At 37.3% G+C, this 144,179-nt stretch overlaps 1 pseudogene; it reads left to right on the plus strand.

Moving 5' to 3' along the window:
- Positions 1-86,892: 86,892 nt before the first annotated feature.
- On the plus strand, positions 86,893-87,465 carry LOC126059990 (riboflavin kinase-like; annotated as a pseudogene).
- The last annotated feature ends 56,714 nt before the right edge of the window (positions 87,466-144,179 follow it).

Genomic DNA, 144,179 nt, shown 5'->3' on the forward strand with positions numbered 1-144,179 from the left:
ACCTGGAGACCATAGTCTTGGGGTACATCTAGGTCAATTGGCATAACAGTTTATAAAGAAATGTTCTACATTCCACTTTCGGTGAGTAGTGTCTGGGTGGGTTCTTAAAAGCCTTTGAGCGGCCATCTAAGATACATCTATTGGTCCCATCCCACCCAGAGTAAAAGAGAATAAGGAAACCAAAGATACAAGAAAAATACTAGCCCAAAGGACTAAAGGACCACATGAACCAGAGACTCCACCAGCCTGAGACCAGAAGAACTAGATAGTGCTTGGCTACCACCAATGACTGCCTTGACATGGATCACAATAGAGAGTCCTAGACAGAAGAGGAGAAAAATGTAGAAGAGAATTCAAATTCATGTAAAAAGATCAGAATTACTGGTCTGACACAGGCTGGAGGAACCCCTAAAACTATGGCCCCCAGATGCTCTGCTAACCCAGAACTGAAGCTATTCCCGAAGCTCACTTTTCAGACAAAAATTAGACAGGCCTTAGAACCAAAAAATAACACAGGTGAAGAATGTGCTTCTTAGCTCAATCAAATATATGAAACCAAACGGGCAGCTCCTGTCCAAAAGCAGGACAAAAAGGCAGGAAGGGACAAGAATTGGATGATTGGACACAGGGAACCTGGTGTGAAAAGAGGGAATGTGTTGTCACAATGTGGGGACTGCAACCAATGTCACAAAACAATATGCGTATAAATGCTTGAATGAGAAATGAGCTTGGGCTGTAAACTTTCACCTAATGCACAATAAAAAAAACAAAAAAAGGGCCTAACATATATTTCCTTCTGCTACATGGCTGTTTGACAGCAGGGGGTTCTTAGTTGATTTGCTTGTAAACTTGTTTCTTGATTTTCTGCAATATTTCTCAACAGATTCTTACTTTTGTTGTATTCATTTTTATAATATTGCATGTCTTACAAGTTAACTTTAATGCCTAGAAATGGTATCTGCTTCTTATTGCACTAGTCTGACCCTTTAAATGGCACCCTGAGGATTAAATCCATCCTCAATCCCCAAAATATGAAAAATGCAACCAGGCGACCAGAGCAGAAGTCAGCGAAGGGATTTCAAAGTAAAGCACATCCTTCCTTTGTCTTCCCAGCTGTTCCCCAGGTCTGCCTTTGCTCACTCAAGGCCAGTGGTGGGACAAGGGTGAAGCGGGAACTCATGAGACCACAATACTGTTGAGAGTTCTCTTTTCACTCACAGTTCTTTTGATGTTTTGATGCTGTGTTCAAATAATGTCGAGGGTGTGGCTTTGCATTAAAATTCCACAGCTGCGGAGTTATTGTCTATCTTTTGGCAAGGAGATTTGGGGAGTTTGCTTATTATACACCCACCATTGACTTCAGCTAGTTGGAAATCTGCCATTTATTTTAAAGTTTTTCTGCTTTTATTTCCATATTTCTACAAGCTTCTCTGAAAACCATTCTTTTTTTCTAAAAATATCTAATTTGTTTAGTTCCAATTTAAGACTTCTATCTTTAAGTGCTAGAAATAATATTTGTTTCGTTGATTATAGGTTTTTTTAATAGTAGCCCAGAAAGCTTCTTGTGTTTTCTTAAAGTGGCTTACTCATTTGACCATTCTTTAGACAACACATTCTGGATACCCTATACACATTTAATCAAAACCATTTTTAATCATCTGCCTAGTTAATTTCCCAAAATGCTTTCAAATATTATTCTTTCTAAATGAGGGATTTTCAGTTTCATGAAAACTTTTAAAGCCTTAGCCAAAAGAAAATGACATGAGGAATTTCAGTTAATATAACAAAATAAAGAAAGAAGATACATCCAACAAAGGAGGATTTTAATTGCTTACTGTATTTAGGAGCCTTGGCAGCACAGTGGTTAAGCATTCAACTGCTAACCAAAAGGTCAGAGTTTGAATCCCCCACCTGCCCCTTGGAAACCCTATGGGACAGTTCTACTCCTTTCTATAGGGTAGCTATGAGTTGGAATCAATTCGATGGTAATGTGTTTGGGTGTTTTTTTTTTTTTTTTTGGTACTGTATTTGTGTGTAAAGGAGGTAGTGAAATAGAAAACATCGTTACACATAATATGACATAATATTGCCTGATGGTAAATTGTGATAAGATATATATTGTAAACATTTTAGTAAGAAATAAAGCCCTTTACTGAAGGAATAAAACAAAAGAGGTATAGCTAATAAGCTAATAAAGGGAATAAAAAATTTTTTAAATGTACTAATTTATCCAAAAAAATGAAAAATAACGAGAAAAAGTGATGGTAAAAAGCAACACATATACACAAATCCAACCAAAAAAAAAAAAGCTAGATGGTAGATTTAAACTCAATGTTATCAAGCACGCCAATTAAAAATCAGGGATTGTCAGAATTGACACCTAGATGCTGCTTATAAGAGAAGTGCATTAAATATAATAACTGCTGATTTGATATTATAATTATGGAAAAATATATACCATACAAATGTTAATCATAAGAAATGTAAAAAGAATGTATTAATATCAGACCAAGTGGACTTCAAGAAAAGGAATGGCCAAAGAAAAAAGAGGAACATGTCTTAATAATCAAAGGATCAATTCATGAAGAAATGTATATACATGTGCCTAACAGAGCCTCAACATACATAAAGAAAAAGAAAATGAATGTAACTAAATGAAGAGATAGACAAACTCACAAGGCTCCTCTGTTAGTAACTTAAAGACATAAAGTAGAAAATTACTAAGGCCGTAGAAGGTTTAAACAACCACAACTCTTACTGGAATCGACTCGGCAACAGGTTTGGTTTTTTGGTTTATACCTAACAAGTGCAGAACAGACATTATTTTTAGGGACACTTAACAGCCTTCACCAAGTAGACCATATGCTGGATCACAGAACAAGTCTGAATACATTTTGAAAGGACTGAAATTATATAGAATGTAGTCTCTGAATATACATTGCCAAATTATTTTGCAAAAAAAGGTATTCCCATATTATAATCTCAGTCCCGAAGACTGCCGATTTCCTCACATCCTGATACACATGAGATATTACAATTCTTCTTTTTATTTTTTTAACTTTGATAACTGAATATGAGCCTCACTGTTTTTAATATACAAAAGGAGTGCTATACTATTTATCCATGGGATTATTGTCATGATGATAGAAAATGAGCTACTGCATGCAGAGCACTTGGCACATAGTAGGTCTATTATTATGAGGAGGGAGACAAGAGAAGGACGCCAGCAATGAACTACAGTTAGAAGTTAGCAATGAGATAAGGACATCAGTTTTATTCTTACTCAGCAGAGGCAGGGGCAGACTCATAAAAATATTTTCAAAAGTGTGAATCTTATGATTTGTAGATAAACCTGAAGGAAGTGTCTCCCTAGATTTTAATTAATACTGGAGTATTCAATGCAGATATTCTTGCAAATATAAAAAGATGCATCTTGTACATGAAAAGAATTATCTGATTTGAGGATGAAAGAGAAGTTAGACTTTAGACTTAAATTACATTTTGAAATAGCAAAGCTATAGTTTCCTAAATAATAGGGTGTTAATAAGATATAATTCAGGAAAAAAACTTGTCTGACACTGGAGACCTAACTCTATAAATCAACAAGAAGATATGGAATAAGACATTTACTTAATGCCATACATTCCTGTTGTTTTTCCTCTAGAATTAAGTATAAAATGATTTTTTTATTTACTCACTCAATTTTAAAGGTATTAAAATCAGACAGTGGAAATAAAAAAAGGTAATATCTGACCATTTTGCCTTTGTATGTTGGCCATATGAAGGACTCACTAAACTTCCAAAACCCTCAAAGGCTTACTCCTGGTTTTGTTTGTTTATTTATTTTTAATAAAACATGACATTAAGTCTATTTTACAGGTTACTTGAATTTGACTCTTCTCCAAATATAACAGCCAAAAATACAGAAATGATGTTTCTATGTACCAGATTGGACTAACGATAGCTGTACTTAGAAGTTATCCTGTGGAGAAGAAAAAGAAGCAAATTAAAGCCATTATCTTCTCCCCATTACTTTTGCTGCACATTTTTTTATGCATATGAAACCATATGATGTTTCAACAAAGTTACTCACAAAAAAGTGTGTTGATATACATTCAATCTACATCTTGAAAATTAGCTTAATGATCTCACCACCTGTCCAAATGTTAGCGAAAGTGAAAAGGCCTTAAGAGCAGGTAGAAAAATTTGATCACAGGAATTTCATGCTGCTGTGTGGCCTGTGTTATATCTCTCATGAGGATGAACCAACTAATCCATCCAGTTCAATTTGACCAACTATTTATTGCATGACTACTGTTTGCCATACATCTTAGTAGAACACTGGAAGGGATTCAGAGCTGAGTAAGCCATGTGTCCCCAGGGAGCTCATCTTCTAGTTATGAGGATTAGTGGTATACATGAAACACTAGAATACCAACCCAAACCAAACCCATTGCTGTTGAGTCAATTCTGACTCATAGCGACCCTAGAGGACAGAGTAGAACTGCCCCGCAGAGTTTCCAAGGAGTGCCTGGTGGATTCAAACTGCTGACCTTTTACTTAATAGCCCTTAAAACCACTATGCCACCAGGGTTTCCCACTAGAATACAGGGCAACCTAAAATAATAGCTATAAAAAAAAGTACATACAAATTGTTTCAGGGATTCAGAAACAAAAGGGTGTGCAATTGTAGGACTCAAAAAAATTTTCATGGGACATAAGCACTGGACTTTGAGTAGTTGGAATGACCTCTTTAGTGGGAAGGAGGGAAAGGTCAGTGCAATTAGAGGTAGAGTTTCAAGCATGTGCAAGGAAGTAAGCAATGTGAGGATGCTTAGAATGACATGTAATCTAAAGAGAAATTTTATGGGAGATAGGGGTGTGTGTGGGTGTGTGTGTGTGTTGGGCCTATGCCAAGAAAATTTGTCGATTACAAAGCTAGAAGGAGATATTCAAACTTAAATCAGAGAAATGAGACTGTTTGAATAGGGGTCTGATATGATGGAAGTGGATAAAATTATGGATGGTATAAAATTATTTATCATGGAGCTGGTTATAGGCACAGGTGGAAGAGAACTATATAGGGAGTGAGGACACATGTTTTAATGTCTTAGAGGATACTTACTGTGTGGCTTATGTGTATTTTCCCATTGGATGATTCTAATAACCTTTACAGCAATTACTATAATTATTCTTATTTTATAAAAGCTTAAAGACTTTAATTGCCCAAAATAATAGAGTTAGTAAGTGATGAGCCAAAATACAAACTACAGTCTGTTTGGCTTCAGGGTTTTAGAAATAAATTTTGATAGAATGAGTAAGTGACAAATGAACAAAGAAATATTTTATGAGTGACTATAATGGCTTAATAAGCTTGTTCCCTGTCCCCAGGAAATCTGTGATGAATTCACTTTGAAAATGCTTCCTCTCGTGCTTTTCTGATATATGGAACCGCAAGAGAGTTTTCTAACAAAATCAGTGATGTTGACATATTTCATTGGTTTCGATATAGTTAAATATTTCATACCACAATTCCTGCCAAACACTGTTTACCTACCCTGTCGATAAGTTTATACATATGTGATTTCTGAGAAGTACTGGGTTTGACCTCCTTTGATCTTTCAGGTGGTAAAAGCCCTAGAGAAACACTCCAAGGGACAGTTTGGACTCCTAAATTGGGCTTCCCTGCAGCATAACTCAACCATTTTTGAGCATGTGAGCCAAACAAAATTGGAGTAAACATTCACATGGAAAAGGAAAACATAAAAACACAAAGCAAGAAATAGATAAGTATTTAAAAACACAACTGAAAATTCATAGATTAAATTAATTCTTAGTTTAAAATCCCAACATATTGCCTGAAACCTGCACTTTAAGACACAGTATATAGCCTAATCGTTAGAAGCACAGGTGCTGGAGCTGAACTGCCTGGGTCTGAATATCTCTATGACCTTGGAAAGTCACTCATCCTGTGCCTGTCATCTGTGGATTGGGGATAATAGAGTGCTAACCTCAAACTATGAATATTAAGTGAATAAATATAGACTGCTCAGCACAGTGACTGGCATATAGTAAATGTGTAAATTATTGTGAATATTGTTATTATTTTAAGTTTTAAGTCATGTGAATTCTCCTAAGACTTAGAACTTAATAATGATAATTACAAAAATGTATGTCCCAAGTTGGAAAGGTGGAGAGGAGCTGTATTGGTTGTTACTTGTAATAACACGAGTGTTCTGTCAGCGCCTGAGGGAGAAGCAGGCTTATCCACAAACTAATTACCCCCAAAGGAGTCCACATCAGCTACATGAGTTAAATTTTATGACTTCCCATAAACACTAAAGCAGCTGCTCTTCACAGAAATAGGAGCTAGGACCCCATGATATAAATAAAATTCACAGTGAAATCTCTGGGAAGCTCGCTACCACAGGTACATTACACTCTGCTTCAGAGGAGCTATGAAAAAATTCAGCACTTACAAAACCAACCCTCAGGAAAAAAAAAAAAAAAACCCTGTGCTCCTTGTTTTGCCCTTTTTGTTAATGTTTGTTTAGTTCTGTTAATGTCAGTGGATTAGAATTGAAATTTCTCTTAAAAATCTGCTTCTTTTGAGAAAATTGAAAACTGGTTATAAAAGAGATTACCTCCAGCTCAGGTCCTCTACAAAATTCTCACAACAGTCCTACAAGGTAGGCATATTCTTATCCTCACTTTACAGATAAAGAAACTAAGGTTTTTAAAAGATTCAGTAATTGTTTAAGGTCACAAAGCTAGTAAGGGCTGAAGCTAAATTTCAAAGACCAAAAAAACAAACCAAGCCCATTGCTGTCAAGTCAATTCCAACTCATAGCAACCAGCCTATCTAACATTCTAGGGCTTATGCAGTTAGACACCAAGCTATATTGATCCCACTATTTTATATGCATAAACTGTTCTGAGCCTCACAACGTCCTTATAAGGTACACAGGGATTAATGCAAATTTAGAGACTGATAAATTTGAAGGGCAACCAACACTCATATAATTGGTATTCAAACTCAGGCTTGATTTTGATGGTGAGTAAAGTTATATAAAACATGCAATTGAAGTAAACTGCCTTTGAAGCAAATAATTGAACCAAGAAGTTATCTAACCTTCCTGCTTCATGAAAGATGGGCCTCAGTTCTAAGGCTCAAAATTCCTAAAAGAATTGTTCATCTCCTCTAAGACTATTTTATATTTATTGCCTGGAAGCTCCCAGATACTGCTTATTGTTTAATTCTCTGAGGGTAACATTTCTGAAATGAGAGAATTAATCAGCATTTGATTTGGGATTTTTTTTTTTTTTTTCAGAAAAGAAAACAATACCACAAAGCTGTACTGTTTCTCATGCTGCTTTCCCCTTAATTACATCAAGGATTCCTGTCTGAGAAGCTACAATGTTAATACCAACTAGTTCACATTGCATATGAATGTCCTGCCCTTCACACATTGAAAAACAGAATAATCATGCCATGTGGCCAAACCCAGCATCAGTGCTGACTCGTTTACTGATGTGAGACAAGAAGAGGGAGCTAAGATTAGACAAGGGTTTTCTTAAGTCAACATTACAAAAAGAAACATAGTACTACTTCTGCTTCTTGGAGGTTGGTAATTTCCCTACTAGGCCTTTCTTTCTTCTTCTGGATTTGGAAGGAGCAGGGCAGTTTGTCTGGCAACCTGCCGTCTTTGGTGGATTGACAAATCCCTTATTCAGCTAATAATTGGCTTTGGCTTCTTGTGTACTAACAGCAGCAAGCACAATTTAGAGTCTGATCCTGACACTTGCCTCCGTGTTTTCTTGATTTACTTTTTCCCAGAACAGTAGGAATTTTTGCTGTTGTTTTTCTTAAATTCTCATTTGAAACGGTGTATGGCAAAAAAAAAAAAAAAAATTTTTATGGCAAGCTTAACCTGTTTTAACTGGCAACTTTTAAGTCCTGTTGAACAATACAGAAGGACTATAAAACTATACATGCATAAAACTTCTCGATATTTCCTTTCTTAAATTATCAGTAACATTTTATAAATTTCTACTAGACATGGAAACTACTCTCAAGTTACCAGTTGCCCCACCTAGAAGCATGACAGAGATCACAATGGATCTACTTTTATCCTTGCTCTAGATCATGCTAGAATACCCAACACATATAGCAGGCCTGCCAGAGTTAAACTGAAAAAACACCAGTTCTGAAATCTTGGAGGAAGCATTATCAGTGCAGCACAGCACGGGATGTTACCTAGAATCCGTAACTTTACACAAACATAGCCTTTTTTTTTTTTTTTTTCTTGCCAAAGCCAAGAAATTGTAATGATTCTTTCTGTTGCAAAAGAGTGAAAATTAAAATCCCTCCTCAGGCAGCTGTAGCAAACACATTGCAAAGCATAAGTACACGAGCACTGAATGTATTTAATTATTAAACACAAATATTTTAAGTTAATGTTGCCAGAGGTAACATGCAATGCATATAGCAAGACTTTAGAGAAATCAATTGTAAAATAGTCAATACTAAAACACTAAAACCTATTCTCTGAGCAATTGCACATGCAAAAACTAAATCTGTTGATGACACAGACAAAGATTCCATCAAGACAAGATTGAAACCATTTCCCTGGCTAGACTAATCAAGAAAAATTAAGCTACAGTATAGCCAAAAATGGTCCTCAATATCAGAACCACTGTGTATCATTCTATTTCATTTATGTAAATAAGGTGCATAGTTATTCAGGGTATAAAAGTCATTTTCAACAACAGATTCTTTATTTTCTTGATGTTTAAAGAGGCCTCTAGAAATTGCAATACTCAGATTCCAAGATTTGGGGCCCATGCCTGATCGTTAGAATCAACATTTTGGGGTCTGGAATGAGTAAGACCAAATATAAAGCCTCTGATAGAGAATTCTGCATGGCAGCATTTATTCCTGTCTTGCAGTGCCGTATACCACACAGAAAGAGAATTGTATCAATTGGTGTAATAGGTACTAGAAATCTGTCTTGAGTTATATAAACAGGAGATGAAGACTACGTGAAGTATGAACTTTGAGCAAATTCAAAGACTGAGATTTCTCTAAGAGCCTTAATGAATGGAAGACTTGTCACCTTTAATTTGGGCATGTTAGCTATCCTACAATTGTAAGGATGGCTCAGAACTGGGCAGTGTTTCATTCTGTTGTGCATAGGGTCACTATGAGTCAGAACCGACTCGACGGCACCTAACAACAACAACAACAACAAGTGTTAGCAAATGAGTTCCAACTATGGAATTACACTATTTTGAATTCTTGCTCCACTTAAAACTGGGGAATATTAGCCCAGTTAATATTTATTGCTCTCATTTCATTTTTTTAAATGAGGAAATAATAATACTAACTCATAAGTTTGTAATGAGGATTAAATAAAGAGATTTCTGAAAACAGATCAGGACCATATCTGGCACATATTAAGCACTCAACAAATGTTACCTCTCATTACCAAAGAATAATACCTATTATAGAAAATTTATATTAGCCTCCTCCTCATTAACTAAACCCAGATATTCTATTCCCCACCAACTTTGCTCTTAGAATTCTGTTTTTGTTCTTTATTTCAATTCATTTTTCTTCTACTATTCTGTTTGGTGACTAAAATCTTCTTTTGACCCCAAGTCTGTTTGTTCCTATAGACACACAGTACCCCAAAAGTCTCAGGTAACAAGCTACCAGTCTGGCCCCAGTCCCACAGATCCTCACCAATAGATAGAGATCTGTCCCTCTTGCTCAACCCAGGCAAGTGTGGGTATGGAAGTACGAGTGGTATATTAGGACATAGAGTACAAAATTATTTGTGATATAGAAATGCTTACAAGTCAGAAAAGTGTTCTGACAAACACAATACCAGAAACATAAAAGAAAAAAAAGGTGAAAAATGTGCATGCAATTAGGAAATTACCCCTTTCTGGCTAAAGACACCACAAATTCCCAAGTATAGAAGAAATGAAGCTGAAAAACGAACAAACAAAAAGTTGAAAACTGGGGGCCAAGATGGCTGACTAGGTAGAAGCTACCTTGGATCCTTCTCGCAACAAAGACTCAGAAAAACAAGTGAATCGATCACATACATGATAATCTATAAACGCTGACCATCAAACACAGATCTAAAGAGTTGACCTGAGTGACAGAGACAGAACGAACAACCATGGGGAAGCAGCGACTGTTTTCGGAGCCTGGAGCCAGCATCCCAGTCAGGAAACCTTGGCGCCTGGCTTTGGACTGGGCGCAGGGGAGCTGAGCACGGCATCCTGAGACGGCGCAAACACGGGGCACAGCCCTAGCTCCCTGAACTGACCTCGGGGGAAGCCCAGCCAGTGTACACAGGCAGCGCAGTGATGCGGCTGACAGAAGGAGAAGTCACTGGGAGGCAGCGACTGGTTTTGGAGCAGGGAGTGCGGAGTCCCTGTCAGGGAACCTTGGTGCTGGGCTTTGGACTGGAAGCGGAGGAACTAACCGCGGCTTCTGAGACAGCGCAAGCATGGGACGCGGCATGACCCTGGGGGGGGGCAATCTCTACCCAGCCAACGCACACAGTCGACATGCCCCTCGGGAATCTCAGATAAAACAGTCATCCCAAGCAAGATAAGTAACTTTGTCTATATTCTGGGGTGCTACTCTCTCCTATTTATCTGAACCCTCCCCTCCCCTTCCCAGGTGGCTTCATTAATATTGGAATTTCCTGAGCCAGAGAGAGAACTGGGCTGTGGCTTTTTTTTTTTTTTCCTTTTCTTTCTTTTTTTTTTTTTTTTTGGTCTTTTCCTAACCCATTCTCCTGGCCTGAGAGAAGCAGCTACAAAAAAAACAGGGACCAAAAAACCTTCCCTACTTTGACTAAAAACACAGAACCAGCTCCAGCCAAGCATATGTGATCCACAGTCTTGGGCTTTCATCCCTACAGGGAACAAGGTGGCTATTATAATGCAAAGGCATTTCTGATAGGGATCCGACTGTAATTGTTTTAGCAGATTACTGGAAAGACAAGTTTCCCAGGTCTCATATCTCTGCGTATTCAACAGAGCCCTCACTGACCCACAACAGGGAACTGAGGGCTGAAGCTCCCCCCAGACCGCCTAGCCTCCTGCCTTAGGGGGTCTAAGGAGGGTGACACCTACCAATCTGTAGAGGTACTTGCACTGGGGGCCTAAGGTACAGCTGCAGAGCCCATCCACCAAAGTGCTTTAGGAATAGAGACACACCTACCTCACTGGCACTTGGGGGAAGCCTGTCAGCATCCTGCCCTCCCCCCCCAGAGTGTGAACCCCAGCTGCTATTAGAATCTGGTGCAAACAACTATCACCACTATTTCTCTAGGTGGATAGGTGACAGTCTGCACCACACACTTGGTGACACAAAGTCAGATTCTACTCAAGAATAGTGAATGGACTCTTAGGCTTATATATCTGGTAACTGGTAATAGGACATAACTGATTCAAGGGCTACAACAATCAAGACAGTGCAATCTAGTAGCCCATCTATGTATATTGAAAGAAAACAAAACAAGATAAGACTCAGTGAGCAAATATAGAATAAATCACTACAATATCTTAGAGATGGCTCGGAGACAGCAGTCGGTATCAAACCACATAAAGAAGCAGACCATGATTGCTTCTACAACTCCCCAAACTAAAGAATCAAAATCTTTCCCAAATGAAGATACAATCCTGGAATTGCCAGATGCAGAATATAAAAAACTAATTTACAGAATGCTTCAAGACATAAGGGATAGCCTCAGAAATGAAATAAGGCAATCTAGAGAAGAAGCCAAGGAACACACTGATAAAGCAGTTGAAGAACTCAAAAAGATTATTCAAGAATATAGTGGAAAAATTAATAAGTTGCAAGAATCCATAGAGAGACAGCATTCAGAAATCCAAAAGATTAACAATAAAATTACAGAATTAGACAACAAAATAGGAAGTCAGAGGAGCAGACTCAAGCAGTTGGAATGCAGAGTGGGAAATCTGGAGGACCAGGGAACTGACACCAATATAGCTGGAAAAAAAATCAGATAAAAGAATTTAAAAAAATGAAGAAACCCTAAGAATCATGTGGGACTCTATCAAGAAGAATAACTTGCATGTGATTGGAGTCCCAAAACAGGGAGGTATATCAGAAAACACAGAGAGTAGTTGAAGATCTGTTGGCAGAAAACTTCCCTGGCATCGTAAAAGAAAAAAGGATATCTATCCAAGATGCTCATCGAACCCCATTTAAGATTGATCCAAAAAGAAAATCACCAAGACATATTATCATCAAACTTGCCAAAACCAAAGATAAAGAGAAAATTTTAAAAGCAGCCAGGCATAAAAGAAAGGTCTCCTACAAAGGAGAATCAATAAGTTCAGACTACTCAGCAGAAACCATGCAGTCAAGAAGGCAATGGGATGACATATATAGAGCACTGAAGGAGAAAAACTGCCAGCCAAGGATCATATATCCAGCAAAACTCTCTCTAAAATATGAAGACGTAATTAAAACATTTACACATAAACATAAGCCTAGAGAATTTGCAAAAACCAAACCAAAGCTACAAGAAATACTAAAGGAAATTGGTCAAAAAACCAATAATATCAGATACCAGTACAACACAAGGTCACAGAACAGAACATCCTGATATCAACTCAAATAGGGAAATCACAAAAACAAATTAAGATTAAATTCAAAAAGAAAAAAATGCTCACGACAGGGAATCATTGAAGTCAATATGTAAAAGATCACAATAATCAAAAAGAGGGACTAAATACAGGTGGCATAGAACTGCCATATGGAGAGGGATACAAGGCGATATAGGACAATACAAGTTAGGTTTTTACTTAGAAAAATAGGGGTAAATATTAAGGTAACCACAAAGAGGAGTAACAACTCAATAACTCAAAATAAAAACCAAGAAAAACATAACGACTCAGCAAACATAAAGTCAAATACTATGAAAATAAGGAACACACAATTTACAAAGAAAAACATCTCAGCACAAAAAAGTAAGTGGAAAAATGAAATTGTCAACAACACACATATAAAGGCATCAAAATGACAGCACTAAACACATAACACATACTTATCTATAATTACGCTGAATGTAAATGGACTAAATGCACCAATAAAGAGACAGAGAGTCTCAGACTGGATAAAGAAACACGATCCGTCTATATGCTGCCTACTAGAGACACACCTTAGACTTAGAGACACAAACTAAAACTCAAAGGATGGAAAAAAAGATATCAAGCAAAAAACAAGCAAAAAAGAGCAGGAGCAGCAATACTAATTTCTGATAAAATAGACTTTAAATTTAAATCCACCACAAAGGATAAAGAAGGACACTACATAATGATTAAAGGGACAATTGAACAGGAAGATATAACCATATTAAATATTATGCACCCAATGACAGGACTGCAAGATACATAAATCAAATTTTAACAGAACTGAAAAGTGAGATGGACACCTCCACAATTATAGTAGGAGACTTCAACGCACCACTTTCGGAGGACAGGACATCCAGTAAGAACCTCAACAGAGACATGGAAAACCTAATTGCTACCATCAACCGACTTGACCTCATTGACTTATACAGAACTCTCCACCCAACAGCTGCAAAGTATACTTTTTTTTCTAGCACACATGGAACATTCTCTAGAATACATCACATATTAGGTCATAAAACAAACCTTTGCAGAATCCAAAACATTGAAATATTACAAAGCACCTTCTCAGACCATAAGGCCATAAAAGTGGAAATCAATAACAGAAAAACTAGGGAAAAGAAATCAAATACTTGGAAACTGAACAATAAAAAAAAAAAAAAAAGACTGGTTTATAGAACACATTAAGGAGGGAATAAAGAAATTCATAGAATGCAATGAGAATGAAAACACTTCCTATCAAAACCTCTGGGATACAGCAAAAGCAGTGCTCAGAGGTCAATTTATATTGATAAATGCACACATACAAAAAGAAGAAATAGCCAAAATCAGAGAACTGTCCTTACAACTTGAACTAATAGAAAGTGACCAACAGAAGAATCCATCAGGCACCAGAAGAAAACAAATAATAAAAATTAGAGCTGAACTAAATGAATTAGAGAACAGAAAAACAATTGAAAGAATTAACAAAGCCAAAAGCTGGTTCTGTGAAAAAATTAACAGAGTTGATAAACCACTGGCCAGACTGACTAAAGAAATACAGGAAAGGAAACGAATAACCCGAATAAGAAACGAGATGGGCCACATCACAACAAACCCAACTGAAATGAAAACAATCATATCAGATTAACACAAAAAATTGTACTCTAATAAATTTGCAAACCTAGAAGAAATGGATGAATTCCTAGAAAAACACTACCTCCCTAAACTAACACAATCAGAAGTAGAACAACTAAATAGACCCTTAACAAAAAAAGAGATTCAAACGGTAATGAAAAAACTCCCAGCAAAAAAAAAAAGCCCTAGCCTGGACGGCTTTACTGCAGAGTTCTACCAAACTTTCAGAGAAGAATTAACACCACTACTACTAAAGGTATTTCAAAGCATAGAAGATGACAGAATACTACCTAACTCATGCTATGAAGCCACCATCTCCCTGATACTAAAACCAGGTAAAAAAAAAAAGACATCACAAAAAAAGAAAGTTACAGACCTATATCCCTCATGAACATAGACGCAAAAATCCTCAACAAAATTCTAGCCAATAGAATTCAACAACATATCAAAAAAATAATCCACCACGACCAAGTGGGATTTATACCAGGTATGCAAGGCTGGTTTAATTTTCGAAAAACCATTAATGCAATCCACCATATAAATAAAACGAAGGACAAAAACCACATGATCTTATCAGTTGGTGCAGAAAAGGCATTTGACAAAGTCCAACACCCCATTTATGATAAAAACTCTCAGCAAAATAGGTATTGAAGGAAAATTCCTCAACATAATAAAGGGCATCTGTACAAAGCCAATATCACTCTAAATGGAGAGAACCTGAAAGCATTTCCCTTGAGAACGGGAACCAGACAAGGATGCCCTTTATCACCACTCTTATTTAACATTGTGCTAGAGGTCCTAGCCAGAGCAATTAGGCTGGATAAAGAAATAAAGGGAATCCGGATTGGCAAGGAGGAAGTAAAATTATCTGTATTTGCAGATGACAGGGTCTTCTACACAGAAAACCCTAAGGAATCCTCCAGAAAACTACTGAAACTAATAGAAGAGTTTGGCAGAGTCTCAGGTTATAAGATAAACATACAAAAATCACTTGGATTCCTCTTCATCAAGAAAAACAACATTGAAGAGGAAATCACCAAATCAATAGCATTCACAGTAGCCCCCAAGAAGATAAAATACTTCGGAATAAATCTTACCAAAGATGTAAAAGACCTATACAAAGAAAACTACAAAGTACTACTGCAAGAAACTAAAAAGGACCTACTTAAGTGGAAAAACATACCTTGCTCATGGATAGGAAGACTTAACATAGTAAAAATGTCTATTCTACCAAAAGCCATCTATACATACAATGCACTTCTGATCCAAATTCCAATGACGTTTTTTAATGTGATGGAGAAACAAATCACCAACTTCATATGGAAGGGAAAGAAGCCTCGGATAAGCAAAGCATTACTGAAAAAGAAGAAGAAAGTGGAAGGCCTCATTCTTCCTGATTTCAGAACCTATTATACCACCACAGTAGTCAAAACAGCCTGGTACTGGTACAACAACAGACACATAGACCAGTGGAACAGAATTGAGAACCCAGATACAAATCCATCCACATATGAGCAGCTGATATTTGACAAAGGCCCAGTGTCAGTTAATTGGGGAAAAGATAGTCTTTTTAACAAATGGTGCTGGCATAACTGGATATCCATCTGCAAAAGAATGAAACAGGACCCATGCCTCACACCATGCACAAAAACTAACTCCAAGTGAATCAAAGACCTAAACATAAAGACTAAAACGATAAAGATCATGGAAGAAAAAATAGGGACAATGTTAGGAGTCCTAATACAAGGCATAAACAGAATACAAAATATTACCAAAAATGACGAAGAGAAACCAGATAACTGGGAGCTCCTAAAAATCAAACACCTATGCTCATCTAAAGACTTCGCCAAAAGAGTAAAAAGACCACCTACAGACTGGGAAAGAATTTTCAGCTATGACATCTCTGACCAGCGCCTGATCTCTAAAATCTATATGATTCTGTCAAAACTCAACCACAAAAAGACAATCAACCCAATCAAGAATTGGGCAAAGGATATGAACACGTACTTCACTAAAGAAGATATTCAAGCAGCTAACAGATACATGAGAAAATGCTCTCAATCATTAGCCATTAGAGAAATGCAAATTAAAACTATGATGAGATTCCATCTCACTCCAACAAGGCTGGCATTAATCCAAAAAACACAAAATAATCAATTTTGGAGAGGCTGCGGAGAGATTGGAACTCTTATACACTGCTGGTGGGAATGTAAAAGGCTACAACCACTTTGGAAATCTATCTGGTGTTTTCTTAAAAAGATAGAAATAGAACTACCATACAACCCAGAAATCCCACTCCTGGGAATATACCCTAGAGAAATAAGAGCCTTCACACGAACAGATATATGCATACCCATGTTTATTGCGGCTCTGTTTACAATAGCAAAAAGCTGGAAGCAACTAAGGTGTCCATCAACGGATGAATGGGTAAATAAATTGTGGTATATTCACACAATGGAATACTACGCATCGATAAAGAACAGTGACGAATCTGTGAAACATTTCATAACATGGAGGAACCTGGAAGGCATTATGCTGAGCCAAATTAGTCAGAGGCAAAAGGACAAATATTGTATAAGACCACTATTATAAGATCTTGAGAAATAGTATAAACTGAGAAGAACACATACTTTTGTGGTTACGAGGGGGGGAGGGAGGGAGGGTGGGAGAGGGTTATTTACTGATTACTTAGTAGATAAGAACTACTTTAGGTGAAGGGAAGGTCAATACTCAATACACGGAAGGTCAGCTCAACTGGACTGGACCAAAAGCAAAGAAGTTTCCAGGATAAACTGAATGCTTCAAAGGTCAGCGGAGCAAGGGTGGGGGTTTGGGGACTATGGCTTAAGGGGACTTCTAAGTCAATTGGCAAGATAATACTATTATGAAAACATTCTGCATCCCACTTTGAAATGTGGCGTCTGGAGTCTTAAATGCTAACAAGCGGCCATCTAAGATGCATCAATTGGTCTCAATCCACCTGGAGCAAAGGAGAATGAAGAACACGAAGGGCACACGATGACTATGAGCCCAAGAGACAGAAAGGGCCACATGAACCAGAGACTTACATCATCCTGAGACCAGAAGAACTAGATGGTGCCCAGCCACAGTCGATGACTGCCCTGACAGGGAGCACAACAGAGAACCCCTGAGGGAGCAGGAGATCAGTGGGATGCAGACCCCAAATTCTCATAAAAAGACCAGACTTAATGGTCTGACTGAGACTAGAGGAATCCCGGCGGTCATGGTCCCCAAACCTTCTGTTGGCCCAGGACAGGAACCATTCCCGAAGACAACTCATCAGACATGGAAGGGGCTGGACAATGGGTTGGAGAGAGATGCTGATGAAGAATGAGCTACTTGTATCGGGGTGGACACTTGAGACTGTGTTGGCATCTCCTGTCTGGAGGGGAGATAGGAGGGTAGAAAGGGTTAGAAACTGGCAAAATTGTCAGGAAAGGAGACTGGAAGGGCTGACTCATTAGGGGGAGAGTAAGTGGGAGTATGGAGTAAGGTGTATATAAGCTTATATGTGACAGACTGACTTGATTTGTAAACGTTCACTTAAAGTTCAATAAAAATTATTAAAATAACAACAACAAAAAAAGTTGAAAACTCCTGCATGCATGTACACATGTGGATATGCATAGTGTTAATTTTAGGTTTCTCACAGATGCGCTTTATCAATTTGAGAAAAATTCCTCTTACTTACAGTTTGCTGAGTTTTTTTTTTCTTTTCTTTAATGAATGGTGGTGTTAACGTATGTCAGATTGTTTTTTTCCCCCTGTATCTATTCAGAACATGAGTTTTTTTCTTTTATTCTGTTAATATGTTGATTTACACTGATTACACTTTTCAAATATTAAACCAACTTTTTTTTCCCCCAAGATAAACCCATTGTTCATGGTCTACTGTTCTTTTTACATATTGCTCCATGCAATTTGAAAAAGTTTTTGAGTCTTTTTACATCTACATTCATGAAAGTATGTTGTTCTATAACTTTGTTTTCTTGTAATGATTCTGTCAAGTTTTAGTGTCACAGGCTATAACTCAATGTCCTGAGGGCCTCATAAAGCTAGTTGGGAAGTATTCCACCTCCTGTATTCTCTGACCTTGTGTGATATTACTATTGTTTTTATTTCAAGTGTTCAATAAATTTCACCAATGAAACCACCTGGGCTTGGAGTTTTCTCTATGGAAATGTTCTGATTACAGATTTATATTATTAAATATGATGTGATTCTGATTTTCTATTTTATCCTGTTTTTGTAAATTATATTTCTTAAAGAATTTTCACATTGCATTTAAGTTTTTAATGTATTGGCATGTAATTTTTCGTATTATTACTCTTTCCCTAACTGTAGATCTGTCCCATTTTATTCTTGACCTTGCTAATATATGCACTGTATCTTTTATTCTTTTTTTAAAATAATTTTTATTGTGCTTTAAATGAAAGTTTACAAATCAAGTCAGTCTTTCACACAAAAACCCACATACACCTTGCTACACACTCCCAATTACTCTCCCCCTAATGAGACAGCCCACTCTCTCTCTCCACTCTCTCTTTTTGTGTCCATTTTGCCAGGTTCTAGCCCCCTCCACCCTCTCACCTCCCCTCCAGGCAGGAGATGCCAACATAGTCTCAAGTGTCCACCTCATCCAAGAAATTCACTCCTCACCAGGATCCCTCTCCAACCCACTGTCCAGTCCAATCCATGTCTGAAGAGTTGGCTTCGGGAATGGTTCCTGTCCTGGGCCAACAAAAGGTCTGGGGGTCATGACCACCGGGGTGCTTCTAGTCTCAGTCAGACCATCAAGTCTGGTCTTATGAGAATTTGGGGTCTGCATCTCACTGCTCTCCTGCTCCCCCAGGGGTTCTTTGTTGTGTTCCCTCTCAGGGCAGTCATCGATTGTAACTGGGCACCACCCAGCTCTTCTGGTCTCAGGATGATGTAGTCTCTGGTTCATGTGGCCCTTTCTGTCTCTTGGGTTTGTAATCACCTTGTGCCCTTGGTGTTCTTCATTCTCCTTTGATCCAGGTGAGTTGAGACCAACTGATGCATCTTAGATGGCTGCTTGCTAGCGTTTAAGACCCCAGACGCCACTCTTCAAAGTGGGATACAGAATGTTTTCCTAATAGATTTTCCTATGCCAATTGACTTGGATGTCCCCTGAAACCATGGTCCCCAGACCCCTGCCCCTGCTATGCTGGCCTTGAAAGCATTCATTTTATTCAGGAAACTTCTTTGCTTTTGGTTTAGTCCAATTGTGCTGACCTCCCCTGTATTGTGTGCTGTCTTTCCCTTCACTGAAAGTAGTTCTTACCTACTATGTAATTAGTGAATGCCCCTCTCCCACCTTCCTCCCTCCCCTCCTTGTAACCACAAAAGAATGTTTTCTTCTCATTTTAAACTATTTCTCAAGTTCTTATAATAATGGTCTTATACAATATTTTTCCTTTTGCAACTGACTAATTTCACTCAGCATAATGCCTTCCAGGTTTCTCCATGTTATGAAATGTTTCGCAGATTTCTCACTGTTCTTTATCGATGCATAGTAGTCCATTGTGTGAATATACCATAATTTATTTATCCATTCATCCGTTGATGGGCACCTTGGTTGCTTCCATCTTTTTGCTATTGTAAACACTGCTGTAATAAACATGGGTATGCATATATCTGTTCGTGTAAAGGCTCTTATTTCTCTAGGATATATTCCAAGGAGTGGGATTGCTGGATCCTATGGTAGTTCTATTTCTAGCTTTTTAAGGAAACGCCAAAACAATTTCCAAAGTGGTTGTACCATTTTACATTCCCACCAGCAGTGTATAAGTGTTCCAATCTCTCCACAGCCTGTCCAACATTTATTCTTTTGTGTTTTTTGGATTAATGCCAGCCTTGTTGGAGTGAGATGAAATCTCATTGTAGTTTTGATCTGCATTTCTCTAATGGCTAATGATCGTTGTGAACATTTCCTCATATATCTGTTAGCTACCTGAATGTCTTCTTTAGTGAAGTGTCTATTCATATCTTTTGCCCATTTTTTAATTGGGTTATTTGTCTTTTTGCAGCTGAGTTTTAGCAGAATCATGTAGATTTTAGAGATCAGGCGCTGATCAGAAATGTCATAGCTAAAAACTTCTTCCCAGTCTGTAGGTAGTCTTTTTACTCTTTTGGTGAAGTCTTTGGATGAGCACAGGTGTTTGATTTTTAGGAGATCCCAGTTATATAGTTTTTCTTCTACATTCTTTATAATGTTTTGTACACTGTTTATGCCATGTATTAGGGCTCCTAAGGTTGTCCCTATTTTTTCTTCTATGATCTTTATCATTTTAGATTTAGGTCTTTGATCCATTTTGAGTTAGTTTTTGTGCATGGAGTGAGGTATGGGTCTTGTTTCATTTTTTTGCAGATGAATACCCAGTTATGCCATCACCATTTGTTAAAAAGACTGTCTTTTCCCCATTTAACTGTTTTGGGGCCTTTGTCAAATATCAACTGCTCATATGTGGATAGATTTATGTCTGGATTCTCAATTCTGTTCCATTGGTCCATGTATGTGTTGTATCAGTACCAGGCTGTTTTGACTACTGTGGCGGTATAATAGGTTCTAAAATCAGGTAAAGTAAGGCCTTCCACCCACTTTGTTCTTCTTTTTCAGTAATGCTTTATTTATCCGGGGCCTCTTTCCCTTCCATATGAAATTTGTGATTTGTTTCTCCATCTCATTAAAGAATGCCCTTGGGATTTGGATCGGAATTGCATTAAATGTACAGATTGCTTTTGGTAGAATAGACATTTTTATAATGTTAAGTCTTCCTATCCACGAGCAAGGTATGTTCTTCCACTTATATAAGTCTCTTTTGGTTTTTTGCAGAAGTGTACTATAGTTTTCTTTGTATAAGTCTTTTACATCTCTGGTAAGATTTATTCCTAAGTATTTTATCTTCTTGGGGCTACTGTAAATGGCATTGATTTGGTGATTTCCTCTTCGATGTTCTTTTTGTTGGTGTAGAGGAATCCAACTGATTTTTGTATGTTTATCTTGTATCCCGATACTCTGGTGAACTCTTCTATTAGTTTCAGTAGTTTCTGGAGGATTCATTAGGGTTTTCTGTGTATAAGGTCATGTCATCCGCAAATAGAGATACTTTTATTTCTTCCTTGCCATTCTGGATGCCTTTTATTTCTTTATCTAGCCTAATTGCTCTGGCTAGGACCTCCAGCACAATGTTGAATAAGAGTGGCGATAAAGGGCAGCCTTGTCTGGTTCCTCATCTCAATGGGAATGTTTTCAGACTCTCTCCATTTAGGGTAATGTTGGCTTTGTATAAATGCCCTTTATTATGTTGAGGAATATTCCTTCTATTCCTATTTTGCTGAGAGTTATTATCATGAATGAGTGTTGAACTTTGTCAAATGCCTTTTCTGCATCAAATGATAAAATCATGTGATTCTTGTCTTTTATTTATGTGTTGGATTACATTAATTGTTTTTCTAATGTTGAACCATCCCTGCATATCTGGTATGAATCCCACTTGGTCATGGTGAATTTTTTTTTTTGACATGTTGTTGAATTCCATTGGCTAGAATTTTGTTGAGGATTTTTGCATCTACATTCATGAGGGATATAGGTCTATAATTTTCTTGTGGTGTCTTTACGTGGTTTTGGTATTAGGGATACGGTGGCTTCATAGAATGAGTTTGGTAGCATTCCATCCTTTTCCACACTCTGAAATACCTTTAGTAGTAGTGGTGTTAACTCTTCTCTGAAAGTTTGGCAGAATTCTCCAGGAAAGCCGTCAGGGCCAGGGCTTTTTTTTGTTGGGAGTTTTTTGATTACCTTTTCAATCTTTTCTTTTGTTATGGGTCTATTTAGTTGTTCTACCTCTGTTTGTGTTAGTTTAGGTAGGTAGTGTGTTTCTAGGAATTCATCCATTTCTTCTAGGTTTTCAAATTTGTTTGAGTATAGTTTTTCATAGTAATCTGATATGATTCTTTTGATTTCAGTTGGGTCTGTTGTAATATTGCCCATCTCATTTCTTATTCGGGTTATTTGCTTCCTTTCCTGTTTTTCTCTCATCAGTTTGGCCAGTGGTTTATCAATCTTGTTGATTTTTTCAAAAAAGCAGCTTTTGGTCTTGTTAATTCTTTCAATTGTTTTTCTGTTTTGTATTTCATTTAGTTCTGCTCTAATTTTTATTATTTGTTTTCTTCTGGTGCCTGTGGTTTTCTTTTGTTGCTCTCTTTCTATTTGTTCAAGTTGTAGGGATAATTCTTTGATTTGGGCCCTTTCTTCTTTTTGGATGTGTGCATTATATAAATTGGCATCTGAGCACAACTTTTGCTGTGTCCCAAAGGTTCTGATAGGAAGTGTTTTCATTCTCATTGGATTCTATGAATTTCTTTATTCCATCCTTAATGTCTTCTATAATCTCGTCTTTTTTGGGCAGGGTATTGTTCAGTTTCCAAGTGTTTGATTTCTTTTCTCTGCTTTTCCTGTTATTGATTTCCACTTTTATGGCCTTATGGTCAGAGAAGATGCTTTTTAATATTTCAATGTTTTGGATTATGCTAAGGCTTGCTTTATAAACTAATATGTGGTCTATTCTAGGGAATGTTCCATGTGCACTAGAAAAGAAGGTATACTTGGTTGCTGTTGGGTGAAGTGTTGTTTATATGTCTATGAGGTCAAGTTGGTTGATTGTGGCATTTAGATCTTCCGTGTCTTTATTGAGCTTCTTTCTGGATGTCTGTCCTTCACCGAAAGTGGCGTGTTGAAGTCTCCTACTATTATTGTGGAGCTGTCTATCTCACTTATTAATGCTGATAGTTTGTTTTATGTATCTTGCAGCCCTGTCATTGGGTGCATAAATATTTAATGTGGTTCTATCTTCTTGGTGTATTGTCCCTTTAATCATTATATAGTGTTCTTCCTTATCCTTTCTGATGGATTTAACTCTAAAGTCTATTTTGTCAGAAATTAATATTGCCACTCCTGCTCTTTTTTGATTGTTGTTTGCTTAATATATTTCTTTCCATCCTTTGAGTTTTAGTTTGTTTGTGTTTCTAAGTCTAAGGCGTGTCTCTTGTAGGCAACACATAGATGGATCTTGTTTTTTAATCCATCCTGCTACTCTCCGTCTCTTTATTGGTGCATTGAGTCCATTTACATTCAGGGTAATTATGGATAGGTATGAATCTAGTGCTATCATTTTGATGTCTTCTTTTGTGTTTTGACAGTTTCTTTTTCCCACTTGATTTTATGTGCCGAGTAGATTTTCTTTACATATTGTCCTTTCGTTTCATAGTTGTTGTTGTTGATTTTGTTTCTGCTGCGTCTCTATTTTTCCCTTGTATTTTATTTTGATGAGTAGGATAGTTTGTCTCCTTTGTGGTTACCTTATTATTTACTCCTATTTTTCTAAATTTATAACTAACTTTTACTTCTTTGTATCACTGTATCTTCCTCTCCATATGGAAAGTGTGTGATTACACTTCTTTTCCCCTCTTTATTATTTTAATGTTGTCTTCTTTTAGGTAATAACATCGCCGTTACCCTGTGTTGGGTTTTTTTTTTTTTTTTAATCTTGCTTTGTTTTTTTGGATTTCCCTGTCTGGGTTTACTTCTGGTTGCTCTGCCCAGTGTTCTAGTCTTGGGTTGATACCTGATATTATTGATTTTCTAACCAAAAAACTCCCTTTAGTATTTCTTGTAGTTTTGGTTTGGTTTTTACGAATTCCCTCAACTTGTGTTTATCTGGAAATGTCTTAATTTCACCTTCATATTTAAGAGACAGTTTTGATGGATATATGATTCTTGGCAGGCGATTTTTTTCCTTCAATTTATTACATATGTCATCCCATTGCCTTCTTCCCTGCATGGTTTCTGCTGAGTAGTCCGAGCTTATTCTTATTGGCTCTCCTTTGTAGGTGACTTTTCATTTATCCCTCACTGCTCTTATAATTCTCTCTTTATCTTTGGTTTTGGCAAGTTTGATTATAATATGTCTTGGTGACTTTCTTTTAACATCTACTTTATGTGGAGTTCAATGAGCACCTTGGATAGATACCTTCTCATCTTTCACAATATCAGGGAAGTTTTCTGCCAACAATTCTTCAACAATTTTCTCTGTATTTTTTGTTATCCCTCCCTTTTCTGGTACTCCAATCACTCGTAGGTTATTTCTCTTGATAGAGTCCCACATGATTCTTAAGGTTTCTTCATTTTTTTTAATTCTTTTATCTGATTTTTCTTCAAATATATTAGTGCCAAGTGATTTATCTTTGAGTTCGGAAACTCTAGCTTCTACTTGCTCAATTCTGTTCCTCTGACTTTCTGTTGAGTTATCTACTTCTGTATTTTATTGTTAGTCTTCTGAATTTCTGATTGCTGTCTGTCTATGGATTTTTCCAGCTTATTAAACTTTTCATTATGTTCCTGAATAATCTTTCTAATTTTTTCAGTTGCTTTATCTGTGTGTTCCTTGGCTTGTTCTGCCTCATTTCTTTCCTGATGTCTTCAAGGGTTCTGTATATTAAACTTTTGTATTCTGCATCTGGTAATTCCAGGAATGCACTTTCATCTAGAAGATTCCTGGATTCTTTGTTTTGAGAGCCTGTTGAGGTGATCATGGTCTGTTTCTTTATGTGACTTGATGTTGACTGTTGTCTCTGAGCCATCTATAAGTTATTTTATTAGTTTATGCTTGCTTACTGTGTCGTAGCTGCTTGCTTTGTTTTGTTTTGGTATACCCTTATGGGTTGCTTGAGTGAGCTAGCTTGATTATTTTTGCCTTTGGAGCTCTGGTGTCCTGTCCCTAGCTGGCTAGAGCTGTTATCATGTATACCAGTCTAGGAGTCCATTCAGTTTTGTTGTATGAATTCAGCTCAGGTTTCCAGGTAGCTGATATCAAGTGTGTAGTACAGGCTCTGTCCTACAGTCTTAAAGGGGCAGGGGTGATTGGCATATATACCAGTATCTGATTGCAGCAGGGGGTCATGCTCCGAACAAGGCAGGGGGCTGAGAACCGACCCCCAAAAGTCTTTGAGGAAAATGTGTCCCTGTTCCCTAGAGCATGCTGGTGGATGGTTTCTGGAGACAAACCATGGGCACCCAAAGTTTTTGGTTCTAAGGACTGGGAGGTACCAGTTATCTTTGGACCCCTGTTGCGGGTGGCTGGGTGACCTGAGTGGAGCTACCAGTCCTTAGGTCCCTGATGTGGGTAGGTGAGGACCTTGTTTAATAGGCAAAGCAGTGTCAAACATCAAACACCCACCTCTCCACTGCACTGCTGAAATGGTTGGAGTTTGCCAACAAGGGCCTATTCTCCTGAAATAGGCCCACACAGGTCCATGCAGAAGGGAAAGGTGCTCAAGGTCCACGGACGGTTTATGCCTGGACAGGAGCCGCTTCTGTCCTGAGCTCCCCCGGTTAATGGAGCTAGTAAATTATCTTTTCCCCTCAGTTGCAAATTTTTTCCTTCCCCAAGGCCAGGAGGATGGCTCTAGGTGCTCACCAGGGTCTATCTCAGGCCCAGGGATTCAGCCACTGAAGCCAGCTTGGGGGTGGGCGGGTGCAGTAAAATATGCACAAGTACTTAGCTTTGCTGAGAGCGCCACTGTCTTCAGGTTCCAGAGGTATGAGTTGGCTGTGTGGCTGGCTGCTTCTCCCTGGAAACTGCAGCCAAAAGCTAGTACCAGCCTGCTGCCACTGCCGCTCCAGGAATGGTGCCTGAGGGCTCCCCGCGATTCAGGTCTGGTAACTCCTCTCCGCTTCTGAACGGCCTCTTCCTCCCCCTGCCCCTCAGTTCATTGTCTAAGCTTGCCTTTGATGCTCAGGGCTCCAAGCTTGTCACAAATATACTCGTTTCACTTGTTTTTTCTGGTCTTTGTTGTAAAGAGGGCTTGAGGGAAGCGTCTGTCTATTCTGTCATCTTGGCTCCGCCTCTGTCTTTTATTTTTGATCATTCTTTCTAGGGATTTATCAATTTTATTTGTATTTTCAAAAATAACTTTTGATTTTCTTCATTTTCTCTACCATTTATTGTTTTTTTCATTGATTTCTTCCTGTACCTTTAGTTTTCCTTCCTTCTACTAATTCGTGCTTAATTTACTCATTTTCTTTTTTTAACTGAGTTTAGATAGTTGGCTATAAACACTTCTCATTTTCTAAGAGCATTTAAATTTTATTTCTTCATTTTATTGTGCTTTAGATGAAAGTTACCAGCTCAAGTTAATTTCTCATACAAAAATTTACACACGTATTTTTATGTGGCCCTAGTTGCAATCCCTATAATATGGCACACTCCCGCTCTCCACCCCGGGATTCCTGTGTCTATTCACCCAGCTCCTATCCCTTTCCAATGGCATTTAAATTTTAAAAGTTCCCTTTTAAATACTGCTTTTTTTTTTTTAAGTTTAGGAAATCCCAAAATTTTTGATAAGTTATATTTCTGTCATTTAGTTAAAATATTTTTGAACCCATAGCTATCTGAACATGTTATTTAATTTTCAATTATTTGAGACATTTCTAGTTATTTTTTAATTATAATTCACATCACATCCATTGTGTTTAAACCAAGTGCCGTCAAGTCGATTCCGACTCATAGCGACCCTATAGGACAGAGTAGAACAGCCCCATAGAGTTTCCAAGGAGCTCCTGGCAGATTCGAACTGCCAACTCTTTGGTTAGCAGGTGTAGCACTTAACCACTACACCACCAGGGTTTCCCCATTGTGTTTAGAGATCATAATTGGTAAATTTTCATATTTTGAAAGTTAATCTTAAAATATATCAGAATTTTTTTGTCAAGAAGAAGGACATTCCTTTATAAACTCACAGTATCCTTATCAAAATTCATAAATTATATTGATGCAATAATATTATGTAATTTTCAGACCTTATTTATCTTTTACCAGTTATCACAATAGTATCCTGTATACCAAGGTGAACAAACAAATATTGGGTGCATGGTCAATCTAGGATCACATGTTGCATTAATTGTCATGGCACTTAAGTCATGAACATTTATTCAGCATTTATGTTCCTTTCATGGCCTTGCCATTTTTGAAAAATATAGGGGACATTATTTTGCAGAATTGTATTAAAATTCATTTTGTCTAATATTTCACATGATTAAATTCAAATTATACATTTTGGGTAGGAATACCACAAAAAAGATGTTATCTCTTTCTCTGTATATTCCATCAGGAGAAATATTATGCCTTTGTCCTATTACTGAACTGCTTTTTGAACCTTCTTCACATACAATAAATTTTCTGTGTCCTTCTGTTCCTATTTCTTCAGTTTATCTACTCATTCTCACCAGCTCTTCAGGCTCCCATTATATGTTGCCTGATCAACTGAAATAAACTTTTCATCAGGAAGTAAATTACTTTTAAAAATTAACAAAAACTAAATAATCTGCCCAGAGCAAGTAGAGATTTAAAAAATAGTTAAATGTTATTTATAACTGCACACTAATGAATTTGGTAACATGTGGCCAAGTAAGTAAATTTTTGGAAGAGTATGAAATGCTAAGAAGAAATAGGAATTTTTAAAAGCACATCAAGAGTCACGAAAAAAATTGAAATAATCAAATGTGCCCCTGACCACAAAAAAATATAAATAATATTCCAAGTGTGCGTTTTCCAAACGTTCAAAAAATAACTAAAACCCATTGCCATCGAGTCAATTCCAACTCATAGCCACCCTATAGGACAGAGTAGAACTGCCCTATATGGTTTCCAAGGAGTGCCTGGTGGATTTGAACTGCCAACCTTTTGGTTAGCAGATGTAGCTCGTAACTACAATGCCTCCAGGGTTTCCATTCAAGAAATAGAACCTCTATGTCATAAATTGTATTCCAGAGTACAGAAAAGCGGTAGAAAGCTGACCAATTCATTTTTTGAGGCTCCAAAAGAAAACCTAAAAACAATTTGGCAGGAATTATAAGGTTTGCTTAATGTTAATGTTTGGTAAAGCCATTTGGAAAGTATTTGTTGAAATTTAGCATGCATATATGTAACGAGCCAGTGATTTCTCTTCTCGGTAAAAATCTTAGAAAAATTCTTGCATGAATATATATTAAAGCAGGTACAGATCCAAAGATGTTCATCAAGGCATTGTTTCCGATAGTGGGGAGTTCAAGGTAATCACATTTCTGTAACTAAGAAACTGATAAATAAATAAATATATTAGATCCAAAAAAAAAAAAAAAAACATTGCCATCTAGTCAATTCCAACTCATAGCAACCCTATAGACCCTATTCATAGTGACCCTATAGGACAGAGTAGAACTGCCCCATGGGGTTTCTAAGAAACACCTGGTGGATTCATATTGCTGACCCTTGGGTTAGCAGCCATAGCTCTTAACCACTATGCCACCAGAGTTTCCAATGTATTAGATGGATGCTTTTAAATATATCTATAAAGTGCAGCAATAAAAACATTGAAAAAAGATGTATACACAGCAATTTAGATAGAGCTTAAAAAGCGGTGAATGAGAAAAGTAGGTATCTTAGGTTATGTGTCTAGTGCTGCTATAACAGAAATACAAGTGGATGGCTTTAACAAATAGAAATTTATTCTCTCACAGTCTAGGAGCCTAAAAGTCTGAATTCAGGGCACCACCTCCAGGGGAAGGCTTTCTCTCTCTGTTGGCTCTGGGGGAAGAACCTTGTTATCAATCTTCCCCTGGTCTAGGAGTTTCTCAGTGGAGGGCCTCCAGGTCCAAATGATACATTCTGCTCCTGGCTCTTCTCAATAGGTGGTAATAAGGTCTCTCTTCTCTCTGTTTGCTTCTCTTTTTTATATCTCAAAAGAGATTGACTTAAAATACAACCAAATCCTGTAGATTGTATCCTGCCGCATAATCATAACTGCTTCTAATCCTTCTTTATTGACATCATAGAGGTCAGGATTTACAGCACATAAGATAATTACATCAGATCACAAAATGGAGGACAACCACACAATACTGGGAATCATGGCCTACCCAAGTTGACACACATTTTGGGGGGATACAATTCAATCCATAACATTAGGAAAATGAATATAAGTTACTGCTAAATATTAAATGTTAAAATTGATTTAAAAACACATAAGTATATAAATAACACCGCCTGGCTTACCAGAGTGTGTGCATACTCAAGGAGATATTCATATAATATTCAAGTCTTTTGGTGATGGCAGACTAGGCAATCTCTATAAACCCTTTCACTGAGGAAAAACTAAATTAAATTGACAGACTATATTTTTAAAAATCTGACTGAAGGTATGGGAAGGACATCAAGGCACAAAAGAATTATGGTACCTTGCTTGATCTGAGCATCTGAGACAGCTAGTAATAGAATCAAATGGCTAAACCAAAAACCAAACCTGTTGCCGTTGAGTCGATTCCAACTCATAGTGACCCTACTGGACAGAGGAGAAGTGCCCCATAGGATTTCCAAGGCTGTAACCTTTCAGAAGCATACTGCCACATCTTCCTCCAGCTGAGCATCTGGTGACTGCTGACCTTTTGGTTAGCAACTGAGTTCTTAACTACTGCACTGGCAGTGCTCCTTCATCAAATGGCTAGGGGGTATAAAAGGTGAAGTTCACAATCTTACAAAGGCAGACTGTCTAGGCTACAGTTTGAAAGTCTGTGACTTAGAGAGGGAGGTGTGGCCAACAACTTGGTTATGATTGTGCTCTAGCTCTAATCTGCTCAGAGACAAGCCTGAGAGCTACCTCTAATGGAGCCAAAGGTAAAGACAGATGAACTGGTCCCCAGGCCAGGTGGGTCTGCAGGACACTGAGACTGATAAAAAAATGGAACAGGAATGGCCACAGGTCAGCATACCACAGGGAGAAGGCTTTTGTAAATCTCTAAAGCTCCATGTATTCAGGGATGCTCTAAACAGAACCCAGATCATTCTAACATTTGTAACAAAAGCTATAATGGAATCTATCAAATTAATTCCTCTAATGGAACCCAACCAAAAGGATTCCTGTATTGGAAACTTTAACTAAATGGAATGCCTAAATGAAAATCTAATCAAAGTACTCTTCTCCCATCTAGTGACAAATTTTGGAAATGCAGACTTAAATTGAAATAGCAGTTAAATAAAAAAAATTGTATGTTAAAAACTATTGGTAAGACTATGGAAGGACATGACCTGATGCTTTAAAAGCCCAAGCTTCAAGGATACAAACAGAACCTTGTTCTTTGGTAACTGTGGTATGGTATGACTATGCTCTCAGATTGAGAGAGTCCTAGATTCGATTTTGCTATATGAGGAGGAATACTGTTTCAAAAAGAGAGAAAAAAATACATTGTACTATGATTTGACATCAAACCGTGAAAACGTGAGAAGCTGAGACATAGCTTTTAACAGAATCAAATGGCTAATTTATGGAAAAAGCTATTTCATGTACACCTGTTATACTCCCCAGTTTAATATATATGTGTGTGTGCTCATGCAGAACCTGCACATAGGACAAGGTGCAGTTTTTCAAACAGAACAAGTGGATACTGTGAGGTTTAAAATAAGAAAAGGTGTACGTCAGGGTTGTATCCTTACACCATACTTATTCCTTCTGTATGCTGAGCAAATAATCCAAGAAACTGGGCTGTATGAAGAAGAACACAGCATCAGGATTGAAGGAAGATTAATTAACAACCTGCAATATGCAGATGGCACAACCAGGCTTGCTGAAAGTGAAGAGGACTTGAAATACTAATGAAAATCAAAGCCTTAAGTATGGATTACACTTCAACATAAAGAAAACAAAAATCCTCACAACTGAATCAATAAGCAAAAACATCATGATAAATATTGAAGTTTTCAAGGATTTCATTTCACTCGAATCTATAATCAATGCCCATGGAAGCAGCAGTCAAGAAACCAAATGACGAATTACATTGGGTAAATCTGCTGTAAGACCTCTTTACAGTGTTAAAAAAAAAAAAGCAAAGATGTCACTTTGAGGACTAAGGTGCACATGACTCAAGCCATGGTATTTTCAATCACCTTATATGCATGTGAAAGCTGGACAATGAATAAGGAAGACTGAAGAAGAATTAATGCGTTTGAATTATGGTGTTGATGAAGAATATTGAATATACCATAAACTGCCAGAAGAACAAACAAATCTGTCTTGGAAGAAGTACAGACAGAATGCTCCTTAGAAGTGAAGATGGTATGACTTCATCTGATGTACTTTGGACATGTCATCAGGAAGGACCAGTCCCTGGAGAAGGACATCATGCTTGGTAAAGTAGAGGGTCAGCAAAAAAGAGGAAGACCCTCAAAGAGGTCAATTGATACAGTGGCTGCAACAATGGGCTCAAATATAGCAATGACTGTGAGGATGGTACAAAGGGTCACTGTGAGTCGGAACCCACTTGATAACGCCTAACAAAACAACAAACAAGAATAATGTGTGTATACACACCCACACACATAAAACCAAAAAACCCATTGCAGTTGAGCTGATTCCAACTCATAGCAACCCTATAGGACAGAGTAGAACTGCCCCATAGGGTTTCCAAGGAGCACCTGGTGGATTCGAACTGCCGACCTTTTGGTTAGCAGCTAAACTCTTAACCACTACGTCACCAGGATTTCCCACCCACACATAGGCCCATAAAATTGAATTGATCAAACCTATAATCCAATTAATTAAAATATGGAAATGATGTCAGTACTCCATTAGATAATATAAGCCCAGGAGGTCAGATGAATTTTAGCTTTTTTGCTGTCTATGTTGAAGGTTTTAACTTTACGTTTTAAGATAGTAGGACTGTAAATGGAAACGCAAGACCCTTCTCATTTCTAAGCATGCGTTTACCTTGGCTTAACTGTATGTTCACCTGGGGAACTAATAAACAAAACATATTAACTCTATTACTATGCCATATTGCTTTTGCTAAAAATGCCCCCCGATTGATAAATTGCCTCTTGCACATCAATGGATAATTACAAGAGACACTGACTGTTTTCAGGCATAGAGCTGCTAAGCCAGAATGGCGCCACAACCACCCATGGGAATCTTATCCTCTAGCACTCAGCTGTTTCCAAAAGGAATAAAGAGAATAGCTACTAGAGGCAGCACAGAATGATGCAGAAACTACTCCCACTAAAGAGAAAACCTGACATCACCCTGGTTGTCTGTTGTGTTCGCTGTTGCTGTGACTAAACTACGTATTCGCCATATACCCAACTGGCCAACGACTGCATGTACACAAACAATAATGAATACATGAACAAAAATTCATTTCATGCATTAATAATCAAGTTAGATAGTATCAAAGAAAAGTACACTACAAGTTTGCTCATAAAGGGAAGTCTTGAAATTTTGTAAACTTTTCCAGTTTGAACTATGACCCTACATTATATCTGGTGGAGGTGACTAAGAAAATCACAGGGTGTTTTATCTTGCTAAATTGATATGGGAAAATGTGTCACTCTTTTAAATGTCCTGATTAGTTTGCACAGCATTAAATTCTTTTTGGATTATTGCATTGTTGAATCAAGACCTGAATGTTGTTGGAGAAAATGTAATTAAGAATTGATTTACTCTAGACTTATTTTTTCATTTTTACCTACGCCGCAAAAGAGGTGCCTTGTAGCAGATGATTTAATTGTCAGCTGTGCTACCTGACAAAACTTAGTTGAAGACTGACGAAAAGTCCTCTGGTTCCAAATTTCTCTCTCGTTTGCGATGAGTTATAATTTTCAGTGCTCCATAAGTTGAGTTCTCAAATCCATAACTCAGCATGACTACAAATGGTCAGATTTCAGCTAGATATACCAGTGACAACAAGCCATGAAATACTGTGCACCCATATTTTGCATAGAGCAGCCATGCACTTGGAGTGTGTGGACAAGGACTTAGACTCTGCTGAACCCTAAAGACCTTCTCAGGGAGATGAAGCAGGGCCACCCTCTCCCCCTTTTATTTCCTCTCCACTTTTTACCCAGGAGATGTTTTGTTCTAATTTATATATGGTCACTGTGAGTCAAAGCCAATTCAATAGCAACTAACAACAACAATCTAACCCTGCTGTTGGTTCTTTTTCCAGATAAGCCAAATTTTCTGCTCTGGTCAACCTCACTGAAAGCTTCTCACTTAAAATAAATTCTTCCACATAGACCAGTTTAATTTTGAGCCTATCGTATGCCCACTATTTCTCTTTTCAATTTCAGTCAGTCACACACCTAGCACTGTTAAACCAAAAATAAATAAATAACCATTGCCACCAAGCCAAATCCAACTCATAGCAAGATTCCGACACATAGCGACCCTATAGGACAGAGTAGAACTGCTCCATAGGGTTTCCAAGGGGCAGCTGGTAGATTCCAACTGCCAACCTTTTGGCTAGCAGGCTGAACACTGTTAAACACAGGGTTAAAATCGTTTAACCCAAGAATGTAATAAATACACCACACACTGCTAAACACAGTACTTCACAGTTAACATTACAAACGGTCATTCATGTCTTGAGAAGCTTCAGGGCTATTTGATGTGATTTCTCCAATTGTATGTTTATTGCAATCGAAGAGAATTTAGAAATATTTGGATTTCGGGTCATTATCCTAATCGATTACATACTGGCCACATGTGTATGCATTCAGATAATTTTACAGTCTTATATACCGGCCACAGTGTGTGTGTGCGTCTTTGTGTGCACACACAGGATCGTTGTCAGGAAAAGAGGAGGCAGGGTAGATCATCTCCTGCTTTTCCAAGGACTCAAGAATTTAATTCTAAGTTTGTCTTTAGAACAAACACTAACACAGAAAGATTTATCAAGTAATAAGTAATACTGGCAAATATCAAAGGCAAAAAGGAAAACATTTCATATTACTTTCAGCAGAAGTAAATAGAAGAGCTTGATATTTCACTTTGGAAAAAATAAAATAGCATCTACATAAAAATTCCAAAAATTGTTTTTATTTCTACCGAGGAGAGTCAAATCTATTTTTTCTTGTATATAATAAAATATTACCAGAGTCGTTGCAATGATTTTGTCCCTAAATGACATAATCAAAATCCCTTCCTGGCAAATGTTTGCCTACCATTGGGTGTTACAGAAATTGTTTTCAATAAATCATTTTAAGTGCCTATAAAAAAAAAAGTGCCTATAGGTACCACAAATTGTTTGTTTAGTGAAATAAGCTAGGAAACCCAGTGTTATATATACTTTCACTTCACCCAGCAATTCAGTCCTTCTTCTTCTTTTTTTTTTCTCTTATTTATTTACTTTTTAAATAAAATAAGACCTTGCTGAGGAAAAAACCTATGCAGAACATTCTGGTTGCTCTCAGAAAGGATACATTTAGGACTTTCTTGGTGATGTTCTATTGGTGTTTTATATTCCTTCTATATCTTCTAATTCTTCAGGAAAGTTACAATACTAGTTCATAGTTTAACCTTTTCATAATTGAGAATTTGCTCTAATTAAGTGGAATCCTTTGATCTAATAATTCTCTATTGGTAGCAAAGTAAAAGATGCAAACTAACATTAATATGGAAGGATATTAACCAGAGTCTTGTAATTAAGAAAAATGAGAAACTAATAATCAGCAATTGTTAAACTATATGTTACATATGTGTGTACATATACATATATATGGAATGACAGAAAACATATATATGAATGTAATTCTATTTTCAAAAAAGTTTTCATAACATAAAAAAGTTTGTAAAACCTTAAATTAATAAAAAGCAGGATTGCAAGCTATATGAATCAATTTTACAATATATGAAATATGCAACTGGGTGCCATACATTTACATAGAATAAAGGCTAATTATAAACATACAATAACGTTAGTACACTGGCGTTCTCTAGGTTGTGCTATTATAAGTGCTTTAAGATATTTTTGGTAGTTGTGTTTTCCAGTTTTCCTATAATTGGTGTATGTTAACTTTAGAATCCAAAAAAACCCAAAAAACAAAAATGGTAAGGTTCTCTGAGTTCCTGTATTAACCAGGTCCTTCAGGTCTACAACTACTTTACCTTGGGACTGGTTTGCCTACGTCAAATAATCTGACTGACTGCCGTAGATCTCCGAGAAGATTTTAAAAACACAAATCCCAACATCCCACCACAAACATAAACAATCTGCCTCTTTTGAGATATTTTAGCAAATTTCTCCAATCTTAGGAAAACTTGATTAAATAATACAGGTACATACGTAACGTTCAAATTATAGAACAGCACTGCTGGCAGAAACTTTGTTGTTGTTGTTGTTAGGTGCCTTTGAGTCAGTTCTGACTCTTAGCGACCCTAAGTACAACAGAAACAAACATGGCCAGGTCCTGCACCATCCTATGTTTAAGCCCTTTGATGCAACCACTGTGTCAATCCATCTTGTCTAAGGTCTTCCTCTTTTTCACTGACCCTCTACCAAGCATGACGTCCTTCCCCAGGGACTGGTCCCTCCTGATAACAAGTCCAAAGTATGTGAGACAAAGTGTTGCCATCCTGGTTTCTAAAGGACATTCTGGCTGTACTTCCTCCAAGACAGATTTGTTTATTCTTCTGGCAGTCCACGGTATATTTAATATTCTTTGCTGCCTTCTACTGCAACTGACTCATTTTATAAGCAGTGGAAATTAAGGCTCAAAGTCACACAGGCTATTATTGATACAGCCAGTACTTGAACCCAGGTCTCTTGACTTCAGTGCTCTGCTGGTTCTCCAAAACCATGCTTCTAAACCCAGAATTAAGAGACTGAGTTCCTGATTGTCTTCTTGATCCCTTTGCAATTTTGCTTCTTTTGTAAACTAGTAACAAAATTTGCTCAATTATGTATTTAGCAGTTGTATTTTGGAGGATAAAATAAAACCCTCAACACACAGCATTTTAGGAGACCTCACCAGACATCAGATATTGATAACTCTTAGAACTGATGCGAGCTTAAATCAAACCCAGTCACCTGGAAAAACTCTGAGGAGACTTCCCTCTCACTTGGAGATCTGTATATCACAATAAGTTGAGGCACTGTTAAAAGTATAGAGTAACTGAAAATTTACTTGCTCCTTTCAATATATTATTAACACAACAGACTGTGTAATTTGGAAAAAAGAGTGAATCAAAACCCTAAATAATTTAATATACAGACCTTTGTTAACATTTTTAAATATTCTTTCCATTTTATCCATTATTAAACAGAGAGCCATGTAATGAACTGACAGGGTTGGAAGTACTAGGAGGGAAGACATGTACAAAGATCTTTATTTACCGTCTTCACCCAAGGAAGGAAATCTCTTTTCCTTATTTTACTCGGTACTCAAATTCTATCAGTGCCAAGTATGCAAGAGTTTGTGCTTGCTGTTGCCAGGAATAGCACTGTTTTGCTACAAAAACTATTTCTTAGGCTAGGGTTATAGGTACTACAGCTGATAGGCTACACAAGATATAGCCTGTTCTCAATCTTTCACTTAAGGTAGGTAATGTATTATTATTCCATTTTGCGGATGAGATAACTGAAGTTCATAAAGTGTAATACTTAATGTATCAACAATAATAAATGGAAGAAAGGGAAAAATAATCCATTTCTCTTGCCTTCTCCCATATTATCTTTTTAAAACACCTATGCTGATTAATATTTTTAAAATTCTATATCTTCAAAACCCAGAGACGTAGAGGATTGGTAACTAAAGGTGAATTTAGACAAGACAGAGAGAACATGTAGATAAAATCCTTAAAAAATCCAGATCCCCTCTTTTCATATATAAACCAAAAAATAGGTATATGAAATCAATCAAAATGTATTTGCAAAAATATTACCGTGTAAAGGTGACTCATTCTACCATGTTGCTGATTTCAGGAACCTGGAAAATGTAAGAGTGAAATGAAATGGCTAATTATAACGGCCAAGTTGATCACCAATAGGGGAATTAAGTTTTTTCTAGTAAATGCTAAAATTATTAATTCTACCTAACAAAATGAGAGTGATATATTTTCTAATAAAGTCATCGTATTAATTAAAATGATATGCATAGATATATAAGGTATACCTACTCTTACTGATTTTGTTAGGTGCCGTTGTGTTGGTTCTGACACTATGCACAACAACAGAATGAAATACTGCCGGGTCCTGCATCATCCTCACAATCATTGCTGTATGTTAGCCCATTGTTGCAGCCACTGTGCTAATCCATCTTGCTGAGGATCTTGCTCTTTTTTGCTGACCATCTATTTTACCAAGCATGATGTCTTTCTCCAGTATACCTACCATAATCAATGAAAACATTTGTATAATCAATGAAATATGCATATCCATTCATTGATTTATTCCTTCAATATTGGGTGACCACATACTACATACCACCTACTGTACCAGTCACAGGATAAAGAGTGGAAACAGGTGTAGCCTCTATGCTTATGGAACTTACAGTATAAAGACAGATATTAAACAAAAAAAGTACACAATGAATAGTAACAAAATATGAGTAACCAAAGGAAACAAATTGCTTCCTATGAGAGACTAAAAGAGGGAAATCAAATTTAGATTGATGAAGGGTAATAAACAAAAAATAAAATAAAAATTGAATAGAAATAATATTTTTAAACATGTATGTTTTTGTGTGTTTTGGGAGATAGTGTGAGTTAGAGGATTTCAGGCAGAGAAGTGGCACTGTGTGAGGGTAACTATTTCAGGGCTCCTATTTTTAGAACACAGTCTGGTACGGGGAAGTGGCATATGCTGAGGCTGAAATGATAGGCAGGTGCAAGATTACGGAAGACCTTATGGACCAAGTTTGAATTGTTTAAATGGCATTCCAATTGAATTAAGAACACTTTGAATTTTTTTTTTTAAATAAGAGCTTTTCTAATTTACAGTGTAGCTATTATAATGCACACAGAGAATTGTCTAGAGGGGAATCAAATTTATCAGTGGTAAGTAAATCAGAGAGAAACTCATAAAATATAAAACCATCCCCACATCATTACACTTTAAGGAGAAGAGGTTCAATCCAAATCCAAGGTGCATGTTGTTAATATCAGCCATGAAAATTTTCCCACAAGACGCCTTGGCTTTGACTCCCCAATCGCGGTAACTGAAGTGCTATTCTATTCAATGTTACTGATCCTGTCTTGGGTTTCAAAACATGTAATTATTTTTTCTCAGTAAATCCTTGCACATATAGAGAAAAAATTTCAATGATGTATCAGGAGAGCTAGGATAGATCATTGACTAAAGCACACTATTTGGAGGTCCCAATAAGTACCTTTGTGACAGTTGAAAACATTACTCCATTGTTTCATTTTGTGAAAAATAAAATATAAAATTACCTCTACTACCTCACCTAAGGTACACAATAGAAAAACTGTAAAACAGAGCTTATTAGACTAGACCATTTTAAATATATTCAGTTTTAAGGTATAAGTAGAAAGACAAATAGGTAAAATACATGTGGTGATTAGAAAAAATATTTTTTGTCTTTTTTTTTTTTTTTCTGCTTTGCCCAAACAGTTCCAGTTTGTGCCGATGTCTTGGCATAATTATTAATAAAGCCCTTACTTAGTCTTAAGAATTTCCCACCACTATTTCTATGAGTATTTGGGAGCTCTGGTGGCTCAGCGATTGAGAGCTTGGCTGCTAACCAAAAGGTTGGCAATTCACATCCACCAGCTGCTTCTTGGAAACACTATGGGGCAGTTCTACTCTGTCCTGCGGGGTTGCTAGGAGTCAGAATCAACTCGACAGCAATAATTTTTTTTTTTAAATGAGGATTTGAATGATAATAATAATAACGATAACTATAATTATTTCTACTAACAGATGATTTCTAGCTGCCAAAATCTTCATTTGTAAAATAATGAAAGTAATTCTCATACGATAAGCGAGAGGCTTGCAAAATATAAAACCAATATAAAAAGTGAAAGTTACCTGAGCTCTTATTTTGTACCTAGCCTGAGTAGTGTTCAATAATAATGGGGGTAGGGAGTTTTTTTTTTTTTTTTTTTTGGAGTTATTATTAGAATTAACATAACTTTCAAAAAGTTCTCTTCTTCATGTATATCAAGAGCCAAATTTATTTTTCCCTGGATCAAATACTGACCTTCAGTTTAGCCTTCTTACATGCCTTCTTTCATCAGAGAGGCTGGCTCTTCTCACTTTCAGCAGAAGTGAGGCGGGGACTTCTTCCTCAGGTCTTTTTACAACAGTTTCAACGAAAGGGAGCCCCATTCATGGATGTGACTAGGACTAGAAAAAAAGGGAGCCCTGCCGAATAATTCCCTGGATGTTTCCCCAGGAGCTCTATTACCTTTACTCTTTGTTCTAAAAGCATTAAGTGCTGTATTCACCTTTAAAAAGCAAGTCTAACAAAAGCCAGAAAGAAAATTTCTGTCTTTAAAAGCTTCCAGAAGTTCAAATTTTAGCTCCTAATGGAGTTTGAACTAAGAGATACAATGGGCATGTGTCCGTGTGGGTTAGAACCCCACTCCTGGCACCAAATTCTGTCTTAGTTATCTAGTGCTGCTGTAACAAAAATGCCACAAGTGGGTGGCTTTAACAAAAAGAAGTTTATTTTCTCACAGTTTGGGAAACTATAGTCTGAATTCAGGCTGGCTCTAGGTGAAGGCTTTTACTCTCAGTTGGCTCTGGAGGAAGGTCCTGGTCTCTTTGTTCTGCTCCTGGGCAATCTTCATGTGGTTTGGCATCTCTCCTAGTTCTGCTTGCTAGCTTGCTTTTAACCTTTTTTAATACCTCAAAAGAGATTGACTCAAGATACACCCTACACTAATTCTATTTCATTAACATAACAAAGAAAGCCCATTCCAGGATGGGATGATAATAGGCATAGAGGTTAGGATTTACAACACATATTTTTTGGGAGACACAATTCAATCCATAACAAGTAGTAATAAAACCCTTAGCTGCAAGTTCAAACATAAGCCAGAAAACAGTGTTTTCTTTAAACCGTAATACTTATGACTATTTCTACTAAGTCTACTTTTGTAGAAATTTAGTCAATTTGTAAATTTAATCATATGTGGTCAACTTCATATAAAATATTTATATTAAAAGTTATTATTCATCATCTACTCTGTAAAAGCACTTTATTTAATACTTTGGGATCAAAAAAGCTCAAGTTATAGTTCCTGGCTCTAAATATTAGGTTCAAATAAGGTTGAAATAGAGAAAGTTCGTGTGAAAATAACTATGATATAATAAATGGGATGAATGCCATAGGAATCATGAAGATAAAATTTAGTGGAGTTCAGGGAAAGAGGAAATTACTTCTGGCTGGAGTGTTTCATTAAATAGATGGCATTTAAGCCATACCTTAAAGAATGGTTACATTTTAATACGTGATGTGACGAAGAAAGACATTAAAAATGGTGAAGACTTACAAGCCAAATGTAGAGAATTTATTGGGAGAACTGCAAGAAGCAAAGTTTCACTAGAACTTAGGATGTGAGAATAGGAGTAGCGGGAAATAAGCATTTTCATCTACATCTGTCTTGGCTTTAATTAGCAGGACAAATTTTCGGTAGGTTATAGAAATTAAGTTGAGGTTCTGTTTTTGTTTTTATTATGCTGATTGTATTAAAGTGACTAACAAAAAGATAATTATGGCAACAATGTTCAAAATGGAATGGACAATTGACTCTTTCTAAAAAACTAATAAGCTTTTATTTTCCTAGTTCACGAGGGAGGTAAAGAGAATCTGAAGTATAAAAATGTCGGTAGAATGGTGAGAAGGAAAGTGATTTTTGCAATGTCATAGAGGTAGAATAAGAAGGACATAGAAAAAGAGAGGAATTCAATGGTTCAAATTTGAGTGACTAGAATGATCTTCTCTGAAACAGGGTAATCAGAATAATGAGCAGAAGTGAGTTTTGTTCAGAGGGATGGGGGTTATGTTCAATATTTTACATATTGAGTTTGAGATTCTTAGGCCACAATGCTTTCAAGATTTTTTTCTAGACTATTGTTTATACTTTCTATTCATCTTTTTTTAATCTAGAACCTTCCAAACAATGTTAAGTAACAATAGTGACAATGAGATGCTTAACATGAATTTTAAGAAGAGTGATTTGGAAGTCACAATTTCCTACAAAGTTTAGCAATGGCCTTTCCATAGATGATTACAATGAACATATGAGACTGAATGAGATGAAATGAGGCATAATGTGATTGCTGTGTGGACATGATGGAGAGAGAAGAAAAGAAGGCCAAACAAAGACACCTGGATAATGGCAGTTTTTATGATCTACATAATTGTTGTAGATCTGCAATTTGTAGGAGTAGAGAATTTCAAGAAAGAGAAAAACACACTTATTTGCCTATAAAAAAAAAAAAAATTTGCCTATAGTTAGGTTAAAATAGGAGTCATTGGTTATTCTTTTTTACTCTTTATTAAATTATTTCTGTTAATAGTTTCACATTATGACTTGCAATGAATTAATTTATATGAAAATGATTTCAAGTCAGGTAAAAAGCTTTTAAATGGCTTACCAGGAGGTATACCTCTCTTGAATATAAATGTTTTATTACACACACATATGTTGTTGTTGCTTGGTGCCATCTAGTTAGTTTTGACTCATAGTGACCCTATGTATAACAGAACAAAACATTATCTGACCCTGCACCATTCTCACAATCGTTGCTGTATTTGAGTCCATTGTTGCAGCCACTGCGTCAATCCATCTCGTCTAAGGTCTTCCTCTTTTTCGCTGACCCTCTACTTTACCAAGCATGATGTCTTTCTCCAGGACTGGTCCATCCTGATAACACGTCCAAAGTACATGAGACGAAGCTTGCCATCCTAACTTCTAAAGAGCATTCTGACTATACATCTTCCAAGACAGATTTGCTTGTTCTTCTGGCAGTCCATGGTATATTCAATATTCTTCACAAACACTATAATTCAAAGGCATCAATTCTTCTTCGGTCCTCCTTATTTATTGTCCAGCTTTCTCATGCATATGAGGCCATTGCAAATACCATGGCATGGGTCAGGGGCAACTTAGTCCTCAAAGTGATGTCTTTTGCTTTTTAATACTTCAAAGAAGTTTTTTGCAGTGGATCTGCCCAATGCAATACATTGTTTGATTTCTTGACTTTTGCTTCCTTGGGGGTTGATTGTGGATTCAGACTGCAGAAATTGGTAAAGTCTTCAATTTCTTTGTCTTTGGCGTTAGTGGTTGGCATACAAATTTGAATAATAGTCATATTAACTGGTCTTCCTTGTGGGCATATGGATATTAACCTATCCCTGACAGCTTGTACTTCAGGATATATCTTGAAATGTTCTTTTGACAACGAATGCAACACTGTTCCTCTTCACTTGGTCATTTGCAGCATGGTAGACCATATGATTATCCTATTCAAAATGGCCAATACCAGTCCATTTCAGCTCACTAATGCCTAGGATATCTATCTTCAAGTGCTCCATTTGATTTTTGACAACTTCCAGTTTTTCTAGATTCATACTTAGACATTCCACATTCTGATTATTCATGGACGTTTGCAGCTGTTTCTTCTCATTATGAGTCTTGCCACATCAGCAAATGAACGTCCCGAAAGCTTGACGCCATCCATGTCGTTAAGGTCAACTGTACTTTGAGGAAGCAGCTATTCCCCAGTTTTATTCTGAGTGCCTTCCAACTTGAGGGGCTATCTTCCAGCAATGTTTCTCTGCTATTCATAAGGTTTTCACTGGCCATTTTTTAGAAGTAGATCACCAGGTCCTTCTTCCTAGTTTATCTTAATCTGGAAGCTCCAATGAAACCCGTTCACCATGAGTGATCCTGATGGTGTCTGAAGTATCAATGGCATAGCTTCCAGCATCACAGCAACACCAAATCACCACAGTATGACAAACTGACAGACGAATGATGGTCACATTATATATACATATATAAAAAATATATATATATTAAATTTTAAATATTGCTTTATTTCTTGACTAAATTATTTATGAATTAAAATAGTCTCTTAAATTTTTTTAGATATTCAATCAAATCACATGTAAATGTGGATATATATTTGTCTCTTTTTTCCAATATTTATATAATTTTTATTATCTTATCTAGAACCTTCCAAACAATGTTAAATAATAAGATACTTGCATTTTTTTTTAAGTGGAATGGTTTTCTAAGCCATAATTTCCTTTACAATTTGCTGGTAGGTTTCCCATAGTTGATACCATACTTTAGTAATTTTTCTTTTAGGCTTATCTTATTTAGAGATTGTATTAGGGATGATTGCTAATTTTTTTCAATAATTTTTGGTATTTGCTGTTATTATATTGCATTATGTTATATTATACTATACTCTGTTGGTGCAGTGGTTAAGAGCTATGTCTGCTAACCAAAAGGTCTGCAGTTCAAAACCACCAGGCTATCCTTAGAAACCCTATGGGGCAGTTCTACTCTGTCCTGGAGGGTGACTATGAATTGGAATTGATTTGATGACAACAGGTTTGGTTTTTTTTTTAATCATGTAATATTGTATTGATTATAATCACATTTTGATGTATTTAGGCATACCTGTCCACTTCACGTTATGCCATAATAGTTTCCTCAATTCAAGAAGTAGCACATCTTTACTGCTATAAAAAATGAGGAAAGAACAGAGAAATAGATAAAGTCAACTCTTTGCTCTTGCATTTCAAAAGTCTAAGCTCTCAAACAGTGAGGGCACAAACAAAAGATTTTGAAAAATATGAAGAGACAAGCTATCTTATTTCCCAGCTAAATAGGACTTTCTGGAATAAGGAAATCAAGGAGCTGCAAAAAAACATTGAAGTATGTCCTTCGGAAAAAGTCTGTACCCCGACTTATCCCTACCCAAAGGGACAGTCAACATGTACATAGAACAGGGGAGGAGGCCAGAGGATTGCAGGACAGTGGAAAGTCCATAGGGATTTTACTGTAACAGAGGAATTTGTGCCCCATTTCCAGAAAAGCCTCTAACTATGTATCGGACTATCTATATTTTCTACTGCAAAGGAATTCATAAACAAAGGCATTAGATAAACAATAGTTTAGGAAAAAATTCTATGCATATGAGAAAATGGGAAGTAATATCATTAATATACAAAAGGTATATTGTTTGCTGTATCAGATATCAAGACTTGTTATATATAGGTGCACACAAAGATAACACAATAAACAATAAGTTAAACTGAAATTAGCTTATAAAGTTACTTAATAATCATAAATTCTTTTTTATTGAGAAAACAGTATTAAAAGTCATAATTTGGAGACAGTATTTTGGAAGGACACAGTACATTCTTATTTAGTTAATCATTTGGACATAGTTTCAATTTTTTATGTTTTATATGTGGCACTGAAGATCATATAACACTTATAACTCACAAATAACAAGCTAATATCAGATCTTCTAAATCAGTACAATGTGTGGGTATTGTTGTTAGTTGTGATCAAGTCCGTTCCATCTGATGGCAACCCTGGTGCTAACAGTTAAGCACTCAATACTAGTCAAAAGTTTGGCAGTTCACACTCCCCTCCCCCACACAGAAGCGACCCTGAAGACAGGCCTAGTGATCTTCCTCTGAAAGGTTCAATCCCTGAAAATCCTAGGCAGCAGTTCTACTCTGCACACATGGGTTCACCATGAATATGTGGATAATGTACTGAAAATGAGACAGAAATGGACAGATAGAATTTCTTAAGAAGAAAGTTAGGAAGATTTTTGGAGCATATAAAATTTTCACAAAGGCCTCTCTCTTTAATCAGGCTTGAGGTGACACATTGTGTGCCCTCCATTCAATAGTATGAAAAAATTAAATGGCAAATAAAATCACCGAAAAGCCTTCCAGGCCAATAATTCCTACCTCCTATTTTTTTTTTTTTTTTTATGTTATAGCATCACTATTCGACAGCACTGGGTGCTGGATGAGTCAGAATTGACTTGACGGCAATGTTCTCAAGTTCATAGCAGCCAGGTAAGCAGAGACACATGACTATTAGAAAAATGTTTTTAAGACATGATATTTTGAAGAGACGAATATATGGTATTCTGAAGAGGACACGGAATGAGGGATATCACTGCTTATGTCAGATGGATCTTGCTGAAAGTAGAGAATACCAGAAAGGTGTTTACCTGTGCTTTACTGACTACGCAAAGGCATTCAACTGTGTCGATCAAAATAAATTATGGATAATATTGTGAAGAATGGGTATTCCAGAACACTTTATTGTGCTCATGCAGAACCTGTACATAGACGAAGAGGCAGTTGTTTGAACAGAACAAGGGGATAGTGCACGGTTTAAAATCAGAAAACGTTTGCATCAGGACTATATCCTTTCCTTGGAAACCCTAGGGGGCAGTTCTACTCTGTCCTACAGGGTTGCTATAAGTCCAAATTGACTCTACTGCAACAGGTTATGTACTTGCTCATATTATTCAAATTTAAATAATGAGTATGAGTTATTTCATAATCAATAGAAAAAATTAAAATGCCATTTGAAATTTCCCTTTGTCACCTACCACACAGAAGCATTTTAATGGAATCAGCACTACCCATACTAACCTAGATCTTGGTTTCTGTTACCATTCTCTAATAAAAAGAACAATGGCTACTTGAAAAAATAACTGACTCTAGAAGTAAAAAACAGAACATACACAATACAAGGTTGAAGCATTTTGTAGTGCCAGAAAATCAGAAGTACTCAAGGATACACACACTCACACACACACACACACACACACCGATTGGTGTATATCAAGGGGATACAGAAGCCAAATGAGAGTCCCCACTGGCCAGTGCTGGAACAATTTGAACAATGAAATAAAGTAGCACTGAATTCTAATTCAAAGTATAAAATAATTAGCCATGAGTCCATATTGATAGAAATGATTGAATAAATAAACATGAAAGGAGAGACTAATCTGTGAAGAATTCTAAAGAATTTGTGTAAATCCTCCACCTTCAAGGAGGTGAAGCATAACTCCCCACTATGTAAGCATTGGGTGCATATAATGATTTCCCGCCAAAGCGCACAGTATGGAAAGAGAGAAAAAGAGTAACTGTACAGTGGAGAAAACTGACAACTAATCAAGGTCAACATCATCAATAATTCCATGTTGATATTTTGCACCCTTGATATGATGTAATGGGAATGGTGTTTTATCTGTGGTTTTCCTCTTAAAAACCCATATCCCCAGTAATCAAGAGGAAAACATCAGTCAATTCCCAATTGAGAGACATTCTATAAAATATGTGACTAGTACTCTTCAAAACTGCCAAAGTCATCAAAAACAAGGAAAATCTGAGAAACTCTTATGGCTAAGAGGAACTTAAGGCATGATGAACAAAGGCATTAGATAAAAAATAAGGAAATTTGAACAAAGTATAGATTTTAGTTAATTATAATATACAATAGTGGTTCATTAGTACTCTACTAGTGTAAAATGTTAATAACAGAGAAAACAGGATGCAGAGGACACGGGAACTCTCTGTTCTATCTGCTCAATATTTCTATAAATCTAAAACAGTTCTAAAAAATAAAAATTATTTTTAAAAATACCTGCACTGTCTTTTGGGACTATTGCAATGTCAAGATATTCACAAAGAGAAACTTAACTTTTTACAAAGTAGCTTTAGAATTACAACATGAATAGCATTTTTTATGACAAACATAAATCAAGTACCAAATGGCAGTTTGGGGGCATTATTTATAGATATTTTCCCCCTTGAGGAGAAAATACCACTACAGGAAAAAATAAAATGGGATTCTACAAAATAATCCAATCCAATTGTTGCTATCAGAAATCTACATGTGATTGAAAATTTTGAAATACTATTTGTGTTCTGAATGGTACATTTTTGGGACATGCAGAGATGTCACTAAGCTCTGCAATGGAATCTTTACTATCTAGTGGAATTAAAGGTTATAGAACCCAGACAGCAATAATTTCTCTGCTTTTAGAAAGCCTCCGAAAAAAAAAAAAAAGACAACTGCAGAATTTGCTGATTCTTAATAATAACAAGGCCTAATTTTTACGGTGAGCTTAATCAAATCCTAAACACTGCCCTATGCACAACTTCACATTCATTATCTCATTTAATTCTTACAGCTCTTTGAAGTAAGTTTATTCATTATTTTCTCGCATTTATAGAGGCAGTGACCAAGGTATGGAATTCCCACACCTAGGTTTTTAGGAGGTAGTAAAACATGCATTGGGACCAAGCTCAGATTAACTCCCAGGCCAAATGTCTTGATAACTATTGTAGCCAGAACATAAATAGGGTATTGGTGAGCCAAGAAAGTACATTTTTCTTTTAGCTTTTTGAAATAAAAATCTGTTTGTAACTAACCCAAAAAAACCCTGTTTGTAACTACTTGATGAAAACTTGAGTCTTGACTAATTGGATGTCTACAGAGCTTAGAAAAACAATGAATCTTGTATTGCTCCAGATGTAAGAATTTGATTATTCCCTTATTACATGCATAAATTATTCTCTTGGCTTCCGTGCATATGTTACCCATATTTCCAGAACTACCTTCCTGGTATTCGCTAAGAGAATTACTTTAAGCCACTAAATTTTAGGTAATTTGTTATACAGCAAAAGATAACCGGAACACAGGTTAAAAAGGACATTGATTTTCCATGGAGTTTGACTTCCATCTCATTTTATTGCTGTCACTGGTACAAGCTGAAGATAGGAAGAGGAGTCAGCATCAAAAAGTATTAAATAATAAGTGCATGAAGTCACCTCTCAGATGCAGACTTTTGGAAAAATTGTTCCTTCCAACCCCAATCCAAATAAAACCAAACCGACTGTACCAAGTCGATTCTGATTCATAGTGACACCCTAGGAAGGAGTAGAACTACACCACAGGTCTCCAAGTCTGTAAATCTTTAAGGAAGCAGATTGCCACATCTTTCTCCCATGGAGTGGCTGGTGGGTTTGAACTTCTGACCTTTTGATTGGCAGCCTAGTGCTTAACCACTGTGCCACCAGGGTTCCTTTTCTTGCATTAAAAAAAAATTAAAGGTTCAGTATAACCAATTTAAATTAAAATCTTCAAGCAAGTAAAAAGCTATGGGTTTGTAACTCAACATTTTTCTTCTAAAAGTTATGTTTTATAAAGGATTTTATGATGTGTTGAAATACTATTCTTTCTGTCATTCATTTTATGATCTTAAGCATTATTGATAGGATAATGCTTGATTTAAAGAGAGAGAAAAAGAGATTTTAAAACAAAACAAAAACAAACACACAAATAAAAAAAGCTAATATAATTTTCCGTATTTCCTAGGTCTCAAAATATTTATCCTAAATGATGTGGGCCAAGAAGTGATTGTTAAGCAACAGTGCTCATTAGTTGCTTGCTTAATAATATTAAGAGGCAAGGAGACCCCTTTTCAGTGCTCATTTTAAGAAGGAGGTGATTCTTCTGGCCAAATCAGGTCTTAAAATATAACATTAGCCCCCTAGTTTGCAGAGAATGCTGGTAAGGGCAGAGAAAGCACACCTGGCCGAAAGAACAGATAGATGGCTCAAGGACAAAGAGCTGAAGCATCATGCGGCTGGTTTTTGCGATTAGGGAGCACTCTATGAACCATACTGGAAGGATGCAATTCCTCCTGAGAAGTCATTTTTTTCAAAATTCTGCACTAACAGTACTTACTTTAATCAAGTGCATAAAAAAAGACTAATAACATTCTGGCTCTAATAAGGGCCTAGCAGCATTTTCTGGTATTGACCACAGATAATTATGTGAGATATACAAGAGGAAAGCAATTAAATACAATTCAGATCAGAGCTCTTCCCCTAGTCATACTAGCTAAGCTGTATCACTAAGTCCATGGTAGGAACTGGAGGCTGATGACAAAATCTAATACACATGCTTGATGGATCATCACACACACATTATATACAAACCTATTATAAACCTATATCTTAATATATAATTAGCACTATAGAGGTTTGGGGCCATAATCATCACAGATTATTTTTACATACACTTAAAATTGTATGCACACACACACACACACACACACAGAGAGAGAGAGAGAGAGAAGTCCCTGAAGTGTTGTCACATATAAATGAGAGCACCATGGACAGTACAGACCATACAGTCTGGTGTCCAAACGCAGCAGCAAATTTAGGTAAGCAGCCGTTGAGGTGAAATCTTGTCTCCATGGGCTTTGTTGTTATTCTTTCTGCTGATTTTTCATGTCTGTCTGTGTGCTAAGTGTATATATAACCTTGTTGACTTCTTTTATACTTAGGCTAAGTTAATCCAATGTAAAATAGCTTGATATTTAGAAAAGAAGTTCAATATTAATATTTCACTTTTTCCTACTTTCACTATATATCTAAAGAATTAGGTAGAAATATATTTACATATATATTTATATATACTTACAAAAATATTATGTATTTTAAAAGCTTTAATTTATAAAAAAATGCATTTGAATTCTTTGGCTCATAATAATTACATTATCACTTATTTAAAGTGACCAATCACCACTCAAACATACATAAAGGACCAATTTCGAGGAAATATAACTCTACTTTGAAGCAAACCAAACCAAATCCAGTGCCATCGAGTTGATTCCGACTCACAGCGACCCTATAGTACAGGGTAGAACTGCCCCATAGAGTTTCCAAGGAGCGCCTGGTGGATTCGAACTGCCGACCCTTTGGTTAGCAGGCGTAGCACTTAACCATGATGCCACCAGGGTTTCCCTACTTTGAACAGAGTAGAAAAATCAACAACTTAATCTGTAAGATCTGTAGGAAATTTTAAAAATAAGAACAGAACGAAAACAAACAAACCCAACAGAGAATAAAAGGATCTACAGAATCCAGAGGAACCAAAGTAACCGCAACTTCTTAGGCTAACGATCCTCAACACGAGTATAATAGCTTTGTATTTTAATGTCATTGTTCCTGAGAATATAATTTTAAAATTTCTACTTTATTCTCTCAGAACAATAATTCCTTGAATTTTTATGATGGCATATTCTAAATTCACTTAGTAAGTTTGGCTGTTTATTCACTGCATGTTTTTATATTTTTTCATCGCTTGGGTTCCACAATGTAAAATACCCTGAAATTTCAGTGACGTAATCAAATTCTCCCCCTGCTGTGATTGCAGCATATCCCCAGGTGTGCAATCATTCCAAGTGACTCTAACACAGATGAGGAAATCCCACATTTTGTTACAATGATTTGTATTAATCATAAACAGTGGCTCATTTTTAAGCTTCTTGAAAAAGTAATTTACAGTTATTACCTTGTTAAATCTCTTACAAATGCAAATAGCTCAATAACTTCAGTTAATCCATGCCACTTTTCCTACTATCAGCTATCAGAATGAGCCAGAAACGTTTCTAGAATACTCTTCTCACTTTTTTAAAAATATTTTTCAAAATAATCTATCCCAACATTTTACACAAATCTTGAAAATGACCCTTTGAGATAAATACTATACCCAAATACTATACACCAAGTGTAAATTAGTTAACTATCTGGCATGCTTCACACTGGGGTTAAAAATGTCCTGAGCTCACATCTCTATGAATGTGGTTCTATGTGGAGTGAGAAAAAGTAAGGTAACTCAGAGTGCTGACAGTACCTAATGATGATAGTTATTATACATATATAATATTTTTTGCATGTTTCTAAGCACTTTACATATTTAATCTCTTTGTTTATTTACTTTTAACAACTCTATGATACATTTCAGGTTGCTAGTCAAAAAGTTCAGCAATTCAAATCCACCAGACTCTGCCCCTATGGGGCAGGTCTACTGTGTCCTATATGGTTGCTATGAGTTGGAATCGACTTAATGGCAACTGTTTTTTTTTTTTTTTAATGATATATGTAAGGAGCCCTGGTGGTGCAATGAGTAAGCACTCTGCTCCTAACTGAAAGGTTGGCAGTTTGAACCTACAGGAGAAAGATCTGCTGAACTGCTCCTATAAAGATTACAGCCTAGGAAACCCCATGGGGCAGTTCTACCCATCACATGGGGTTGCTATGAGTTGAAATCGACTGGAGGGCACGTAATAACAACAACATGATATATGAAATTTTATTTTATCCATTTTACAAAGGGGATATTGGAAAGGCAGAAAGGTTTAATAACTTGCTCAAGCTCACACGGGGCCCTGGTGATGAAGTGGTTAAGAGTTCGGCTACTAATCAAAAGGTTGGCAGTTGAATCCACCAGCCACTCCTTGGAAACCCTCTGGGGCAGTTCTACTCTGTCCTATAGGGTCTCTGTGAGTTGGAATCAACTCCACCACAAGGGTTTTTTAAGTTCATACAGCTAGTAAGGAAACCCTGGTAGCATAGTGGTTAAGAGCTATGTCTGCTAACCAAAAGGTTGGCAGTTCAGATCCACCAGGTGCTCCTTGGAAACTCTATGGGGCAGTTCTACACTGGTCTATACGGTCGCTATGAGTCGGAATCGACTTGATGGCAACGGGTTTTGGGTTTACAGCTAGTAAGAAGCAGAAGCAGGAATCACAGGAAGGCAGTCGGTCACTAGAGTCTGTTCTATTAATGACTACCTTACCACACCTCCTCTGACATGATTTGCATTCACACAACTCTCCATGTAAATTGCCATATTTTCTCTGTAGCAAAATGCCATCAGTTGTAAGGAAAGCCATATTTAATAATGCATGATACAGACATTACATCCCACTTATCAGAATAACAAGCAATAATAACTGTCAGGAGCTAAGGTGTTGAAAAAATTGAAAATATTAACAACAAAATATTTAGATATACTCTGAACATGACTAAATATTAAGCTCCTATATGTTGTGTCCCTGAGCTTTTCTATTTCGCCTTAATATAATTAAGTCTGTATTTTCCTGTGAACTATAGAGGGCCTCTGGCACACTACACCAGAGAACAAAGTATTTGCTAATGAAGCTTAACTTCTGGTGAAAAGGCTTCCCCCAGGTCCCATTCTTTCTTTGGACAGTTAACCTTTAGAGAAGATGTAAGGGACATTGTTGTTTCACTTTCCTAGCTTCAATTTTCTCCTTGTATTAAAAGCACCTCCATAACCATTCCTATCTGCTATCCCCAAATTTCCACACAGATACATTTCTCCTCCATCCCCTTTCCATATCATTTTGAAGAGTTTCTAATCATGTCCACGGACCATGGTCACTGGTCTAAGAGTTGGGCATATGATACAATTAGAGCCTTTCTCTCAATTTTATATATGCCAAATCTTGAAAGAAGATCCTTTCCTTTACTATGAAGACTAAACTCAAACAATGCAAGCCTGGAGCTGACTGAAGCCATTCATTCACACCCAATCCCCTCACATAGGGAAAGCTTGTCTGCAGTATTAAAGCATAAGGCCTAAACATTTAGATCAGAGGGAGAGAGAAGGACAGAGACAGGGAAAATCAATTGTTTAATTCCCTATATCATATGGTGTGAAGGGCTGCTCCAACCCTGAATACTCCTAATTGCAGGATTCCATATTTTTTTTTTTCTAAACAGGTCTCAGTTAAGTTTTTGTAACTTTTACTCAAAAGAGAAGAAAAAGATGAAAGAGGAAGATATTTCAATTCCAATGAATGACGGATAATTGTAATGTCCCTGGCCGATATTAGCATATATTCTAATGCTTAGGAAATGCATAAGATCCAAATTAAAAATGGCAACAAAAAGTCCCATATATTTAATCATAACAAAATAAAGCAGTAGCTGGTACTCTTCCTTAGTTGCAAATTTTCAAGTATTTCAGAATTCCATGACTCCTGGACAATCTCTGATGGCCCCCGCCGCCTCTCCAAACACCAGAGAATGCAAGTGAACTGTGAAATGACTGACACATCCTGACTGCTAGTTTACTCATAACCCAGAAAACATGTATTTTGTTCTAATATTCAAAATGCTGGAGTTCAGAATTCAAAGGGCATAAAGGGCCTAGAGCCTTTGCAGCTGAAATGTCTCCAAGTAAAATAACCAGATATAATCAGGGATGTGTGTCAAAAATCATCTAAGAATGCTCTATGCACACACTCCTCAGATCCTGCCCAGGCCTACTAAGAAAAAACTTTGGGGAGCTGGGCCCAAACTTTGTATTTTGATACAGCTTACTACGAGATTGTGATGTTCACATCTCATTAAGAACATCTGTCTTATTTTCTTGGTACACGTGTCTCAGCAAAGTAAAGCGATGACCTCCATCCGGGAGTAGCTGAGATTCTGTAAGTAACAGTAGATAATTTGGAGTCTAGCACCATGGAGCCACTTAATGCATTTTTTTTAATATGAATGAATGAATGAGCTATATGCCATTCATCACAACAAGCTGATTGGAATGCCTTGTAAATTTCCGTAGCAGAGAAAACAACAAAATCCCTAAAGCTGTGAAGTGTTCTTGTAAAATATAACACTGGCACTAGGATAATGTATCATTTTTGTAATCTCTTCTCCATCAAAAAAAAAAAAAAAGAAACTATTAAACTCAAAGACACTTTTCAGTTTAACAGATGTTTACTGTTCACCTATTTGGATGATGCATGGTATAGTAGTTGTAACAGTAAGATACAGGATGATACAAGGGAGCATAAAAGTGGGTAAAAGAAGGCCCCAGTTCTTACAGAGTTTATAATCATGCATTTACTCTCAGTGACTTTTATACAAACCAGGAAGGTCTGGCCAGACTTAGATGTGAATCAAACTAAGAATGGAAGACAAAATGTTTTTTAACCGTGGCTTCAGTGAACAGAGTTAGAGAGTGAGGGCTGAGCCATACAGGAGAAAGGTCGCTATGCTCAATTAAATTCAGAAAAAACCAAACCAGTTGCCATCAAGTTGACTGACTTGTGGTAACCCCATGGGTGTCAGAATAGAACTGTGTTCCATAGGGTTTTCGATGGCAGATTTTTCAGTAGATCATCAGGATTTTCTTCTAAGGTGCTTCTGTGTAGACTCAAACCTCCAACCTTTCATTTAGCTGCCAAGCATGCTAACCAGTTTGTACCACCCAAGGACTCCAAAAACCAATTGCAGTCCAATGGATTCTGACCCCATGTGTAGCAGGCATGAATTACTTCTTTAAAGCAAGTGTACTTGGAGTAGTATATCTGCAAATCTGAGCAATCACTAGGATAATTTGTTTCCCTTCCAGAATATAATTGACCATGGTAAAAATTTTATCATGCAATATGTAGGAAAATTACTAACCTCTAAAAAAAAAAAAAGACTACAACGTCCATCTCATACAATTTATTTGTTTATTAAACAAAGAAGTAGAATAGCATACAGCTGTTGTTTTCCTTTGTCAAAGTCCATTCTCCCACCTTTATTACTATTTTTCTTTAAGGAAGCTCACCTACCTCATTCTCAATCCATGTGGTTAGTGTGGGGATAATACCATTTCAAGTCCCAGGGATGACTGTATGATCCCATATCTGGCAAATTAGAGTTTTCTATTCCCAGACCACAGCGACTGGTTCAGGAATGGGCACAGGACTTATGTCAGTCCAATGAGAATCAGCCTATCAGTCCTAGAACTTTGGCTAGTATCAGTGGTCACTGCTACATATAAACTACAGCTGTTAATGATTGTCTTTGTCAGTACACTGAAAGAATCTACATACTTACAAATGAAGGTCATACAGAGAAAAACAGAGGGAAGAGATGAACAGTGAGAGAGGGATAGAAAGAATGATGAAGAGGGAGAGAAGAAAAGGGCGACATTGTTTGAAGCTCTGACATTATTTGTGCCTAGCCTACATTCCTCCCTTTGAATCTCTCAGTTTTGTGAACAATATTAAATTCCTCCTTTTGTTTAAGGTAGTTGACTAGAGGTTCTATGACTTGCAATAGAGTGATGGTTCAAGTGATTTAGATCAAGGCTATTATAAAACAATTTTGGAAATTAGGCTGGATATCAGGTCCCTGGGTGGCACACAGTTTGTGATCTACTACCAACCAAAAGCCCTGCTGATCTGCTTCCGTAAAGATTACAACCAAGAAAGCCTTACGGAGCTCAGTTCTACTCTGTAACACATAGGGTCAGTATAAGTCAGAATCAACTCAACAGCAATAGGTTTTTCAGGGAGAGCTCAGGATGTTATTTGCCACCTCTTCACGCCGGAAATTCATATTACAAAGAAAAGCATAAAATTGGATAGCTCTGGGGATGATAAAATTATGAATGGGTTCATTGGGGCCTTCACTGGCACCACCAAAGTAAAGTAACTTTATCATCCAAATCAATACACTTTTAAAAGGGAAAGGGAACACTAATAAAAATGTCCTAGGAACAATAAACCAAGATTGTCCCAGGAAAACCAGGAGGTATTCTTATTCTACCGAGAAAGAGAGGAAAGAACTGTGCTTTTGATTCAAAAATGTTTGCGTTCAAATTCTGAGTCTTTTAGTACATGTTATGGGCAAATCACTTAGAGTCTTAGTTTCTTCACTTAAAACTTGAGAATGAAATGTTTTCTCTTCCATGACTGTTACAAGGCTCAAATGATATACTGGATATGTATGCACTTATAAACCAAAAATTTCCATGGTCCTTTTTGTTCTACTGGGATCTGATTTTAATAGAAGTGAAGGAGCAAATGCATAAAGAAATGAAGAATAAAGGGTGACAGGTGGCAGAGGAGACTGTGAACACCAAGCATGGGGTTTATATTTTCTGCAAGCTATCAGATGCTGCCTTTTTGAAGGCAATACAACTGTATTAGAGTGAACTACTGGCACAGATTTTGAATCTTTGCAATAAAACCATTTTGTAAGCATTTCCCTTGGTAAAATTGATCACTGGAGAGGCAGACAGCCTGCCCAGCTTTACTATAGAGATTAAATTCTAGCCCTTCAGTAATCCATATAAATATTATGTCTCCTACTTAAGGACATCCCTGCTATTACATGGCTTCCGTTTTGCTATTTAAACACAGACTGATGCAGATGGGGGATCCGGGAATTTGGAAGTTAGTTGTAGCTCTTGCATCAATTAACTTTGTGAATTAACTTTGATCTCTGAAATTTGGTTCCCTACAATGAGCAAATCATAAAACTAGTGGCATGGTATGAACACAGCCTTTAAGAGCAGGTATTCAAATCCAACCAATTTCAACATCTGGCTTCATCTTACCTACCTGGGAATATTTATCTCTTTAAACCAGTGTTTCTTCACCTGTGAAATGACAGTAACAATAGACACTAACTTCTAAAGTTGTTTTGAGTATTAAATAAGATATTACATGCAATGCATACAACAAATGGTATCTGTATAACAACATTTATTTTTTTACTTTAAGTTCCCCGACCCTCTCCAACCAATCACATTGCACTTTTATACCTTATTGCAAAATTATACATTAGTCTGGAGCTGAAGAAAATGGGCTTTACATAGTTTTGATATATTCTTCACGAGACTACTGACTTAACAGGTAAACTTAGAGTCTGACTCATTGTTTCTAATTAGCCACATTGAAGACATTTGTCACTGCTATTTATTGATGTGTAGACCCATGACTCAGGATATATTTTTAGCTTTGAAATAGATCTAATTAAACACCTAAAATCAAAGCAGGTATACAGGCAGAAGTTACCAGTACCAAATTTTCTGTATCTTAATTCCAAGCAGCCTGGAACTTTCAATAAAAATGCATTCAGTCACCAGTTCTATCATTAGTTGAAAATATCCAAGTAGATAGTTCTTCAGTTTATACTTATACAATATTTTTAAGCAACTCTGGCTTAACTTAAGATCCCTACCCCATTTTTAATGCCATGTTGCTTTTATCTGTTAGAAGTAATTTCATTCACATGTTAAAAATCAGATTCATCTGGAGTTTCTTAAAATTACCACTGTAATATGTATATATTGACTTTTTGTGTTATTTCATCTTTATTCTTAATATTCAAAATTATATGAAGATCAGTGCGAATATAATTGCTCAAAATTCTGGGTCAAAGTATGACAGTAATCAGATACAGGCTATTTGGAAATTTTGTTTTTGTTCTCACCCACGGAACTTTGACTGAAGAAATCTCTTATGAAATCTCTCAGAGCTGTGCATGTATAATTCATCCCTAGTATATAGGGCTCATTTTAAAGGTTGAAGGGAGAATAAACAAAACCAGGATTATTGTAAGGGTTCTATAAATTTGTTTTCCTATTCTGTTAAGCACACTCAACAACTCAAAATAATTTTTTTTTTTTTTGCTTGAAGAATTTCTATGGCATTTAAAACTGAAGGGAAAAGCACAAAGCTATTTAATAAACTAAAAAAAAAAGGCTAAAGAACAATTTCTCAGAGTAGAAGGGCTACTTGAATTGACTATAGTATCTATTTAAAATCATCTTAAGAAATTCACATCAAAAACAGACAAGATCTGAAACTATGCAAACTAATTCATTCCAAGGAAGGCTCTACATTCCCCAGTTTGATTCTTTTGGTGATTTAAATGTTTTTAAAAATTTCTTCTTACAAATATACATGTTTGTAATAGATCATGTGAATATATCACGTAGATTGTGAAAAGTACTTTTCATTCATATTCATCAGCTTATACATTATTTAACACCTAACCCAAAACTCACATAGATCTAAGAAAGATAGAAATACCATATTAAGACAGGGGGGAACAAAAAGCATCATGATAAAGGAGAAGCAACCACATAAGGAGAGACATAAAGAGTTGGGCTCTTCAAAGGGAATGAAGAAAACCAAAGATACAGGAAAAATACTAGCCCAAAGGACTAAAGGACTAAATGAACCAGAGACTCCACCAACCTGAGACTAGAAGAACTAGATGATGCTTGGCTACCTCCAGTGACTGCCCTGACAGGGAATACAACAGAGAGTTCTGGACAGAACAGGATAAAAATATAGACTAGAACTCAATTGACATAAAAAGACCAGACTTAATGGTCTGACAGAGACTGGAGGACCCCCCAAAACCATGGTTCCCAGATGCTCTGTGAACCCAGAACTGAAATAATTCCTGAAGCCCACTCTTCAGACAAAGATTAGACAGGAGTATAAAACAAAAATTAATACATGTGAGGAACGTGCTTCTTGGTTCAAGCTGATATGTGAGACTAAACGGGCAGGATGAGAAGGCAGGAAGGGACAGGAACTGGTTGAATGGACACAGTAACTCAGGGTGGAAAGGGGGAGAGTGCTGTCACGTTGTGGGGATTGCAATTAATGTCACAAAACAATATGCGTATAAATAGGAAAAAAAAGAGTGGGGCTCTTGTCAAATGGAACAAATGCTGATAAAAAGCTCAATCCAAAACTTATAAAGGCAAAATAATACAAATACGATTATATGAATGATGTGGTCATGCAAAGACTTAAAGATTTAAAGAATTGGCTTTGGACTTACTGAAGACTACCTAGTATTAGGAAAAGCACCAGTGTAAGTATCATGAGATCAAGATTATAGGCTTAAGGTTAAGGATAATTATGGGTTTAAGATAAAGTACTCATTTAACATTGTTTAGTCAAGAATCCACACCCATCAGACAAGTAAGTTGTAACTGGCATCTCGTCCTAGGGTAAACGGAGTGGCTGTAGGGGAGTAGATGAAGTCTGGTAGGGAAGAGGACCCATAGATTTCATCAGATTCCAAACCCCCTAATGATTAAGAATCACTTTATTAAATGATTAAATGGTCTCTTTCATTCCTGATAATAGGGTTATCAACCCTATGGGAAAAGTCCAAACTAAGAAGGCAAATAGTATTCAAACTTTTTACTAGCTTGTGCAGTAAAATCCATTGATGATAAAGGGTGCATCAAAATGAAAAACCAGAAAAGTTTAGAACTCATTCATGGTATGTATGGGTAATATGTTGCTGTTGTGGTATACCGCTGAGTCAATTCTGACTCATAGAGACCCTGTAGAGAAGAACAGAACTGCACACGGGGTTTCCAGCAGCCCTGGTGGCACAGGCTTAAGCACTTGTCTGCTAACTGAAAGGTCAACAGTTAGAACTCACCAACCCCTGCTCAGGAGAAAGATGTGGCAGTCTGCTTCCATAAAGATTACAATCAAGGAGACCCTGTGGAGCAGTTCTACTCTGCCCTATAGGGTCACTATCAGTTGGAATCGACTTGATGGCAGTGCTGATCTTTGCAAAGCAGATCGCCAGGTCTTTTCTCCCGAGGAGCACCTGGTGACTTTGAACTACCAAACTGTCAGTCAGCAGCTGAGCGCTTAACCACCAGTGCTTCTTATGAGTGATATAGAGAGCAAATGTGCCATTCCAGAACTAGTCCTTTTGTACTGCTCTATGAAACAGTCCACTTCAGCATTTTTTGTTTGTTTTGTTTTCATTAGTAACAGACAATGGGCACTGCAGTCAATAGACCTGATTAGTTTAAAATATGCAAATATCAGGCATCTCATGGGGACCCCAACAGATGTTTGGATTTCAGTTCTCAGTTACGTTTCATCGGGAGCTGACCTGTATTTGTAAATGCCTGAGAGAGTTTAACCGAGTCTGTGCTGACCAGGAATTTGAGAGTCTCTGTGACACTGCCCTCATTTTATGGCATCCATTCTCACGTGACTCTTGGTATAGCGGTTCCATTTAAGAGTCATTTTGACTATCTGGATGAGGCTTTAAATTCAGCGATGCACATCCACACCATTACTCAGGGACTGGTTCTAAAGATAAGAATTCATGCAAAATCATCTCTAAGCAACCACCTAATAAAAAAATAAAAAATTTGCCATTTTCCCAGTTTGTATATGAAATGGATAATGAATCATTTCAAGCATAGAGTTTTCAGATATTAGCTGTCACTCTCATATCTCCATGTGATTTACAGGACCCCATAAATTATAGAATCCCTTGTTGTCCAAGGATGATAATAAGAAAATAAAATTGATTACTGCTATACTTTCATATAACACTATTTATTCACATAACACTGACCATTTAAAATAATATAATTTTTTTTTCTTTACAGCAGATAGCATAAAGTTTTTATTCCTCAATTTAGGTGAGACGTGGTTTCTTCTGCAAAGTCATCTATATGAGATTCTTTTCCTCAGGTATCAAAATGAGGGTCACTATGAGTCAGAATTGACTCAACCGCAATGAGTAAACACTGCTCTAATGTTTGTCAACTACACTTTAACAAATACATTATTTCTTAATTGGTATATTTTAATATATTTGCTTTACTAAAAAAAAAGTTTAGTTTTTCTTTGAACTTTATTTCAGGACATCTATATACTCACAAATGTTTTGCCTTGATCACAATACGTGATTTGCTCACCTCCGGGAAAAGCTCGTAAATGCCCACAGGCACACACTGAAGACTACCCCTTCACCACCAACACCAAGAGCAGAGCTAGTTCACATGCACTATTCCCAGGACATTATTTTTCATCATTAACCCATCATACCCTGCCAAGACAAATTTCAAAACATTCTCTAGTCAATGACCCTGGTTCAGAAATAACCTCTAGACTATGAATTGGTGCATTAAAACTGTGAAGGGGACTTATTTTATAGTAAAGGGGTTTTTAGAACAGGGTGTGCTTTCTTCTGTCAGAAGTACTGAAGAAAGCTGTAGAAAAGAAAAAAAAAATTTGAGCGAGGGGAAATAAAGCATGAAAATGCTGCTTTAAGAATGAAAAGGATATTATGCCAATATGGATTTTATTAAAACACTTTTCTTCAGATCATAATATTCTCTTTTCCAAGCAAAGGAGTAGTCTCTTCATTTGGTTAAAATCTGACCTCATTAATATGACATTCAAGGCCTTCCAGGAAATGTTCTGAACAGCTTCCTGAGTTTTATGTTCTTGTGAAATTCCATACTCATAAACCTTGACATGTACTTTATGCTTGTGTTATGAATGTTCATGCATATTTCTTAGTTTAATGGAAGAATGAACTTGAACTCTTCACAGTTTCTCTAACAACATTTCATGTCTTTCACATACTCTGCCTTTACTTTCTTCCTTCTTTAATCTTGAAAAGCCCTGGTCTACCTTGTCTACATGTAAGCACTAGCATCTTTCAAGATTCAGCACAAAGTTACTTCCTCTCAGGAGGTATTTTTACCTCTTTCCCCTCTTTGTCTTTGACTAAAATGGAACAGCTCATGTATATACTGTTCTGTCATAGCACCTACAATAATGCAGCACAACAATGTGCTTACTTGCCTCTCCCAAAGTAGATTAAAAACCCTTAAGGAAAAGTGTAACTTACTGTTCAACTCCAGGGACTATTACAGTACCTCTCATAGAGCTGACATTCTAGAACTTTAGAATGAATGTAGGCAAATGTGAATGCCAGAAAATCATGATAATGTTGTTGTTAGGTGCCGTTGAGTCGGTTCAGGCTCATAGCAAGCCTATGCACAGCAGAATGAAACACTGCCTGATCCTGCACCATCCTCACAACTGTTGCTATGCTTGAGCCCATTGTTGCAGCCACTGTGTCAATTCATTGCATTAAGGGTCTTCCTCTTTTCCACTGACCCTCTACTTTACCAAGCATGATGTCCTTCTTCAGGGACTGATCCCTCTTGATAACATGTCCAAAGTATGTGAGAAATAGTCTCACCATCTTTGCTTCTAATCATTCTGGTTGTACTTCTTCCAAGACAGATTTGTTCATTCTTTTGGCAGTCTATGGTATATTCAGTATTCTTTGTCAACACCGCAATTCAAAGGTGTCATTTCTTCTTTGGTCTTCCTTATTCATTGTTCAGCTTTCACATGCATATGAGGTGATTGAAATCACCACGGCTTGGGTCAGGCATACCTTAGTCCTCAAGGTGACATCTTTGCTTTTTAACACTTTGAAGAGATCTCTTGCAGCTGATTTGCCCAATGCAATGAGTCTTGATCTCTTGACTGCTGATAAATCGTGATAATAGCCAACCTATTTTTCCACATAATTCTTCTTAACATATTTATACCTTTAGAAAAAAAAATTGAAGGTAATCTAGTTCAAACCTTTAATTATACAACAAAGAAATTGAGGCCAAGAATACTTAAATGAACTGCCCAAAGACAACCGAGGATTAAGCTGAGATTAGAACCCACAATCATTATCTTCTATATTCATGCTATCTGCAACATCATATGTCCACTCTACAGAAAAGTACATCCAGATAAGCCCTAAAATGCCTTGACCTTGAAAACTCTTTGTATTGCTATTTTATAGTAGTAATAATTCTATTATTCAATTTTTTCTTTTGAGAGATTATTGATTATAAGCACCAAACTAATCTCTTTACAATAAATGAAGATTGGTAGGTCTTGGTCTTTGAGTGCAGGAAGATTGTCATTCAACTAATGTAGGATGAGAATTCTGCCTTATGAATTGTATTCTAGTTTATTTTTCTAGCTATCACATTAAGGACTTGAAAAGGGAATGTGAATATAATTATAAAAGAATAGTTCATGATAACTGTAGGTCAGTCTTATTCATATTTACTTGTAAAGGTTATTTGACACTCATTATTGTATATTATGCAGACTAAACTTTTAAAATATGCCCTTAGAAGAGAAACTTTGAACAATAACTTTTAATTTCCTGTTTTTTTTTTTTTTAAATATTATGATTTTTAAAAATAGTCTCCCACCTCCTACTTTTCTTTCTTTTTTTTTTTGGTAGAGGTTATTAAATGAGTCTATCACTGAAAACGCCATTAAAATTATTATATATTTTCATCAATTTTGGAAGTTTGGAGTAAATAAAATTAGTCATCTTGATGTTTACGGCTCTGTTCCAGTATTTCATTTATATGCATATACTCTTAAATGATTTTCTTGCCAGAGATTTGGCGAGCAATTAGGTTATATTAACTTAAATCATTACTATAATAATAATTAGAAAATATAGTGATGGTAGCCTTTCTCTAAGAAACATAAGTGTTATTTGTGTAACAAAAACAACCAAACCAGATAAGTGATGGCATCCACAATTCAGAGGGTTTTTTTTTTTTAAGAGAAAGCAGCACAAAGAAAAGATTGGAGTTAGCAAAAATCACCTACAGAAATATGATCCAAGTGAGAAAAATAATTTAAATTTAAGTAGCATTTTTAAACAACTCAGTAAAATGCATGGAGTTACTATATCTGTATTTATATGTACTTCGGTGTTAACTATGACTAAAAAAGAGAGAATAATGTTTTAGAAAGTTCAATTGAAATTACAAATATTATCTCCTACGTCCTTTCTTTAATATACATAATTAATACAATATGGTATGACGTGAGCTAATATGTTTCTGCTAGAAAAATGAAGGCATATGACCCAGTGTCACTCTTTTACTGGAAATTTTATACTTAACTAGATTTGGTTTAAAAATATCTTGGTCATATGTCAGATGCCTAAAATACTGTCCTCCATTTTAGTCCAGCTAACTAGCCTATGTATTTCTAGTACATTTAAATGTAAAATATATTGGATGAGTTTATGTTCTAATACTGCTTTGTCCTATATGGTAGCCCCAAACCGTGTGTGGCATTAATTGAAAATTTTAATAAATTAAATTTTAAATTTTTTAAAATTCAGTTTCTCATTCATATTAGCCACATTTCAAATGCTCAATAGTCACATGTGGATAGCAGCTACCTTGTTGGGAAGTCTGTACAGATATGGAATATTCCTATTCATTCTATTGGATAGTGCTGGTCTAGTAAGAAAGACATGTGCTACTAATTTATCACCATACAATGTCATATGAATGATACAAGCAGAAGGTACTGAAGGAGTACAGAAAATGGGCTGATTAACCCTGAATAAAGTAGACAAATGAAGTCAAGGATAACTTCAGAGAAGGGATGAATTAAGAAATTTAAAGAAAAAGAGAAATAGAAATCACTCTCTTTTTAGGCTGTTGTTAAGAAACTGGAAAATATCACTGTTCTGTATTGACCTAGACTTTCCTCTTTCAGGAATAAAGGACGATCCTTTGGGGGGGAGAAGGACAATATATACGGATGATGCCATAAGTACAACAATATTGTTATAATAAAATATTTCATTAGCAGAAGGTTATTACCATGGTTACATAACAAAGTGAGTAGGCATTGTTTTGCCCTTTTGTTCATGAAGTAACTTTGCAAGAGGAAATAGTGTTAAAATTAAAGCAACAACATAAGATTTTTTCCTGGTGTCACAGCTTAATATACAAGAACTATATATTTTATTATTTATTTCTAAGATCTGTTTTATAGCTTCCGACACAAGGAAAAAAATGTTTTCCAAAACAAAAAGTGTCTTAATTATATTTTCTATAACCCAAACAAACAAAACCAGACCCGTTGCTGTTGAGTCGAACCCAACTCCCAGCAATCCTACAGGACAGAGTAGAACTGCCCATAGGATGATCAGAACTTCCTTTTGGTTAGCAGTTGAGCCCTTAGTCACTGCGCCACCAGGGATCCCTGGACCATGTAGGTAATACATTATTCCAGTTCTAATGCACTAGTGTCAAGCTGGGTCCCTTTTGAATTGCATGAAGCTCAGCAGACTAGAGTTGGACCTCTTTGTTGTGTAGGTTGATGCTTTGTGGATGTGTTAGTTTTGTAAAATTTGTAAACTTTTGCTTGTTTTCTTTATTTCTGTGAGATAAGGCTTGAAAGCATAGTTATGGCTTTCCTGTGTGATAGGGAGCCCTGATGGGTTTGTTTGGTTTTTCTGTGTCATATCTGGAAAACCAGAAGTTCACCATGTAACCTCATGGAACGGCACTTGCAGTAAATTCTGTATTTAGCTCTTATTGGTATATTGTCATACTACAGATGGTTGGCACTAGAGTGCCACTTGCCTTGTTGGTGGCTGGTGTTAATAGATCATATTTCTTAAAATCCATATTACCCACCCAGCGCCCTAGAGTCGATTCCAACTCATAGCGACCCTATAGGATGGAGTAGAACTGCCCCATAGAGTTTCCAAGGAGCGCCTGGTGGATTCGAACTGCTGACCCTTTGGTTAGTACTGGGTTCCATATTACCAACCAAAAATTTAAACACTTAATTAGTAAGCATGTATTCCAATACTGAAAACAATTGCCATTAAATTTTTTTTTTTAAATAAAAATTTGGTAACAAAAGAGTTTTAACGTGAATAATTGCCTTCTATTCCATTGCAGGAGCCCTGGTGGTGCAGTGGTTAAGAGCTCAGCTGCTAACCAAAAGATCAGCAGTTCGAATCCACCAGCTGCTTCTTAGAAACCCTATAGGGCAGTTCTAATCTATCCTATAGGGTCACTATGAGTCAGAATTGGCTTGATGGCTATGGGTTTGGTTTCTTTTCTTTTTATTCCAATACATGAAGATTTGTTAAATTGAATGGAATTCTATCTGCATGTATTTTTCAGAGCACATGTGTTTTTAAATACGATCTTCCACTTATTTTACTTTGTCTCCTCAAGCCATCCTTTGAAATCTTCTGTTCAGCACTTTTACTTCATCATTTCTTCCATTTGCTTTGACTACTCTATGTTCAAAAACATGTTTCAGAGTGTCTTCTGACATTTATTTGGGTCTTTTCTTTCTTTTCTGTCTTTTTAATGACCTTTTTCTTTCTTCATGTATGATATCCTTGATGTCATCCCACAACTTGTCTGGTCTTCGGTCGTTAGTGTTTAATGAGTCAAGTCTATTCTTGAGACGGTCTCTAAATTCAGGTGGGATATACTCAAGGTCATGTTTTGGTTTTCGTGGATTTGCTTCAATTTTTTTCAGTTTCAACTTAAATTTTTATATAGGCAATTGATGCTCTATTTGGCAGTTAGCCCTTGTTCTTGTTCTGACTGATGATACTGAGCTTTTCCATTGTCTCTTTTCACAGATGTAGTCGATTTGATTCCTGTGTTTTCCATCTGGTGAGGTCCGAGGTCCGCATGTATGGTTGCCATTTTTGTTGTTGGAAAAAGGTATTTGCAATGAATAAGTCATTGGTCTTGCCAAATTCTATCATGTGATTTCCAGGGTCATTTCTATCACTAAGGCTGTGTTTTCCAACTACTGATCCTTCTTCTTTTTTGTTTCAAACTTTAACATTCCAATCACCAGTAATTTTCAATGCACCTTGATTGCATATTTGATCAACTTCAGACTATATGAGGGGAAAAAAATCTATAATTTGTCCACCACTTTTAATAAGCTCTCATACTATTTACTAAAACTTTTAAAGTGAAATCAGAAGAAAATTATAATGGTTTTGCATAAATATATACAATCTTGCATAATAGATTTATTCTTTTAATACAACTTAGAAAACATGCAATTAATTTTATGATTATATCTATGAAACAGCTGTTCATTGACATTTAAAATAGACAATTATTCATTCAATATTGCAGAATCAACACAAAAATAAATGATGTCCGGAATCTAGTATTTCTGTTCAATATATTTAAAAAGTCAGTTGCAGAAAATAAATTCTTCAGGAAACAAGCAAAGAGAGGTTGTAACAAAGTGTTTATCGTGGTTCTGACAACTGAAATAATTACCCTGAGAAGCAGCCAATTTTCTCTTCTTTTTCATAAGTGTACTCCCTGACTCACAGTATAACTTTTTACTTTAACATTTTTTTAAAAATTAGTTGTGTGTGTGCGTGTGTGTGTGTGTGCGTGTTTTAATTTTCATCAAAGGTATAGCTAGCTGCACATTGTTTAGAGTCAAATAATTCTGCACGGCTGGTGATGAAAAAGAGAAGTCCCACTTCCCCCTCCATTTTCCACCCATCAGAAACAATCGCTCTCAACTCTCTTAGCTAATTGTCATGTCTATAAAAACATGCTTACACAGACTGGGAGTAAATATTTCCAAAACACATACCTGATAGATGATTTGTATCCAAAATATGCAAAGCACAGTTATACACCACAAACTAGTCCTCTTAACTTTCTCTCATTTTACATTTCTAGATATCCTGGGTGATATTCTCACTTCATCTTCTAATGTCCCTTGAGATTTTCAATTTATTTTTCATATTTTTAAGAACTTGTTTTTGTTATCTCACTATACCTTTTATATAGCATCCTGTTCATAACTAATGGACTCTTTTATCTGTATGCGTGTATTTTGGATAATTTTTGAAATTTTCATTTTCCTATATGATCTCAGCTTCCTTCAGGTAGTTATGTCCACATGTCCCTGTCTCTAATTTCATAAGTATCTGGCGATTCTTGGCTGTCTGCTCCTATTTATGTAGTTTGAAATTTCTTTGTGATTAGATGGAACTAGCAGAGGCAGATACTGAGACAGTATTATTTAATCTCTTCTCATGAAATGATGAGATTTTCCCTCAACATCATGAAAGAAAAAATCTGCATGACAGTAGTCTGCAAACCAAGTGAAAGGAGATGGTGGAAATAATATATGTGTGTATTGGGTGAGTGGCACTCAATATTTACTATATGTCTTAGTTATCTAGTGCTGCTGTAAAAGAAATATCACAAGTGGATGGCTTTAAGAAACAGAAATTTATTTTCTCACAGTTTAAGAGGCTAGAAGTCTGAATTCAAGACGCCAGCTCTAGGGGAAGGCTTTCTCATTCTGTCAGCTCTGGAGGAGGGTCCTTGCCTCTTTGGGGCTTCTGCTCCTAGACAATCTTCATGTGGCTTGGCATCTCTCTTTCCCCATCTCTGCTTCTTTCACTTGCTTGTTCAATCTCTTTTAAGTCTCAAAAGACTTTCACTTAAAACTCACCCTACACTAATCCTGTCTCATTAACATAACAAAGACAACCGATCCCCAAGTGGGATTATAGCCACAGGCACAGAGGTCAGGATTTATAACACATAGTTTTGGGGGACAAAATTCAATCCATAACCCTATATAAACCTCTATGTCAACCTCCTGTTATCAGTGTAGTGCTTCTAATTCCAAATGTGCCTTCTGTCCCCAGTCTATGTATCCTCAGTATTACGGCCTTCAAATATAAACCTCTAGAGTCTTCTGCCAGGGTGACAGAGTAGCTGTCAACCAGTTTCTCAGAGTGCAGAGGGGTATGTGGCTCCATGTGGTCTTTAATCTGACTTTAAAACTATCTTCTTTTATCCAGCACTTAACAGAAATCCTGATTGTCACAGATTCTTGAGCCGTTTGGAAACTGTATAACTGTATAATGACTCATTCAGCCTTACACACTGCCAGTTGGGATCAGTCACTTCCTATACCTGTTTGCTAGTTCTAAAATGTTACTGTTGTTGTCCCTATGTCTCTAGCTCTTTATGTCTTTAACAATTAAGTGTCATAAAAAATCCCCCCTCCTTTTCTCTTAATCCACTAGGGTTTCAGAATGAAGGCAGAGTGAAAGTTTCAGTTTAATTCACCACCTTTGCCCAAAAAAACCCATTGCCATAGTCAATTCCGATTCATAGTGACCCTATAGGACAGAGTAGAACTGCCCCATAGTGGTTCCAAGGAGCGGCTGGTGGATTCGAACTGTTGATTCTTTGATTAGCAGCCTGAGCTCTAAACCACTTCACCACCAGGGCCCCAAAGTCTATGTGAAAATTCACAGGAACAAGTTCCACATCATTTGGAAAGAAGTTTGATGGCTAAACCCTTGAGATTATAACAACGTCCTTTTGAAAGGCAGCATAGCTGCAAGCATGCACTTTGCACAGTGCTGCAAAAGAAAATGAGGAAATATAGTCATGTCTAAAATACGTATGCAAATATTCCACTGAAACTATTGCTGTATCTATTTGTCAATCTACATGATTTCATAGACGGCCTGGCAAATACAGAGGCCGTAGGTCTCATCATACCAGCAAGAGTAAGGAAATTTGCAGGGAAAAGCTTGAGTTGTAGGAAGAATGATCAAATCCTGTGCCATACAGTATTACTTTCTTGAAAAACGAAATTATAAGGTACCAGCTGTTAGTTCCAATTTTATTTTTCACATAATGGAAGAACATACATTCATAACCCAGCAGTATAAAATCCTACAAAATGTAGAAAAGGGCTGACAGTGCATCATTTACATAGGTTTTAAATATTTTAATTCAGTACAAGCAGATACTTCCTGTGAGGTACATTTGTCACATGGCTCGGTCAATATCAATGCTTTGAAGTCATGCAGTTTAGATTTTGAAATATTGTGTGCTATCCTCTTCTAACCAGAAGAAAGCAACCATGAAACTGGAATCTGCTATGCGATCTTTAAAACTCTAGTCAAGTCAGCAAAACAGTAGTTATAAATAAGGAAATAACTCAATTTGTCTTGCGCATTTATGGAAAACATTTCACCTTCATTTTTTCCTCATTTTTAGTTGATTTCTCTGACTTTGTGAAAACAACATAACTAGCTTGTGCAATTCACAGACTAAAAGATGCTCAAGTTACACATTTCCCTCTTCTTGTGTCATACTTACTAGCAACAGTCCAAATCAGGTAAATTACTAGAAGTGATTTTTGTGATGGTGTCTACACGAGTATAGATTATTATTTAAGAAATACTTTTTTTAATTGCTGTATTCAATCTTTTCTTCCATTTGAAAAATTTTAATTGCAAAGAGGTACATGTCAAAAGCTGAAAACTTATCATTTATGTAAGTCTGACATTACAATCGACGAAAGTAAAATATCAATTCAAGAATTCTATGTGTTATTGTAGGAACTTATAAAGAAAATTTTCCATGGTATACATTTTTCTTGCCCATCTGCCAATCATGTAGTGTTTCACAATGTCTAAACCTAGCTAAGGTGGAACTACATCATTGCCAAGGTTTCCTTTATGTCTTTGGCTATCTGACCAAAAGTAAAATGACTTTGCAATTTGGGAGGTGAACGTGAAGTAGTAGAAGACATTACTCCTTGAAACTGTTGTCCTGACTAGAGGAGGTAAGAGTCAAATGCAAAGATATTGGTGAATTCCATTTTATCTTTACTACCCTGTGCCCACTTCTGACTCTTTTTCCCAGTTGTCAGCCTGATGACAAACAGTGTCCCCAGGCCTACCAACAAATGCAGAGGCAACAGTATTCAATAGACTTTTCCACCAGCTCTCTTTCACACTTCCACTGCAGGAATTAGATGTGTCTGGCCTCAGGAGTGCTGGTTAGTTGACCTTTCTTTGATATTTGAATGCCATATAATGACCTGATGCTGATGTAGGATCCCCTTGATCTTAGCTACATGGCTGGTCTTGTTCCGTGGTCTTAACACTGGGTTTTCTCATACTGTCCCTTCTCTGTTCCTTTAAGTGGTATCTGACAGGTTTCTTGCTGAAATGAGAAAATTACCTTTCACAGCTCACTCTGCTTCATTAGCTACTGAGGGGTACACCATGTGCTCTAAACATTTTAGAGATTTGGGTGACAGAAGTCTTCTTTGGGATGTAGCTTCCTCTTCTCAGGGCTCTGAGCACAAGCTCTTTAGGGAAAAGAGAGAGCTGAGGGGCAATCTGTGTCATAGTGTTGTATTTTATAATGTTGTTTTACTAATATACTGACTTGTCATTAGATATATTAGAGGTAGTATATTTTTTATCCCCCAGAGATAAGTTGATTTTTCCTTTAAATATAATAGCATAGCCTCCTCCATACATGCTTAGACACTGAATTTCCATGCTATGCACGGTTTACATTTCTAAGTCTCTCAGTGTGTCTATTCTTATCATTATTTTAGATATTGTCACATATAGTAAAGGTACACCTTTCTCTTTAGGAGTTTAAGATTAATGAAATGACTGATGAGAGAATGATAAAAAAAAAAAAAAAAAAAACCAATTCTGACTCATAGCGACCCTATAGGACAGAGTAGATAAAGCATATGGCATATGATACTCAACTAGAAAAAAATTAAAACATTGAAAAACATATTTATTATCTCAACCTACCGGCAGTAGGTTGTGTGATCTTTTTTTTTTTAATTTTTTTCTTCTAATTCTCAAAAATCTCTTAAATTCAATTGGAAAAACAATCTTACAGATTTTGGTTGTATTTGGAGTGCAAAAAAAAAAAAAAAAGGTGTATTTTTCAAAAGCTATTTCCTTTTTCCCTGCCTGATAACATTTCTGTGAAAGCATAAATCACTTAGGATATTACTTTATTCCACTGGGTGAAGACAAGATAACTTGCTTAGAGACCTCTTTTTTTACAATTTGATATTGTCAAGCAAATACTAAATTATTTGTGGAAAAAATAAAACACAATTGTCACTGGCAAAGAGTTGCTAGGATGATTCCCATGGTCTAGGAGTAAATGTATGTAAGGGATTTTTTTTTTTCTTTTTTTTTAATGTGCTACTGTTACTGAGTAGAATATATGGTGCTTAAATGTCACCAACTTTCTGATCCCAAGGCCCTCTGTTGAGAAATCCTTTCTAGTTTTTCAGAAACTTGTTACACATCGAGTCAGGACTTCCCAATCTTTTAAACTACTGCCTTCTCTTGATAAACCAAAATTTCAGCCAATCTAATGCTATTATTCAAAATTCTAGCTTAACCATATACTGAACCTAAAAATAAATAAAAGCAATAAAACAAAGATGTTATTTTATTTTACACACATCTTTATGCTATTATTCCTTGTAACATTTCTCTATTCAACAATCAGAGAGAAAGGTTTGGAATGGAAAGAGCTATAAAAGCAAAAGACGCAGGAAATCAGAGCAAGGTGGGTTCAGAGTTTCCAAGGAAGAGAATTGATAAGAATATAGTACTACAGTATTGAAGAAATGTTGCTGAAGAACAAATATATCCCTCTCCCTCAAGATTAGTGAGATGATATGGTGATGTGTCAATAAAGTATAACTCATTAGCATACAGCCTTCCTAATTCTTTGGAAAATTTTATTAGAACACATTAAATTAAGCCAGCTGCCCCAATGCCACACATCTCTAGTCAACCCCTGAAGCTTACAGAGAGAAGGTAGATTTTCCTCATCTGCTCACCTGCCTGTCATGGACTGAATTGTGTCCTCCCAAAAATATGGGTCAACTTGGTTAGGCCACGATTCCCAGTATTGTGTGGCTGTCCTCCATTTTGTGATTGCAATTTTATGTTAAAGAAGATTAGGGTGGGATTGTAACACCCTTACCCAGGTCTCATCCCTGATCCAATGTAAAGGGAGTTTCCCTGGGGTGTGGCCTGCACCACCTTTTCTCTCTCAAGAGACAAAAAGGAAAGGTAAGAGAGCAGAGAGGGGGGACTTCATACCACCAAGAGAGAACCACCGGGAGCAGAGTGTGTCCTTTGGACCCGGGGTTCCTGTTTGGAAAAGCTCCTAGTCCAGGGAAAGACTGACTAGAAGGACCTTCCTCCATAGCCAACAGAGAGAGAAAGCCTTCTGCTGGAGCTGATGCCCTGAATTTGGACTTCTAGCCTACTAGACTGTGAGAAAATAGGTTTTTTCTTTGTTAAAGCCATCCACTTGTGGTATTTCTGTTACAGCAGCACTAGATGACTAAGATGTTGTCCAAATTCACTTTTTCCCAATAAAGGCCTTGGCTCCTGAGGAAGTTATTTGCTTCCAGAATTTAAGTATAAATAAAGTCAGATATATCACTTAATATAGATAAGGAAGAAGATAAAGAATAGACCTGATTATACAAAACAAACATAAAGGATGAATGGGGCAAGATGCATCCTCTATAATAAATGAAGTCATAGGCATTAATTCTATAAATTGTTTCATGTGTCATGGAAAGTGAATCAATTCCCTGATGAAGTAGGAAGGTAATTTTTAGACTCTGACAGACCTTGTTTTAAATCTTGGCTCTGCCATTTAGTACCTGTTGACAAATCACTTAACCTGTTCCAGCTTGAGTTTTTTCATCTTAAAAATAACCCAGTGCCATCATAGTGATCCTATAGGACAGAGGAGAACTGCCCCATAGGGTTTCCAAGGAGTGGCTGGTGAATTTCAGCTGCTGACCTTTTGGTTAGCAGAGATCTTAACCACTGTGCCACCAGGGCTCCTTTCTCATCTTAAATCCAAGTTAATACTTAAGCTATAAGGTTGTTACAATGTTAAAACGAGGTTACTAGCAAAGTCCAGACAACTATTTACATCTAATACTATTATTTTCACATTTCCAAGCTTATACATAGTTTCTATACTCCACTGGGTCCCTGGTGGCTCAGTGGTTAAGTGCTTGGCTGCTAACCAAAAGGTTGGCTGTTCAAACCCATCAGCCACTCCATGGGAGAAAGATCTGGCAGTCTGCTTCCACAAAGATTACAGCCTTGGAAACCTATGGGGCAGTTCTGCTCTGTCCTATAGGGTCGCTATAGGTAGTGACTGACTGATGGCAATGGAAATACTCCATTACTTAAGAAAATTAAAGACAACTTCAAAAAAACATAGGCAATATTAAGGTGACTATACAACATTAGTAAAACTATAGAGGGAGAAAAATGCTCCTGTACTTATAATGTTGTTGTTGTTAGCTGCCATTGAGTCACCCCTTCTCATGGTGACCCCATGCGAAATGGAACAAAATGCTGTCTGGTCAGACCATTGTGATCCATAGGGTTTTCATTGGCTGATTTTCAGAAGTAGATTTCCAGGTCCTTCTTGCTATTCTATCAGTGTCTGAAAACGGTTCAGCATCATAGCAACACGTGAACCTCCATGAACTGCATTGGCTGGAAACTGAACTAGGTCTCCCACATGTAAGGTGAGAATTCTACCAGTAAACTATACTACTGCCTTCATACTTACAATTACTCAAATGCACATGCTGAGGGATCCAGGAACATTCTCAATACCCCCATCAGTGTGTTAATAGGGAAAAGCAATTTCTAGGAAAAAAAAAAAAATGAGCCTAAGTCTTGAGGTCAAACTATAAGGATGCAAAGGATCGACCTCACAAAAAAACAAACAAACAAAAAAACAAAGCTGTTACTGCCCGGACCGAGTTCTACAATGCACTTATTCACTCTGGCAGCTGTACAGACCACTCTAATCTGTAAATGGTCATAATGATGCTGCCAAAAGGGCTTCATTTGAATGGATGATGTGAAAGGTACTAAATCAATGCAAAAGATCATTTTGCTATTACATGTGACCCAAAGGCCTCATCATCAATAAATAGAGTGTCAAAAGCAGTTTTTTCATGCTTGTAAATGAAAAGTGAAAGCAAATAGGTTGATACTACTGTTCTCAATTAGCTCAGAGCTTGTCAAATTTTACCAAACCAGTATTTCATCATCACACCTCTTTAAATTCTTCACCAAACATGTGATCAATGTTTAAAAAAAAAAAGCTTTTCCCAAGAGTATGTGAGAAAATTAAATAGGTAGTCAAAATTTTGGTCGTGTTCATTTGATAGCATGCCTTTCTTAAAACACATGTAAACTACTACTTGTTTAGTTTTCCTATTATAAAATGTCATCTACTACTAATTTCTCTAATTATAGTTCATGGTTTATGTGTAATATGATGTCATTTGACATACTCTGCCCATTCTTTCCTCATTTTCTCTCAATCTTCAGAACATTTGTTCACTTAGGTCAGTCATTCTCTTTGAGCCAGCATAGCTCCTTTACAAGACTGTGGTTAACAGTACCTATTCTCATGTTAAGGCTTCTTTCTTGCTCTTGATTGTTACATTCTATTATTGCTGTTATCTTTTCCTTTGCTTTAATATTTTTTCAGACTTCCACATTCATTAATGATCCATATCCAAATGGATAATTTTTATTTTCTTTAGGTAAGTTCACGTGGTTAAGAGCTTATCTGCTAACCAAAAGGTCAGCTGTTCCTTGGAAACCATAGGGGGCAGGTCTACTCTGTCCTGTAGGGTCACTATGAGTTGGAATCGACTTGATGGCAACAGGTTATTTTTTTGGAAGGTCAAACTAGTAACAGTATTCAAAACACATTTCCCATAAAATTTAGAGCCATAAGTTCAAAGAAGCAACTGTTTTTTTGAGAATTCAAAACTGAGCCAAAAAAGAAAAGAGTTGGCAAGAAATATTAATTCTTGATTGTAAGGTATTTTTGCTTCAACTTGCTAAAAATTAATAATAAAGACTTGTTAGGCATTGATTTATTCTATATAATATGCAAAACTGAGAGGACAGTATTGGGAAGCTGGAAAAACTAGGACAAAGTCCTTAGTGGTCATCCTTCGCCACAAAGAGCTTCTAGAGGAATTATACTTCCAGGGAAATCTTCTTGACCAAGAGAATCCTACCTTATTAAGGAGAACAATGGGAGCTAGTCAGTCTTCATGCTGATGGCAGCTTAAATCCACAGCAGAAGAGAGGCAGCCATTGCCCTGGGATCAAGAACCATCTTCAAGTTGTAGTAGTGGGTGAAACCAATGTCTTTCCCAGTCTTGCATAATGTTTCCTCCTATTCAGTCTGATCACAAACCCTATTTTTGTCTGTATTCTGAAGCTGTGCCTTCCATATGGCTTACACATCTGGACATTGATTCCTAGCTTATCATAACCATATCTCTATCTATACCCTCTTTTCCGTTTGGATCCATGAAAACAAAACTCAGCTTGACAACTAGAATACAAATTTGCCATTGTCTGAATGTCTGGCATTCCTTGACTTGAGGCTACACAAAAAAGTGTCCCAGTCATTGTTTTCGAGCAAATGGGAAAACTATCACCTTAACCTCAATGATGAGGACTCCTCTTGAGATCAATCAATAGCAGCAACACTTCAGGTAAGTATTACGACCCAAGCATCACCCTTGAGGTGCTCCATGAGATGCCACCTGCCTGGTGTATATTAAAAATGCATACTCCTGGGCCCCAGCCCAAATCTACAATGCAAATATATACACAGCCAGATTTTTGAAATTCATGGGCAAATGGATCAATTTCATATTTGTACTCTAACTACAAGCAGGATGCTAAAGAATGGGAGGTAAAAGTTGGTGGAAAAATTGTTCTCTATGAAATGAAATAAAGCACCACCAAGGGAACCATGCAAGAATATCTCCTAGGTACACAGACAGTGCTACATCTCATTCAACAATAGTAATTTCTCAGAAGAGAGAATGTATATGTTGAATGGAGTGACCAGCATAAAATGGCATACTTGTCCTATTACTGACAAAGCAGTGTTAATCAGGCAGCTAAACTACCTGGCTGCGCTAGCATTATGCTGTACAGGTTTAAGGATGCAAAAAATAATGCTGAAGCCTTGTCATTCTGTTTTCTAGTATCAGTACTAGAGATATTATAGTGAAAAAAGGAAGACCAGGGACTTGCAATCATGGAATTTATAGTGCAGTAGACAAATTACAAATGAATAAATCAACAAACATAATGCAGCTTGTGATTAGGGGTAAAAATTAAACAAATGGGGTGATAGCATAGAGCATAACTGTGGTGGAGAAACATATTTTGGACTGAGGTGGGGTTAGAGGAGACCTCTGTGAGAAAGGGAAGGCCTAAAGACAGGGCTGAAATGTTAAGAATGAGAAGAAGCCAGCCAGTGTTACGGAGATGAAGCCTGAGACTTCAGAAGCCAGAGTTTTTTGAAAGATGACTTCTGCCATTTACTAAAATATCTGCCATTTACTAAAAGAAAAAAGAGAACATCCACCAGTCAGAACCGGAATGATTCACCTCAATTCCTTACATATCTGTTCTATGAGCTCTCTAGTATCCACAGGTAGAACTCAAGATCCAACCCACCCCTCCACCCACCTTTACAGAAATTGTTTTGAAACAAATGAGGAAGGAGACCCCCCTACTCACAAGAAAATAAGCTTCTAGTATAATTTGGACAAATGCTTGCATTCTAAAAACAGGAACAGAGTAAACAAAATATAAATTGTAAGAGCAATTCAAGTATATATTATTGAAAATGAGAGTTACTGTAAATAAGGTATTATGTCTGAAAGGAGATTAGATAAACATTTGGAAAGTAAAGGCTATATATAATTAATTCAGAATTTTTAACTTTTAGAATACCTGACAAGCCCTTTTTTTTTTTTTTAAATGGAGGGCATGTGTTAATTTCTTTCTTCACTCTCACAGCTCCTAGGGTTGTACAAACTGATACATTTTTACCTATGTAAAAAAAAAAAAAAAAATTTTTTTTTCTTCTATTTACTAGGTCATTACATGTGCAGGTTGCCTCAGAATTCAAAGAGCCATATCACTGCTGGAATGAAGATTCCACCTGATGGCATCAACCACTCCATGGCTGCTACGTCTATCCAGTGTGATTTAGTCATACATGTGTACATACGAGACACACAGTGTTGGCAAAATGAAAGCCACTATTATTACTCATAGAAGACAAACAGTAAATAAGTTACAGATTTATGGTGAATTGCTCGCCTCCTTCCCCCTACTTGTTCCTCATTCATACGCACTTTGCTGACCCTTCCCAAAATCTGATGTCCAGTGTTATGTCACTGGGCCAGCATGCTGTGGCACAGGTATCAGAAGGTGCACCATGGTTCGAGTGCTGGGTTCTTATCACCACTTTAGTTATTGGCAGGTGTCGCGTGAATGCTCTCGCTCTCTCTTTCTGTCTCTCTGCAGCAACTCTTGGCTGGCTCTGCTCTGAGGCTGACTGGTCCAGCTCTCAACCGGCAGCTCGCAACAGCCCTGGGCCAATCCCAGCCCTAGGCCGGCATCAGGACAGCTCTGGAAGAGAACTGATCTGTAGGCGGCCCATGTGCTCTAGGTGGGCCTCGCGCCACCAGCTCTGCCACTGGACCTCGCTGCTTGTACCACCACTGAGCTCTGCTGTGCTGGTCACTTTCAAGGCAGGGCTTTTCTAGCGGGATTGCAACCCGACTAATCATTTTAGGCAATGGCAGTCTGACCAATCACTTCGCAGATCATGGCCTGGCCAATCCTCTCAGGTGGATTGCAAACCCAGGGCCAGAAAGTCCACATAAGGGAACTCATTTTACCTCACTAGGTGTTACAGATTGAATTGTGTCCCCCCAAAATATGTGTCAACTTGGCTAGTCCAGGATTCCCAGTATTGTGTGATTGTCCACCATTTTGTCATCTGATGTGATTTTTCTGTGTTGTAAATCCTACCGCTATGATGTTAACAAGGCTGGATTAAGGCAGTTATGTTAAAGAGGCAAGATTCAATCTACAAGATTAGGTTGTGTCTTAGGTGAATTCCTTTTGAGATATAAAAGAGGGAAGTGAGCAGAGAGACTTAGGGTCCTGATACCACCAAGAAACAAGAACCAGGAGAATAGCATATCCTTTGGATCCAGGGTCCCTGTACTGAGAAGCTCCTAGGCCAGAGGAAGATTGATGACAAGGACCTTCCCCAGAGCTGACAGAGAAAGAAAGCCTTCCCCTAGAGCTGGCACCCTGAATTTTGACTTCGAACCTCCTAAACTGTAAAAGAATAAATTTCTCTTTGTTAAAGCCATCCACTTGTAGTATTTCTGTTATAGCAGCTGTAGATAACTAAGACACTAGGCATGAATGGATTCCATGACAACTAACAACAACAATGGGCTTTAAGAATATATTCTAAAGATGATATAATAAATGGGATAAGGTCAAAGAGGTAGGCACGTTCCACATCAGGCAGGATCTGGTAGGATTGCCACTTTCCAGGATCACTCTGAATACTGCTTGTGGACTGGATTAAAGGCAGACAAGCAGAAAGAGACAGATCAGTAGATTTTTATCTCCCTAAATCTCCCATAAAAAGAGATAGAACAACTAGAGTAACAAAAAATCAAAAATAAACAAAAACGTGGGCAACAAAAAGCCATCCAGGTGACAAAAAAAATTATGTGACAAGATAGCTTCACAAACCCCAAAATATAAGTGGGTTAGGGACAGAGTTAAAAACTCTGGACACTACTTGTCCAGAATCACCATGATTTTCAGTGATTTCTCTTCCTCTTTTTCTTCCATAGATTGCCCAGTAAATATCCTAACAAAGCTTGACATTTACTACTGGGCCAGCAGAATAATCAAGACACAGAAGTGTAGGGTCTGTAGTTGACCTACCTCTCTGCAGGATGGTGATTGAATATGTCCTAAACTTATCCAGAAACCCACCCACTGTGTGAACAGACTGTAATCAAATAGATCCAGCTGGGGAGGTCCATTACCCTTTCTCTATGACACAGAAGAAGAAAGGAATTGGGCTTAGGCCTTTAATGTGTTCTTTGCTTCCAGCAAAGAAAGCTCATGTCCAAAATATTTGGAAGAATGAGTAGAGGTTCAGGTCCTGAGAAAATGTCAAATTGCCAAAGGAGGAGAGACACTCTCAGAAATGTGATGAAAGAAGAGGGAAATTTTACTTTTCTTTCAGTTTCCTTCCTTTCTAGATTATCACCTGTCTTAGTTTCCTAAGGCTGCCATAACAAAATACTACAAAGTAGGTGATTTAAAGAACAAAAATGTGTTTTTCTCACAGTTCTGGAAGCTAGAATTCCAAATTAAGGTATTGGCTGTGTCGATTCCTTCTGAGGGCTCAGAGAAGACCTATTCCCTCCCTCCTGGCTTCTACTGGCTACCAACCACCCTTGGTTTTCCTTTGCTGCTTGTAGGTGCATTTGCTTCTCTTGCCAAGTTATGTCTGTCTTCCCTGTGTGTCTCCATCTCTGTGTCTATTCTCTCCTTTCATAAGAAACAACTCAGATGGTTTTAGTGCCTACCCTACTCCAGTATGACCTCGTTAACTGATAATATCTGCAAAGAAAAGCCCAATTTCCCAAATGAGGTCACGTTCACAGGTAGAAGGGTTAGGACTTCAAAATATTTTTGGGGGGGACACAATTCAATCCATAACTAAGTACTTCCTATAAGTACTTCCCACTCACTGCATTACATGAAGCAGATCTACATGATAAACACATTCACATCAAGGTATTAGAGAGCCCCAACACCAAAAAAAAAAAGTGGGATTTCTGGCATCTACATAGATATTACTTTTGAATTAAGTATTGTCTTTGACATTATGGGGCTGACAAAATAAAAAACCTTCCTGGAATGGAAATGACTTCCTTGTGAATGCTGAGAGCAGGAAAAAACAGAATTTAGTATCTGGAACTTCTCAAAGCAACGTTTGTATGATTTACCAAACTAGTTAGCATAGGGTAGTGATTAAGATCACAGACTCTGGGCCTAGATGGCCTGATTATGAGTTCTAAGTTGGCTGTGTATTACAGGTGGTGCCGAATCTGATTCTCAGTTTTGTCATCAGTAAAATTAGTACGATCGTAGGATATATCCCACAACCTTTTATAAAAATTAAACGAGATAGCATTTGTAAAGGACTTAAAATTGCGCTATGTAAGGGGTGTTCAAAATATCAACTGGGTGAGTTGATTTTGGCTAACAGAAGCAACGTGCACTTTAGCCCATCAGCTAAGTATATGAGATTTTTTTCATCTCGATATAACACCAGGAAAATTATCTCAAACAATGCATTGTAGCTAGCAAGGATTTTCTATTGAGCTTCTAAAAATCATACAGGAATTTTGCTCAAAACACTCCTAAATATCCCAAAAACAGTGAACTGAGAATCAAGAGAACAGGGGGTTCTATGAACGTTGTGCTGAATAACTGCTCTCTTGAGCAAGTTGTTAATCAGTCAACCTTAGATGCCTTAACTGTAAAACGGAAATAGTAATAATTCTGTTGACTGGCACCTCTCCATAAGATCATCAGAATAACTTGATAATCAAGTAACGTTATTGCCTACTGCAATAAATGGCAGCACTTTGTGGACAGAGTCTTAGTAAATTCTTAAAACAGATAAGGGTCAGGGCAGATATGTATAAGGTTTGGGGTTTAGGCTCAAGTGGTTCAAGCTGGCCATTCAATGCTGGTGTCTGAATGGGATTTGGCAAAATTCATGATATAATAACTTAGGATTAGTTGAGTCAACGAGGTGAAGGTCTCGAAGTGAGTTTCGATTAGCAAACACCTGCTTAATAAGCAAGAACTTTGCCCACTAGAATAATCAAAGGAGGCTGTCTGCCAGATGAGCAACTACTATACTGAGAAGAGGGTTGTTTGTGCAGTCTGTTATTTGTATAAATTGATTTTTAGCAAGTTATTGAAGCAACTGGTTTATGGGCATTTACTAGTTTACAGTCTTACCTTCCTGGGCAAAAGTTTCCCAAAACAAAAAATAAAGTCACACCAGTGAAGACATCCTTAGCTGTTAGTCTCGCGGGTAAGCTGTATGGATGCAGACAGTCTCAATTCTCACTTTTTAGAAAGGAAATTAACTTTACAAAGTCATGCCGTATAAAAATAATAGAATTGTGTAGTGCAACGGGACTTTAGAAATACCTCATTCACATCAATCTCTTCACCCTTCAACTGATGGGTGAAGAATATGAAACTCAGAGGAAAAACAAATGATTTTCTCACACTTTAGCTCCTGAGTGACCACACAATGTTACCCCTAAGTTAAAATTCCATTGGCAAGTCCTCAACCTCATTATTTTATCAAAGAACATCTGAATCCAAGTTCACTGCAAAATGCTGCTGCTCTCAAAAGTTTTATCTCTTCCTAAATTCCATCCAACAAGCTTCAAAATATTTATCTAGAAGAGGGCTGACTGTATTAATTTCCTAGAATTGCCATAACAAATTATCACAAACCAGGTGGCTTAAAATAGAAATTTACTCTCTCACAGTTCTAGAGGCTAGAAGTCCAAAGTCAAGACGTTGGCAGGAGTATGGTGCCTCTGAAGGCTCTAGGGAATAATCTTTCCCTGCCTTTTCCTAGCTTCTGGTGGTTGCCGGCAACTCTTGGCATTACTTGGCTTGTAGTTGCATCACTCCAATTTTTGCCTCTATCTTGAGGCAAACACAAGCAGCTGTCTTCCCTTGCGTCTCTCTGTCTCTGTGTCTCCTTCCTCTTCTCATCTGGACATCAGTCTTACTGGTTTCAGGGTTCACCCTAGTCCAGTATGATCTTAACTAATTATATCTGCAATGTCCTTATTTCCAAGTAAGGTCACATCCTGAAGTTCTGAGTAGACATAATCTTTTTTTTTTTTTTTTTTTTTTGAGGGGATCACGATTCAAACCAGTATAATGACCATAAGTAAATAACAATGTATTGCTGTGTTCAAGTGGCGTCACATGCATGTATACACATACATATACATGCATATTCTGAAAGATTCTGAAAGCCAAGGATTTAGATTAGTAAAATTTGCATTTACATTAAACAAATAGGGCAGTTTTCTCAAAGTTTTCACCATTTCCTCAACAACTTAAGAGCTGATCAATATGCAAAAATGCTGGGTGTTAAGGAGTTTCCTTTAGCCCCAAATTACCTGCCAACAAAAGAAAGCAATTTGCACTTCAGCACATAGTTTTACAAAGTTATTAGAGCAAATGGAAATTCAAACCACTAAGTTATGCATAATAACCTAATAATTAAGCTCCCATCTTGATGATAATTCAGCTGATTATAAATAAACATCTGCTCTTAAGTGTATGTTTAAGGAAAGGCCAGTTTTTCTTACATACCTTTGTTACTTAATTAGACCAGAATGACACTAGATTCTAACCAGTTCTTCCTTTGACTTTTATTTTAGGATCTAAAAGTGGTTAAATATTTTCCATTTAACATGTTTTTGTTTTTTTCAAGTTTGAGTGGTTGATCAAGAAGTGCTGAGCAAGACCCCCCATTTATTCTCTACAAAGACCACATATCTAGTGGTTAGACATGGGGCTTAAGAGTCAGTCTGCCTGGTTTAACCACTGACTAGCATGTGACCTTGGAAAAGTTACTAATCTCTCAGTTCCTTCATTTGTAAAATGAAGACTCCAGAAATTTTACACGTGAAAATGCATGGGAAGCTCCTAAGTGCTCAATAAATATAAATTATTATTATTATGCAGATCAGAATCCTCTGTAGCAAAATGACAATATCTCTATGGAAAGCAGAGTTTCTCAGTTATGCAGATTATTATACTGTAGTAGTGCCTCTTTAAAAGTGTCTCTTCTTTAAAAGCTCTTAAACTGTTTTCTACAATAGCCTGCTTCTAACACCCTAGTCTTATGAATAGAACACTGGCATGCATAGCTCAAAATATATTTTCAGTAGTTATGGAATGAATATAATACTTTCTTAATTGTCTTCCTTAATGTTCAATGCAATGCTCATCATGGAAGCACACAGCTTTGACAATATCAGCTACATCTAGAGATGATGCTCAAAGTGCCTGACCTCCTGATAAGCTTGGGGGTAAGGGGATGTCTCCGGCTCTATCAGCATCTAAGGCAGCCTGAACTTTTCACCTGAGCATTACTAGGTGATGTAAACCAATGACATCTTTCATATGACTTTGACATAATATAAATGATAAGAGCATATATGAACAATAAACTACAAAAGAATAGTTCTTTTGGATAAAAGTAGCTAGGCCATTTTGATTTCTTTCCACTTCACATGTTAGCTGCTGCACTTGTACACAGACACACACACACACTTTCTTAAATGCAGCACTACATCTAACGATGTAGAAGAAACTAAGATTTTCCTGTTACAATGATCTCTTTTAAGGTCGAAGAGAATATAATGCCTTTAAGAAATGATTTAAATCACATTGTAATCTCCATGGCCCCATCTTCCCTAAACTTTTCTGACATGACTGTCGTCCCATGTTCTGAAACAGCCACCAGCACAGCTAGAACATGACTTTTAGCAAGGCCAATGTTAAAGACAAATTAAATCAATGCCTCCTCTGTGGTGGAATATGAACAGCCACTGAAAAACCATTTCTTTCACTTGAGTTTCTCACGTTGTGTCTGACATTCCAAACATCAGAGCTTCCTCCTTTGCATATCTAGGTAAAACCATTTAAAGTTCCTCGGCCTCCTTAAAATGGTGGCACGTGGTTTCATTTTCAGTTATAATATTCTTAGTGGGGACAAATATAAAAAGATACTTTACAATCATTAGAATAAGCTGAAAAGCCAGTGTGTAAAAGGGGAAATTTGAGAGACAACTTCCTAAGTTCAAAGTATAGCATATGGGTATTTATTTAGGATTGTCTATTCTAGGGACACCCAGAATGGCACATGCTGTGGATCTAAAATGTGTGGGTGGAGGACAGATTGCCACAAATGTCCAGATTTCTGAAATGATTAAAAAAAAAAAAAGACAGCAGCTATAGGCCAACTTTGCCAGCTAAACCATTTTGCCTTTTTTGTGTATTCTAATTGAGAAGAGAACATGGCAGTGACATATGAATTCCATTCTTCTAGGCGTCCTATAGTCAGATGAATAGGCTGTGATAATACTAAAGTAAAAATGTAGAGAGGAAGTAATTTTTATCATAAAGATAATATTTTATACCTATATACGCCCTATAAAGCAAAAAGCAGCTTAAATAGCCACATTATGTTTTCCTTAAAAAAAAAAAAATAAGAGATACTTCAATTACCTCTTGAAACATTTAAAATTTAAAGGAAGCCAGTAAACGTCAGTTTTCAGGACTAACAATGACATATTTGCAGCAGACTTCAGAAAGCTGTTATTTTTAAAGACTTAGTGTCCTTGAGTTTCATATTAGAAGAAAAAATACCTTTTTTTTTTTCTTGATACGATGAAGTGACTCAAGGTCTTAGCCAAATTGCTAGGGCTTTGGACAACACCGGCAGGTTCACTTCTAATGGGTGGCTTTAGCCTAATTATCGTCCACTTCCTTTCATTTCCTCTGGGTAACTCCACTCACACTAATGACCAAGGATTGAGTTCCAGAGGCTTCAACTGGAACAGGCTAAGAAAATACAACTTAAGAAAAATCCCACATCAGGCTTAAAAGACAAAAAGAAAGTGTATTCCATACAAAGGCTTAATTATCAGTGAATTTTCATAATACAGTTCATTAAAGAGACATGAACTTATACTTTTCTCAAATTTACATAAAGAAAGTGTGTTTAAAATAAATAAAATATTGATTTACTCCCTATACAAACACTTAGTCGAAGAATTACAAATATGACTAAATGAAAACTCTGAAAGGTCAACCTATCAAACATAAATGGATTAAAAACAATTTATCAAATGGCATTCCCGCGTCATTCAGAAATAAATACCTTCAGTATTCCTTTTTTAATAGAAAGCTTTGTTATTTCAATTATTCCAAAAAGTATACTCAAAAGATTCATGCATTCTTTGATTATACCAAAGTTTCTTTTAATCTAGTTTATTCAAAGGCACTAAACTCTGTTCCTTGGTGACCCAAATAAGCATTTTTTTGGTATTTTGCATTCTAACTAGGGATAAATTTAACTGAAAAGGAAAGAATTGATGGATTTTCCTGAAAATGAATATAGCTTTCCCTTTTTAAGGAGGCATTTATTTTAACCAGTGGATATGAAACATTTATCCAGAAAAGACGCAGTTGACTGGGCTAATTTCTACTCTGGGGAGAGGGGATTTCTCATACGGTCACTATGAGTTAGAATCAACTCGACAGCAATGAGTTTTTGGTTTTGGATTTATAAAGATAGGAAACAATCCCATAGGAAGGGATATTTGTTTTATTTTATATCAGGACCAGGAGAGCACACTTGTTATCATGATTTCCCAATTTAAAAAACTAATATCATTCCAGAGCTTTAACTTCTTCCTTGATCCTAAATAACAGTTTTAATTAGGTTTAGAAGGTAAAATACATTTGTCAGATTCTGGAAGAAGCATTTAAAACACACCATCACTTTACGGGTTTTAAAATGCTCAATAGCTTCCCAATGATCTTAGAATAATATCTCAGTTCTCGTTACTATGGTGGATAAGGTTTTATCTGACCTGGCCCCTGCCTGACTCTGCAACCCTATCTCATTACACCCTTAGCTCATATACTTCAGCCATATTTACTGATTTTGTTCTTCAAACATGCCAAACTCATTCCTTCCTCAGTCTCCACACTTGCTGTTGCCATATGGAATTTATGAAGTCGGATCTTTCTCACTAGGCAGGTCTCAAATACCATCTCACTCAGAGAAGCCTTCCCTGCGTGTCTTCTTACCTAAAATATTAACTTCCCCGTGATTACTCTGTGATGTCACCTTTATAGAATTAATTAGGATCTCAAATTAGTTTATTTATTTATTTTTTTCATTTTGCCTTCCCCAACATGGACATAATCTTCTTGGTAATTGTTGACTCCTGAATACCCTAAGCCCAGAAAAGTGCCTGGCCTATGAAATGTCCTCAGTAAGTATTTGTTGGATGAATGATTGAGTATATGTGTGAATGAATAAAAGAAGTGACGGAGACTGGGTTGAAATCCCAAATCTCTGGTCTACAAGTTTTATCTGTATATGACAGTTGTCTTCACAGTAATATGGAGTTAACATACTCCCTGAGAGAGTTATTTGGACTAAATAAGGTGAGGTATATAAAACTTTTGGCACTGTGCTAGGCACATAATAAATATTCAACCATGAGTTAATAATCACCACAACTATGATTATTGCTAACAATATAATTTTTACCCCAAATCACATGGAACTGAACAAATGAAGTCATCTAAGTTATGATAAAAATAATCTAGAGGGAGGCAGATCCTGAGTCTTCCAGCAGGGTCAGTGGCATGAGAGCCTAGCTCCCACCCGTGTCCCCTCGTTGGCCTGGCAGGGGAGGGTTTAGGAGTTGGGAGGGAGGGTCTAGGAGTTGGGAGGGAGGGTCTAGGCAGCTTTTTCACCTAGGCATTGCTGGATGCTCAGACCAAGCCACAAATCATGCCCTGTGTCATGAGGCACCTGTTTTACTTCTGCTGTGACAAAGTGGTATGGGTTTTCTACCACAGCTCCAAACACCTAGGTGCCCCCTCAGCTAACTTACCTGTACGAGTAGTAGATAACATTCCATATGAGGTATACACTGACATTTATTATGGTTGGGCCACTGTTGGAAGTGGAGATGTCCAGAAGATAGGATGGGACTTAAATCACAAGAATAGAAAAGAGTTCGTGAGAACTCATATCATGAATACCTTCTAGGGAAAATTTTCAATGCGACCATTGTTGTCTACCTCAAAGTAGTAAAGGTTTTGATTCTGTAGAGTCACTTATTTCAGTAATTCATGGTGACACTGAGAAAACTATGAAACAACTAGATTTACCAAAACATTTGACACTCAAATAAAACAATTTCTTCCAGGTTCCTAAAAGCAAGATAATGAACGGCCATTGCTGTAAAATCACCTTATTTGTTCACTCACTGTTTTCTAGTATCTTACTGCTTGCAACTGTGCAGCCTCATCTTACTTATAATTTTAAAATCAAACTTTTTTTTTTACAGCTGTGAATTAAACAGTATAACATGCAGTTACCATGTTATGTTTCCACTGTTAAATTAAACCCATCATGTCTCAGTACTAAGAAGATTCATTTAAAAATCAAGATTCATTTTTACATCACATGTTGATTAAAAACTCTTTCAAGACATCCTAAAATGTACCACTAGAAAGAACAATATAACTCAAGAAAGGTTTTGAGTAATGCTGGTGGGCAACGGTTAATTGCTCAGCTGCTAACAGAAAGGTTGGCAGTTCGAACCCACCAGTGGCTCCAGAGGAAAAAAGACCTGGTGATCTGCTCGCATAAAGATTACAGCCTAGGAAGCCCTATAAGGCAGCTCTACTCTGCCCCATAGGGTCACAATAAGTCGGAATTGACTCACCGGCACACAACAACAGAAAGGTTTTATGTTTCTTAAGACATAAATCAAATGTATATAAGTATTGGCAAAAGATAAGTTACCAGTTTCAGATAAGAAGTATAATTCTCATTGTAAAATAGCTGCACGTATATACATGTATAGCATGTGCTTATAGAAGTAAATGCATTAAACAGATCTGGTAGCTTTTTATAAACTTAAGGTCCCTGGGTGGTGCAAACATTAAGCACTCAACTACTAGCTGAAAGGTTAGAGGTTCAAACCCATGCAGGGATACACTGGAAGACAGGCCTGGTACTCTGCTTCCGAAAGGCCACAGTTTTAATATCCCCATTAAAATCACAATACTTGTTTTTTTGTGGGTTCTCTGAATTTCAGCCCTTCAAGCACTAAGTTTCTTTTTGACCAGAACTGCCCTGTATAAAGAATTGATATAAGATGTCAAGGTGTCATCTGAGACAAACCTTTCAATTACTTCAAAATGGACTGGCTGTAATGTCATCATATCTAGGCACCTCTCAACATTTTCAGAGGCTTTAGACTACCCGAATAGTCTGCTCCAGTACCTCTTGCTGACTTCCTGACTAGGATACTTATCACATAAGCACCCTGTCCAACAAGTCCAGTATCTGAACTTCACTTTGAATCATCCCTGGGCTGGCACCATCTGTGGAAAACTGACCCTAAGGAGTGTGGTAAGCAATAACCCCATACCCATCCAATCCCTTCTCATCAAATAAGCAGGCACATGGGCAGCAAAAAGTGATTTGGGTCCTTAATAACACTGCTAAAGTATACAGACCTTTGGATTTCAAATGAACTCCCAGGGGGAGAAACATTTGTCTTAATGTTAGTGAGAAATGGAGAGTTCTTTGCTTCTGCCCTACCACCTTTTCTCAATACTACAGCCAGAATTATCCTGTTAAAGTAAAGTCAGTACTCTGCTCAAAACCCCCCAGTGACTCCCAACTCACTGAGCATAAAAGCAAAGTGCATACCTACACAATTGTACATGATTTCACCTGCTGTTTTCCCTCTGATGCTATCTCCTACTTTTCTTCCCATTATTCATTCCATTCCAGCCCTTAAATCTGTGATGTTCTTTGAAGATGCCAGACTGCTCTTGCTTTAAGGCTTTTATATTTACTGTTTCCTCTGCCTGGAATGCCTCCCTCTCACCCCGCAACCCCCCACCCCTCTGTCTCCCAGTACCCATGTAGCTTGTTCCCTCACTTCACTTTTTTCACCTTTGCTTTTTTATATCACCCTCTCTGTGAGATCTTGTATGCCCATCTTATTTTCTGGACTACACTTCCTAGTCTCCTTTCCTGCTTCAGCTTTCTTCATAATATTTATCACCATCTAAAATACAGCATATAATATTTGTTTTGTTTATTGTCTTTCATTTTTCTCTAGAAGGTAAGTTTCATAAAGATGGGATTTTTAGCTATTGTCACAGTTGTATTCTTAAAACCTAAAATAATATCTGACATATAATCAGAGATCAATTAATATATAAAGAATGAATTTAAAGGACAGCTTATTTCATGCATTCATAAACTCACTCATTCATTAAAATAATAATAACTGTCTGAGATATATTTTTTTCAACTTTGGTCAGCTGACTGCCAGAGACATCTGAGCATTTTCGTTTGTTCTCTTTATTAGCTCCACAAGGGATTTCCTATGTTTCCTTGAAGAAGTACCACTTTTCAATGTCACTTACACACAAATTAAACTATACCTAAATGACTTTTATATCCTGGAATAAATGACGAGGAAAAAAAAAATCAAACAAACGAAAAACAAAAGGTACACCAAGAACAAATTCTCCATGGAAATTCAACACAGTGACTGGAAAATGAGAGGAAAATGTCTTGAATAACAGGAGAAAACAGTAAACAACACAATTTGAGATAAACAGAAAAAAGAAGAGTCAAAACCATTTGTAGGAACACTAGAGATTTTTCAGTTGCTCCCTTGAACTAGAAGGAAGATTCTGAAACTGATAGTTCTAGCTATTTTTGCTTGTGGCAGTTGAGCCAAAGAGACACAATTTTATTACTCTTATTATGACCCTATTGTAATGAGCAGCCAGGAAACAGAACAAAAGGTGCTGAATCACATGACAAAGCAATCATGGAAAAGTAGATAGGAAAAAAAAAAAAAAGCGAAGACAAACTCTTCCCAGTTGGAAGTTTTCCTCAGAGTTATTTGTTTACTGCATTAGTTACTTGTGGATGCTATAACAAATTACCTCAACCTTCGTGATTTAAAACAACAATTTTTGAAGGCCAAATTTCTGAAATCAGTATCACTAGACCAAAATCAAGGTGTTGGCAGAGCCACACTCCCTTCAGATGCTCTAGGGGAGAATCTGTTCCTTCCCTCTCCCAGCTTCTGGTGGCTGGTGCCTTTTATGGCTTGTGGTCACATAACTCTAAACTTGGCCTCTGTGGTCACACTGCCTTCTCATCTTCTGTCTGGGTCAAATCTCCCTCTGTCTTTTACAAGGATATATGTGATTGCATTCAGGATCCATCTGGGTAGTCCCAATCTCAAGATCCTTAATTTAATTATATTTGCAAAGTCCTTTTGGCCCATATAAATTAACATTAATAGGTTTCAAGAATTAGGATGTGTGTATCTTTTTTATCTTTTTTGTGGTATTATTATTCAGCCCACCACGTTTACTTGCCAGGAGTATGTCAGTTCACACTGTAGAGATAAGACCCCATATCACAAAGTAAGGCATCTACAACAATGATAAAATGAACCTAGAATAATAGAATTGTGGGGAAGTGGCAAAAGCTCTGTCTTTTTAGTTCAATCTACAAACATAACAAACATACCCAGTTGTGAGTTCTTCTTACAAGTCTGTTTAGTTATAACTTCCTGTTCTCTGTGGTACTTAGAAGATACAGCTTTCATCAAAACCAAAAAAAAAAAAATTATATCATAAGATACAGCTTTCATCACACATGATTATTTGACATGCCTTGTGATTTACCTTTTTGCTTAGGTGATTTTTCTCATCCTTTGGGAAGGAACACATCAAAGAAAGCATAGTTTAATTTTTTTTTCCTTTTTTTTTTTTAAATTCTCAATAGTTTTGCTAGACCAGGAGTTGGCACACTTTTTCTGTAAAGGGTCAGAGGATAAATGTTATAGACTTTTCTGGCCGTACTGTCTCTATCACAAATTTTAAACTCTGCAATTGTGGTGTGAGAACAGTTACAGAGAATATGTAAACAAATGGACACTGCCGTGCTCACATAAAAATTTACTGTAAAAAGATGTGGTGGGTTAGTGTTTTCCTAAAGGCTTAGTTTGCCAACTCCTGACCGAAACTAACGTTTTTATCAAGGAAAGCTACATTTGTTAGCCTTACTGCAGTAAGGGAGAACATTGCCTTGGCAGAGTAGTATCTTAGCAGTGTTTCAAAACGGAAAAGTGGGCCAATATATTTATAAGATTTTTGGGCCTGGGATGGATGATTTTGCCGGTCATATTGCAAAGCAAGGAACTGGTTGGGATTAGGCAGAGTTTATGGCATCAGAGTTTTGGATCACTGGAGAGAGTGAGGCAAGGATATTGAAAGGAATCTTGATAAAGAAGCTGTAAGTCTAAATAAAAAAAATAGCTATTTTTGTTGAATCACAGTTTAATCTTTGAAGAGCAAATATTTCCTGAAGCAAAAAGCTAATTTCGCTTAATCTCTGTATTGTTTAACATCCAAAAAAAAGCCATTGCCATCGAGTCAGTTCTGACTCAGGTGACCCTACAGGGAAGAAGAGAATTTCCCTATAGGGTTTCTAAGGCTGTAAATCTTTAAGCAAGCAGACTGCCACATCTTTCTCCCACAGGGCCACTGGTAGATTTGAATTGCCAGCCTTTTGGTTAGCAGCCAAGTGCTTAACCATTGTGCCACCAGGGCTCCTTTTATTTAACATAGGGTAGGGGAAAGATGCCATTTTCCAGTAATAAATACAGTTTCAGTTCTCACTATTTGCGTCTAAAATAAGTTTGAAAGAAGGGATTAAGAGGCGCTTTCACAAAACCTCAGTATAAGTATCCTTTTTGCTTTAAGAATTAAACTTCCTATTATGCACTGCTGATGGGAATGCGAAATAGTATAACCATTTAGGAAAATGATATGACGCTTCCTTAAAAAGCTAGAAATAGAAATACCATAAGATCCAGCAATCCCACTCCTAGGACTATAACCTAGAGAAATAGAGCCATCACACGAATAGATGTATGCACACCCATGTTTATTGCAGCATTATTCACAAGAGCAAAAAGATGGAAACAACCTAAGTGCCCATCCACAGATGAATGAATACTCAAACTATGGTACATATACACAATGGAGTATTACAAAACTATAAAGAATAAGGATGAATCTTCGAAGCATCTCATAACATGGATGAATCTGGAGGACATTATGCTGAGTGAAATAAGTCAATCACAAAAGGGCAAATACTGTGTGAGACCACTATTATAAAACTCCTGAAAAGGTTTATATACTAAAAGAAACAATCTCACTAAATAGACAATAGATAAGTGGTAACTTTGGTAAAGGGTAAGATAGTACACAATACTGGGGAAGCCAGCACAACTTGTACGAGGGAAGGTCATGGAAGCTCCACAGACACATCCAAACTCCCTGAGGAACCAAATTAGTGCGCTGAGGGCTGGGGACCGTGGTCTGGGAGAACATCTAGCTCAACTGGCATAAAATAGTTTATAAAGAAAATGTTCTACATCCTACTTTGATGAATAGCGTCGGGGGTCAAAAAAGCTTGTGAGTGGCCATCTAAGATACTCTACTGGTCTCACCCAGTTGGGAGCAAGGGATAATGAAGAAAAACAAAGACACAAGGGAAAGTTGAGTCCAAAGGACTCACAGACCACAACTACCACAGCCTCCAACAGACTGAGTACAGCACAACTAGCTATTTCCTGGCTACCACCACCAAATGCTCTGACAGGGATCACAATAGAGGGTCCCAGATAGAACTGGGGAAAAATGTAGAATAAAATTCTAACTCACACACACACAAAAAGACAAGACTTACTGATAGGACAAAGACTGGAGAAACCCCAAGAGTATGGTCCCCAGATATCCTTTTAACTCAGTACTGAAGTCACTCCTGAGGTTCACCCTCAGTCAAAGATTGGACAGGCCTGTAAAACAAAACGAGACTAAATGGGCACACTAGCCCAGGCGCAAAGATGAGAAAGCAGGAGGGGACAGAAAACCTGGTAATGGGGAACCCAAGGTCAAGAAGGGGAGAGTGTTGACATGTCATGAGGTTGGCAATCAATGTCACAAAACAATATATGCATTAATTGCTTAACGAGAAACTAATTTGCTCTATAAACCTTCATCTAAAGCACTATAAACACACACACAAAAGAACTAAACTTCCTCGACAGCACAGTTGTATTTTTTATTGCCTCTGTCTTGCCAAATTATATAACATATTTATGCATAGTTGCTAATAACTTTTTATCCCTTTCCTGCTGCTGATGTTTTGATATATGTGAATCGTACGCTGAGCAAGTAAACCATGGCTTCCATATAAATTCATATGGCATATTCATAAGATTTCATTTGAAGTTAGACTGAGTTTGCTTTTCTGCACATACTCCACCGGGGGTGTGATCTGAAGAAGTTGTTCAACTTCTTCAGACTTCTGCCTCCCCACTGGTAGAACAGGTAGTAATTTCATCTACCTAATTGGGTTATAGTAGTATTTAATGTGATAATGCATGTAAAACTTACACTTGCCCATAGAGAAACAAATAAATGTAAACAATATTTAGTATTACTATTTTTTTTTTATTATAACAATAGTAACTATTGTTATCAGTTACTGTTTTGGCAAATGACAAAGAAAATATAGAGAGAAGAAGCACACATGGTTGAAGGAGTAAAACTTAAGGAAAGCTATTCTCATAATCAAATTAACCATAATCCATTTTCCTTACTCTAGAATACAAATTCAATCCATGATTTGTCACATTTTATGTAACATTGAGATAATTTCACTTTACTTGGATCCACAATGGAAGGAGCAGTCAAGAAATCAAAGGATGAATTGCTTTCGGCAATCTGCTGCAAGACCTTTTCAAGTGTTAAAAAGTAAAGATGCCACTTTCAGGACTAAGGTGCACCTAACCCAGGCCATTGTATTTTCAATTACCTCATATGCATGTGAAAGCTGGACAATGAATAAGGACTACTAAAGAACTGATGCTTTTGAATTATGGTGTTGGTGAGGAATATTGAATATACCACGGACTATCAAAAGAACAAACAAGTCTGTCTTGGAAGAGGTGCAGCAAGCAGAATGCTGCTCGGAAATGAGGATGGTGAGACTTCGTCTTACATACTTTGGACCAGTCCCTGGAGAAGGACATCATACTTGGTAAAGTAGAGTATCAGCAAAAAGGAGGAAGACCCTCAACGAGATGGATTGACAACTGGCTGTAACAATGGGGTCAGACATAGCAACCATTGTGAGGATGGTGCAAGACAAGGCAGTGTTTCATCCTGTTGCTACAAGTCAGAATCACCTGGACTGCACCAAAAACAATGAGGTGAGTAGGTTTATTGATTTTTTGGTGATAGACGGGGAATAAGTAGAAAAGTGTATTTACAAATATATTCATCTCAATTACAGTATTTTTTAGACCTCCTGAGCGCCCACACCCATACCCTCCACCCTCTGGAGACACCAACAAGGTTTCTCCCCAGCCGTGTTTCAAATATTCCCTATCACTAAATTATGATCGTCTCAATCCGGAATTGTTTGGGTTTATCTTTGTATTTATATCAAGTAGTATATTGTTGACTCATAGGTATTTTTTTAGTTCATTTTTTTTTTTATTTTACAACTGAAGAGAAACGTTTCCTCTACACTCCCTGGGTGGGGGAGGTGGGGGATACAAATCATATATAGGTTTCTAAGTGAGGAACATCAATTATTAAAAAAGTTGTCTGTCAAAGTCTTGGCTGCTAAACAGCACCGCTTCTATCCATTGCTTCCTGATGTAGATCAGTGATTCTCCTTGCGTGGTTCCTAGATAAGCAACATCAGCCTCGACTGGAGACTTGTTATAAAAGCAAATTCTCACCCTAGATCTACTAAATCAGAAACTATGGGGATGGGCCCAGCAATCTGTGTTTTAACAAAGTTGTCCAAGTGATGCTAATGCACACTAAAGTTTGGGAAAATCTGATGATGTTTCTGACACTTAAAACCAAGTGGATGTTTAGGATAAGTTGAAAGCACATGCATGTCAGGAGAGTGTAGTGCAGCAACAGAAACCCAACTCAGAAGGGCTTACATACCAATAAAAGGGATCCACTGAGTGGTGAAACTACGAGAGATCTGAAAGCTGGTTGATGTGTTGGTTCAGGAATACCGTACTAAGAACCCAGCTTCTTATAATTTTTCATCTTTACCATCTACCTTCATCTTGATCTTTGTCTTCTGGTAATTAAAAAATAACACTCTAAGGTCATGAGATGCAGATAACTTACTCTTTGAGAGTAAGAATAGAAGGAAAAGTAATGTTAACAATTGTCTCTAGTGTATGGGACTATGGATGATTTCCAGTTCCTTCCATTTATAATTCTGCATATTCAAAATATTTTCCCAAAAATATTTATAAGGAAGGAAGCATGAAAGGAAGGAATGGAAGGAGGGAGGGAAAGATGGAGAAAAGAAGGGAGGGAAGAAAGGGGAAAAAAATGAAAAATCATTCTGTTTTTGTTTTCTTAGTAATTCAAAATCATTTCTCTTGGCCTTTATTGAGTCCTGCAGAAACTAATTTTGTTATATTTAAAAACAGAAGAAATAAGAGTGTGAACATAATCTTGCTATAAATGCAAAATAACCATTGGTTATTACATGTAATTTAAACTTTTTTGCAAATGGTAATTTTTTCATTCTTGAAAATTCCATTTGCTTACTCAATATTCAAATAAAAAAAAGTACCTCAAGTGAAAGGGAAGAGAGCACACACATTTAAAAAAATGTTTTTATTGTACTTTAAATGAAGATTTACAGCACAAACTAGTTTCTCAATAAACCGTTAGTACACATATTGTTTTATGACACTGGTTAACAACCCCACGACATGTCAACACTCTCCCTTCTCAACTTTGGGTTCTGCATTACCAGCTTTCCTGTTCCCTCCTGCCTTCTAGTCTTTGCCCCTGGGCTGGTGTGCCCCTCTGGTCTCGTTTTGTTTTATGGGCCTCCAATCTTTGGCTGGAAACCCTGGTGGTGTAGTGGCTAAGTGCTATGGCTGCTAACCAAAGGGTTGGCAGTTCAAATCTGCCAGGCGCTGCTTGGAAACTCTATGGGGCAGTTCTATTCTGTTCTATAGGGTTGCTATGAGTTGGAAGCAACTCGACGGCACTGCGTTTGGTTTTTTTGGTTAATCTTTGGCTGAAAGGTAAACCTCAGGAGTGACTTCATTACTGAGCTGAAAGGATGTCCAAGGGCCATATTCTCAGGGTTTCTCCAGTCTCTGTCAGGCCAGCAAGTCTGGTCTTTCTTTTTGAGTTAGAATTTTGTTCTACATTTTTCTCCAGCTTTGTCTGGAACTCTCTATTGTGATTCCTGTCAGAGCAGTCAGTGGTGGTAGCTGGGCACCATCAGTCGCACTGGACTCAGTCTGGTGGAGGCTGTGGTATATGCACCCATTAGTCCTTTGGACTAATCTTCCCATGTGTCTTTAGTTTTCTTCATTCTTCCTTGTTCCTGAAGCCAGTTGAGCTAGGTGTTCCTCAAGACCATGGTCCCCACAGCCCTCGTCCCAGCAATTTTGGTCCCTCAGGGAGTTTGGATGTGTTTATGGAGTTTCCGTGACCTTGCCTTGTACAAGTTATACCGGCTTTCCCAATATTGTATACTGCCTTATCCTTCACCAAAGTTACCGCTTTACTATTGCCTATTTAGTGTTTTTCCAACCCCACCCCTCCCCACCCTCGTAACCATCGAAGATTGTTTCTTTTTGTGTATAACACACACATGATTTTCACATGTTAATATGTCCAGTCTAAGTTAACACAGGTGCATAGATATAGTTTTTTTTCTCCTACTGGTACAGCCCTGCTGTTTTCTGTAGTGCTCAATAAAGACCAAGATTTAATTCATATCAATTTCTTTTTGTCCTTATCTCTCTGATGGTTTAAGAATAAACTATGTTTTGTGTATGGTTATGTAGCTTATCTGGATTGTTTACGTTGTTAGGGCGCAAATGATAGCCCCTTAATATTTTCTACGTTAAAATGGAAGTAAATCTTTGCAGTCACTTTTTATTAAGAAAAGTTCTACTCTTAGGATTCCAATCAGACCCATATCTTATGAATCCTCCAAGACTGAAAAAGAAAGATTAAAAAAATCTATTAAACAGGACCTTTATGGTACATGACTGATGCCTGAAATTGTAACTTTTTTCTGCTTAATGCTTCTGCTTGAGCTAAAACAGAGTTTTTTGAAGAAGAAGAGGAGGAACAGAAGCAGAGCAGGAGAAATATAAGGAAAAGAAGAGTGAGGAAGAGGGAAAGGAGAAAAGAAGTCAAAGGGGAGGAAGAGGAGGAGGATAAAGGACATCAGCTATAGTTCAACAAATGATGACTGTGATAAAGATTTTTCTTTTGGATCTCCATTCTGGGATAAGGAATAAAGTTCACATGCACACATACATACAGTCACTATATTGCCATGTCCATGAAAGATATGAGTGAAGTTGAAAGCCCTCTTACCAATTCATGGAATTAAAATATATTTGACTCTAAAATTTTTAAATGCAAATAAACTTTTGACATACCCTCTGATCTTCATCAGTTTTCTGTATTCACAGCATCATTCTCAGTGGGTAAGATGCAAATCTACATATTTCATCACTGGAACAACTGGAAAGCATACAAGGGAGACAGTAACTTTATTATAGTTACTGACTGAATAAGAAACACACCAGTGTGACATTTTATTGAAGCAAATGTTACCTACGACATGCAGATGGTAGGTTAAAACTATTCTCATTTAAAGTGACAGAAATCGAGTTAAAAACTGCAAAAGAAAATTCTTGAAATTTATTGAGGCAAGCAAGCCCCCTTCCTGCTGTTTCCTGTTAAAGGGCAGACAATGTGGAGTTCAACAGCTGTATTTTTCTAGATCTATCATTTATCACTTTTACTTCCTTAACTAATGTGAGTCCTTTTTGAAGCTATACAATGTAGGATGGGAATAGAGCTCGTATCTGACATCCTGCCCACAAGACCACCTGCCTTTCTGCTTTCTGCTCACACTGTTCAACATAAAAGTAAAGACATACTGTCTACCGACGTTAGAAAATAATTCAAAGTCACAAAGAGATCAATAATTGGGAAAGAAGAGGTGGAGCCAAGATGATGTAGCAGTCAGATGCTTCCTGTGGTCCCTCTGACAACAAAGACTTGAAAAAACAAGTGAATCGATTATATATGATAAGCTAGGAGCCCTGAACATCAAAGGCAAAGTTGAGGAATCAAACTGAGCAGCAGGGAGAGGGAGAAACAGTTCAGAAGCAGTGAGGAATTGCCAGACCTGACCTGGTGGAAAGTGGCATCCCGCAGGCCAATTTCACCACTACTGCGAACACAGTGAGGCAAGCAGAGGTTTTCGGGATGTGTTTTCCACATCGGGGTAGGCTGAAAGGTGGACAGTCTGCTCAGCCCTCCAGGATAAGTGAGAAATGGCCCACAATCAGCAAACAGGCTCCTGTATTTAACCTACCGTGATCCAAAATTATCCCTTCTGGGAAAACCTGTCATCCACTTACCTGCTCCCTTCCCTCTCTGCACTGGTTCCCAGCAGGCTGCATCTGCTGGGCAGGAAGCCCAGAGCCTGGAGCCATTCTCCCAGCCTTGGGGAGGGGACAAATTAACAAACAGGGAAAAAATAATCTAATGGCTCCCCTAAGCTGAGAACTCAGGGCAGAGACAGTTCCTTTGCCTAGGTACAGGCATAAGGGGTCCAAGGACTTTGAATGCCTTTCACCGCTAGACCTGTGTGGGCCCATTTCAACAGTGTAGGCCCTCATTAGCACAGTACAACAGGGTATATACCTGAAGTCTAACTTCAACTGTTTCAACTACATGATGGAGAGACGAGTTCGTGTCATTTGACACTGCTCTGCCTATTAAGCAGGGTGCTCAGCTACCCATATCAGGGGCCTAAGGACTGGTGGCTCCACCCATGACACATAGCCATCCGTGACAGGTGTCCAAGAATAAGTGGTGCTTCCCAGTCCTTAGAGCCAACAGCATTGGGTGCCCGTAGTCTGGATATAAAACCCACTCACCTATGCATTCTTTTGGCCAGAAAGCTGTCTTCCATATTTCTTGGCATAGACGAGTGAGCACCTCCAGCGCTGCATCTGTTTGTTGAAACACCTCAATTGATATTCCATCAATTCCTGGAGCCTTGTTTTCGAATGCTCCTTAGAGGCAAGGATGGTGAGACTGCATCTTACATACTTTGGACATGTTGTCAGGAGGGATGAGTCCCTGGAGAAGAACATCATGCTTGGCAGAGTACAGGGTCAGCGGAAAAGAGGAAGACCCTCAACGAGGTGGACTGACACAGTGGCTGCAACAATGAGCTCAAGCATAACAACAATTTTAAGGATGGCACAGGACCGGGCAGTGTTTCGTTCTGTTGTGCATAGGGTCACTGTGAGTCAGAACTGACCTGGCGGCACCTAACAACAACAACATGCATTCTAGGGAACAGGGACAGGCTTTCCTCACAAACACTCAGGGGCAGTTGTCAGCCCCCTGCCTTGCTCAGTGTGTGTCTCCCTACTGCAGCCAGATGCCTGTACCTATACCAATCAACTCTGCTCATCTAAAACTGTGCACCACATATTTGGTGACCAACTCTCTGGACAAATTAGCTGAATCCACACAAGAAAAGTAAATGGACTCCTGGGCTCACATATCTAGTAACAGCTCTAACCACCTAGTGACAGGACATTAGAGCTTCAAAGGCACCAATAATCAAACTAGCTCACTCGAGCAGCCTACTTAGACATATCAAAACAGGAAGCTAGGACACAGTAAGCAAACATAAAATAAATAAATACTATGATTTATTGATGGCTCAGAGACAATAGTAAATATCAAATCACATAAAGAGACAGACCATGATGGCTTCAGCAAGCTCCCAAAACAAAGAATCAAGAAACCTTCCAGATGAAAAGAACTTCCTGGAATTACTGGAGGCAGAATACAAAATAATAAACAGAACTCTTCAAGAGATCAGGAAAGAGATCAGACAAAACAAAGACAAACCAAGGAATGCACAGACAAAGCATTAGAGAAACTTAAGCAGATTAGACAAGAGCATAATGACAAATTTAATAAGCTGCAAGAATCCATAGAGAGACAGCAAACAGAAATACAGAAGATTAACAATAAAATTTAAGAATTAGAAAAATTCAATAGAAAGTCATAAGAGCAGAATTTAGGCAAGGGAAGTCAGAATTACTGAGATTGAAGATAAAGCACCAACATATGTGAGGAAAAAACAGATAAAAGAATTTTAAAAAATGAAGAAACACTGAGAATTATGTGGGACTCTATCAAGAGGAATAACCTACAAGAGACTGGAGAACCAGAACAGGGGAGGATAACAGAAAATACAAACAGAATTGTTGAGTGTTGGCAGAAAACTTCCCTGATATCATGAAAGATGAGATGATATCTATCCAAGATGATCATCGAACCCCACACAAGGCATATCCCAAAGAAAGTCACCAAGACATACTATAATCGAACTCACCAAAACCAAAGATAAAGAGAGAATTTTAAGAGCAGCTCAGGATAAACAAAAAGTCACCTACAAAGGAGGGTCAATAAGACTAAACTCGGATTATTCAGCAGAAACCATGCAGGCAAGAGGGCAATGGGGTGACATATATAAAGCCCTGAAGGAAAAAAATTGCCAGCCAAGAGTTATATACCCAGAAAACTGTCTCTCAAATATGCTTGCAAAATTAGGACATTTCCAGACTAACAGAGTTTAGGGAATTTGTAAAAACCAAACAAAAATTACAAGAAATATTAAAGGAAATCCTCTGAATAGAAAGTCAATAACATCAGATAACAACCCAAACTAGAACATAGGACAGAGCAATGAGATATCAACCCAGATAGAGAAATCACAGAAATAAATCAAAGCTAAAAAATGCTCAAAACAGGGAAACAGAGAGGACGTTGTGTAAAAGATGACAACATTAAAGCAAAAAAGAGGGATTAAAAAATGTACTCATAGATCTTTCATATGGAGAGGAAGTCAAGGTGATACAAAGAAATAAAAGATTGGTTTAAACTTAGAAAAATAGGGGTAAATATTAAGGTAAACACAAAGGAAACTAACAATCCTACATATCAAAATTTAAAAAAAAAATGGGAAAACATAAAGACTCAGCAAATACAAAATCAACAACAATAAAAAAGAGTAAAAGAAAATACATAAAGAAAAACTACTCCACACAGAAAGTTAAGTAGAACAAAGAAAATGCCAACAACACACACACAAAGACATCAAAATGACAGCACTAAAACTTATAAAAACTTATACCTATCAATAATTACATTGAATGTAAATGGACTAAATGTACCAATAAAGAGACAGAGAGTGACAGAATGGATTAAAAAACACTATTTGTCTACAAGAGACATACCTTAGATTAAAGACACAAACAATCTAAAACTCAAAAGATGGAAAAAAACATATCAAGCAAACAACAATCAAAAAAGAGCAGGAGCGGCAATATTAATTTCTGAGAAAATAGACTTTAAAGTAAAATCTACCACAAAGGATAAGGAAGGACACCATATAATGATTAAAGGGTCAATATACCAGAAGGACATAACCATAATAAATATTTATGCACCCAATGACAGAGCTCTGAAATACATAAAACAAACTTTAAAAGCACCGAAAAGCAAGATAGACAGCTCACAATAATAGAAGACTTCAACATATCACTTTCTGTGAAGGACAGAGCATCCAGAAAGAAGTTTAATAAAAACACGGGACAGCTAAATGTCAAAATCAACCAACTTACCTCAGAGACATATACAGAACACTCCACCCTACAGCAGCCAATTATACTTTCTTTTCCAATGCACTTGGAACATTCTCCAGAATAGACCACATATGAAAAAGCCTTAACAGCATCCAAAACATCAAAATATTACAAAGCATTTTTTCTGACCATAAGGCCATAAAAATAGAAATCAATAACTGAAAAAGCAAGGAAAAAAAATTCAAACACATGGAAACTGAACTACACCTTGCTCAAAAACTATTGAGTTATAGAAGAAATTAAGGATGGAATAAAGAAATTCATAGAATCAAATGAGAATGAAAACACATCCTACCAGAACCTTTGGGACACAGCAAAAGCAGTGCTCAGAGGTCAATTCACAGCAATAAAGGCACACATCAAAAAGAAGAAAGGGCTAAAATCAAAGAATTAGCCCAAGAACTTGAGCAAATAGAAAGAAAACAGAAAAAGAAACCCTCAGGCACCAGACGAAAGCAGATAATAAAAATTAGAGCAGAACTGAATGAAATGGAGAACAGAAAAACAATCGAAAGAGTTAACAAGACCAAAAGCTAGTCCTTTGAAAAGATCAATAAAATCGATAAACCGTTGGCCAAACTGATGAAACAAAAACAGGAAAGGAAGTAAATAACCCAAATAAGAAATGAGATGGATGATATCACGACAGACCCAACTGAAATTAAAAGAATCATAACAGAGTAGTATGAAGAGCTGTACTCTACCAAATTTGAAAATCTAGAGGAAAGGGACAAATTTCTCGAAACATACTGCCTACTTAAACTAACACAAACAGATGTAGAACAATTAAGTAAAACTATAGTAAAAGAAGAGATTGAAAAGGTAATTTAAAAAATTCCCAACAACAAAAAAGCCTTCCTGGCCCTGATGGTTTCACTGGAGAATGCTTCCAAACTTTCAAAGAAGAGTTAACACCACTACTACTAAAGATATTTCAGAGCATAGGAAAGGATGGAATACTCCCAAACTCATTCTATGAAGCCAGCATAACCCTGATACCAAAACCAGGGAAAGACACCACAGAAAAGAAAATTACAGACCAACATCCCTCATGAACTTAGACGCAAAAATCCTCAATCACATTCTTGCCAATAAAATTCAACAACATATCAAAAAAATAGTTCACCATGACCAACTGGGATTCATACCAGGTAAGCAGGGATGGTTCAACATTAGAAAAACAATCAATGTAATCCACCACATAAATAAAACAAAAGGCAAGAACCATACGATCCTATCAATTGATGCAGAAAAGGCTTTTGACAAAGTCCAACACACATTCATGATAAAAATTCTCAGCAAAAGAGGAAGAGAAGGGAAATTTGTCAACATAATAAAGGGCATTTATACAAAGCCAACAGCCGACATCATCCTAAATGGAGATAGTCTGAAAGAATTCCCCTTGAGAACACGAACCAGACAAGGATGCCCTTTATCATCTCAACATTGTGTTGGAGGCCCTAGCCAGAGGAATTAGGCTAGGAAAAGAAATAAAGGCATCCAAATTGGTAAGGAAGAAATAGAAGTATTTGCAGATGATATGATCTTATACACAGAAAACCCTAAACAATCCACAAGAAAACTACTGGAACTAATAGAAGATTTCAGCAAAGTATCAGGATATAAGATGAACATACAAAAATCAGTTGGATTTCTCTACACCAACAAAGCAAGCATTGAAGAAGAAATCACCAAATCAATACCATTTACAATACCCTCCAAGAAGATAAAATACTTAGGAATAAATCTAATCAGAGATGTAAAAGACATACACAAAGAAAACTACAAGACACTACCGCAAGAAACCAAAATAGACCTACATAAGTGGAAAAACATACCTTGCTCATGGATAGGAAGACTTGACATTGTGTGAATGACTATTCTACCCAAAGTGATCTACAGATATGATGCAATCGCGATCCAAATTCTAATGGCATTTTTTTATGAGATGGAGAAAGAAATCACCAACCTCATATGGAAGGGGAAGAGACCCTGGATAAGTAAAAAATTACTGAAAAAGAAGAACAAAGTGGGAGGCCTCACACTACCTGATTTTAAAACCTATTATACTGCCACAGTAGTCATAACAACCTGGTACTGGTACAATAACAGATACATAAACCAGTGGAACAGAATTGAGAATCCAGACATAAATTCATCCACTTATGAGCAGCTGATATTTGACAAAGGCCCAAAGTCAGTTAAGTGGGGAAAAGACAGCCTCTTTAACAAACGGTGCTGGCATAACTGGATATCCACTTGCAAAAAAATGGAACAAGACCTATTCCTCACACCACACACAAAAACTAACTCAAAATGGATCAAAGACCTAAATATAAAATCTAAAATGATAAGATCATGGGAAAAAAAAAAATAGGAGCCCTAATACATGACATAAACACTATACAAAACATTATTAACAATGCACAAACACCAGAAGGGAAGCTAGATAATTGGGAGCTCCTAAAAATTAAACATTTATGCTCATCCAAAGACTTCACCAAAAGAGTAAAAAGACAACCTACAGACGTGGAAAAAATTTTTGGCTATGACAAATCCATCAGGGTCTAATCTCTAAAATCTGTAAGATATGGCAAAACCTGAACAACAAAAAGACAAATGAACCAATTAAAAAATGGGCAAAGGATATGAACAGGCACTTTTCACAAAGAAAACATTCAGGCAGCTAACAGAAACATAAGGAAATAATTCTTGTCTTCTGGACTGTCTAATTAGTGAATAGACAAGAATTATTTTAGGTGAAAGGAAGGACAAGGCACAATACAGGACAAGTCAGCACAACTGGACTAATCCAAAAGCTAAGATGTTTCCTAAATACAACCAAACACTTTGAAGGACAGAGTAGCAGGGGCAGGGGTCTGCAGACCATGGTTTCAGGGAACATCTATGTCAACTGGCATAACAAAGTGTATTAAGAAATTCTTCTGCATCTCATTTTGGTGAGTGGCGTCTGGGGTCTTAAAAACTACCAAGTAGCCATCTAAGTTGCATCAATTGCTCTCAGTTCACCTGGAGCAAAGGAGTATGAAGAACACCAATGACACAAGGAGAATATGAGCCCAAGAGAAAGAAAGGGCCACATAAGCCACAAACTCCATCAGCCCGAGACAGGAAGAACTAGATGGTGCCCGGCTACCACCAAAGACTGCCCTGACAGGGAACACAACAGAGAGTCCCTGACGGAGCAGAAGAAAAGTGGGATGCAAACCTCATATTCTAGTAAAAAGACCAGACTTAATGGTCTGACTGAGACTGGAGGGACCCCACAGGTCATGGCCCGCAGACTTTCTGTTAGCCCAAAACTAAAACCATTCTCAGAGCCAACTCTTCAGACAAAGATCAGACTGGGCTCTAAGACATAAAATGATACTGGTGAGGAATGTGCTTCTTAGCTCAAGTAGACACACGAGACTACGTGGGCAGCTACTGTCTGGAGACAAGATGAGAAGGCAGAGGGGGACAGGAGCTAGTTGAAATTGATGTGGGAAATACAAGGTGGAGAGGAGCAGCGTGCTGTCACATTGTAGGGAGAGAAACTAGGGCCACATAACAATGTGTGTATAAGTTTTTGTGTGAGAAACTGACTTGAATTGTAAACTTTCACTTAAGGCACAATAAAAAAATAAGTCAGTAATAAAAAAAAAATTGGGAAAGATGTAACTTTCTGTTTGGTCTTTAAATTTGAGAATCAATTTTAGTTTGCTTTCGTACTGTGAATATCTTGGGGTTTATCAAGGAACTTCTTTAATTTCATCTAGTCCCCTGTGTCTTACCTAATTCTCTTGGTTATGCATGTATGTAACTATGTATGTACGTATGTATCTAACTATCTTCCTGAAAAATCTGTAGACTTATTCTTCCCTGATTACTTAATTTACAACCTGGCTCCTGACAGTAAATTTTATTAGACACTCTGTGGTGATTTTCTCTATTCTTTGGTTTAGATAAAAACTCAGACTAATACATGTGTTTGATTCTTTCAAGTAGTATGTTACTGTACATCTTAGCTGATAATAATGAAAATAAATTAAAAATTGATAATTAAGCTTAATCTTATGTTGATATTAGACTACATAGCTATTTAAGAAACCACCATCCCACACAAAAAAATAGAGGCTGTCTTTAAAACCAATCAAGTAGGATTAATTCAATTCCACCCAAAGAAGCTCTGCTGAAATGCCAATATGTACATGGCCTTGTATCTTTAACTTAGACATTAACATCAGGGCAACTTAATGGAGTACTTTGTATCTACTCTAAAGAGTGCTAACTAAGTTGGAAGAAAAGACAAATTATGAAATGCAATCTATCTTCAAAACCCTAGAGTCATTTTAAATATATAATATATTCATATATGAAATGATCAGTTAACAATATGAAAAAAAATATTATCAGAATACTCAGATAGGGCAGATTTGCGATAAGTGAAATTGAGCATAAGAAGACTGAAATGGGTTGCTTAAAAGAAGAGGGACAAACTTTATGTAGCAAACGGTTTTGGAATTACTTATAATAAACGGATAAACCAGTTGCAAGTGAGTCAATTCCAACTCAAGGCGACCTCATATCTGTCAAAGTAGAACTGTGCTCCATAGATTTTCCAATGGCTAATTTTTCAGGAGATTGTCAGAATTTTCTCCTGAAGTGTCTGTGAGTGGACTTGATCCACCAACTTTTCAATTAGCAGCCAAGGGCTTAATTAACCATTTGTGACACTCAGGGACCACTTAAATAGATGACTGGTTAGACATAAATATATACATAGAGGAGGGAAAATGTAATTTTACTTTTTTATCAGCCCTTTATCCTACAAAAGGCTGTCTCTTTGAGCTATCAAATATCATGACTGGTAGTGGCATGTATCTAACTTTGGGCCCCAAATTTAAATCTCCTCACTGAAATGTAAGCTGCAGCAAGACACAGACCATATCTATCTTGGTCACCACTGAGGCCTGGTACATAGTAGATGCTTAAGTTTTGTTGAAAAAAAGAGATACAAATTTCACAGAGGGCTTTCCTACACAAAACACAAAATAAATACAAATCAGAAGAACACTGAGCGATTTACTGCCAACCAAACGAAGCCCCACGGCAACCCTATAGGACAGAGTACAACTGCTCCATAGGGTTTCCAAGGAGCGCCTGCTAGATTCAAACTGCAGACCGTTTAGTTAGCAGCCTAACTGTTAACCACTATACCACCAGGGTTTCCAAATCAGATATCAGAAGAAAAAGTATTGTGTTGACTTGAGCTTGAGTAAAGGAGTAAAAGAGGCAGAATTACCAAGATTTTTAAAACTAAAGAATTCACTGATTTCCATTAAAATTAGGATTAAAGATTCATTTAAAATTCAAAAATTCATGAAGGGTCCCTTAACAATGAATTTGATTCCTTCCAAAAAAGTAAATTTTTGAGAAAGTATGAAAGCAAATTAGGTGGAAAAGATAGTAGGAATTACCAAATTCTTCACAAGAAGTGCTTTGGCCTGGGATTGTTAACCTCCAGCAGGTTCAGAAGTACTTGACCATCTGAATAAGAAGCTATTTCATCTAATTCTATAGCTTCCCATTCTTAACTAGGGTATATTGTTTTTCTGTGCCTCTTTTCCCTTTGCTGGTTTAGTGCTGTTCTCCTTTAGTAGGAACTATTGATACTATTTCAGACGTCCTCTCTAACAAAGGTCATGCTAAAACTAAAATTAGATCTCAAATTAAACTGTTTATTTAAACTCCCCTCCTTTTAACTTTTTAGAAACGGTAAAGGTCACTACTTGTGTATAGTCAATGGGTTTTAATTTTATTTTAATTACCTTCAGAGTCTTTTATCCAGGTCAAAATATCACATGCTTTTTACACATAATTCTGACCATTACCACTTTAATGGATATCTTGAGAATATATATTATCTAGCAGCCTGTTAACCTTTGAAGTTATTTTTATTCTCCACTATTCTGGATTCACTTGAAATCTCCTAAGAAGTTGAGAAAACTGTTTCTATTACAGTATGTACAGAATCAAGTAATTTCTTACATTAACTCCACTCTGCTCAGTCCCTTTTCCTCTTCCCTGCACTCTTCCACACATTTTTTGGTAACAATTTACGTCTAATATATTTAATGAAGGAAGAGAATATTGCCCATTTCAATGACTCTGAGTAGGGCCTTGAAAACGAATCCTTATGGGAAGCCTGCCATTATTCATTTTTAAAATGGTAATCGCACTGAATAGTGGAAACAAAATAGTAAAATATAAATAAGAACCCTGTACTAAAAGACAGGCATTTTTTTTTATTAACTTTTATTGAGCTTCAAGTGAACGTTTACAAATCAAGTCAGTCTGTCACATAAAAGTTTACATACATCTTACTCCGTACTCCCAATTGCTCTCCCCCTAATGAGTCGGCCCTTGCAGTCTCTCCTTTCGTGACAATTTTGCCAGCTTCCCACTCTCTCTATCCTCCCATCCCCCCTCCAGACAGGAGATGCCAACACAATCTCAAGTGTCCACCTGATATAATTAGCTCACTCTTCATCAGCATCTCTCTCCCACCCACTGTCCAGTCCCTTTCATGTCTGATGAGTTGTCTTCGGGGATGGTTCCCGTCCTGTGCCAACAGAAGGTTTGGGGACCATGGCCGCCGGGATTCCTCTAGTCTCAGTCAGACCATTAAGTATGGTCTTTTTATGAGAATTTGGGGTCTGCATCCCACTGATCTCCTGCTCCCTCAGGGGTTCTCTGTTGTGCTCCCTGTCAGGGCAGTCATCAATTGTGGCCGGGCACCAACTAGTTCTTCTGGTCTCAGGATGATGTAGGTCTCTGGTTCACGTGGCCCTTTCTGTCTCTTGGGCTCTTAGTTGTCGTGTGACCTTGGTGTTCTTCATTCTCCGTTGCTCCAGGTGGGTTGAGACCAATTGATGCATCTTAGATGGCCGCTTGTTAGCCTTTAAGACCCCAGACGCCACATTTCAAAGTGGAATGCAGAATGTTTTCATAATAGAATTATTTTGCCAATTGACTTAGAAGTCCCCTTAAACCATGGTCTCCAAACCCCCGCCCTTGCTCCGCTGACCTTTGAAGCATTCACTTTATCCCGGAAACTTCTTTGCTTTTGGTCCAGTCCAATTGAGCTGACCTTCCATGTATTGAGTGTTGTCCTTCCCTTCACCTAAAGCAGTTCTTATCTACTAATTAATCAATAAAAAACCCTCTCCCTCCCTCCCTCCCTCCCCCCCTCGTAACCACAACAGTATGTGTTCTTCTCACTTTATACTATTTCTCAAGATCTTATAATAGTGGTCTTATACAATATTTGTGCTTTTGCCTCTGACTAATTTCGCTCAGCATAATGCCTTCCAGGTTCCTCCATGTTATGAAATGTTTCACAGATTCATCACTGTTCTTTATCAATGTATCTCTAGGGTACATTCCGAGGAGCGGGATTTCTGGGTTGTATGGTAGTTCTATTTCTAACTGTTTAAGATAACGCCAGATACATTTCCAAAGTGGTTGTACCATTTTACATTCCCACCAGCGGTATATAAGACTTCCAATCTCTCCACAGCCTCTCCAACATTTATTATTTTGTGTTTTGTGTTTTTGGATTAATGCCAGCCTTGTTGGAGTGAGGTGGAATCTCATCGTAGTTTTCATTTGCATTTCTCTAATGGCTAATGATCGAGAGCATCTTCTCATGTATCTTTAGCTGCCTGAATATCTTCTTTAGTGAAGTGTGTGTTCATATCCTTTGCCCACTTCTTGATTGGGTTGTTTGTCTTTTTGTGGTTGAGCTTTGACAGAATCATGTAGATTTTAGAGATCAGGCGCTGGTCGGAGATGTCATAGCTGAAAATTCTTTCCCACTCTGTAGGTGGTCTTTTTACTCTTTTAGTGAAGTCTTTAGATGAGCATAGGTGTTTGATTTTTAGGAGCTCCCAGTTATCGGGTTTCTCTTCGTCATTTTTGGTAATGTTTTGTATTCTGTTTATGCCTTGTATTAGGGCTCCTAGGGTTGCCCCTATTTTTTCTTCCATGATCTTTATCGTTTTAGTCTTTATGTTTAGGTCTTTGATCCACTTGGAGTTAGTTTTTGTGCATGGTGTGAGGCATGGGTCCTGTTTCATTTTTTTGCAAATGGATATCCAGTTATGCCAGCACCATTTGTTAAAAAGACTATCTTTTCCCCAATTAACTGACACTGGTCTTTTGTCAAATATCAGCTGCTCATATGTGGATGGATTTATATCTGGGCTCTCAATTCTGTTCCATTGGTCTATGTGCCTGTTGTTGTACCAGTACCAGGCTGTTTTGACTACTGTGGCTGTATAATAGCTTCTGAAATCAGGTAGAGTGAGGCCTCCCACTTTCTTCTCTTTCAGTAATGCTTTGCTTATCCGGGGCTTCTTTCCCTTCCATATGAAGTTGGTGATTTGTTTCTCTATCACCTTAAAAAATGACATTGGAATTTGGATCAGAAGTGCGTTATATGTATAGATGGCTTTTGGTAGAATAGACATTTTTACTATGTTAAGTCTTCCTATCCATGAGCAAGGTATGTTTTTCCACTTAAGTATGTCCTTTTGAATTTCTTGTAGTAGAGCTTTGTAGTTTTCTTTGTATAGGTCTTTTACATCCTTGGTAAGATTTATTCCTAAGTATTTTATCTTCTTGGGGGCTACTGTGAATGGTATTGATTTGGTGATTTCCTCTTCGGTGTTCTTTTTGTTGATGTAGAGGAATCCAAGTGATTTTTGTATGTTTATTTTATAACCTGAGACTCCACCAAACTCTTCTATTAGTTTCAGTAGTTTTCTGGAGGATTCCTTAGGGTTTTCTGTGTATAAGATCATGTCATCTGCAAATAGAGATAATTTTACTTCCTCCTTGCCAATCCGGATGCCCTTTATTTCTTTGTCTACCCTAATTGCCCTGGCTAGGACTTCTAGCACGATGCTGAATAAGAGCAGTGATAAAGGGCATCCTTGTCTGGTTCCCGTTCTCAAGGGAAATGCTTTCAGGTTCTCTCCATTTAGAGTGATGTTGGCTGTTGGCTTTGCATAGATGACCTTTATTATGTTGAGGAATTTTTGTTCAATTCCTATTTTGGTGAGAGTTTTTATCATAAATGGGTGTTGGACTTTGTCAAATGCCTTTTCTGCATCAATTGATAAGATCATGTGGTTTTTGTCTTTTGTTTTATTTATGTGATGGATTACATTAATGGTTTTTCTGATATTAAACCAGCCTTGCATAAATACCTGGTATAAATCCCACTTGATCGTGGTGAATTATTTTCTTGATATGTTGTTGAATTCTATTGGCTAGAATTTTGTTGAGGATTTTTGCATCTATGTTCATGAGGGATATAGGTCTGTAATTTTCTTTTTTTGTAATGTCTTTACCTGGTTTTGGTATCAGGGATATGGTGGCTTCATAGAATGACTTGGGTAGTATTCCATCATTTTCTATGCTTTGGAATACCTTCAGTAGTAGTGGTGTTAACTCTTCTCTGAAAGTTTGGTAGAACTCTGCAGTGAAGCCGTCCGGGCCAGGGCTTTTTTTTGTTGGGAGTTTTTTGATTACCATTTCAATCTCTTTTTTTGTTATGGGTCTATTTAGTTGTTCTACTTCTGAATGTGTTAGCTTAGGTAGGTAGTGTTTTTCCAGGAATTCATCCATTTCTTCTAGGTTTGCAAATTTGTTAGAGTACAATTTTTCGTAATAATCTGATATGATTCTTTTAATTTCAGTTGGGTCTGTTGTGATGTGGTGCTTCTCATTTCTTATTTGGGTTATTTGTTTCCTTTCCTGTATTTCTGTAGTCAGTCTAGCCAACGGTTTATCAATTTTGTTAATTTTTTCAAAGAACCAGCTTTTGGCTTTGTTAATTCTTTCAATTGTTTTTCTGTTCTCTAGTTCAGCTCTAATTTTTATTATTTGTTTTCTTCTGGTGCCGGATGGATTCTTTTGTTGCTCACTTTCTATTTGTTCAAGTTGTAGGGACAGTTCTCTGATTTTGGCTCTTTCTTCTTTTTGTACATGTGCATTTATTGATATAAATTGGCCTCTGAGCACTGCTTTTGCTGTGTCCCAGAGGTTTTGATAGGAAGTATTTTCATTCTTGTTGCATTCTGTGAATTTCCTTATTCCCTCCTTGATGTCTTCCATAACCCAGTCTTTTTTCAGGAGGGTATTGTTCATTTTCCAAGTATTTGATTTCTTTTCCCTAGTTTTTCTGTTATTGATTTCTAGTTTTATTGCCTTGTGATCTGAGAAGATGCTTTGTAATATTTCGATGTTTTGGATTCTGCAAAGGTTTGTTTTATGACCTAATATGTGGTCTATTCTAGAGAATGTTCCATGTGCGCTAGAAAAAAAAGTATACTTTGCAGCAGTTGGGTGGAGAGTTCTGTATAATTCAATGAGGTCAAGTTGGTTGATTGTTGTAATTAGGTCTTCCGTGTCTCTATTGAGCTTCTTACTGGAAGTCCTGTCCTTCTCCGAAAGTGGTGTGTTGAAGTCTCCTACTATAATTGTGGAGGTATCTATCTCGCTTTCCAATTCTGTTAAAATTTGATTTATGTATCTTGCAGCCCTGTCATTGGGTGCGTAAATATTTAATATGGTTATGTCTTCCTGATCAATTGTCCCTTTTATCATTATGTAGTGTCCTTCTTTATCCTTTGTGGTGGATTTAAGTTTAAAGTCTATTTTGTCAGAAATTAATATTGCTACTCCTCTTCTTTTTTGCTTATTGTTTGCTTGATATATTTTTTTCCATCCTTTGAGTTTTAGTTTTTTTGTGTCTCTAAGTCTAAGGTGTGTCTCTTGTAGGCAGCATATAGACGGATTGTGTTTCTTTATCCAGTCTGAGACTCTCTGTCTCTTTATTGGTGCATTTAGTCCATTTACATTCAGCGTAATTATAGATAAATAAGTGTTTAGTGTTGTTATTTTGATGCCTTTTTATGTGTGTTGTTGACAATTTCATTTTTCCACTTACTTTTCTGTGCTGAGACGTTTTTCTTAGTATATTGTGAGATCCTCATTTTCGTAGTGTTTGACTTTATGTTTGTTGAGTCGTTAATGTTTTTCTTGGCTTTTATCTTGAGTTATGGAGTTGTTATACCTCTTTGTGGTTACCTTATTATTTACCGCTATTTTTCTAAGTAAAAACCTAACTTGTATTGTGCTACATCGCCTTGTATCACTCTCCATATGGCAGTTCAATGCCTCCTGTATTTAGTCCCTCTTTTTGATTATTGTGATCTTTTACATATTGACTTCCATGATTCCCTGTTATGAATATTTTTTTTTAATTAATCTTAATTTGTTTTTGTGATTTCCCTATTTGAGTTGATATCAGGATGTTCTGTTCTGTGACCTTGTGTTGTGCTAGTATCTGATATTATTGGTTTTCTGACCAAACAATATCCTTTAGTATTTCTTGTAGCTTTGGTTTGGTTTTTGCAAATTCTCTAAGCTTGTGTTTATCTGTAAATATCTTAATTTCGCCTTCATATTTCAGAGAGAGTTTTGCTGGATATATGATCCTTGGCTGGCAGTTTTTCTCCTTCAGTTTTCTGTATATGTCGTCCCATTCCCTTCTTGCCTGCATGGTTTCTGCTGAGTAGTCTGAACTTATTCTTATTGATTCTCCCTTGAAGGGAACCTTTCTTTTCTCCCTGGCTGCTTTTAAAATTTTCTCTTTATCTTTGGTTTTGGCAAGTTTGATGATAATATGTCTTGGTGTTTTTCTTTTTGGATCAATCTTAAATGGGGTTCGATGAGCATCTTGGATAGATATTCTTTCGTCTTTCATGATGTCAGGGAAGTTTTCTGTCAGGAGTTCTTCAACTATTTTCTCTGTGTTTTCTGTCCTCCCTCCCTGTTCTGGGACTCCAATCACATGCAAGTTATCCTTCTTGATAGAGTCCCACATGATTCTTAGGGTTTCTTCATTTTTTTTAATTCTTTTATCTGATTTTTTTTCAGCTATGTTGGTGTTCATTCCCTGGTCCTCCAGATTTCCCAGTCTGCATTCTAATTGCTCAAGTCTGCTCCTCTGACTTCCTATTGCGTTGTCTAATTCTGTAATTTTATTGTTAATCTTTTGGATTTCTGAATGCTGTCTCTCTATGGATTCTTGCAACTTATTAATTTTTCCACTATGTTCTTGAATAATCTTTTTGAGTTCTTCAACAGTTTTATCAGTGTGTTCCTTGGCTTTTTCTGCAGTTTGCCTTATTTCATTTCTGAGGTCATCCCTGATGTCTTGAAGCATTCTGTAAATTAGTTTTTTATATTCTGTATCTGATAATTCCAGGATTGTATCTTCATTTGGGAAAGATTTTGATTCTTTTGTTTAGGGGGTTGTAGAAGCTGTCATGGTCTGCTTCTTTATGTGGTTTGATATGGACTGCTTTCTCCGAGCCATCACTGGGAAACTAGTTTTTCTAGAAAATCCACTAAAAAAAAATGTAGTCAGATCCCTATCAGAATTGCCTTTGGATTATAACTGCCACCTTGTTCCCTGTAAGGATTAAAGTCTGAGATTTGGATCATGTATGCTTGGCTATAGCTGGTTCTGTGTTTTTAGTCCAATTAGGGGTGGATTTTTGGTCCCTGGGTTTTTTTTTTTTTTTTTTTTTTTTGTTCCTTCTCTCAGGCCGAAAGAGTGGGTTAGAAAAAGACCAAAAGAAAAAAAACGGGGGGGGGATGCAAAGCTGCCATGGAGCCGGAGCCGTTCTCCCTCTGGCTCAGGCAATTCCAATGTTAATGAAGCCGCCTGGGGAGGGTGGGGGAAGGATCAGAGAGATAGGAGAGTAGCACCTCAGAATATAGCCAGATTTGCTTGCCTTGCTTGGAATGACTATTATATCTGAGATTCCTGCGGGCCAGTCGCCTATGTGTGCTGGCTGTGTGGAGATTGCCCCCGGGGGTCTGGCCCGCTGAACTCACGGTCAGATCCTCTGCTGCCAGTCCAAATCCTAGCATCAAGGTTCCCCTGCTGGGACGCTTTACTCCTGGCTCCAAAATCAGTCGCTGCCTCCCGGGGACTTCTCGTCCCGCCAGCCGCGTTGCTGCGCCACACCAGAGAACAAGCTGGGCCCCCTCCCGGGGTTAGTTCAGGGGAGTGGAGCAGCTCCCTGTGCTTGTGCCATGACAGCGCCCAGTCAAATGCCCGGCGGCACGATTCCCCGGCTGGGACGCTGCTCTCCCAGCTCCAAGACCAGTCGCTGCCTCCCAGGGACTTCTCCCACCGGCTGCGTCGCCATACCGCCCGCACGAACCGGTTGGGCCCCCTCCCAGGGTGAGTTCAGGGGGGTAGGGCTGGGCCCCTTGTTTGCGCCGTCAGCTCCCCTGGGCTCTGCCCTAAATCGGGAGCCAAAGGTTACCTGACTGGGATGCTGGCTCCAGGCTCCGAAAACAATCACTGCTTCCCTGTATTTGTTTGTTTTCCATCTCTAAATCTGTGTTTGTTGTTCAGGGTTCGTAGATTGTTATGTACATGATTGATTCACTCGTTTTTCCGAGTCTTTGTTGCAAGAGGGATCCGAGGTAGCGTCTACCTAGTCTGCCCCCTTGGCCCCGCCCAAAGACAGGCATTTTGTCATAAATTCCAACCACATTTATAAGTTGTGTGTGTGTGTATACGCCTACTCCTTACTTGTAGGGATTATGCAAAATGGAGGATGACCATATCATATCACAAAATGGATGATGACTACATTATTACATAACTGCCAAATTACATTATTACATAACTGCCAAACCACTGAGAATCATGGCCCAATCAAGTTCACACACCTTAACCATCACAGCCAGTGTTACTCTCGCCTTGCACCTTGGTGTTTGATACTGCCTAATGTGTGTCCTTAATGCACAAAATGGTCAGATAGTAGATTTTTTACTATTGTCATAAATGTGAAATGATGGATAATGAGATAGTCGATAAGTGTGGAGTAGATATGTATATTTAACTAAATCCACTCCTGTCAGATCAATTCCAGCTCACAACAACCTTAAAGGACAGAGTAGAATGGCCTCATAGGGTTTCAAGGCTCTAAATCTTTACTGAAGTCGACTGCCACATCTTTCTCCTGCAGAGTGGCTAGTGAGTTCAAACCACTGATTGTTCAGTTAGCAGCTGAGCTCTGTAACCATTGTGCAACCAGGGCTTATATAAAAAAAAAAAAAAATTTTTTTTTTTTGTATATAAAAAACTTTTATTTAGTTATTCTAGTACTCCGAATTTTTACCTCGACAAGAGAGTCACATGGTGCCATTTAAGAAGCCTTGCAGATTTGTGGAAGCCTTGAGATTACCTTCAAATTGTTCTTTATTTAGGAAAAGTAATATGATCATTTAAAATTATTTTTTGGATTTTTCTAATGTTCATTTATGTCTCTTCATTGTTCTTTTAGTTTTTATATCATTTCCCTTAGCATTTGTGTGTGTCTCACAAATGAACTTAGAGTTTAAGTTTGCCTTTGACCTTTATCGACTACCTGTCACTTCATAAGTGTTCAGTCAATGTTAATTCTGATTCTTATGCCCTCACTTAGCTCTCCTTTTCTCAGTGTCCTCTCAATATCAGTGTTGGCTCCCATCACAACTGCATACAGATAATAATAATGATAGGACACATTCATATAGAACTAATGTGCCAAACATGACCGTATGCATCTTATATATATTAACTCATTTAATCCTCACAACCACCATAAGTGGTATGTACATTTATTATCTCCATTTTACAGATGAGGAAAGTAAGGCACAGAGATATTAAATCATTTTCCTTCCCAAAATTAATCTATGTTTTTTATTTTGTTTCCTGTGAAAGAGAAAGCTTGTTGTTGTTGTTAGGTGCTATCAAGTCGGTTCCGACTCATAGCGACCCCATGCACAACAGAATGAAACACTGCCCGGTTCTGAGCCATCCTTACAATCGTTGTTACGCTTGAGCTCATTGCTGCAGCCACTGTGTCAAGCCACCTTGTTGAGGGTCTTCCTCTTTCCCGCTGACCCTGTACTCTGCCAAGCATGATGTCCTTTTCCAGGGACTCATCCCTCCTGACAACATGTCCAAAGTATGCAAGACGCAGTCTTGCCATCCTTGACTCTAAGGAGCATTCTGGCCGCACTTTTTCCAAGACAGATTTGTTCGTTCTTTTGGCAGTCCATGGTATATTCAATATTCTTCGCCAACACCACAATTCAAAGGTGTCAACTCTTCTTCGGTCTTTCTTATTCATTGTCCAGCTTTCACATGCATATGATGTGATTGAAAATACCATGGCTTGGGTCAGCACACCTTTGTCTTCAGGGCGACGTCTTTGCTCTTCAACACTTTGAAGAGGTCCTTTGCAGCAAATTTGCACAATGCAATGCATCTTTTGCCTTCTTGACTGCTGATTCCATGGCTGTTGATTGTGGATCCAAGTAAAATGAAATCCTTGACAACTTCAATCTTTTCTCCGTTTATCATGATGTTGCCCATTGGTCCAGTTGTGAGGATTTTTGTTTTCTTTATGTTGAGGTGTAATCCATACTGAAGGCTGTGGTCTTTGATCTTCATTAGTAAGTGCTTCAAGTCCTCTTCACTTTCAGCAAGCAAGGTTGTGTCATCTGCGTAACGCAGGTTGTTAATGAGTCTTCCTCCAATCCTGATGCCCTGTTCTTCTTCATATAGTCCAGCTTCTCATATTATTTGTTCAGCATACATATTAAATAGGTATGGTGAAAGAATACAACCCTGACACACACCTTTCCTGACTTTAAACCAATCAGTATCCCTTTGTTCTGTCGGAACAACTGCCTTTTCATCTATGTAAAGGTTCTTCATGGGCACAATTAAGTGTCCTGGAATCCCCATCCTTCCCAGTGTTATCCATAATTTGTTATGATCCACACAGTCGAATGCCTTTGCATAGTCAATAAAACACAGGTAAACATCTTTCTGATATTCTCTGCTTTCAGCCAGGACCCATCTGACATCAGCAATGATATCCCTGGTTCCACGTCCTCTTCTGAAACCAGCCTGAATTTCTGGCAGTTCCCTGTCGATACACTGCTGCAGCCGTTTTTGAATGATCTTTAGCAAAATTTTGCTTCTGTGTGATATTAATGATAAAAAAAAAAAAAAAATTAGTGCCATCGAGTCGATTGTTGTATAATTTCCACATTCGGTTGGATCACCGTTCTTAGAAATGGGCATAAATATGATATCTTCCAGTCAGTTGGCCAGGAAGCTATCTTCCATATTTCTTGGCATAGACGAGTGAGCACCTCCAGTGCTGCATCTGTTTCTTAAAACATCTCAATTGATATTCCATCAATTCCTGGAGCCTTGTTTTTTGCCAATGCCTTCAGAGCAGCCTGGACTTCTTTCTTCAGTACCATCGGTTCCTAATCATATGGCACCTCTTGAAAGCTTATTCCATTGTAAATGGGCAAAAGAGCATTTCAAATAGCATTGTCCTTAAATGCAAAGGGGTAATGCAAATATGCCATACTTAATACTCTGTGTGGTAGAAGCTGTAGTTCTCTTGATATCAGCCTTTATGTTTAGATAAGATAGATAATCAGGATAATTTGTAAATAAAAACCTATAAATTCATATATTATCAAGACAAAGACCAAGAACTTTGTATGTTAAAAGAAGATAATGGCATGTGACATTTATCCATGTCAATAATATATACTAGCTTTTTGAACTTTACTTCTTGAGGCACAGACTAAAAAAACTTCTAGAAGTCTCTTCCTTCTACTTCTCAATAAGGATGCTATACCCCCTTAGGAGGTCATTTCTATGTATGTTCTCTGTCTAGGGTACTACAGTATCTTAAGTGTCAAAAAGCAAAATATAACCTTTCTTCCTTATAAATGGTATTCCCTTTTTTCTTTAAATATGTCACCTCCATCTTATGAGTTCTTGTTATGACTTGTATCACAGTATTTCTGTATTGCTCTTGCATTATATTTTTTCATTCTTAATGCTTCCTCTTATGCTCAACCCTTTGACCCACCTATCTAAGGAATTCAGAAACCTCTGTGGCTAATATCACTGTCACCTATTGTTTCTGAGTGCTATAGACCCCATATGACTGAATAGAAGCTACTAAGGTTGGGAAGAAATAAGACAATCAGCTGAACTGAACAGATTCAATTATGATGTCTATACAGCCAGCAGCGGGTTCCCTTCACATCAAATAAGATGTTGTAAGTAAGCACTTGGTTTCAACTGAACCCAGCAAATATTCACTGAGCACCTTCTATGTGTTTTTGTTCTTTTTGTTAGCCTTGGATATCAGAGAAGTAAACCTATCAAAATGAAGCATCTGATTCTCTTCCATCACTCATGCTGTTTAGAAAGTCCCACACTTTTCTGAATCTTTTCCATTTATATAAAAATAAACTATATCATAGATCCGTGAGGTTAGACCACATAAAGGATATTTTCCATTTATACTCTGTTATAAACTTGCAAAGCAGCCAGTTATTAACCTCATTCTCTCTTTCAGTCTCTCTGTCTCTCTCCTGTATTCTTTAGGAGGTCCTGAATTGCTCCTCACTTTTAAAAGAATGGAAATGTCTCTGGAAGGCCACTTTTCTATTTTCCAATTATTTATCTACATTCTTTCACTCTTCATCTACCTCTATATTTTGTCTATTACATTTTTCTCTCCATTACCTATAGGATTGAACTTTTCTGGCACAAATAATCATACAATTGAGTGGAAAACATTTTTAATATCTGTATTACTAAAGAGATTAAATTTTAAAAGAACTACATTCAATATTTTTAAACTTGTTTTTCTCACCTGAATCAGCTTCTTTTCTTGTCAGAGCAATATCTAAAGAGTTAAGGGAATGAACACCCCACATCTTCTCAATCAGCTGACATGCGCACATTACCATAGTCAGGTTAAAGAGTTATAAAGAAATCTGAAACAGTTATCCAGGCTGAAATGCAGCACTTTTGCGTACCTTTCTGACAAGCAAATATCCTCAAGCTATCATGAGTTTATGTACAATTAAAAACAAAACTCCAGATGTAATCTTGCCAAAGACTACATGTAATACTGTAAATGTTATGCTGAAAAAAATACCTGCTAAGAACCACTGTGAAATAGTCATTAGTTTAACTTTCTTAGTTGTTCCTTATTTGTTTTTTTCTTTCTCTAACTCCACAGTTTACTGCCCAGTTAAGAGACCACAGCTTTGGTGTAACTCCAGGGCTTACTTTTGTTCATATTAAAATTATATTCTATCCCCAGCAGAAAAAAATGCCACAGAATGAATATGAATAGAAGTATGACTAAAGCACTGTTTCAAGATGCTCCCCCTCCATGGTAAGTTTTCCTCTGAGATCTTTTACTTCCACAAGCAAAAATGCATTCATAAGAACTGCAATAATTAACATTTGATTAAAATTTATCCCTATGAGGCAGATTTAGAACTGATACCCCTTTCCTTTCATTCTTTTCTTTCCTCCCTCCCTCCCTTTCTTTCCACCTTATTCCTTTCTCTCCTTTTTTTCTTCTTCTGTCTTCCCCTTATTTCTTTATTTACTCTTCCTTCCTTTGCTCAGAAGCAGCATGATATATTGGTCCAAAGCGTGAACGTTTGGAGAGACTAACGAAACCAGACCCATTGATGTTGAGTTGATTCTGACTCATAGCAACCCTATTGGACAGAGTAGAACTGCCTGTTGGGTTTCCATGGCTGTGGATCTTTACAGGAGCACACTGCCACATCTTTCTCTTGTGAAGGGTTCGAGCTGCTGATCTTTTGGTTAGCAGCTGGGTTCTTAACCACTGTACCATCAAGGATCTTCTTTGGAGAGAAGGAGATGCAATGTCGTATCTAGGCTCTTGACACTAGCTGTGAAATCTTTCAGAATTTATTTACTCAATTCGAGCCTCGATTTTCACATCCAGAAAGTGGTGCTAACAGTGCCAACATTGAAGAGTTATTGGTAAGACTGATGAAGTTAATGGTTACAAAGGGTTTAGCATATATCAAACATTCAATAAATGTAAGCTAGTATTTGTAAAATATTGCTTTTTCTATTGGTCTCTTCTTTATTGCTTCCTTACTTAAATACAACATGCAAGATCATGTGCTAAGTTCTGTCATGATGTAAGGAAAGAAACTCCACTGTCTTTATTTAAGTAGCTCACAGTCTAGATAAGACAACAAAAACAAAGGATGAATGAGGCAAAGTAAAAAAGTGCTGGCTGATATAAAACAGCTGTAGGCAAGGAACAGTTGAAGACAAAGTACTTTAGAGACCAAGAAGGAAATCAAGAAGGACAGTTGCTGTGCCTTCTCTCTCTAAGTGATGGTGATAACTAATATGTACTCAGCGCTCGACAAATATCATACTTCTGTGGGCTTATTCATGGACAAACTGGTCCTAGCACTTGTTTAGAATTGCTACACATTCATCTTCCTCATGATAAAATATTTCAGTTACTTGATCTGTTTTTGAGTATTTAGATTCTGATTAAATGTTGTTGACTAAATCTGAATCTAATTCAATAATGAAGTAGCAAAAATGCATTTTCTTTAGCGTTTTAATATTAGGGAGAATATATTTTCTCATTTGTTTTAGTATAGCTGTACAAGCTGTGATTAATCTCTAGCCCTTGGAAAATGGTGCAGGCCTTGTTCAAAATATAGCTGAGCAGCCTGTTCCACTCTGAAACATAACAAACACCCTAATACCTTACAACATATTTTCCCCTATTCAAAATAGGTGATTGAGAGCTTGACAAGGCCGTAATCTCTAAACATTTTTTAATTGCACCAGCTGCACCAGTCTCTTCCAAAGGGGTGTGGATCTATCTCAGCTCCTGTGGCCTTGGTCTCTTCTCTGCTTTCTTTGTTCTCTTGAGAAATGGCCTTCAGCCTGCAAACTGACAGGAAGGCTTGCTTTCTTGCTCCCTATCTCAGCCACAGTCGACTTGGCAAAACAGCCCCACTCTTATGAGAGTTTTTCAGCCTGTTATAAATACACTGATTAGAGTCCAAGGTGCCTGACATGTTTATCTTTAGTTTATAAAGAGTTTTTGTAGTTGTTTTGTGATGTATAAGACTATCCGCAGACTACGTGCTCAAAACATTAGGTAAACCTGATCCTTTCTTTCCAGTATAAAACCCTCCCATCAACCCTTTAGGGCAGGCAGAATTTGGGAGAAATTTAACCCCCTCTGTCTCTTGAATTACTGGTATTCAATAAAGTCTTCTTACTGCTTACCTCCTCCTGTCTCAGTATTTTTTGTGGCAGGCGGCTTGAACCCACAATTTGCGGTAACAATAATGTCACAGCCTTTCTTTACACGACTGCCTGAAATAGTCAACAGCAAGTGGGTCATCTGTGAAGACTCAAGGTCCTAATGCCTTCCACTCAACCATTTTATTCAAGCTCTGCTTACTAAAATTGTTTTATTTTGGTCAATACCGGTTGATTTCTAATGTTGACCTTTGTGTGATGTAGAAGCTCTTTCTTTGTGACTCACAGCACCCTTGGGTTAGTAGAGCCACAGCCTTAGTTTCTTCTGAGGTCCTAGTCTTTACTTCATTGTCATCTACTAGGAAATTTGGTCAAACCAATTATGAAGGAACAAAAATTTGACACTTGTTCTCTTAAGAACCTAAAATGGCAATTGATCTTTGTTAATCTAGCTTCAGATCACGTATGTAGCAATTGGTGGAGTTAGCTTCAAACCCAGACAGCCTGTGTTCGGAGTTCTCCTGCTTAACTATTACAGAATACTGACTTACAATTAATAGTGATCATTATCATGGCCAAGCAGATAGACTCAGAGGGGTTTTATTTTTTAGTACTTTGCATTTACTTGGAAAACCGTATAATTATTAGGAAATTTCTACATTTTGATGTGTGCATCCTTTTTCTTATAGGCTGTGAAATGTATTTTGCCTGAATTCCATCCCTTAGAAGTAGTTTACAGGACTGTCACTTTAAATATTCCATTACCAACCTGACAATAGGATTGACTCCAAAGTGAACATTACCAAGATTTTCTTAACTGCAAATGACATAATCATTGCAACAAATGGTAAAAAAAAAAAAAAGCATTTTTTTTTTTCCCCATTTAGCCTTAAAGACATTGAAGACTTAGATAAGTAATCATTGATGTTGTCTCCTTTACTCCAGGGAACAATCCCTGACAAGCATGACAAAGACCTGCTTATAATTGACTCACAATAGCAACGCACCTCCTAAAAATGAATATCATTATTAAATCACTTCAGCATTTTTTTAAGTCGCAATGACTTGTGAAACTAGAAAAAAAAAATCTATCTTGTCAGTGAGGGGAGTGTGTGTGTGGGGCAGGGAGGGAGGAAGTGTGTACTTGATGCTAGCAAATGAATATCAGAATACACAAAGAAAAGAACTGCAATTGTCATGAGCTTCTTGGAAATTCATGTCAGGTAGTCTGCTATCTGAAAAAACAATTAACAAAACTTCCAACTTACAAGATGGTGATTATCCAAACTACAAAAGCCCAGAGTCTTTCCGTACAGATGGCTTCCCTAGTGCATTCAAAACAAAGCTTGACTTCCACATGACTCTTTAAGAGGAAGGGTTTATAATGGAATAAATCTTCCGTTAATGCAGTTTATACCATTTATTTGAAAAGAAGGAGAGGCTCATTTCTGGTCAGCAACAGATAAATCTCGGAAGGGCTGTCACAGAAGTGCATCAGTGGTATCTTTTCCTCATTACGTGAAAAAAAAGTTGCAAGGTGTAATGGTTAAAATTAAGATATGGTCTAATCCTCAGATACATAAGTGAGAGGGATGGGCTAAAGAAAGAAATACCCCTCTTTCCTTTCAACGGGCTGCCTCTGTGCAGGACCAGATAAAAAGCATCCCTGATGGGGCAGCTCTAAAGCTTCTGATCTATTCATAAACGAGAATTAAAAAAAAAAAAATCACACCAGCTTAATTCACATAAAAGAGTAAGGTTACACTTCAAACAAACTTCACTGATCTCATAAATACAAAATGATAAGTTCAAAGGGGCTTAATATCCCCAAATTTGAACCTAGGGAGAAGAGCTCACTTTAGTATTAGTAATTTTCAGCATTTTTATCTAGTAGCTTTTGAGATGAGCTTGCTCCAGGATAACAGATAATCCCACACCCTACAATGCCCTTGGCAGTGTATGTGAGTTGTTTGTAGAATTACATATGAGATGAAGATGGATAGAGCAAATTTTGGAAATTTCACTGCCAATACATACCTGGACAATTTGAGTGCCTGGCAGAGATTTTACACCCACAGTGGTAAATTTGAGATTGACTATAATATACTTGAATATTTATGCTTGAGATGTGTTATTTCTTTTTCTAATCTTGAGTATCACTGCAGATATTCAAATTTCCTTAGAGACTACATCCAGATTATCATTTAAATTACCCACTGAATCACACTTAGGAAAGCAATTACTAATGTTATTTTTAAGCATTTAGCATAATTCCTTATTTCAATTTCAATTTACTTAAATGGGGAGTTTAAAACTTAAAAAAAAAAAAGCTATAGAGAGAAGCAAACCTATTAAAAAATTGTATAAGAAAAACATCAGAATTTCATGTGACCTTGACATATTTGATACCTCCAATAGAAGCTTTTTTTTTTTTTTTCAATTTGTAGGAATGAATCACTACACATATCTAGCCATCAACAAGTTTTATGTACCGTAAGAATGACACTGTAGCTGGTGGGTAAGGTATATAAGCACTCAAAGTTAAATACATCAAGGAAAAATCTAGGCCATACACAGTGAATTACAAATAAATGCAGTACCTTATCAGATGGAAAGTAGGTCAATGCTTTCCTTTTATAGGATATGATATGATATATGATATGATATGATATGATATGATATGATATGATATGATATGATATGATATGATATGATATGATATGATATGATTAGGAAAGGCCTATCAAAATTGGTGAGATTGGACTTGACCCTTAAAAAAGAAGAAATGGTCTGATAAGCAGAGATGTGAAAGGTGGGTGCCCTCAGATCGACAGCTCACCTTGATAATGGATGTTGTTTAAGTTAGGGTACATAACACTATAACATGAAACTGAGAAATTTCAATGACAACAGAATAAAGCATGATTTGTCACTCATATAAAGTCTGATACAAGTCAGGCTATCTCAAGCTACCTTTCTCCATCTGACACAGATGCATTCACATGACCTGATATAATTGAAAAGGAGCCTGAAATATGTCAGGGGTGCACTTGGATAGCTGAGGATCATTAATTCTCTCTAAAATAAAATTAATATCACGCACTAATGAAATTTTGCTGAAAATCATTCAAAAGTGACTGCAGCAGTATATTAACAGGGAATTGCCAGAAATTCAAGCTGGATTCAGAATAGGACCAGTGATATCATTGCTGATGTCAGATGGATCCTGGCTGAAAGCAGAGAATACCAGAAAGATGTTTTCCTATGTTTTATTGACTATGCAAAGGCATTCGACTGTGTGGATCATAATAAATTATGGATGACATTATGAAGAATGGGAATTCCAGAACACTTAATTGTGCTCATGAGAAACCTGTACATAGATCAAGAGGCAGCTATTTGAACAGAACAAGGAGATATTGTATGGTTTAAAGTCAGGAGAGGTGTATGCCAGGGTTGTACCCTTTCACCATAGTTATTCAATCTGTATGCTGAGCTAATAATTCAAGAAGCAGGGCATCAAGGTTGGAGGAAGATTTATTAATAGCCTGTGTTATGCAGATGACACAACCTTGCTTGCTGAAAGTGAAGAGGACTAGAAAGACATACTGATGTAGATCAAAGACTACAGCCTTTAGTATGGATTACATCTCAACATAAAGAAAACCAAAATTCTCACAACTGGACCAATAAGCAGCATCATCATAAATGGAGAAAAGATTGAAGTTGTCAAGGTTTTCACCCTCTTGATTCACAATCAACACCCAAGGAAGCAGCAGTCAAGAAATTAAAAGATACATTGCATTGGGCAAATCTACTCCAAAAGACCTCTTTAAAGTGTTGAAAAGCAAAGATGTCACCATGAAGACTAAAGTGCCCCTAACCCAAGCCATGGTGTTTTCAATCACCTCAAACACATGTGAAAGCTGGATGATGAATAAGGAAGACCAAAGAAGAATTGATGCCTTTGAATTACAGCACTGACGAAGAATATTGAATATACTGTGGACTGCCAAAAGAATGAACAAATCTGCCTTGGAAAACGTGCAATCAGAATGCTTCTAAGAAGCAAAGATGGCAAGACTACATCTCACATACTTTAGATATGCTATTTTTTTTTTTTTTTATCAGGAAGGATTAGTCCCTGGAAAAGGACATCATACTTGGTGAAGTAGAGGGCCAGCGAAGAAGAGTAAGACCCTCAACAAGATGGATTGACACAGTGGCTGCAACAATGGGCTGAAACATAACAATGATTGTGAGGATGGCAAAGTACCGTACAGTATTTTGTTCTTTAGTACATAGGGTCCCTATGAGTTGGAACCTATTCGATGGCATCTAACAACAACAACAACATTGAAGGAGAAATTGAAGAAACTTTGAAAATGGAATGTGAATGTCAGATTGTATAGTGCTTTGAAAATCAGGCTGAATATGCATTTTATCTTGTAGTTCACTGATAGGCACTGAAGACATATACCAAAAAACAGCAATATGTTTTTCAAGGAGGAGCCATATCTTTGAAATAAGTGCTCATGATGGAACAATTGTACTTATATGTGCTCCTTTTGACAGCTAGGTCTATCCTAAGACTGTAATAGACTTACACTGAACAATAGGATCAAATAGTTTTCCTTTTCTGTCTTTTCCTGGAACCCACATTCAGAGTAAACTGTTAGAGTAGACAGATGTGATTATAGAAGCACTGTTCTTAACTCTAGGCACTATAGAAAAACAAGATAAACACTTCTCAGACTCAACAAATTTCCAAATAAAACTTTGTATGACATTTAAAGAATAATAGATAATCCTCAGCACGGACTAGAAAACCCTGCTTGCTCTGGTCTTACTCACTTCACCAGCTTTACCTCCTGCTAGTCTCCTCAATGATTTTTTGCTTCCATTTTTGGAGATTTTCTATTTACAATTATCATAAGACTTAGAGTTGTGGTCCTATCCTTTAATTCCTAATATACCATTGTCATTTAAGCAGTCTTAGTGCCCATCTATTCCACAGACAACTTAAACAGCTGTAAGCATTTTTCCCCAATCGAGATGCATTGATAATTACTAGTGAGTGAAATGTGAAAGTTTAAAACAAAGAAGGAGGATCAGCAGTTGGAAAACATGCCCTTGATGACAGAAACAACCCAGAAGGATAATAGAAGACAAATAACCTGTTAATTGCAAATAACCTTTTTTCAACAACATAAATGGTTAGTATACACCTGGACCTTGCCAGGTAGAATACAAAGGAATCAAATAGACTACATCTGTGAAAAGAGACGATGGAAAAACTCAATATCATCAGTCAGAACAAGGCCAGGGGCTGATGGTGGAACAGACCATCAACTGCTCATATGCAAGTTCAAGTTGAAGCTGAAGAAAATTAGAGCAAGTCCACAAAAGCAAAAATATGACCTTGAGTATATCCCACCTGAATTTAGAGACCATCTCAAGAATAAATTTGACATACTGAACACTAATGACCATAGACCAGGCAAGTTATGGAACGACATCAAGGATATCATATGTGAAGAAAGCAAAAGTCATTAAAAAGGCAGGAGTGAAAGAAAAGACTGAAATTGATGTCAGGAGAGACTCTGAAATTTGCTCTTGAACACAGAGTAGCTAAAGCAAATGGAAGAAAACAATGAAGTAAAAGAGCTGAACAGAAGATTTCAAAGGGCAGCTCAAGAAGACAATGTAAGGTATTATAAGGAAATGTACACAGAACTGGAGTTAGAAAGCCAAAAGGGAAGAAAATCCTTGGCATTTCTCAAGCTGAAAGAACTGAAGAAAAAAATTCAAGCCTTGAGTTGCAATATTAAAGGATTCTACAGGGAAAATGCCAAACAATATGCAGGAAGCATCAAAAGAAGATGGAAGGAATACACAAAGTCACTATACCAAAAAGGATTGTTAGATGTTCAACCATTTCAGGAAGTAGCATATGATCAAGAAACAATAATACTGAGGGAGAAAGGCCAAGATATATTGAAGGAAATGGCACAAATGCACACACAAAAAACTTTCAGGAATTGACGGAATACCAGTTGAGATGTTTCAACAAATGAATGCAGTGCCGGAAGTGCTCATTTGTCTACGTCAAGAAATTTGGAAAACAGCTTCCTGGTCAACTGACTGGAAGCGATCCATATCTGAGCCCATTCTAAAGAAAGGTGATCCAACAGAATGTGGAAATTATTAAACAATATCATTAATATCACACACAAGTAAAATTTTGCTGAAGATTATTGAAAAGCAGTTGCAGCAGTGCATCAACATGGAACTGCCAGAAATTCAAGCCAGATTCAGAAGAAGATGTGGAACAAGGGATATCATTGCTGATGTCAGATAGATCTTAGCTGAAAGCACAGAATACCAGGAAGATGTTTACCTGTGTTTTATTGACTATGCAAAGGCATTCGAGTGCATGGATCATAATAAATTGTGGGTAACATTACAAACAACAGGAATTCAGAACACTTAATTGTGCACATGTGAAACATGTATATAGACCAAGAGGCAGTCATTAGAACAGAACAAGGGGATACTGTGTGCTTCAAAGTCAGGAAAGTTGTATCTTTTCACCATACTTATTCAATCTGTATGCTAAGCAAATAATCCAAGAAGCTGGACTATATGAAGAGAAGACAGCATCAGGATTGAAGGAAGGCTAGTTAACAACCTGGGTTCAATATACATTTGACACAACCTTGCTTAATGAAACCAAAGAGGGCTTGAAACACTTACTGATGAAGATCAAAGATTACAGCCTTCAATATGGATTACACCTCACCATAAAGAAAAAAAAAAAAAAATCCCCACAACTGGACCAATAAGCAACATCATGATAAACAGAGAAAACATTGAAGTTGTCAAGGATTTCATTTTATTTGAATCCACAATCAATGCCCATGGAAGCAGCCGTCAAGAAATCAAAGGGCATATTGCATCGGGCAAATCTGTTTTGGAGGAGTATTAAAAAGCAAATATGTCACTTTGAGGACTAAGGTGTACCACTGTATTTTCAATTCCCTCATACACATGCGAAAGCTGAACAATGTATAAAGAAGACCAGAGAAAAATTTATGCCTTTGAATTATGGTGTTGGCAAAGAATATTGAATAGGTGTTGACGAAGGATATTGAATATTCCATGGACTACCAAAAGAACGGACGAATCCACCTTGGAAGAAGTACAACCAGAATGCTCCTTAGAAGCAAAGATGGTGAGAGTTTGTGTCGCTTACTCTGAACATGTTATCAGGAGGGACAAGTCCCTGGAGAAGGACATCATGCTTGGTAGAGTGTCAGCGACAAAGAGGAAGACCCTTAACGAGATGGACTGACGCAGGGGTTGCAACAATGGACTCAAGTGTAATGGCGATTATGAGGATGGCACAGGACCAGACAGTGTTTTGTTCTTTAGTACACAGGGTCCCTATGAGTCAGAACTGACTCAATGGCATCTAACAACAACAAGCATTCTTAGGCACTTAGGTTATAGTTCCTAATTTGGCTTATTATATAACTATTTTCAGTTATTATTGGCTGTGTTTCTCTTCTCTACAGAAAATTTTTTTAGAGCAATTATCACTTTTGTGTCACTTACATTACCTACCAATGTATCTTATGAATGAATTATTGAATAAATGTCTAATGAATTTAACTGAGTGATGCCAGGAAAATATGAAGTTTACAAAGGCAGGAAGTGATTTTTCACCAAATGTATAAGCAATCTCAGAGGTTGTTAAGAATTTATCAAGTGCACCCTTGAACAATTTAATCCCCAAAATGGACTTACAGTCATGTTTTTCCTAGGAACTGTTTTCTATACACAACTGACCATAAATCTGTAGTGTAGCAGTTATTGGCCTCCTATTAAATTTTGCTTAAATTCCGTTGGGGATATAAATGAAATGTCAAAAAAGAGACTATGTAACTGTAGAGAGAAAGAGGCTATACGGTAAGTCAACCTGAAGACTTGTGGACACTTTGTGAACAGCTGAGGGAAGACTGGGTTCATATCGGGGACCATGGTGATCTCATCTAATGTGGGATTGGTGAACAGAGCTGTAAATGCAGAGCAAGAAGAAATCTGACTAGTACCTTAACAGTGTAGGTCAGAAATGATTGTGGAGTCCCACTTGGAAACCAAGCCTTGGAAGGATAAAGTGAGTGCAAGGAAGTGAAGGGGCAGCAATCTCTGAGTTTAATTTAATAATGCCATACAAATATGTGATTTACAAAGACAGCATATCATTTCCTACTAAATGTACAAATGGTTTCAGAGAACCAACCGGTGGTTCTCAACCGAAGAGAAGAGATCAGAATTCCAGGAGGAGTTTATTTAAACTCAAATGCTAGGTCTTCCCTACCACTGTAAGGCTATCAGTCTGGGGAGATTTTGGGAAAAAATGCCCTATAATTGTATTAAAATATGCAAAAGAAAAAAAAAAAAAAAACTACGTGACCTTAAGATGGTAAAGCAATCACCACCACCAGAACTCAAAGACCCTCCCACACACACATCTCTCTCCACAGTTAAAAATAATATAGTAAATAAAGAATGCCCAAAAATTTAAGTGATAAGGAAATAACATACCTTCTTTTTTTAGCAGTTAGAGTTACATTCTAGATTCAGATTCTCCCAGGTTCCAGGCTCATTTCTACCACATGGTGTGGGGTGACCTGGGGCAAGTTACTTAACCTTCCTAAAACTGATTTTCCTTATCTGTGAAATGATAGTTAATAATAGTACCTAATTATTATTATGGAAATCAAATTAAAAAACCCATTTAAGATGCATAGCACAGGCATATAGTGAGGCTCCATAAATATGAGCAATCCATGAGAGGAAGAATAATAAATGTAACCAAAAACCAACTTGTATAGCAGAACAATGATTTAATAAAGGAGGTCAATTGTATAGGTAAGGGAAACCAGCACGGGGTAAGAATCTTAAAATTTCAAGAGTCTTGTTCAGAATAAATGGGTCAGAAACGTCAGGGTGCTTTATGAGGCAGGAGCTTTCTCTTGTTCATTACTGTATCTGGTACACTTAGCAGAGTACTAAGGAGATACTTTCCAAAAGTGAAATATGGTACTGAGCCCTAGCAGTCAGCACCTGATGTTGGTGCACTGATTTTATTTCAGACAATACCCAACGCAAAACAAAAATGTGAAGTAACATTTTGAGACCATGTCGGAGACTCAATTCCCAGGCAATTTACTGTTCAGTTGTGGTACAGGAGCATCATCAGGACTTTTCTGTTTGGCTCTGTTTGAATGAAAAGGAAAAATCAGGCCTAGAGTCATAGAAATCACTGAGAATTACTGGGCTGTTGTCAGAGCGAGTACTGCTGTCAGTCATAAAAAGACATTTCAATAAATAAACAAATAGTAATCCATACTGAAAAAGAAAACTATCTATGGCTACTGTTTAATACCTTCATGTTCTTCATTTCCTTCTCTGCATAAGGCTTAATGATGAGAAAAAGAAATGATTAAATTACTTCTGACTCCTTGTGCCAACAGTCAAACAATATTCTTAATCTCTTATTCCATATAAAAGATTCTCAAATATTCATTCATAAATATTTAATGGATGCATGAATCCTTCTTTCTTGACCCTACTCATCCCAGAAAATGTAAGGGGAATTATGAGAAACAGTGATATGTTTAAATAACAATAATGAGGTTATTTATAAACACCCTAAGAATTTCATACCCTCTTTAGGTATTTAAATGTTTTACATTGTGTCAGGAAATATATAACTTCTATTTTGTTTTATAGAGACCACAGAAGACCTACTTCTAAAAAACAACGAGCAAAGAAAAATCTAGGATTTGTAACTAGAATTCTCTAACAAAATGTGATGCATTACAAAAACTGCAAGTCATTTTTTCATAATTGCAGGCTTGACTGAACTGAACTAATGTCAGAATTTGGCATTTAGTTTAGCATAGGTATGCAGAACACTTGGTTGTGGCTGGCATTTCTGAAACTGATAGACAAACTTCATTTACATAGTTTCTTGGTTCTGAATGCTTTTGTGAAGAGCCTTTATCTTTGTGAATATCGTCACTTTCACATGCCCTTAGTTCACACAGAATATCCATTAACTTCCCTGTAAATTCAGATTGCTTAAAGGTTGATTAAGTCCTCTGTGAGAGCCAGAATTGTAGTAAAACCCACTTCAGCTGTTCTAATTAGAGTTATTTAAGCCTTCCTATTTAAAGAAATTTGTATTGATTGTCTCTGAGGTACAATTTTCACAAAATGTCTGTAAACTCTGCGCTTATTAGCATATATCTTTCAATAAGGCAATATATATTTCCTAGTATTCAGTCAAGTAAGCTTCAAAAAAGGCAGTGGATTTTTAGCAAAATATTTCTTTCTTTTTTTTTTTTTAACCTGAGTTTTCAGATTGATCCAGGATGCCAGAGATGACTAAATTCAACTCAATCCATGCTTAGCGATAGGACATAAACAATGTTCACAATCAATATGACCTTTCAAATGATTGATGTGACTATATGTTTATGAAGACAGCACCTTTATAAAGACATGCTGAATGTAACTGTATTCTTTATGAGAACAACATCTGGTGAGTGTTATTACGGCAATTCGCAAAGGCCCTAATCATTGGAAATATCCTTCCACACTAAACCAAAAAACCAGTGCTGTTGAGTAGATTCCAACTCATAGCAATCATATAGGACAGAGTAGAACTGCCCCATAGGGTTCCCAAGGCTTTTTACGGAAGCAGACTGTCCCATCTTTCTCTCACAGAGCAGCTGGTGGGTTCAAAGCACTGACATTTTGGTTTGCAGCCAAGTGCTTTAATTAATGTGCCATCAGAGTTCACTCCTCCCACACTAGCTGATACAAGTTCTATAGAGGTCAGGTTGGCCCAGAGGTAGAATAAGAAACTATTTCATGGCTGATTTGCTTGGGTGTTAATATATTACTAGCACATGAAATCAACGCTGGAATAATAGTAATAATAATGGCGATACTAATAATACTTGCTAATTCTTAGAGAGGGCTTACTCTGTGCCAGGTGTTTTTTATGCACTTTAAATATAAGCCATTTGATCATTACAACAACACCATAAGTAGGTACTATTATCTCCATTTTACATTCAAACACAATGAGGCACAGAAGCAGTGATCTGTTAGTAAATGTTTAAAAAACAGCACTAGTTTTTTCTTTTTAGGGTGATGAGGAGGAGACACGATTTGTACCATTTGCTACTTTTTTTTTTTATGGTGTAAATGCTTCCATCATGATTATGGACAATTTCAAACTGGTGACATGACATACAGAATGTAGGGTTTGGAAGTGATGCACAGTAGCACACTATTATATAGTATTTACACTATTCAGATTAATAAGTGTAAATAAGCTGAAGAGCATAGTTTAGAGTAAAATATTTTGTGATCAGTTTTAATCATTAATTACTTTGGTGTTTAATATACTTTATTGAACAGTAAATTTTAATTTTTAATAATGGCTCTGTGTAATAACCAGCTTACAAAATTTCTGAATATTTTCAATCAAGCTCTCCTGGGTTGGTATATGCCTACTCCAGTACAAAACACTTCACAAAGAAATTAAGTAACTTGTTTAAGGTGGACAAAATCCACTGCCGTCAAATCAATCCCAACTCATAGTGACCCTATAAAAAAGAGTAAAACTGCCCCATAGGGCTTCCAAAGCTATGACCTTTACGGAGACTGCCATATCTTTCTCCCATGCAGCGGCTGGTGGGTTCCAACAGCTGATCTTTAGGTTAGCAGGAGTCCTGGTGGCTCGGTGGGTAAGTGCTTGGTTGCTAACTGAAAGATCAGCAGTTAGAACCCTCCAGCCACTCCATGGGAGAAAGATGTGGCAGTCTGCTTCCATAGAAATTTACAGCCTTGGGAACTCTATGGGGTCGCTATGAGTCAGAATCGACCCAACAGCAATGGGTTCTTAGCCTCTAATAATGGAAAGTGTGTGCTCATACTATGCTCAAAATAAACCAGTAAGATAGGCACCATTATTATTCCCATGTTATAAATGAACCGAAATATGAAAAGGTTAAGTAATTGCCCAGGGTCATGCATAAATGACATATATATTCAAACCCACATAGTTCTAGAGTCTCTGCCTCTAAGCACTACATCAAAACACCTCACCAAGAAAATGTAAACAATTAAAGGAAAAAATATTTCCACCTCAGTCTAGCATAAAGCAGCTGGCGTACTCATTGATAAAAGATTTAAAAAATAGGAAAATAAAGTGAAATACCTGATATTTTACCGCAGTGTTCTCCTCAAAATGATTTCACAAACATTCAATGCATTGGACCATTTCATCTTCAAAATTCTATGAGTTTATCCCTGTTTCATAAATGACAAAACAGATTCTAAGACAAGAAGTGACTCATCCCAGTAGCAGTTAGAAAATGGTGAGGAGCCAGGATTCAGCTCACGAGTTTTTAAATAAATGGCAATTCTACAGAAAAAATTCTACAACTCTGAGTAAGATGAAGCCTAAAATAATAGTATAAAAATGGTAACAAAGTCCTAGATAATTCCTTGATAATTCTGTAATTTCCAGAAAACTCTGTTATTGAAGATGAAACAAGAAACCAGGCAGCAAGAGAGAGTTCAAAAGCTGTTACCACCTGAATCTCCCTTTCACATGCCTTCAGGTACAACCCCTCTGCCTAGACACTGAGGCTCTAACACAAGGGTCAATATGGTAAAATATGCATCATTTTGATAAAAAGTTGATTTATGGGGAGACTATTCTCCATGAGTCACATAAATTTCTGTACTCCCTTAGTGCTGACAAGCTTTTCAAGGGTGTTTGTATAGTGAAAAGCCCTGGAAGATATAATGTCTCCCTCTGGAGCAAAACGGTAAGTTTATTGTTCAGTTTAATAATATCTCCCTCTGAGACAAACATCAAACCAGGTTACTCCTATTATGAAAGATTCAGATTTTCTATGCTTTTTTTTTTCCTCCAGAACACAGCTCACTGCATATGAAGGCATGTCACCTGACCCTTATCATGTCTCCCTGCAGGAATTAGGGGTTGAGAAACTGACATAAATGATGAAACACTTGTTACTGTTATTGCTGCAAGTAATAATTTTTCCTTTGTCTCTGATCTAAGAGTTTCATGTCTTCTCCCAGCATCCATAAAAATGAGACAGTCTAACTTGTTAGCTTTCAAATAGAATGAAATTTCAGGTTATTCACAGTTAACTGACTGTGGTAGGTGGGAAGGGAGAGAAATGCCTGGCTAATATGATCAGAAAAGGCTTCATGAATGAGGTGAAATTTAATTTGGAAAAGAGATAATATTCAGACAGGTAAACACTCAAAGCAGGTAAAAGATATTCAAAGCAGAAGAAATTGCCCAAGAAAAAGGCACAGAGAGTTAAGAAGATGCAAAGCCCGTAAACAAATAGGGTCTTCAGAGATATATAGGATTCAGGAAGAAAGAAGACTTAAGAAGATATGTATGAAAGCTTCATGGATTGTGTCTACTTCTTATATTCCTCAGAAACTAGCAGAGTTCCCTGACTTGTATTAGGCAATTAATTAAAAATTAATGAATGAATAAATTAAAACAATAATAAATGAGATGAAAAGGTTTTATAAATTTTGTTGTTGTTGTTAGGGGCCGTTGAGTCAGTTCTGACTCATAGTGACCCTACCCATAACAGACATAATTTTGCCAGGTCCTGTGCTGTCTTCACACTTGTTGCTAAGTTTGATCTCATTGTTACAACTAATCTGTCAATCCTTCTCGTTGAGGGTCTTCCTCTTTTGCACTGACCCTCTACCTTACTGAGCATGATGTCCTTCTTCAGGGACTGGTCCCTCCTGATAACTTGTCCAAAGTACATGGGATGAAATCTCACCATACTTGCTTCTGAGGAGCATTCCAGCTGTACTTCTTCTAAGATAGATATGTTTGTTCTTTTGGCAGTCCATGGTATATTCAATATTCTTCACTAATGCCATAATTCAAATGCATGAATTATTCTTCGGTCTTCCTTATTCATTGTCCAGCTTTCACATACATATGAGACAATTGAAAATACCAAGACATGGATCAGGTGCACTTTAGTCCTGAAAGTGGCACCTTTGCTTTTTTTTTTTTTTTAAACACTTTAAAGAAGTTGTTTACAGCAGATTTGCCCAATGGAATATGTCATTCGATTTCATGATTGCTGCTTCCATGGGTGTTGATTGTGGATCCAAGTAAAATGAAATCCTTGACAACTTCAATATTTTCTCAATTTATCATGATGTTTTTTATCGGTCCAGTTGTGAAGATTTTTGTTTATGTTGAGGTGTAATCCATACTGAAGGGTATAATCTTTGATCTTCATCAGTAAGTGTTTCGAGTCCTGTTCACTTCCAGCAAGCAAGGTCGCGTTACCTGTGTATTGCAGGTTGTTAATTAGTCTTCCTCTTCCTCCAATCCTGATTCTGCATTCTTCTTCATATGCTCCATCTTCATGGATTATTTGCTCAGCATACAGATTGAATAAGTATGGTGAAAGGATACAATCCTGATGCACACCCTTCCTGATTTTAAACCATGTAGTATCCCTTTGTTCTGTTTAAATGACTGCCTCTTGGTCTATGTACCGGTTCCACATGAGCACAATTAAGTGTTATAAACTGTAAAGTACTACATAATCAAAAGCCACATAAAGTTTACATACAAATACTTTAAACGTAGTCAGAATGGAGTCTATTAAGAAAGCCTACTAGTACCATAATTTGAAGAAATTTACTGATCTGGGTTCCGTGATTTGGCATGAAGCGGGGGTAGAATATATGCTTTATATTTTATATCCTCTTACTTTGACTTCCTATTACTCAATAATTCAAAGCCCAAATTGACTCTTCCATACGAGTTGCTATTCTGCAGAGGGAAAATTATACTTTTCCCACAAATCTCTGTTATCATAGAATGGATCTGACCCTTTATAGAAAATCTCTAAAGCCTAACCATGGACACAATGAGGTCCAGAAGGCCCTGAAATTTGCTTATTAGGTGTGAGTCTTCTTTCTCCTTTTCTTTTCTTCTTTCCTTTCTGTGCAGTAAGGGCCAATCTGAGTACTGAGAAAGGCTGTATATTCATTGCAACCTAATTCTTCTTCCTCCTCACAACATAATGAAATTGAAGTTAGACATAAATGGGTCTACCTGAAATAAACAACAGTGTTAGCCAAGAATAGCCAGGAAGAGAGATTACCAGGCTATTAGAATAATCCACGTGAATGATATAATGCTCACCTGAATCCCGGTAGTAGAAGTGCAGGTGGTGAGAAGATGCCAGATGTGAGATATATTTTGAAAATGGAATGGGAATGTTTGTGGATGAATTGCTTGTAGAGTGTGAGAAACACAGGGTTTAAGGATGACTCCAAGGATTTATCCTGAATAACTGGAAGATTAGAGCTGCCATTTATTGAGGAGGTGGAGATTATGGGATGCAGGTTTTAGAAAGAGAATCAGGACTTTTCTTGTGAGAGTGTTAAGTCTGAGATCCCAAATAGATAACCAGGTAAAGCTTCCAACCAGCCAATAGTATATGTGACTCTAGCATTCAAGGGAGTGATCAGGTTAGGAGACAGGAGAGTAATCAGCCCATAAATGGTGTCAAAACACAGAACATTATTACCTACAAGTTAAGTTCAGAGAAAAAAAAAAAATTACCTAAACACTTGAACCTAATACTCCAAAATTTAGAGACAGGGGAAAGGAAGAGAATCAGTAAAAGAATCTTAAAGGGAACACCTATTGAAATAGAAGGAGAACTAAGAATACTGTGAAGGAAGTCAAGTGCAAACATTATTTGTTAAAGAACATCCTATACATTGTTATCATCATGTCTATCAGTTTGTCGAAATGTGGTAGCTTGCATGTTACTGTGATGCCGGAAGCTATGCCACAAGAATTTTACATTCCAGCAGGGTTACCCGTGGTGAACAAGTTTCAGTGGAGCTTCCAGACTAAGGCAGACTAGGAAGAAAGGCCTGGTGACCTGCTTCTGAAAATTAGCCAATGAAAACCCTATGAATCAAAACAGAATACTGCCCAATAGAAAGTTGGAAGATAAGCCCCCTACGAAGGAAGGCAACAACGGACTCAAGCATACTGGTGACCGTAAGAATGACATTGGATCGCACAGTGTTTCATTCTGCTGTTCATGGGGTCTCCATGAGTTGGTGCTGACTCAATAGCAACTAACAGCAACAAATATATATTGTTAAGCAAATGTAAGATGGTGAACAGTGTGTACAGTATGAACCCAGTGACTTAAATAGGTAGATAGAATATATGGCTACATATGTAAGAGTGTATCTATATCTCATTATGTATGCATAAAATATTTCTAGAAAAATACACAAGACTTATTAAAGACAGCTGGAGGAAAATGGAGGAGAAGTGAGAAATAAAACTTTAAAAAGGTTTTGTTCTGATTGGATTTCTGACATATGCCAATGTATTAGTTTGAGTAACGGCCCCTCAAACGCTCATTGATGTTTATGTCCTAATCCCTAAAAAAACCCTGTGCCCTAATCCCTATACCCTGTGAAGAGGTTAAGTTACATAGAAAAAGGAACTTTGCAGGTGTAATTAAGGCTATGAACTTTAAAATAGAGAAATAATCCTGGATTATCTGGGTAGGCCCAATCTAATCACATGAGCCCATAAATACAAAGAACTTCCTCTGGCTGGAGTCAGAGAGATCCTGCAAAGGAGATAGGGCAGAAGGGGAAGTAAGAGAGATTCCAAGAGTGAGAAGGAGTTGACTTACTGGTTTTGAAGTGTAGAGACCACACATGTGAGTACCAGAGAGAAGCCTCTAAGAGATAAAGGTGGCCTCCCATTGACAGCCAGCAAGTAAAAGGGGAATCCGTGTTAAAATTAGGTCCCTAGGTACTGCAAACCCTTTGCTTTTGACAACGAATCAAAACGTTAGCAGTTCAAACTCATCCAACAGCACCACAAAAGAAAGACATGGTGATCTGCTTCCATAAATATTACAGCCAAGAAAACACTACGAATCAGTTCTACTCTGTAACATATGGGGTCGCCACAAGTCAGAATTGACTTGACAGTAATGGGTTATCTTACAACTGCATGGGATTGAATATGGCCAGCAAATTGAATGAGCCTAGAAGCAGATTCATGTTCAGAGCCTCGAGAACAGGACATAGGCCTACCAACACCTTGATTTCAGCCTTGTTAAATTCTAAATAGATGACCAACCCAGCCTGGACCACACTGTACCTAGGCTTCTTAGTTATAAAGCTATGAGATAATAAATTTGTGTTGTTTAAAGCCACTAAATTTATGATAATTTGTTACAGGCCCAAAGGAAAATTAGTACAATAAATTTCATAACAAAAAAAAAATTCAAAATAAATCTTTGAGTAGAGAGGAACATAAACATTTGCAAATTGTATAAAATAAAGAACACTTGTTTCATGCATCTTTGTATGCTATTTTTTCCTACTGTAAAAAATTTTAATCGAAAAACCTTTTTGGTGTCTTTTATCTAAAAATGTTATTTCTGTTCAATAGGGTAAAAATTAAGATCATTATAAATCTAATTACTAATTCTCCTGTCAGTATGACTAGAATCCCTCCAGAAAGAGAGATGAAAGATATAATAGCAAGACAGTACAACGAAAGGACAAAAATGTGGGTTTTTAAAGCAGATTCTGGCTCAGTCAAGGTACATGAATTCAGGCAGCCCACATAAGCTTTCTGAGATATGGTTTCTTTGTCTACATAACAAGACAATAATGATACCAGCCTTTCCACCCTCATTTCATAGGATAATCCAAGTAGTTTGAAAACCAGAAAACACTTTAGGTGTTAAAGTAGTCAGCTTCATTATAATTTTCTTGTCCCATGAGTCAAATTTGTTATTTTCCTTCCAAGCCTTTATTACAGAAATTATGACTCCATAGATACTTTACAAAGCTGAATATTTATGAAGATCCTTCATAGGTTTAATACTTGGGAGAAAAATTATATATCATTGACCTACTCTATATAAGAGCCCGAGGTTATTCTCTACACCATATTCTTTTGAAATCTCCCTTTCTCTTAGTATCTCAATAATAGAGTTTCAATCAATACACTCAAAAGACAAAGTTCCTTAACAGCTCTCATCTCAGGACATTATTTTTCTCATAGTCAGCATAATTTTTGCTCCTTATACATTTCATTCCATTTACTTTTAGTTTTTTATATCTCTGTGCCTTTTATTTACTCAAAATTTATATTTTAAGATACACTTTTGATCTAATACAGTCCTTTTCACAGAGAAAATACATAGTAGTTCTTAAAAGTGCAAATACTTTATTTCTACTTTATTTAATAAAATACTTTATTTCTACTTTATTTAATAAAATACTTTATTTCTACTTCATTGCTATTATAATATTAAGTTTTCTGCTATTAAGACGTTTCCTAATTAGCACACGATCTATGAATATTGCAGTTGACTCTTTTTATTAAATCTTCTCCAATTAGCTCATTATTTTTAATGGCAATTGAGCCTTAAATATTACAGAGCATGAATAAAAGGTGTTTCACTCAGTCTAGTTTACTCATAGCTAGGTGAAACTGTGAAAACATGTGAGTTCATATGTGCCATTTTAGGCTTCGTTAGTATAGGCACTGTGGTAGTCAGAGTGAAGCCCCTCAGAGATGTCCATAACTGTGAATACGTTTATGGCAAGAAGGAGTTAGGGCAACAGAATTAAGGTTGCTAATCAGACAACTTTCTCCTACTCTTCAAATTTATCCACCAACCGCTAAAGCCAAAGATGAAAAGATTAAAGGTTTTTACCAGTTTCCACAGTCTGAAATTGACCAAACATGTAATCAAGATGCATTGATAGGAGAAAGGGGCCAAGATGGCTGACTAGGTAGACGCTACCTCGGATCCCTCTTGCAACAAAGACTCGGAAAAACAAGTGAATCGATCATGTACATGTCAATCTACAAAACCTGAACAACAAACACAGATTTAAAGAGATGATCTGAGTGACAGAGATGGAGAACAAACAACTACGGGCAAGCAGAGACTGTTTTCGGAGCCTGGAGCCAGCGTCCCAGTCAGGTAACCTTGGCGCCGGGCTTAGGACTGGGCGCGGGGGAGCCGAACACAACATCCTGTGACGGCACAAACATGGAGCACAGCCCTACCCCCCTGAACTGACCTTGGGAGGGGGCCCAGCCAGTCAGCGCATGGCGTGGCAACGCGGCTGCCAGGAGGAGAAGTCTCGGGAGGCAGTGACAGGTTTTGGAACCAGGAGTGCAGTGTCCCAGCCAGGGAACCTTGGCGCGGGGCATTGGACTGGGTGCAGGGGAGCTGAGCAGGACATCCTGTGAAGGTGCAAACACGGGGCTCAGCCCTACCCCCCTGAACTGATCCCGGGAGGGGGTCCAGCCGGGCCGCACAGGTGGCGCAGCGAGGCGGCTTGTGGGAGGAGAAGTCCCCGGGAGGCAGTGACTGGTTTTGGAGTCGGGACGTAGCATCCCAGCCGGGGAACCTTGGCAGGGGGGTTTGGACTGGGCACAGGGGAGCTGAGCACAGCATCGTATGATGGCGCAAACACGGGGCGCAGCCCTACCCCCCTGAACTGACCTCGGGAGGGGGCCCAGCCAGTCCACACGGGTGGCGCAGTGACGCGGCTGGGGGGAGGAGAAGTCCCCCGGAGGCAGCAACTGGTTTTGGAGCCGGGAGTGCAGCGTCCCAGCCGGGGAACCTTGATGCTGGGCTTTGGACTGGGAGCGGAGGAACTGACCGCGGCTTCTGCGGGCCTAATCGTCGGGGGCAATCTCTACCCAGCCAGCACACATAGCCGACATGCCCCTCGGGAATCTCAGATAAAATGTCATCCCAAGCAAGATAAGTAACTTTGTCTATATTCCGGGGTGCTACTCTCTCCTGTTTTTCTGAACCCTCCCCTCCCCTTCCCAGGCGGCTTCATTAACATTGGAATTTCCTGAGCCAGAGGGAGAACTGCTCCGCCGGCTTTTCTTTTCTCTTTTTTTTGGTCTTTTCCTAACCCATTCTTCCGGCCTGAGAGAAAAAGAGAGAAGCAACCACAAAAAACCCAGGGACCAAAAATCCTTCCCTAACTGGACTAAAAACACAGAACCAGCTCCAGCCAAGCATATGTGATCCATATCTCGGGCTTTCATCCGTACAGGGAACAAGGTGGCTATTATAATGCAAAGGCATTTATGATAGGGATCTGACTGCATTTTTTTTAGCCGATTCTCTGGAAAAACAAGTTTCCCAGGTCTGATATCTCTGTGTATTCAACAGAGCCCTCACTGACCCACAACAGGGAACTGAGGGCTGAAGATCCCCCCAGACCACCTAGCCTCCTGCCTTAGGGGTCTAAGGAGGGTGACACCTACCAATCAGTAGAGGTACTTGCATTGGGGGCCTAAGGTACAGCTGCAGAGCCCTCCCACCAAGGTGCTTTAGGAATAGAGACACACCTACCTCACTGACACTTGGGGGAAGCCTGTCAGCATCCGCCCCCCCGGAGGGTGAACCCCAGCTGCTACTAGAATCTGGTGCACACAACTATCACCACTCCTTCTCAAGGTGGATAGGTGTTAGGGTGCATCACACACTTGATGACCCAAAATCAGATTCTACTCAAGAATAGTGAATGGACTCAGGCATATATATCTGGTAACAGCCCAAACCAGCTAGTAATAGGTCATAAGTAAGTCAAGGGCTACAACAATCAAGACAGCACAGTATAGTAGCCCATCCACGTATACTGAAAGAAAACACAACAAGATAAGACTCAGTGAGCAAATATAGAATAAATCACCTTAGTGATGCCTCGGAGACAGCAGTCGATATCAAACCACATAAAGAAGCAGACCATGACAACTTCTACAACCCCCCAAACAAAAGAATCAAAATCTTTCCCAAATGAAGATACAATCCTGGAATTATCAGATACAGAATATAAAAAACTAATTTACAGAATGTTTCAAGACATCAGGGATGACCTCAGAAATGAAATAAGGCAAACTGCAGAAAAAGCCAAGGAACACACTGATAAAACTGTTGAACAACTCAAAAAGATTATTCAAGAACATAGTGGAAAAATTAATAAGTTGCAAGAATCCATAGAGAGACAGCATTCAGAAATCCAAAAGATTAACAATAAAATTACAGAATTAGACAACGCAATAGGAAGTCAGAGGAGCAGACTCGAGCAATTAGAATGCAGACTGGGAAATCTGGAGGACCAGGGAATTAACACCAACATAGCTGAAAAAAAATCAGATAAAATAATTTAAAAAAATGAAGAAACCCTAAGAATCATGTGGAACTCTATCAAGAAGGATAACTTGCATGTGATTGGAGTCCCAGAACAGGGAGGGAGGACAGAAAACACAGAGAGAATAGTTGAAGATCTCCTGACAGAAAACTTCCCTGACATTGTGAAAGACGAAAGGATATCTATCCAAGATGCTCATCGAACCCCAATTAAGACTGATACAAAAAAAAAAAACCAAGACATATTATCATCAAACTTGCCAAAACCAAAGATAAAGAGAAAATTTTAAAAGCAGCCAGGGAGAAAAGAAAGGTCTCCTTCAAGGGAGAATCAATAAGAATAAGTTCAGACTACTCAGCAGAAACCATGCAGGCAAGAAGGCAATGGGACGACATCTACAGAGCACTGAAGGAGAAAAACTGCCAGCCAAGGATCATATATCCAGCAAAACTCTCTCTGAAATATGAAGGTGAAATTAAGATATTTACAAATAAACACAAGCTTAGAGAATTTGCAAAAACCAAACCAAAGCTACAAGAAATACTAAAGGAAAAT

This window comes from Elephas maximus, chromosome 16 (genome assembly GCF_024166365.1).
Source record: "Elephas maximus indicus isolate mEleMax1 chromosome 16, mEleMax1 primary haplotype, whole genome shotgun sequence".
NCBI lineage: Eukaryota > Metazoa > Chordata > Mammalia > Proboscidea > Elephantidae > Elephas > Elephas maximus.